Below are 144,179 nucleotides of genomic sequence, written 5' to 3'. Positions count from 1 at the left end.
AACAGGAATAAAAATGGTCCTTATTCATGGACATTGACTAATATATTAAAATTTAAATTATGCCATTTATTCAGTCCCATGTTGTTTCCTTCAAGCTAATAATTGTAGACTGAAGTTTTTCAGGGTCAGAAGACAAGCCAACCACAGACTCTTTTGCTGGACAACATAACACAAGAAGACAAATCCACATTTAAAAATATGACTTTCAAAGAATCTCCACTTAACACAGGTATGCAGGTATGGATTGACTGAGACCTACAGGTTTCTACTGTTTCCCTGGCAATATCCTGCTGCTCTGATCAAATTGGACTTTCTTACAGACTTATAGAGTCCCATTTTCATTCTTATATAATTGCAAAAGAAATCAGTCTTTCCCAGAGCTTAGATTTTTCTGGAAGAATGATATTATATATTTTATATCACCATCTCTCAAAATAATATTTTTCTACAAAACATCCCCAAAGATTTCTTTTATCATATTTTCTTTTTTTTTCCCTTTACTAATCATTATTATGCCCTTTAATACTGGAACACACTGGAATATAGTCAAGTACTAAGTTAAGATCAACTCTGTACCTACAGATTTTCTTCATCTTGAGAAAACAAAGAAGCCACTTTCCACCATGGGGTCCTTTCAGTAGGGTCCTTTTCCTAGAGATTTTTGGATATACATTAGTAATGTGACCCTCTTCCTGGCTCTTTTCAGAAAGCAGAAATGGAGAGCATCAGTCTTATAAAATAAGTATCCTTCAAATGACTAGGACTCGTTATCTCAAACCAGAGGTGCCTCTCAGGGACAACACTGAGTTGTCTCTGGGGCATATCTTTTGTTTTCAAGGAAACAAGTATGGCATATGTAAAACTCAATGGTCGTGTTGTGAAGATAAATGCTATCATTTTTCAAGTGAAATGAAGAACTTTGAAGACAGTAGGAACTTGTGCAAGACAATGGGCTCCAAGCTTGTTAAAATAGAAGATGAAAAGGAACTGGTGATGTATATTTTCTGTTTTCTACCTCACACTGTATTTGTCTAGCCTGTAGTTGTTGGCTAAACCTTAAGGCTCAGTAATCTTTGAGTGCTTCAAAGGCTGACTCAGATCCAGACAGGGGCCATGTTGAAGTCAGACATACCAATTGAAAAGAGATTAGAATTTCACTTAACTTGTGTAATCCATCCACTATTAGAGCTTCCACAGTATATCAAATATAAAGTCAAACATGAAGCAACTAGAAAATATTTATCTTTAAAATATATTGTTTTATAACAAATACTTTTATGTCTCCTAAGAGTAAATCATAGAGGTAAAGGTAAAGGTAAAGCTTGAGGTAAAAAAAAAAAATCCCTATATGAATTAAAATTGAAGATTAGTTCATCCCAACTCATATAACATTTCAATTCACGTTAGCTTCCACAGAACTGAAATGAATGTTTTATAATACTTACCATTATGTCTTGCTTTGAATATAGAAATAATTCACCATTATTTCTATAAAAATTAACATGTTAATATTCTCAGATGAGGGTCATCTTTTAATATCCTCCCAAAGATAGATTAATAGTAAGAATCACTCAGTTCTCTGTACTAGTTCAATTATCCACATATGTTCAACAGCTCTGAAATGGCTATAAAAAATATGACCATGAAAACCATCAATAAAACCAAGCAAACTTGGAATCCAGAAAGAAAACATTTGCAGAGTCTGAATTAATTTCCTTTTTACTCTAATACAAAATTGCATGTGTGGTGAAGAGGTTGACTAGCTTTATTGTGATCATTTCTCAATACATTCAAGTAGTAAATCATTATGTTGTACACCTGAAAATAATATAACCTTATATGTCCATCTATATCTCAGATTTAAAAAAAAAGAAAACTGCAATTGTTCTGTTATTGTTAATACAATTAATTTTTAAAATCCTAATTTGTTTACAGACAAGGTAAAGAATTTATATAAAAATATAGTGAATGTAGCCAGATAATGGAGTGAATGTGAAATCTGTTCAGCATAAATTAATAATCACACTGAGGTGAGAAAATACCTTATAATCTTCTTAGATGAGAACTATACAATTCACATGGAAAGTGACCACATTTTTAGAAATATTATGTAACTATATTCATACCACCCAGCACTAATACAGAAGCACAGGAAAAGAGATGAGAAGGGTTAGCCTGTGGAACTTTGGCTTTTCCTATGAGTGTCTCTACATTAACTGAGTTTGTTTACCTTCAACCTTCCTATAGACCTACAGAAATTTCAGAACATTGTGAAAGATGTATTCAGTTATCCTCTATTAGTTTACCCACAGGTGACGCATCGTTCAACATAAGAAATCTTAACTTGGGCTGCATGGGTATACAGAGAGTCCAAGTATGAGTGTCAGGTTTAGAAGCCTTAATTTTTCCTTCAGTTTATCTTCATTGACAAATAAAGCCATATGGAGAAACCCTGAAGTCAAGTGTCACAGCTGATGTTCAGATGCTCACATCTCTGGGTAGAGTGACTAAGCCTCCCTCATTTTCTCAAAGGGGTAGGACTAAAACTAAGGAATAAAAACTAAGGGTGAAAATTAAAGCAGAATGGAGAAACAGAAAGTATAGTCAGAAACCATAAATTTAGGGTGCCTGTGTGGCTCAGTCATTAAGCATCATTAGCATTAAGTGATGCTAATGACTTAGCCTGGCTAAGTCATTAAGCATTAGGCTCAGGTCATGATCCCAGCATCCTGGGATTGAGCCCCCCATCAGGCTCACTGCTTAGCAGGAAGCCTGCATCTCCCTCTCCTTCCTGCTACCCCGCCCCCTGCTTGTGTTTCCTCTTTCACTGTGTCTCTCTCTCTCTCTCAAATAAATAAATAAAATCTTTAAAAAAAAAAAAGAAACCATAAACTTAACTCTCTTTCACATGTTATTTTGTGTAACTAAATGAATTAGAGAATCAGTCTCCCCACTTGAAAATAGCAGGAAGTAGGTAATAAAACTGGCTGTCATTGTAGCTGCACTTGTGGTGAGCAGAACAATAACCTATAAAGTTGAACCACTATACTTAACTACACCTGAAATTAATAATTGTGTGTCAACTATACTCAAATAAATAAACAAGCAAATAAATAAACTATCCTGAGTGTCCTCCCTCCCCCCCAAAAAAGCTGACTGTATTTCTTTATTTTCTTTCCAACATATTTAGGAAGATCAAGTAAAATAATATAGGTGCAGATGCTTTGTAAAAATTAAAGTACAAGATGAATATCGATATTTTATACTTAGCAAGTATACCAAGCTATACAAACACCTGATCTGATGGGATCAGGACCCTTTCCTCAAGATGACCATTTTGTAAGAAATAAATACAGTGCATATGGAATGAATATATTAAACAACATTGGTAGTAATCTTAGAGCTATCATACCTGCACTCCAAGGCAAAAACCAGACTTTGCTAAGAACTCATCTTTGAGCTGCAGGAATGAGTTCTGAAAGAAAATTAAGAAATAAACATAGTTAAACTAAGAGACCCTTATTTTATGTCTCAATCATGCCTCTGTTTTTAATAAAATATCAATAATTGAAATCCATTATTTTGTAATTTAAATAGAATCAGGATGAAATTAATTATATGCTTCTTGTTATTCACAATTACAAAATAATGTTAACAAGATTATTACTTAATTTCAGAAACTTAAAAAGATTTTTTTCTCACAAAATGTGTTCCTTGTTTTACAGAACTTCATTCGAAATCACGTGTTCTATTTCACTTGGATTGGACTGTCCTGTAAAGGAGCCCAAGGTACCTGGACATGGGAAGATAACTCACCACCCTTCCTCAAAATGTAAGGTTCTAAAATAGATACTAACTAGTAATTTCTATATTCACAGACAGGGATTTGCACTCCTGAAAGTATAGAGGAAAAACATGCACACATATGTATATAGGCATATGCATACATACATATATACATGTGTACACAAACACACACACATACGCACACAAACACACCAACTCCACGCACACCTCCAAAGGACTTAAGCTCAAAAAAAGACTCTGTGGAGAGAGAGAGGCTTTCTGACTGCATGCCTCTCTTCTTTATAAGTCACTCTCTGGGAAAGCCTAGGGTACAAAGGATGAGTTTCTATAAGGAAAGAAAAGACATACCACCTTAATTTTGGACCAATATTTTCTATTATCTCTGCATTTATGGATTTTTTTACATCATTTATATGCTCCAGTTTCAGGGAAATTAATTGGAAAGGGATAAAGACTGGAAAATGTGCAAGCCTGGCTGCAAAGCAGATAGCTCCTTCTGACTGTTCCAAACTCATGCCTTCTATTTGTGAGAAGAAAATTACTTCTATGGCCACCTGATAATAGGAACAACAACAGAAGACAAGTGAAATATTTTTTTCTTATAAAGACGCAGTCTCTTGAAAGTCCTAATCTTCCTCTCTCATTTCAGAGTATCTTTGCTCTTTTATGGGCTGTACCCACATTTCAGTTTTTAACTGGTAAGACGTTGGAGTATTGGGTGCACATTCTTGTATATCATGGTACATCGATCCCTCCACCTCTCATTTTCACATAGAGACTGCCATGTTATGAGCACAGTTCGGTGGAGTAAGAGAATAACGGTTCTTCTGATAAAGACTAAAAAGCAAGTATCTCTATAGTCTATTTCTGCAACTCATACAAATTAAGGAAGTAATCCTGCAAAGCTTTGATCACTATCGTGCATATTTTGTCTGGAAGCCAGTGCCAAAAGTAATTAAAATTATTACTATTCAGAAAAATTGTGTATGCATTTCTATTTGATTCCTTACTTTTCAAGAGAAGGACAATGTGGTATCCTGGAAAGCAAACAGTATCTTGAATTAGATCCGAGTTTGAGTTAGCTATGTGCTCTCTGGCAAGTTTAAACTTCTGGGTCTTAATTTCTTTATCCACGGGTAAACTACAAGCTGCTTTTGCAAGGTGCATATATCATTTTGCATTTCCATCCACAGTGTATGAAAGTTCCATTGTTTGCATCCCTCCAATATCTAGTACTGTAGTTTTTAAAGCCATTTTCATAAGAGTGTACTATAATTAAATACGCTTTTAGGATTTTCCTAATGAATAAAAAATTCTAACCATATTTTCAATGTGTTTTTTGTCAACCATGTGTTTTTTTTTCTTTTTTTATTAACATATAATGTATTATTTGTTACAGGTCTGTGACTCATCAGTCTTACACAATTCACAACATTTGCCATAACACATACCCTCCCCAATGTCCATCACCCAGCCACCCTATCCTCCCCACCTCCCTCCAGCAACCCTCAGTTTGTTTCTTTTATGGTAAAGTGTTGATTCAAATCTTTGCCTATTTTTATCTGGCTGTTTGTTTCTTATTATTCTTTCTTCTTTTGGGAGGGGAGAGCAGGAAAAGTTGGATTTCTTGTTTCTGACAAATGAGTGGTAACTTTCACTTTGTTCCTAGCATTACAAATGTGAAATATAGTTTTTATCCTCAATTGAGAACACATGCTCTTAAAAATGTTTGCATAGTGCATTTTTTTAGATACACCAAATAATTAATTTGTTTTATTTTATCTTATTCTATTTAGATTCAGGTATAGATTTGAGTGATTTATCACTTACCTCCAATGCCCAGGGCTCATCACAGGTGCCCTCCATAATCCCCATCACCTCTTCATCCATTCTCCACCTACCCACATCCCCTACAGCAACCCACAGTTTGTCTCTTTCCTTATCTTTCATTCTATTATCATTATCTTTGGAAGATTTTTGAAGTTTAGAAGAGCAGAACTTTCCAATTTGATAAAGTATAATAATTTTTAATATCATTATTTCTGAAGGTTATTTTTCCTAAGAAATGATTAACTTGAGGTTGAAAATTTCTCTCCCATGCAATCTTCAAGAAGCTATAAGTTTACATTAAATTCTAGATTCCATTTTTTTAATTTTTTAAAAACTTCTAGCTAGTTAATGTACAGTGCAATACTGATTTCAAGAGTGCAATTCAGTGATTCATCACATACATACAACAACTAGCGCCCATCACAACAAGTATCCTTTTCAATACCCAACACTGACATAGCCCATCCCTTACCCATCTCCTTCCATCCAACCTTACTTTGGTCTCTATCATTAGAGCCTCTCTTGGTTTCTCTCTCTTTTTATTGGGTTTGTTTTCCCCCATTCCCATATGTTCATCTGTTTTGTTTCTTAAATTTAACATATCAGTGAAATCATATGGTGTTGTCTTTCTCTGCCTGGCTTATTTTGCTTACCATAATACACTCTAGCTCCATCTATATCATTGCAAATGGCAAGATTTCATTCTTTTGATAGCTGTGTAATATTCCCTTGTATCTGTATACCACATTTTCTTTCATGAGTCAGTGGATGTTTGGGCTCCTTCATGAGTCAATGGATATTTGGGCTCCTTCCATAATTTCACTATTGTTATAATGTTGTTGTAAATATTGGGGTGCATGTATTCTTTCAAATCCGTATTTTTGTTTTCTTTGTTTAAATACATAGTAGTGCAATTGCTAGGTTGCATGGTAGTTTTATTTTTAACTTTTTGAGGAAACCTCCATAATGTTTTGCAGAGTGGCTACACCAGTTTGCATTCCAACCAACAGCACAAGAGGGCTCCTCTTCCCCATATTCTTGCAACACCTGTTTTTTTTTTTCTTTTATTGTTAATTTTAGCCATCCTGACAGGAGTGATGTGGTATCTCACCATGGCTATGATTTGTATTTCCTTGATGATGAGAGATGTTGAGCATCTTTTCATATGTCTGTTGGCCATTGGGATGTCTTCACTGGAATAATGTCTATTCATACCTTCTGCCCATATTTTGCCTGGATTATTTGGGTTTTGGTGTGGAATTTAATAAGTTCTTTTTTAAAAATTTTTAGTTATTTATTTTATTTCTTTTCAGCTTTCCAGAATTCATGTTTATGCACCATACCCAGTGCTCCATGAAATATGTGCTCTCCATAATACCCACCACCAGGTTCACCAACCTCCCAGCCACCTCCCCTCCAAACCCTCAGTTTGTTTCTCAGAGTTCTGTTCTTTTTTTTTTTTTTTATTCATTTGACAGAGATCACAGGTAGGCAGAGAGGCAGGCAGAGAGAGAGGAGGAAGCAGGCTCTCCACTGAGCAGAGAGCCCGATGCAGGGCTCGATCCCAGGACCCTGGCATCATGACCTGAGCCGAAGGCAGAGGCTCAACCCACTGAGCCACCCAGGCGCCCCCAGAGTTCTGTTCTTTATAGATTTTGGATAGTAACCCTTTATCAGCTATGGCATTTGCAAATAACTTCTCCTCTTCCATAGACTGCCTTTTGGTTTTGTTGATTGTTTCCTTTGCTGTATGGAAGCTTCTTCTCTTATGAAGTCCCAATCATATGTTTTTGCTTTTGTTTCCCTTGCCTCTGGTGACACCTCCAGTAAGAAGTTGACATGGCTGAAGTCAAAGAGGTTGCTGCCCATGTTCTCCTCTAAAGTTTTAATGGTTTCCTATCTCACATGGAGGTCTTTCATCCCCTTTGAATTTCCTTTTTTGTATGGTAGGAGAAAGTAGTCAAGTTTCATTCTTCCACATGTTTGCTGTCCAGTTTTCCCAACACCATTTGTTGAAGAGATGGTCTTTTTTCCATTGGATACTCTTTCCTGCTTTGTCAAAGATTAATTGACCATAGAGTTGTGTGTTCATTTCTTGGTTTTGTATACTGTTCCATGGATCTCTATATCTGTTTTTTGTTCCAGTGTCATACTTGATGTAGTCTTGATGACTACAGCTTTGTAATATAGCTTGAAGTCCAGACTTGTGATGTCTCCAGTTTTGATTTGTTTTCTTTTTCAGAATTGATTTGGCCATTCATGGTCTTTTCTGGCTCCATACAAATTTAGGATTATTTGTTTCAGCTCTGTGAAAAAGGCTGGTGGTGTTTTGATAGGGATTGCATCAAATGTGTAGATTGATCTGGGTAGTACATACATTTTAACAGTGTTAGTTCTTATAATCCATGAGCACGGAATGTTTTTCCATTTCCTTGTGTCCTCTTCAATTTCTTTCATAAGTGTTCTATAGTTTTCAGAGTACAGATCTTTTGCACCTTTGGTTAGGTTTATTCCTAGGTATCTTATATTTTGGGGTGAAATTGTATATGGGATCAATTCATCAATTTTTTCCTGCTGTTTTGTTATCAGTGTATAGAATTGCACTGGATTTCTGTATGTTGATTTTATATCCTGCAACTTCGTTGAACTCATGTATCAGTTCTAGCAACTTTTTGGTGCAGGCTTTTGGGTTTTCCATACAGAGTATCATGTTGTCTGCAAAAAGTGAATGTTGGACTTCTTTGCTGATTTCGATGCCTTTTCTTTCTTTTTGCTGTCTGATTGCTGAGGCTAGGACTTCCAGTACTATGTTAAACGGTAATGGTGAGAGTGGACATTCTGTCTTGTTCCTGACCATAGGGGAAGGGCTCTCAGTTTTTCCCTATTGAAGATGATATTAGCTGTGGGTCTCTCATATATGACCTTTATGATATTGAGGTATGTTCCATCTATCAATACTTTGTTGAGGGTTCTTGTCAAGAATGGATGCTGTATTTTGTCAAATGATTTTTCTGTATCTATTTAGAAGGTTATACGTTTCTTATCCTTTCTTTTATTAATGTGGTGTATCAAATTGATTGCTTTGTGAAAATTGAACCAGCCCTGCAGTCCAAAAATGAATCCTACTTAATTGTGGTGAATAATTCTTTTATGAAGTGTTGAATTCAATTAGCTAGTATCTTATTGAGAATTTTTCCATCCATGTCTATCAGGGATATTGATCTCTAAATATAGTTTTTATTGAGGTCTTTGTTTGGTTTGGGGATCAAGGTAATGCTGGCCTCATAGTATGAGTTTGGAAGTTTCCTTCCATTTCTAATTTTTGGAACAATTTCAGAAGAATAGGTATTAACTCTTCTCGAAATGTCCAGTAGAATTTCCATAGAAAGACATTTAGTTTTGAACTATTGTTTGGGAGATTTTTGATTACCAACTCAATTTTTTCACTAGTTATGAGTCTGTTTAATTTTGTCTATCTTCCTGTTTCCGTTTTGATAGTTTGTATGTTTGTAGTACTTTGTCCATTTCTTTCAGATAGCCTAATTTGTTGCTCAAAATATTCTCTCTTTAAAGATTTTATTTATCCATTTGACAGACAGAGATCACAAGTAGGCAGAGAGGCAGGCAGAGAGAGAAGGGGAAGCAGGATCCCCACTTGAGCAGGGAGCTCGATGTGGGGCTTGATCACAGGACCCAGGATCATGACCTGAGCAGAAGGCAGAGGCCTCCACCCACTGAGCCACCCAGGAGCCCCAAAATATTCTCTCATAATTGTTTGTACTTCTGTGTTATTGGTTGAGATCTTTCCCCTTTCATTCACAATTTTGTTTATTTGGGTCCTTTACTCTTTTCTTTTTGTTAAGTCTGGCTAGGGGTTTATCAATTTTATTAATTTTCTCAAAAAACCAGCTGTTACTTTTGTTCATCTGTTCTACTGATTTTTGTGTTTCTGTATCATTTCTATTTGCTCTAATATTTATTATTTCCCTTCTCCTACTGGCTTTAGGCTTTAATTTCCAGTTCTTTTTCTAGCTCCTTTAGGTGTAAGGTTAGGCTGGCATTTGAGACTTTTCTTGCTTCTTGAGGTAGACCTCTGTATTGCAATATACTTCCCTCTTAGGACTGCCCTTGCTGCATCCTAAAGGTTTTGGAATGTCATGTTTTCATTTTCACTTGTTTCCAGGTAGTCTTTATTTCATCTCTAATTTCTCGTTTGACCCACTCATTCTTTAGTAGGATGTTCTTTAAACTCCATGTATTTGTGGTTTTTCCAATTTTTTTTCTTATGATTGACTTCAAGTTTCATAGCGTGTCGTCTAAAAATATGCATGGTATGATCTCAATCTCTTTGTACCTGTTGAGGGCTCATTTATGACACAGTATGTGGTCTATTTTGGAAAATGTTCCACGTGCATTCAAAAAGAATGTGCGTTCTGCTACTTTAGGATAAAATGTTCTCAATATACATGTTAAGTCCATCTGGTCCAATGTGTGTCATTCAAAGCCATTGTTTCCTTGTTGATATTCTGCTTAGATAATCTGTCCATTGATTAAGTGGGGTGTTAAAGTCCCCTCCTATTATTATATTATTATCAATCAACTTCTTTCATTTTGTTATTAATTTATTTTTATATTTTTGTGCTCCCAAGTTGGTGGCATAAATATTTACAATCATTGGATCTTCTTAAGGGAAAGACCCCTTAATTATGATAGAATGTCCTTCTTTATCTCTTGTTACAGTCTGTTTTTAAAATCTATTTTTTTATATAAGTACACTGGCTTTCTTTTGACATCCATTAGCATGATAGATGGTTCTCCATCTTCTCATTTTCAATCTGCAGGTGTGTTTAATTCTAAAATGAATCTCTTGTGGGGCGCTTAGGTGGCTTAGTCAGTTAAGTGTCCACCTCTTGGTTTTGGCTCAGGTCATGATTACAGGGTCCTGGGTTAGAGGCCCGGGTGAGGATCCCCACTCAGCAGGAAGGCTGCTTGTCTTCCTCTCCCCCTGCCCCTCCCACTACTCTTGTGCATTCTCTCCCCCTGAAATAAATAAATCTTTAAAAATTTTAAAATATTTAAAAATTAAATAAAATTAGTCTTTTGTAGGGAGCATATAGATGGATCTTCTTTTTGTTCTTCCGTTTTGAAGACAGATGAACTGCAAACCTGATCTGTCTTCTCTTGTAGGTTAAGGACTTCTTTTTTTCCCCCTTGCTGCTAGGATTCTTTCCTTGTCTCTGTATCTGGTAAATTTGGCTGATATGCCTTGGCAATGGCTGGCATTTGTTAAATTTAATGGGAGTACTCTGCACTTGGATTTTGATGTCCATGCCCTTCTCTAGATTAGAGAAGCTTTCAGTGATAGTTTGCTCAAGTAAACTTTCTGCTCATTTTCTCTCTTCATTTTCTGGGACTCCTACAATATGAGTGTTATTACATTTTAATAAGTCACTGAGTTCTTAATAAGTCACTAAGTCTACCTTCATGGTCCATTACCTTTGTTTTCCTCTTCTTTCCAGTTTCATTATTTTCCATAATTTTACCTTCTATGTCACTGACTTCTTTGTTTCATCCATCCTTGCTGTTTGGCATCCATTTGGATTTGCATCTTGGTATAGCATTTTTTATTTCAGCCTGACTAGATTTTAACTCTTTCTTCTCTCTGCATTAAGGGATTCTCTAGCGTCTTCTATGCTTTTTTTTTTCAAGCCCAGCTATATCCTTATAATTGTTGTTTCAAATTCTTGTTATATCTGTATTGACTAGATCCTTGGCTGTCATTTCTTCCTGTTATTTCCTTTGGGGTAAATTCCTCTGTCTCGTCACTTTGGAGGTTAAAAAAAAAGTAGGATTAAATTAAATTAAATCAAATTAAATTTAAAAAATAATAAAGTAAGGAAACTAGATCCTAAGTGTGTTTTGGTCTGCTTTAAGAGAAGTTGATGGAAAAAAAGAAAAAAAAAATAAATGTACTTTGAAAAAATAAATAGAATAAATAAAATTTAAAACTTGCCCTTTCTATGCACAAAAAAAAAAAAAAATTAGAAACCCAAAGAAAGCCAGATCCTCTATGCTAGAGCTGAATTTTTGCAGCACTCTATGACTGATTTGGTGCCTGTGGAGGGTTCCTGCTGTTCTTCTGAGGGAGGAGACTGCTGCTCTGATTTTCAGGCTGACTTGCCTAGGGAGACATGCCTGCAGGCAGGGCTTCATGTAAATACCTCCAGTCTTCACTTGGTGGCACAGTTTTTCTCCTACTGAGGCCTTGCTACTTGTGGGCTAGGGGAGAAAATACCTTTCCTTGCTCTCCTTTCTGGAATAGGGAGTTCCTGCCCACCGCTCTTCAGGAAGCTCTCTCAGAGGAGAAAACAACAGCCTCTCTGTGTCCCCAGCTTCTGTCAGATCCCCATGTTCACCCTGTCTTTGCCCAAGCTATCAGCCTGCCAGGCCACGTGGCACTCTTGTTTTTTATCTCAGGCATGGCTGAGTTTCAAAGCCCAACACTTCAGAGACCCTGGCAAAGCACAGACTGCACTGAACCTCTGGCGGAGGGTCTCACTGCATTATAGCTGGTGCCGGCCTGTCCTAGGAAACAGTCACATGATGGTGCAGCGGTTCAGAGTTTATGGTAAATTGCAACCTGCAACTGGCACCAGGGTTTGCTGTCCTCACCGGCTTTGTTCCTGTGTTGGCAAACCTGCCAGCCCAATGGTGCCACAGGATTATTTGCCTGCAGAGAAGCCATATCTTCTCTTTCCAAAAGCACTCCAAGCAGAGGAACTGTCTCACCCCATGCCACCCAGAGGATCCTCAGACTGTGCTGCCTGCTCGCAGGTGTCGCCCTCCTTCAGCACAGGAGCACCACCAGGCAGAACCCTGACAACGATGCCGACCTCTGAATCTTCAGACTCTGCACTCAGCTGTTTACAAAAGCTGGTGGTGTTTAAGCCTTTTGTTTTTCCAGTCAATGATTTTGGGGAACAGATTTCTTATGCAGTCCCCTGCACAATTTTTCACTTTTTTACCATTCTCTCTCTTTCTCTCTCTCTCTCATTCATTCTCACTCCTCTTTCTGTGATCAGGGCTCCCACCACTCTGCAGCAGTGTGGCTCTTTCTCCCACCAAATCAGTTCTCCTCGGCTCCTACCTCCATGTATCGTGGGTTTTGCTTATAGACATGCAGCTTTGCCCTCTAGGACCTCTGATCAATTTGGGGGGTGTTCAGAATGAGCTGGAGAGGCAAAATTAAGGTTGCGCTATTCTTCTACCATCTTAACCCTCCCTCTAGACTCCACTTCCAGTCAATTTTTGTACGTGGTGCAAAGTATGGATTGAGCTCCTTTTTTTAAAGTTTTTGCATATAAATGTCTAATTATTCCAGCATCGCTTTTTTTTAACAACATATATTGTATTATTTGTTTCAGGGGTACAGGTCTGTGAATCATCACTCTTACACAATTCATAGCATTCACCATAGCACATAACCTCTTCAATGCCCCTCACCCAGCCATCCTATCCCTTCACCCCCCAGCAGCCCTCAGTTTGTTTCCTGAGATTAAGAGTCTCTTATGGTTTGTCTTCTCCCTTGGTCCCATCTTGTTTCGTTCTTCCCTCCTTTCCCCCCACAAACCACTGTCCTTCCTCTCAAATTCCTCATATCAGAGAGATCATATGACAAATTTCTTTCCCTGATTGACTTATTTCACTTAGCATAGCACCCTCTAGTTCCATCCATGTCATTGCAAATCGCAAGATTTCAGGGGGTTTTGGTGGCTACATAGTATTCCATTGCATATACCACATCGTCTGTATCCGTTTATTGATAGACACCTAGGTTCTTTCCATAGTTTGGCTACTGCAGACATTGCTGCTATAAACATTTGGGTGCACGTGCCCCTTCGGATCACTACATTTGTATCTTTAGGGTAAATACCCAGTAGTGAAATTACTGGATTGTAGGGTAGCTCTATTTTCAACTTGTGAGGAACCTCCATAACTGTTTTCCAGAGTGGCTGCACCTGCTTACATTTCTACCAACAGTATAGGAGGGTACCCATTTCTCCGCATCCTTGCCAACATCTGTCCCTTCCTCACTTGTTAATTCTGCCATTCTGACTGGTGTGAGGTGGTATCTCACTGTGGTTTTGATTTGTATTTCCCTGATGCCGAGTGATGTGAAGCACTTTTTCATGTGTCTATTGGCCATTTGGATGTTTTCTTTGCAGAAATGTCTTCTGCCCATTTCTTGATTGGATTATCTGTTCTTTGGGTGTTGAGTTTGATAAGTTCTTTGACGATTTTGGATACTAGTCCTTTATCTGATATGTCATTTGCAAATATCTTCTCCCATTCTGTCAGTTGTCTTTTGGTTTTGTTGACTGTTTCCTTAGCCGTGCAAAAGTTTTGATCTTGATGAAGCCCAATAGTTCATTTTTGTGCTTGCTTGCCTTGCCTTTGGCAATGTTTCTAGGAAGAAGTTGTTGTAGCTCAGGTCAAAGAGGTTGAACATCACTCTTTGAAAGCACTTTTCTTCTATTGAAATATAGGGTACTGTTCTCAAAAATCAATTGACCATTTACATGTGCATCTCTTTCTAAACTCTCTATCATGTTCCATTTATCTGAATATCTATTTTCTTTCACCAACATCTTGATTACTGTGTCTTTATATACATCTTCAAGCAAGGTAATGTGAATTCTCCTACTTTGTCCTTTCTCAAAAATGTTTTGACAAATTTTTCTTTTTCTTTATTTCTTTCTTTCCTTTTTTTTTTTTTTTTTTTTTTTTTTTTGCTATAGAAGTCTAGTATTCTATGTGCTTTAGATCCAGAGGTAGTGGGAAGGACTTTGTATTCTTTCCCTTTTTAGGGACACAACCCAAACTTGAATTTATGTATTTTTTGTCTGTAATTTTGTATTTGACTACATATGGGCAACTTTTATATTTTGTATGATTACATATATACTACTGTATATTGATTCATATACATGACATAATCATGAATGAATATACAGAAGGAAAGTATAGCTAAATGGAGCTATTGCAGTGTATGATCTATAATGCTATTTTATTCTGCACTAGGTCTTCCACCTTTTCCCAATAGAGACACAAATGGATCTGGAACTTCATTTTAACTTTAGCCTAGAAATCCATTGTATGAAAAATATTACACCTCACTCATCTATTTCTTTATTCTCAGACATCTCAAGTATTTCTCATTTTTCACTGTCAATAATGCAGTGAACATCTCTGTGGCAATGAGTGAAACTGACTATTCATACAATCAGAATTTTCTGACATTTAGGTTACCTTTTTCTTATTCCAATGAACAAGTTTTTTTAAAAAAAATTCTTAATGCCATCTTTTTATTACTGTTTTTGTTATAACCACTACAAATGTCTTCCTCAATTTTTTTTCCATTTTATATGGAAATAATTACAGACTGACAAGAACTTACAAAAATATACAGAGATCTCAGGTACTACACCAAGTTTCCACAAAAATAGCATCTTGTATAACTTTTCAGATATAACAACTTACATAAAAATACATATGATATAAACTCAGGAAATTGACATTGATGCCAGCAACATAACATTCATATTTCACCATTTTATTTGAGTTTCTAGTTTTATTAAGATATAATTGAGTTTAGGGGCGCCTGGGTGGCTCAGTGGTTTAAGCCTCTGCCTTCGGCTCAGGTCATGATCCCAGGGTCCTGGGATCGAGCCCCACATCAGGCTCTCTGCTCAGCAGGGAGCCTGCTTCCTCCTCTCTCTCTGCCTGACTCTCTGCCTACTTCTGATTTCTCTCTGTCAAATAAATAAAATCTTTAAAAAAAAAAAGATATAATTGAGTTTAACTTTATAAGCTTAAGACATACAAAATAATTTCATTACACATACTGTGAAATGATTACCACAATAAGGTTTGATAATATCCATCATCTCATATAGATATCCAAAAAGAAGAAAAAATTAAAATATGGATTTTTTTAAAGATTCATTTATTTGAGAGAGAGAGAGAGTGTGTGTGTGTATGCCCAGGGAGGTATGGGCAGAGGGAGAGGAAGAGACAGAAACCCAAGCAGACTCTGGTGAGCATAGAGTCTGATGAGGGGCTCAAGTTCATGTCCCTAAGATGGTGACCTGAGCCAAAACCAAGAGTCAGATGTTTAATTGACTACATCTCCCAAGTGCTCAAATATGTTTTTTTTTTCATTATGATGGTAATTGTTCAGATCTACTCTCTTAACAGCTTTCAAATATACCATACAGCATGGTTAACTATAGCTGTCATGTTGTACGCTATGTTTCTAGGACTTATTTGTCTTATAAATGAAATTTTGTACCTTTAAGTAGTTTTTTTTTTAATATTTTATTTATTTATTTGACAGACAGAGATCACAAGTAAACAGAGAGGTAGGCAGAGAGAGAGGAGTAAGCAGGCCCCCTGCTGAGCAGAGACAACCCCCCGCCATGCAGGGTTTGATCCCAGGACCCTGGGATCATGACCTGAGCCAAAGGCAGAGGCTTTAACCCACTGAGCCACCCAGGTGCCCTGAAAGTTTGTACCTTTTGATGACCTTCTTGCAATTTGCCCTTGCTCCACCTCATCTCTTGTGGGGTTTTTTGTTTTGGTTTGGTTTGGTTTGTTCCTTTGTTTCACTGAAGCCATCCTAATCAGTATGAGGTGATATCTTACTGTATTTGAGTTTCATTTCTTCAGTGATTAGTGATGTTGAGTATCTTTTCATATCCCTGTTGAGGATTTGGATATATTTCCTTTAGAAATGTTTGTCCAAATTCTCTGTCCATTTTTAAAATCAGGTTATTTTCTATGTGTTTGTTGAGTTGTTGGAAATCTCCACATATTCTGGATACAAATCCTTACCAGATATATAACCTGCCAACTTCTTCATTCTGTAATTTCTTTTCATTCTGTTGATGCTATCTTTTGATGCAAGAATTCTTCAGTTTCAGTGTAATCCAATTAATTTGTTTTAACTCTTCTTGTCTATGTTTTGGTGTCATGTACAAGAAATCATTGCCAAATCCAATGTCATGAAAATTTTCTACTGTTTTTTCCTAAGATTTGATAATGGCTTGTCTTACATTTAGTGCTCTGATCTATTTTAAGTTCATTTTGTATATGGTAGAAGGTAAGGGTCAAATATCTTTTTTTCTCTTTTCTGTCTTTCTTTTTTCTTTTTTTCTGCATGTGAATAACCCATTTTTATAGCACCACCTGATGACAAAACTGTCCTTTTCTCCATCAAATGGTCTTGGCGCTCTTGTTAAAAATCACTTGATCAGGGGCACCTGGGTGGCTCAGTGGGTTAAAGCCTCTGCCTTCGGCTCAGGTCATGGTCCCAGTGTCCTGGGATCGAGCCCCACATCGGGCTCTGTGCTCTGCAGGGAGCCTGCTTCCCCCTCTCTCTCTATCTGTCTGCCTCTCTGCCTACTTGTGATCTCTGTCTGTCAAATAAATAAATAAAATCTTTAAAAAAAAATCACTTGATCATATACGCAAAGGTTTATTTCTGGGCCCTCTATTCTATTCCATTGGCCTGTATGTCTGTCTTTACACCACTACCATCCTACAGACAGAACCAAACTTAAAATCAATGGACCAATGATGGGTCAACTTATGATTTTTTTACTTTACAGTGGTGAAAAAAATGATATGCATTCAGTAGAAACCATACTCTAAGTTTTGAATTTTGACCTTTTCCCAGGCTAACAATATATGGTGCTGCACTCTCATAATGCTGGGCAGTGGCAAGGAGGCACACCTCCCAGGAAGTCATGTGATCACAAAGGGAAACAACCAATGCACTTACAACTATTCAGTACCCATACAACCACTCTATTCTTACTTTTCACTTTCAGTACAATATTTAATAAATTACATGACATACCTTATTATAATAGAGGCTTTGTCTTAGATGATTTTGCCTAACTACAGGCTACTGTAAGTGTTCTAAGCATGTGTGAGGTAGGCAACTCTAAGTGTTGATTTCAGTCAGTTTGATGTATTCAATATATTTTCAGCTTGCAATATTTTCAACTTCCCATGAGTTTATTGGGCATAACCATCATAAATTCAGAACGACTGTATTTTCAGAATTGCACATCGATAGAGGTTTTCAAATAAGGAAGTGTAAGGCCTTCAACTGTGTTGTTCTTCTTGAAGATTGTTTTGACTACAGATATTCCTTTGAGATTCTATTTGTTATCTGGGAGAAAGTTCTATGTTTAATTGAGAAAAATGTGTATTCTCTTGTGATCAGAGTATTCTCTATATATCTGTGAGGTATATAATTGGTCTAAAGTCTTGTTCAGGATCTCTACTTTTTTACTGACCTTCTGTCTGATTTCTCTGTAAGTCAGTTCTAGTGATGATGAACTCCCTTAGCTTTTGTTTGTAAGGAAAGTATGTCCCTCTCTCATTTCTGAAGAATACATTAGCGAGATAGATAGTTCTTGTTTGGCATTTTCTCTGTCATCATGCTGAATATATCTTCTCACTCCTTCTGGCCTGTAAAGGTTTTGCTGAAAAATCCACCAATAGCCTAATCAGAGGTCTTTTTGTGTTACAAAGGAACATACAACAAAACAAAAGCCATTTCATGTTCAAGGCAATGCCTATCAAAATTCCAACAGCATTATTCATAGAAATAAAGAAGGCAATTCTAGGAGGAGTCAAGATGGCGGAGAAGTAGCAGGCTGAGACTACTTCGGGTAGCGGGAGATCAGCTAAATAGCTTATCTAAAGATTGCAAACACCTACAAATCCAACGGGAGATTGAAGAGAAGAAGAACAGCAATTCCAGAAACAGAAAATCAACCACTTTCTGCAAGGTAGGACTGGCGGAGAAGTGAATCCAAAGCGACGGGAAGATAGACCGCGGGGGGAGGGGCCGGCTCCCGGCGAGCGGCGGAGCAACGGAGCAAAATCAGGACTTTTAAAAGTCTGTTCCGCTGAGGGACATCGCTCCAGAGGCTTAACCGGGGTGAAGCCCAGGCCGGGTAAGCGCGGCCTCAGGTCCCGCAGGGTCGCAGAAGGATCGGGGGTGTCTCAGTGTCGAAGAGCTTACCGGTATTAGAACGGGGAAGCCGGCTGCAGAGACAGAGCCGAGGAGTGACTCTCAGCTCAGGGTTGCCTTGAACCGGTCGCAGGCTCGGTCAGCTCGGAGCGCGGCCGGAGGCCAGGGTGACGGGAGTCATTTGGCGCTGTTCTCTGAGGGCGCACTGAGGAGTGGGGCCCCGGGCTCTCGGCTCCTCCGGGCTGGAGACCGGGAGGCCGCCATCTTCATTCCCGTCCTCCGGACTCTACGGAAAGCGCTCAGGGAACAAAAGCTCCCGAAAGCGAACCCGAGCAGATGACTCAGCGCGGCCCCGGGTAAGGGCGGTGCAACTCCGCCTGGGGCAAAGACGCTTGAGAATCACTACAACGGGCCCCTCCCCCAGAAGATCTACGGGAAACCCAGCCAGGACCAAGTTCACCTACCAAGGAGAACGGCGGAATTCCAGAGGAGAAGAAAGCAAAGCACGGAACTCATGGCTTTCTCCCCATGATTTTTTAGCCTTGCAGTTAATTTAATTTTTTTTTTCTTTTTCAATTTTTTTTTCTTTTTCTCTTCTTCTGCTAAATTTTTTTTAACTTTTACCGTTTTCTTTTTTTAACGTTTTTTAAATAGTTTATCTAATATATATATATATTTTCCTCTTTTTATATTTTTTCTTTATCGGCTTTCTTTTTTTTAATAGTTTTTTTTTTCTTTTTTTTTTCTTTTTTTTTCTTTTTTTCTTTTTTCTTTTTTTCTTTCTTTCTTTCTGAACCCCTTTTTATCCCCTTTCTCCCCCCTCACAATTCAGGATCTCTTCTGATTTGGCTAAAGCATATTTTCCTGTGGTTGTTGCCACCCTTTTAGTATTTTACTTGCTCCTTCATAAACTCTTATCTGGACAAAATGACAAGGCGGAAAAATTCACAACAAAAAAAAGAACAAGAGGCAATACCAAAGGCTAGGGACCTAATCAATACAGACATTGGTAATATGTCAGATATAGAGTTCAGAATGATGATTCTCAAGGTTCTAGCCGGGCTTGAAAAAGGCATGGAAGATATTAAAGCAACCCTCTCGGGAGATATAAAAGCCCTTTCTGGAGAAATAAAAGAACTAAAATCTAACCAAGTTGAAATCAAAAAAGCTATTAATGAGGTGCAATCAAAAATGGAGGCTCTCACTGCTAGGATAAATGAGGCAGAAGAAAGAATTAGCGATATAGAAGACCAAATGACAGAGAATAAAGAAGCTGAGCAAAAGAGGGACAAACAGCTACTGGACCACGAGGGGAGAATTCGAGAGATAAGTGACACCATAAGACGAAACAACATTAGAATAATTGGGATTCCAGAAGAAGAGGAAACAGAGAGGGGAGCAGAAGGTATATTGGAGAGAATTATTGGAGAGAATTTCCCCAATATGGCAAAGGGAACAAGCATCAAAATCCAGGAGGTTCAGAGAACCCCCCTCAAAATCAATAAGAATAGGTCTACACCCCGTCACCTAATAGTAAAATTGACAAGTCTTAGTGACAAAGAAAAGATCCTGAAAGCAGCCCGGGAGAAGAAGTCTGTAACGTACAATGGTAAAAATATTAGATTGGCAGCAGACTTATCCACAGAGACCTGGCAGGCCAGAAAGAGCTGGCATGATATATTCAGAGTACTAAATGAGAAAAACATGCAGCCAAGAATACTATATCCAGCTAGGCTATCATTGAAAATAGAAGGAGAGATTAAAAGCTTCCAGGACAAACAAAAACTGAAAGAATTTGCAAATACCAAACCAGCTCTACAGGAAATATTGAAAGGGGTCCTCTAAGCAAAGAGAGACCCTCAAAGTAGTAGATCAGAAAGAAACAGAGACAATATACAATAACAGTCACCTTACAGGCAATACAATGGCACTAAATTCATATCTCTCAATACTTACCCTGAATGTTAATGGGCTAAATGCCCCAATCAAAAGACACAGGGTATCAGAATGGATAAAAAAACAAAAACCATCTATATGTTGCCTACAAGAAACTCATCTTACACCCGAAGACACCTCCAGGTTTAAAGTGAGGGGGTGGAAAAGAATTTACCATGCTAATGGACATCAGAAGAAAGCAGGAGTGGCAATCCTTATATCAGATCAATTAGATTTTAAGCCAAAGATTATAATAAGAGATGAGGAGGGACACTATATCATACTCAAAGGAACTGTCCAACAAGAAGATCTAACAATTTTAAATATCTATGCCCCTAACGTGGGAGCAGCCAACTATATAAACCAATTAATAACAAAATCAAAGAAACACATCGACAAGAATACAATAATAGTAGGGGATTTTAACACTCCCCTCACTGAAATGGACAGATCATCCAAGCAAAAGATCAACAAGGAAATAAAGGCCTTAAATGACACACTGGACCAGATGGACATCACAGATATATTCAGAACATTTCATCCCAAAGCAACAGAATACACATTCTTCTCTAGTGCACATGGAACATTCTCCAGAATAGATCACATTCTTGGTCCTAAATCAAGTCTCAACCGGTATCAAAAGATTGGGATCATTCCCTGCATATTTTCAGACCACAATGCTCTAAAGCTAGAACTCAATAACAAGAGGAAATTTGGAAAGAACCCAAATACATGGAGACTAAACAGCATCCTTCTAAAGAATGAATGGGTCAACCAGGAAATCAAAGAAGAATTGAAAAAATTTATGGAAACAAATGATAATGAAAACACAACAGTTCAGAATCTGTGGGACACAACAAAGGCAGTCCTGAGAGGAAAATATATAGCGGTACAAGCCTTTCTCAAGAAACAAGAAAGGTCTCAGGTACACAACCTAACCCTACACCTAAAGGAGCTGGAGAAAGAACAAGAAAGAAACCCTAAACCCAGCAGGAGAAGAGAAATCATAAAGATCAGAGCAGAAATCAATGAAATAGAAACCAAAAAAACAATAGAACAAATCAACGAAACTAGGAGCTGGTTCTTTGAAAGAATTAATAAGATTGATAAACCCCTGTCCAGACTTATCAAAAAGAAAAGAGAGAGGACCCAAATAAATAAAATCATGAATGAAAGAGGAGAGATCACAACGAACACCAAAGAAATACAGACAATTATAAGAACATACTATGAGCAACTCTACGCCAACAAATTTGACAATCTGGAAGAAATGGATGCATTCCTAGAGACATATAAACTACCACAACTGAACCAGGAAGAAATAGAAAGCCTCAACAGACCCATAACCAGTAAGGAGATTGAAACAGTCATCAAAAATCTCCAAACAAACAAAAGCCCAGGGCCAGATGGCTTCCCGGGGGAATTCTACCAAACATTTAAAGAAGAACTAATTCCTATTCTCCTGAAACTGTTCCAAAAAATAGCAATAGAAGGAAAACTTCCAAACTCATTTTATGAGGCCAGCATCACCTTGATCCCAAAACCAGACAAGGATCCCAACAAAAAAGAGAACTACAGACCAATATCCTTGATGAACACAGATGCAAAAATTCTCGCCAAAATACTAGCCAATAGGATTCAACAGTACGTTAAAAGGATTATTCACCACGACCAAGTGGGATTTATTCCAGGGCTGCAAGGCTGGTTCAACATCCGCAAATCAATCAATGTGATACAACACATTAATAAAAGAAAGAACAAGAACCATATGGTACTCTCCATAGATGCTGAAAAAGCATTTGACAAAGTACAGCATCCCTTCCTGATCAAAACTCTTCAAAGTGTAGGGATAGAGGGCACATACCTCAATATTCTCAAAGCCATCTATGAAAAACCCACCGCAAATATCATTCTCAATGGAGAAAAACTGAAAGCTTTTCCGCTAAGGTCAGGAACACGGCAGGGATGTCCGTTATCACCACTGCTATTCAACATAGTACTAGAAGTCCTAGCCTCAGCAATCAGACAACAAAAGGAAATTAAAGGCATCCAAATCGGCAAAGAAGAAGTCAAACTATCACTCTTTGCAGATGATATGATACTCTATGTGGAAAACCCAAAAGACTCCACTCCAAAACTGCTAGAACTTGTACAGGAATTCAGTAAAGTGTCAGGATATAAAATCAATGCACAGAAATCAGTTGCATTTCTCTACACCAACAACAAGACAGAAGAAAGAGAAATTAAGGAGGCCATCCCATTTACAATTGCACCCAAAACTATAAGATACCTAGGAATAAACCTAACCAAAGAGACCAAGAATCTATACTCAGAAAACTATAAAGTACTCATGAAAGAAATTGAGGAAGACACAAAGAAATGGAAAAATGTTCCATGCTCCTGGATTGGAAGAATAAATATTGTGAAAATGTCTATGCTACCTAAAGCAATCTACACATTTAATGCAATTCCTATCAAAGTACCATCCATTTTTTTTCAAAGAAATGGAACAAATAATCCTAAAATTTATATGGAACCAGAAAAGACCTCGAATAGCCAAAGGAATATTGAAAAAGAAAGCCAAAGTTGGTGGCATCACAATTCCGGACTTCAAGCTCTATTACAAAGCTGTCATCATCAAGACAGCATGGTACTGGCACAAAAACAGACACATAGATCAATGGAACAGAATAGAGAGCCCAGAAATGGACCCTCAACTCTATGGTCAACTCATCTTCGACAAAGTAGGAAAGAATGTCCAATGGAAAAAAGACAGCCTCTTCAATAAATGGTGTTGGGAATATTGGACAGCCACATGCAGAAAAATGAAATTGGATCATTTCCTTACACCACACACGAAAATAGACTCAAAATGGATGAAGGATCTCAATGTGAGAAAGGAATCCATCAAAATCCTCGAGGAGAACACAGGCAGCAACCTCTTCGACGTCAGCCGCAGCAACATCTTCCTAGGAACATCACCAAAGGCAAGGGAAGCAAGGGCAAAAATGAACTTTTGGGATTTTATCAAGATCAAAAGCTTTTGCACAGCAAAGGAAACAGTTAAAAAAACCAAAAGACAACTGACAGAATGGGAGAAGATATTTGCAAATGACATATCAGATAAAGGGCTAGTGTCCAAAATCTATAAAGAACTTAGCAAACTCAACACCCAAAGAACAAATAATCCAATCAAGAAATGGGCAGAGGACATGAACAGACATTTCTGCAAAGAAGACATCCAGATGGCCAACAGACACATGAAAAAGTGCTCCATATCACTCGGCATCAGGGAAATACAAATCAAAACCACCATGAGATATCACCTCACACCAGTCAGAATGGCTAAAATTAACAAGTCAGGAAATGACAGATGCTGGCGAGGATGCGGAGAAAGGGGAACCCTCCTACACTGTTGGTGGGAATGCAAGCTGGTGCAACCACTCTGGAAAACAGCATGGAGGTTCCTCAAAATGTTGAAAATAGAACTACCCTATGACCCAGCAATTGCACTGCTGGGTATTTACCCTAAAGATACAAACGTAGTGATCCGAAGGGGCACGTGCACCCGAATGTTTATAGCAGCAATGTCTACAATAGCCAAACTATGGAAAGAACCTAGATGTCCATCAAGAGACGAATGGATAAAGAAGATGTGGTATATATACACAATGGAATACTATGCAGCCATCAAAAGAAATGAAATCTTGCCATTTGCGACGACGTGGATGGAACTAGAGGGTATCATGCTTAGCGAAATAAGTCAATCGGAGAAAGACAACTATCATATGATCTCCCTGATATGAGGGAGAGGAGATGCAACATGGGGGGTCGAGGGGGTAGGAGAAGAGTAAATGAAACAAGATGGGATTGGGAGGGAGACAAACCATAAGTGACTCTTAATCTCACAAAACAAACTGAGGGTTGATGGGGGGAGGGGGTTGGGAGAGGGGGTGGCGTTATGGATATCGGGGAGGGTATGTGCTATGGTGAGTGTTGTGAAGTGTGTAAACCTGGCGATTCGCAGACCTGTACCCCTGGGGATAAAAATATATGTTTATAAAGCTGTAAAAAAAAAAAAAAAAAAAAAAAAAAAAGAAAGAAAGGATGAATCCCCAAGTTTTGTAGCAACATGGACGGGACTGGAAGAGATTATGCTGAGTGAAATAAGTCAAGCAGAGAGAGTCAATTCTCATATGGTTTCACTTATTTGTGGAGCATAACAAATAGCATGAAGGACAAGGGGAGATGGAGAGGAGAAGGGAGTTGAGGGAAATTGGAAGGGGAGGTGAACCATGAGATACTATGGACTCTGAAAAACGATCTGAGAATTTTGAAGGGGTGGGGGGTGGGAGGTTGGGGGCACCAGGTGGTGGGTATTGTAGAGGGCACGGATTGCATGGAGCACTGGGTGTGGTGCAAAAATAATGAATACTGTTATGCTGAAAAAAATAAAAAAATTAAAAAAAAAATATGAAGGGGAAAGAAGGCAATTCTAAAATTTACATGAAACCACAAAACCTTAAAATATACAAAGCAATCGAGAATGAGAACAAAATTAAAGGCATCCCAATTCCTGATTTTAAACTATACTACAAAGCTATACTAATCAAAACAGCATAGTACTGGCATAGTAATAGACAAATGGAACAGAACCCAGAGCCAAGAAATAAACCTATGTACATATGGACAAATAATATTGACAAAGCAGCCAAGAAGAGTCATTGGAAAAACGAAAGTCTATTCAATAAATTGTGTGGGAAAAACTGGATAACCATGTGCAGCATAGTGAAATTGGACCCTATCTTAACTTAGTCACAAAAATTAGCTCAAAATGTATTAAAGACATAATAATAAACCTAAAGCCATTAAATCTCTGCTTTGGCAACGTTATGGTTTTTTTAGAAGTATCATTTAGAAATGACACCAAAACCACAAGAAACAAAGGCATAAAAAAATGCTGAATATATAATTCCTATTACCTGTGAATATGACCTTATTTGGAAATAAGGTCTTCACAGATGTAATCAAGTTAAAATGAGGTCCTTAGGGAAAGGCCTAAGACTCTCCTTATAAAGAGATGGATATTTTAACAGGGACACAGAAGAAGAATGCCATGTGATAACAGAAGCAAAGATTGGAGTGATACAGAGACAAAAGAAGAAAAAAAGAATTGCCCACAACCGAAAGAAACTGGGAAGAGATGAGGATGGAGGAGGGCACATATTGCAATGAGCACTGGGCGTTATACGCAAATGATGAATCATGGAACACTACATCAAAGACTAAGGGAGCACTGTATGGTGACTAACATAATAAGTAAATAAATAAATATCAAACAAGTAAAATAGTCTCAAATGGAACTTGGTCCTAACAACTTCACTTTAAATTGCTAGCCTCCTCAACTATGGAAAAAAAAAATGTACGTATATTGTTCAAAGACACCCAGGTTATGGTACTTGTCATGGCAGCAGAAGGAATAAATATACCACCCACATAACCACATAACCAACACCCAGATTATTACACCCATTATTATCAGCACCTGAGAAATGCCTCTTGGACGGTGTTTCTTTCCAAGAATAACTCTGCACCATACAAATAGTATTCATTCTCTATTATTGTTCCTTTAGGAATAAATCCACACAGCAGGAATTTCTGTCCTAATTTCTAATCACAGAGATTAGATTTACCTGGTGTTGAACCTCATAAATAGGGGAATTTTATAGGATAAACTGTTTTGTGTCTGGTTTCTTTGCTCAAAATTGTCTTTGGGATATCAATGTACAAAGACCTGGACAGATAGTTTAAATTAAAGAAATACCAGAAATAGATGCTGGCCTCACAAGTAATAGGAAATTGTACATTTAAAATGATACAAGACGGAGCGCCTGGGTGGCTCAGTGGGTTAAGCCGCTGCCTTCGGCTCAGGTCATGATCTCAGGGTCCTGGGATCGAGTCCCGCATCAGGCTCTCTGCTCAGCAAGAAGCCTGCTTCCCTCTCTCTCTCTCTCTCTGCCTGCCTCTCCGTCTACTTGTGATCTCTCTGTCAAATAAATAAATAAATAATCTTTAAAAAAATAAAAAAATAAAAATAAGTAAAATGATACAAGATAACCCCTATTATACTGGTGAAGATTTTCTTAGCAAAATCAAACAGATTTATGACACATGGTGATAAAGAAGTGAAGAAGCAGGAACCCTTGAATACCGTTGTGTGGAGATGATAGGTGTACAACCTCTACTGAAATATTACATGCCTATTAAAATTTAATGTACACATCTTCTGATACAGAGATTTCACTGCTAAAGATTTACCACATATATAAATATATGCTAAATATTTTTTATATATTGCCATATATATATATGGCAAATGATACTGTGTTAAGTACTATTCATTCTAGCATTTTTCTACCACTGTAAAACTCTAGGACACACCTAAATATCCATTGGAAATAAAACTTGTAGATAAATTTTAGGTACATCTGCTTAGTGAAACATTTGCAGCTACTTACAAAGACTGATGTAGCTCCTATGTACTGAAATGGAACAAACTGCATGATATATTTTTAAACAAAAATGTAAAAAAGTAATACTATTATAGTTATGTAACATTTTTTAGCAGATAGCATGCATATGGCTGTACTTCCCTAGAATATTTTCAGAATACTATCTATTTATGTTTGCTGTTAAAAAGGGAACTAGGTGAATAAGGAACAAGATAGGTTAAGAGAATTGTTCATCATTATGTATCTCCTATTTTGACCAATGTGAATGTATTAATTACCTACTTGTATCAGGACATATTAATTATTTTTCAATGTAAAACCTTACACTCAATCAAAATGAATTTGTCTCACATTCTCTGATGGATGGTTCTTTTGAAATTTCTAAACAATAAACTTACATTTTGGATGTATAATTTTCCTATTTATAAATCTTTAGTGTTTTAACCTTGCCGCGGAATGGTTGAAAGATCATTACCCTTAATAAATGATGCAGAGTAAACCAATTGGAGTGAATACCCTAAGTTTTTTCCCTAATAGCTGTTTAAGAAGAAAATATTAAATTTGATGACAGTAATTCTTTTAATAACAAGGGCCAGTGAAAAGCTTTTCACAAATGTAACGAAAGTGTTTCTGACAATCAGCAGTAGAAATAGTTGATGGCTTGAGGTGTCCACATTTTATATCCAATAAATTCTGCTGGAAATTCCTGCATCAGAGAATATATTTATTTTAGCAAGTCATTTGTCAGGCAAAATGTATCACAAATTTACAACATAGGTGCAATGATTTCAGTAGACATATAAATCGTGTGACAGACATATAGCTGTAAGATTATGAAGTGTAATTGTATCTAAAACTAATGGAAATGTCAGTGGACATTTGGAGATAGGGAAGTAGAAAGACTAGTAGAGATTGGGATGTATACATAGCTTAGATGGGTACACTTGAAAAATTCTTCTTCTAAAACTCCTGAAACTCCTGGAAAGTGACCAAATATAATAAATTCATTATGTGACATACTGTAACTACATATAAAAATATTCCAGTTTACTATGATTCAGATTAATGTGCACAGAGTATACATTTAAAATGCTAGCCTCACTTTAATCATACAGGGTGCTTATATGCAGTTAAAACAGAGTGCACTTTTCCCGACTCAGCTTACTGTTTTCCACACCACACAAAATGTTCAAATGTTGTGAAATGGGCTATGAGAATAAGGTACCTGGATTTTAAATTTGGGGATAGTCTACAACATTGAGGGAAAAAAATGTTACTTAGTATTAATTTCCCTTCAAATGTCCATGAATGTAACTGATAAGAAGTAACAATTTCGGGGCACCCGGGTGGCTCAGTTGGTTAAGCAGCTGACTTCAGCTCAGGTCATGATTCCAGGGTCCTGGGATCGAGCCCCACATCGGGCTCCCCGCTCGGCAGAGAGCCTGCTTCTCTCTCTCCCCCTCTCCCTGATGCTCTACTTACTTGTGCTCTCTCTCTAGCTCTCTGTCAAATAAATAAAATATTTAAAAAAAAAAAAGAAGAAGTAATTTCTTTCAAGTAGGAATTTCAAGTAGGAAAATTTATCAGTGAGAACTCACCAACATTTTAAATTCTATTATTTCAGTAGTACTTCCTTTACAAGGATTCCATTACCCTACCTGTCCCTTCATGGTTTTACTTTTGTATCTCGAAGCACTTTTCTCAATGATATTTTCTGCTTATCTTCATCTCACCTTTATCTTATCATCATCTTAAGCACTCGGGTGTCCAAGGGCCCTAGATTTCCTGAGAATCACTTCCACCCTCTTACTTATTTCACTGTGCACTGCTGTGTACAACATCTGCATTCCCTGCACCGACCTCTCATGTGAGCTTCGTGATCATGTATCACAATGCCCCGTGGGACACGTGTATACAGAGCTAAATGTTGAATAGAGTCATTCAAATTGTATCTAACACTGAATTCCAATTATGCTCGAGTAACATTAATAGCAGCATCAGTCTTACAACTTCTGGACCAAAAACCCTGGAGCCATCCCTGATTTGTCTCTCTTTCACACATCTTTGAAAGAAGTGTGGAATCTGGCCACTTTACACCAGTATCAACCCTACCAATCATCATCAAGTCAGGGCATCTCCACTTGATAACTACAACAGACTCTTCAGCAGGCTCCTGCGTCCTCATTTAGACTCCCTGCTCCCTCCCCCAAAGAACACACACCAAGTAATCTCAAGAGAGTCCAGAGGCACTCTAAAACAAGAAGCCTGTTTTTGTCCCTCCTCTGCTCAAAACCCTCTAATAGCTTCTCATGCTTTCTTGAAAAATCCAAGTTCTACACTTTTCTGATGTCCTACACCACTCCCCACTGTCATTAAGCCTCTAACCTACATCTCCCCCACCCCCTTGTTCACCTTGTTCTAGCATTATAGGCCCTCTTGCTATTTCCTCAAGCATGTTAAATACACTCCTACCTCAGGGTCTTTACACCAGCTGTGTCTACTATTAGGGAGCCATCCCACAGGTAATCCAAATGGCTGGTTCATTCAACGAACTGTACAAACATTTCTCCAGGAGGTTGTCTCTGACCATCCCATTTAAAACAGCGAAATCTCTTTCTCTTACACAAAAGACACTGCCATATAGCAAAAAAATAAGAGACTTCACAACACTCCATAGCATTTATCTTCTTCTAATGTGCCATATCATTTACTTAGCCTATTTGTTTGGTCCTCATTCATCCCCACCAGGACTATCACACCTGCATTAGAATGTAATATCCATAAGGGAGGATACTGTGGCCTGTTTTATTCATCACTGTAGTTTCAATGCCTAGAGCTGTGCCTGGCATATTACAAGCCATCAACAAACATGTTAAATAACCCAATGTCTCTCATACTGTCCCCCATGTTACTTAGATTTAGTTAGATCATTTACTTCATTTTCTAAACTAGTTTCCTGGACATCAACCAACAAATGTATGTGATTTACCAATGAGACAGAAATTATGTGGACTTCTGTGAAATAATAACATGAAAGACACTAAGTGGCCACATTAGAGATGCAAGATTACCAAGCCACTTAATGGAAAAAGCTCTTTTCTTTTTAGTTCTTGAATGACACCAACTAAATAGGTACAAGTTGCACTGACAGAGAGAGCTGGGTCTAGATACGACTTTTCTCTCCTCATTATACTTTTACCATTTCCTGCACCCAAACTAGTGAACATGCTAGTACCACAGAACATACAAGAGAAAGATACAAAAGCAAAATGTCTCTTTACCATGTTTGGAAGGACCCTCCATTGAGGAACATGGAATAAATAATGCTCTTTGAGTCTATTGGAGGCTTGAGATTTGCATTTGGTTGCCTAGCTGAGAAGTGAGATCACATGGAATTCAAGATATTCCCTAACTCCCCAAGGATCCTTTCCTCTTCTTGACCTATAATCTACCAGGCAGTTCCTGAGCAGGAGAGGGAATGAAAAACAGTGACATGAAAACTTACACCATCTGAGATAGGGGTGTGCCATCCAACCAATTCCAGGGATGCTTAGCTCCTACTTTATACAATCCAATCCAGTAATTGTATCTTATTTTTGATTGAATGAAGTTCTGTGGGAAAGGAGAATTAGGTATTATTCATAACATCACTGAAAATACCTCACCCACAGAGGACTTGTAAAATACCAGACACATTTATCTTCCAATGCCACTCTGATAAGTGGAGAAGGCAGACTAATTTCTCTATGTTCAGTGAAGAAATGGATATGGAAAGGATTTAATGAACAAATCACTCAACTCTTTATGACTGAATGAAAGATACCCAGAAAGGGACATGATGAGTTTTTAAAAAAAACTTCACATACGATAAAGTAGATAGGTAAATAGGATTGCACTAAACCTAGAACTTCTCTCTACCTTAAAGAATATGAAAATACAAGCTTCAAATCTGGAGACATCTGCAGTATCTTAGAGAACAAACACATATTTCTATCAAGCAATATCAAAATAAAATTATCCAGTAAGAAAAAAATGGACAAAACATAGAAACACATTTCAAATAAATATAGCATATAGCCAATAAATAGGAAAGAGCCAAGCTCAATATAATATAGATCAGGAGATATTTCTCAACTATTCAATTGGCAGAAAGTAAAAATAACAACACCAAGTTTGTGATATAGTAAAGATCAAAGATATCTTTAAAACTGATGTTAAAATCATACTGAAAAAAAATCATATTGAAAAATGATCTGGAATTCTCATATGAAATTGAATTTGTACAGATCCTACTGACCAATGATTCCACTCATAGGATGATTTATCATTAAAAAAAAAAGAGAGAAGACACATGGGAGACATGTCTCAGAATGTTTCATGAAGGACTATTCATAACAACAAGAGCTGGAAACAACCCAAATTACCATCATCTAGAGAATGGATGAAGCTTATCCACACTGTGGCATATTTTATTCACTTCAAATGTTCCCTTATGGAATAAATGAAACAAGATGGGATCAGGAAGGAGACAAACCATAAGAGACTTAATCTCACAAAACAAACTGAGGGTTGCTGGTGGGAGGGGGGATGGGGAGGGTAGGGAGGTGGTTGGGTTATGGACATTGGGGAAGGTATGTACTATGGTGAGTGCTGTGAAGTGTGTAAACCTGGCGATTCACAGATCTGTACCCCTGGGGCTAATAATACATTACATGTTAATAAAAAGTAAAAATTATTTTAAAAAGGTAAATGTAAAGCAAAAAATAAATGTTCTTTCCTAAAAGCAATGTATTTATTACCTCTCCGTCTTTCTCTCTCTCTCTCTCTCTCTCTCTCTCTCACACACACACACACACAGACTTCAATATTCTTTTCACTATAATTAAATTATATAAGAAAAAATCTCAATAGTGTATCTTTTAGAGTAGGGAAGATGGATGAGTATTACATAAAATATAATATACTTTGTCATTTCCAGGTCTCTGAAGAAACACTAAAATTAAATGTTCATTGATTCTTTCACTCACATATTTTTGTTAGATTTACAGGTATAACTACTTGTATAAAAGCCAATCTCATTTTTCTGCATCAATGGATTTAAGGCACTGCTTTCATTATACTTCTAGACTTTGGAAAATAACAAAAGACTAAAATCCTAAACCATTACTGTCAGAGCAATGCTGCTCTGCAGCAAAGTCTGTCTCTGGTTTCTATAATGCATCAGTATTTCAGGGTAGGTCCTGACAACAAGTCTATCAGATTATAGACTATGCAACAGAGCTTTGCTCTAACCCACGACAGAAGTCACAAGGAATTTCAAAGGCTCTAGATTAGTTCACAGAGATACAGGGATAACAATATAAGAAGCTTCACTGAAACTTTGAAGCCTAGAAACTTCAATGGTAGGACTAAAACTGAAGAACACTGAATTGGAAATAACAGATTACAGGGAGAGTACAGATTACAAATAAATTTCTGAGAAAAGAAAACAAATCATTTCAAAACAGACTGACAACCACTGAGGTTGAAATGAATCAAGGTATTAATAAGATGTAGCTGGATTTTTAAAATTTGACTCCTTAATGTGATTTCTTAGTTCATCTGTTTCTTACAGGTAAAAGCGATTTATTCATATTTTTATTTTAATAAGAATTTTATAAACAAGAAAACATAGGGCTTTTTGTTTTATTTATTTAATCATTTTACTATTACTGTTATTATTATTGTTGCTGTTGTGTTGTTATTTTAGGTAAGCTCTACACCCAACATGGAGCTTGAACTCACAACTCTTGAGATCGAGAGTCACATGCCCCACTGACTGAGCCAGCCAGGAACCCCTGAGTGATGTTGCCGTTTTTCAAACATAGGGCTTTTCACTCATCCTTCACAAGATACTATTAGAAGGAACATTGCTAAGACTAAACAGTGTAACTGGAATTTGGTGACTAAATGGAACTATTAGAAGGAAATCTACAGAATCCATTCAATTGACTTTATAGTCCTAAACTTTATAAGGAATGGCAAATTTGATCTAGATTGTCTCTTCTAGAAAATAGATGTTTCCTCTGCCCTTCTGGATTAAAAGTAAAATAAGCCAAGCAGAGAAAGCTAATTATCATATGGTTTCAATTACTTGTGGAGCATAAGGAATAACATGGAGGACATTGGGAGATGGAGAGGGGAACTGAGTTGGGGGAAATCGGAGGGGGAGACAAACCATGAGAGACTGTGGACTCTGAGAAACAAACTGTGGGCTTTTTTGTGGGCGGGGGGTGCGTAGGTGAGCCTGGTGGTGGGTATTATGGAGGACACGTATTGCATGGAGTACTGGGGGTGGTGCATAAACAATGAATTCTGGAACACTGAAAAGAAATAAAATGGAAAAAAAATAAAAGTTCATTTTTAAAGAATCTTTCCAGTATATTCAGTCTTTATTTTTCATCCTTTTTCCCATGGCCACACATGAAACTGACTCACCTTCCCTTACAAGTGTGACTCCTTCCAAATACTGAACAAGAAGGAACAACAGAACTCAGATAATGAGAATTATCACTTTACATTGCTCACACCATTGAAGGTAGTTTTTCTTTCGCCCTGTAGTAGCCCTGAGAAGCTAAAAACTAACTCTCTAATGTATATTAAAATGTGAAGATGCAACACATACAATAAAAAGATTAACAGTAAAATGGCTCACCCGTTCATTTTTCAAACAACAGATCTTTGGGTGCATAGGTGGCTTGGTTGGTTAAGTACCTGACCCTTGATCTCATCTCAGGTCTTGATCTCAGGGTCATGAGTTAAAGCCTCATGTAGGCTCCAGGCTGGGCTAGAGCCTACTTAAAAAAATAAGTAAATAAAAAAACAGGGGTTCTTCTAGGGCTATGTTACACATTCATCTCCTCTTTAGAGAATCTACACTGATTAACAAGTGCTTCAAAACAAAGTGGCCAAATAATATGGGAGGAAAGTTGAAACAATGATCCTAACTCAAGACATAGAACTTCTCATAAGCATTTAATCAAGTTTAATAAAGCAGACATACCTGCTCCGCTTTATTATCAATCTTCATGAGACTAGAACTCAGGACTTCACATGACTTCTTACTCTCCTCCCAAGTTTTCTCTTCTTTTGAAAAATAGTAACAGCTTTTTCCACAGCAGTGCCAATTTCCTTGAAGTGACTCATAGTCTTCATCTTGAAAACAAAAGCCACCATGATCTTCAACCACAAGACCTCTTAGAGACCTGCACTTTACACATATCTCTGGCTTACTTCAGGCTGAACGACCAAAAAATAGGTGGTTTTCCCATTTCCCAAAAGTCTAATGCTGGTAATAGCTCTTTGGCCAAACTGTGGGTCCTAGGACTGTCTCTGACAGATCTCAAATCATCGTTAGAATTGCACTGAGAAATTTTGACTTCACAAGGACAAATAAACTGCAGCCATTTGGAGCAGACATCCTTAATTCCAAGAGATCTGTACTGGCGAAAAGTCATCCAAAAGCATGAATTACTCAAATAATCAAATCACATGACTTTGTGAAAGTCAAGAATTATATTAGCTATAATAAAGAAAATGGATTTGATTTCAAAAAAAGAAGAAGAAAAAAGAAAAAATAAAAAGGTGAGCAAAATTAAAGGACCTGACAAAACACAACATAAAGTTTTAAAATTCTGTATTGAAATGGGACAGAGTGGATAATGCCATTAAAAAAATTGTATAAGTATTCAGTACGTACCTATAATAGGTGGTAAAATTGAGTCATCTTCAACCTCTCCTAAGGAAGCATTTTTTTCTTTCGTGTCATTCTTATTCTGCATTGTGTGTGCAGGACATTTCTGAAAAACTTCAATCCATATTATAAAATTACGGTTGTGAATGCCTTTCATAGATCACATTATTATACTTGTTGCTTGCTCTAATTCTAAATGGCATTCCCACCAACAGTGTAGGAGGGTTACCCTTTCTCCACATCCTCGCCAGCATCTGTCATTTCCTGACTTGTTAATTTTAGCCAAAATGGCATAGCGAATGTTGTTGACTAAATGAAAGTACAATCAGAGAAAATGGTAGTTTAAAATAGTTTGAAGTATCAAAAATGAAACAGATTTTTAAAATAAAACTTTAACTTGCTATCCATTTTTAAATATATAAAACTTATAAAACACAAAATATAAAATGTACAAACATATAAATTGGAAAATATAAACTTGAAATAAAACATTAACCAGTTTCTATGTCATCCACTCTTCAAATAAAGATTTCAACATAGGTGAGATTTTGTACTCAGTATTTATTTAGCAACTGACTCTCTACTAGGATAAGCTTGTAATTGATTCATTGAATTTACCTAGACCAAGAACTTAGATAGTTACTTCCAGTATGCAAAAGGAAAGTTAAACAACTCTGAGAGAAATAACAATATCTTCCCAAAACTCACAAATAAAAAAATATATAAAAGCATAAAATATACTTCTATGTAAGTGTGTGAGTATTAAAGGAAAAATTCTTTAAAGTTTGTTACATAACTGAGAATCTTAATTTCCAATTCTGCTACTACCAGTCATCAGTGAGAATGAGTGACTCATCATGTTAAGCTTTATTTTTTTAAAGATTTTATTTATTTATTTGACAGAGAAAGAGAGAGAGAGACAACGAGAAAGGGAACACAAGCAGGGGGAGTAAAAGGGGGAGAAGCAGGCTTCCCTCAGATCAGGGAGCCCAACATGGGGCTCAGTCCCAGGATGCTGGGATCATGACCTGAGTCTAAGACAGACACATTAACAACTGAGCCACCCAAGTGCCCCTCATGTTCAGATTTAGGAGCTAATACCAAACAGAGTTGTATCAGTTTACAGTCCCTTTACAATGTATGAGATCATGTAGATCCACACACTTTCAAAACTTGGTAAGGTTTTTGCATTGCCATAATTTAAAAAATAATTTTCTGTATTCATTGTCTCTGCTTCCTAATGTTTGAAGTATAAGCCATTGCAATCAGGCTTTGATGATACCCACCATTCAACTGAATCTACTCTAGCAAATGTCTTTAGTGACCTCTCTCTTGCCAAATTTAGTAAGCATACTGTTGACCATTATTTTACCTGATCATCTGATACCATTTGGAACCCATGACTATCTTTACCCTCCTTCCATATGATGCCATAATGTTTTGGATTCCCTCCTACTTCTTTAACCAAAGCATCACTGTTTTTTTTCACTTCCACCTATTCTAAATGTTAATTTTCCTAAGAATCATCCTCCTTGCCCTTTTTCTTCTAGAAAATCTATTCTCTCTAGTTTGATAAGGTAAAGCATGGTCTAGCTTCTGCTTTCCTCTATTATGTTTACCAATACTTGTTATATTAATTGATAAAAGCCCAATTTATATCTCTAATCTAGGTATCACTCTTGATCACCAGACTTTTAATCCTACCATATGCATGCTGATGGTCTGCGACAACTATCAAATGCTCACTCTAAGAGACTCAAACCAATCTAATTCTTTCTGGTCATCTCCACTGATATACCACAGCTACTCACTCCTCACCATTATTCACACACACACACACACACACACACACACACACACACACCATAGCCTAATGTTTTCTGTAACATTTAGTGGAATATATTTGCCAAAGTATATAGCCTGACATCAAATGGTATCACTAATTCATTTCTCTCCCTCACACAATCAATAAAAGACATACCCTAACAATTCTACATAGTAAATATTTCTCATAAACGGTCCCAATGTCTCATCACTTCTTTTAAGACACTAATTCAGTCATTCTAACTAACCCTAATTCCTGAAATATCCTCCTGTCTTGTCCCCCCACCCACTTTCCAGTCTATTCAAATTGACCTTTCCCAAATCTCTCTATATTCATGGGACATGAATCCTGTTTTCCCTCTGTAATATCTTCCCAAAGTTCCTTTTTGTTTTTAGAACAAATCTAAGATTGCCTAACATGATATTAAGGTTATCATAAATTATATACCTAGCCATCCTGTTTCTAGCTACTTCTTTTATTTGCCCAGAAACTTAAGTCTCCTCGCACATCAGTGTGTACTTTTGTTCATGTTGTTCTCTGCCTAGATGAGTCTTCTCTTCCTTGACCTTCCTGATTAAGTCCTACCTAACCTTCTTATCATATCAATTATTATCTCCTGGAAAGCTTTCTTGATCTCAGGGACTATCCCATCCCTCTGATATCTTCATGCCATTACCCCATCACTGATAATATTTATTTTAAAAACTGCTTCACTTAAAAAGTCTTCCCCTTTAAACTAAGCTCATTGTGAACTGACTTTTAAAATTCCTATGTCCTTAGTATTCATAGTTCCTGAGCCAAAATTGTGTTGAAAGAATGAACCAAAGATTTAATAAACATCAGAGAAAAGATATTAAAAGGAGGTGTTGTATAGATATTGTACAAATTGACATGCAATAGGGGCTCCTGGGTGGTTCAGTAGGTTAAACTTCTCTTTTCATTCAGTTCAGGGGATGATCCAGGATCCTGGGATCAAGCCCTGTAACGGGGGCTCCAAGCTCAGCCTTCAGAAGCCTGCTTCTCCCTCTCCCTCTGCTTTCTGCTCAATCTTTTAAAAAAAAATGAACTGTGGGCGCCTGGGTGGCTCAGTGGGTTAAGCCGCTGCCTTCAGCTCAGGTCATGATCTCAGGGTCCTGGGATCGAGTCCCGCATCGGGCTCTCTGCTCAGCAAGAAGCCTGCTTCCCTCTCTCTCTCTCTCTCTCTGCCTGCCTCTCTGTCTACTTGTGATCTCTCTCTGTCAAATAAATAAATAAAATCTTTAAAAAAAATAAAAATTAAAAAAAATGAACTGATATGAAATATATAAGTGATATAGAAAATAGATCAACCTTTATTCCTCTGTGATTTTAGCAGTATTACAGTATGATAAGGAATGTAATATCCAAGTAAAGATTTTTTCCAATTCTTTGATTATATAGAAAACCTCCTTCCACACAAAATATAAGGATGAATATATATGTAAGCTACACTATGCATTTCAGCCAAATTCTGTGCTATTACAACTATTATGTACCCTCTTTTGTGTAGCATAAAAACTGACAGCCAAATAATAAAATCATCATCATCAATATTATCATCAACACCATTAGTAACATCTGTATAGGACTTTATGATTTACACGGGCTCTGCAGAAATCCAGTAGTTATAACATATCATTTATCTCTCTGGCTCGTCACTCTCATAAGAACTGTGTATGTCTGATACTCAGATATAGATCCTGCTGTGATTGCCAGCAGGAGGATAACACACATAACTCCCAGGGATAAAGCAACAATATGCCATGGAAATTCTGTACAAATCAGAAAGCAAAATATATAGTAAGCATTGAGCATAACAAAACCCCCAGAATTAGAAGGAAATGGAAATTCATTTTGGAACTAAAATGAATGGCCCTATTCAATGTGATAACAAAACTCATTGAATATGACATTTAAATATGCCCATTGATATATAAAGGGCCAGACATAAAATATCAAATAAGTATAGACATGATTATTATGATTGTACTTTTTATTATTTGACATCATAATGTTTTCAGAAAACAAAATAAACTGAAAAACCTTTACCTCTCATTTTATCACCTGGACCTCTTTTACCCTTCTGTTTCCTTGAATTGGGTACTTTAAGGTCTGCATATGTCACTCTCTCCTTGCTCATTTTTGAGGGCGCAGTCAAAGAACACACAGCTCAAATCCTATGCAATGTTTCAAGAGGCATGAAAATAACATGATCTATCATGAAGTAACAGGGACAGCTAAAAGAATGATAAGCATGATCATCTGAAATAAGAAAGTCAAAGTAAATATTATCTGGGAACATTAGAAAGAAAATTATTTTTATCATTGCTTTTTGTAATGACTTACAACAGTGATCCTACACAATTAAATAAAGGTCCATTATGTTTATAGACATGTTATGCTAAGCTTTCACTGTTTTTTTATAAATATTGAATTAATTGCCAAAATTTAAAAATGTACATTATATTCCACACTCACCTAAAAGTCTAGATTTATAACATCTTTGGAAAAATTATGTTTATCACTTAGTGCCTGTTTTATGCCCCAATGGGTACTATATTGACACCAAAAAGAGTAACTCCCTCTTTAGTAAGGGCACCCATGCCCCAATTTGACAGACTCTGTACCTGCCACCTTACTTATGTCAGACCCCACTCATTCATTCACATGAACTTCATACTCACTGGGTCATGACTCCATTTCCAAGTGTGAGGAAAATGTGGAAATCATGGGATTCAAGGAAAGGGAGTTTAGGAAGTGATATTAAATGAGGGAGGCATAACATGTCATTCTAACAACTATGCTGCACTAGGTGTGCTTTCATTTCTGTTGGGAAATGAAGAAAACTGAGTCTCCGAGACATGTAGTATATACAAATATATATTAGTTCAAGCATGTATACTACATAGAGAGAGCTTGTGTATGTTTATCCAAATAAATGATCCTTCACCCAGCTTAACTTGTCTAAACAATACCTTTCAAAAAGTATTTAATAAACTCTCTCCCTTAAAATATAAATAAATACATAGCGATTAAAGAGGAAAAAACATTTTCCCAAAAGAATATTTTTGGTAAGTGTAGAAAGAAGCTCTTTTTCCTAAATAGATTTGATTCTTGGGTTTTCAAAATACCTTAATGTTTTACCATTTAATAACTTTATAATATCAGGAAACTTTATTTGAACAATCATATATACTGATATAATGTATAAACACATTGCCATTTGTTTTCAATGAATATTCTCTCTACCAAAGTGCCAAATCATAAAGTAAATCTTGTCTCAATGTCATGTTTTCTTAGCTAAGTGGTTTCTGTTTAATAGTATTTTAATTGAATATCTGTATTAAAAATAACAAGAAAATAAATGTATGAATATAAAACTGGATATGATATAATAGAAAATAATAGAAATATAGAAAATATAACAGAAAAATAATAATATTCTCAAAACAAAAAACTTTTTTTTTTATTACACTTAGCTGAAAGGTGAGAGAATTTAAGCTTTGGATAATGCATTGCTAACTAGTTAGGTAGCATAGAGATAAGAGGGGAAAAAACACAGATTTATATTGTCTAAAAGAGAATTAAATATTCCTTGAAATATCTGAGGGTTAAAAAATCATATTCTGCATAGGAAATATTCTGACCCATTCTCATTCTGATCCATTCATGTCTTCATTTGCAGAATAAAGTTAACATTAGTTATGAATTAATGCAGATCCCAAAGTCAACTATTTTATGCAACATTCCAAACCGCCCCCCAACTTCACACATAGCTTTCCTGTAGCAGATTCTACTTTATCCCTCTTTGCTCCACAATGGGACAGCACAGACATGGGGCACACAAGCTCTCTGGCTGCAATACCTGCTTCCAGGCCTTGGAATTTCACCAGCCGGACAAATAGCTTGGTCAGGAACACAGCTGCGATGTCCTGGCTCTGCGAGCCTTTCACCTCTGCTTTGATCTAGGAGGTACCTGCTGATATGATTCACTGACTCTCAGAGAAAGCATGTCAGAAGAAAGATAGCCAATGATCATGTGACATTAGATAGCCCCCCACAAAGTTTCCACTGGTGTCAGCATTAACTCCTGCACTCAACTCTGTGTCAGACAAGAGTCATAGAAAACTCAAATGTTAAATCTTATACACATTTTTGGAATCATTTTAAACCTGGGATTTAGCAGGTAACATAAAGACTGAGAAAAAAAAAAAAGGCCTTCTCAAAATCTCATAAGATTAGGAAATGTTTAACAATAAAACTTAAAAATTATAAGAAAAAAAAAGAAATGTCCATATTCAACCTGATATGATTCCTACATTTTCTTTTCATGGAATGAAAGTGAGTTCCCAGTTGTTACATATATATAGTAAAAATAAAGAATGCCAAAATGTGTACACATTTTACCCTTTATTTTTTAACAAACATCCAAAGGATAGTCAGATTGCTTAATATATTAAGTAAATCTAAATACCTAAAAATTGAAATGTTTGAGAATTTGAAAAACATCATATTTCTAATTCTGGTGTTCTCATCAAATTGTTAGAAGAAACAACCTCTTTAGTAAAAATTAAGACAGAAACATTGAGACACAAAATTTTGAATAGTTTTCACAGTAGCCTTTTTAGAGCATCAACATCAAATTCATTTGTTCTATTACTTCTATCAGAGCGTGTTTAAAAATATATTATGAGTTTAACTCATTGAGCAGCTCTAAGCCCTATGTAATCCTAGAACTCAGTGTTAGGCAGGAACAAAAGCAGTTTTGTTTTGTTTTTCATATCAACCACATTAACCTGTTACCTCAAGGTTCTCAATGCTCTGCTGCTTTAAAATTCTTCTTAGAAATAATTAGTTACAAGAACTGGAATCCACTTCTATGCCAGCTACACCAAGTGAAGTATTTTCATTTCAAAACACTCTCCCACGGTTCGAGCTTCTTTTTCCATCACTTCCAAACACAAATGTCTTATCCTCTTCTAAATAATATAGTAGCACTTGTGAGAGTCTCTAGCTCTTTTTTTTGTCAGTTTGCCTTTTTCACATACAGTTTCTTTGCCAAGATCTAACTAATAGTTTTCAGGAAGTAGGTTTCTGACATGAAGAAAGAAAGCATTCTGCAAATTCTCCATGCAACAGGGCTTTCTCTTAAAGGCAAACATGGTCTCTAGGCATGCCTGTGAACTGAGATCTTCCCGGTCCCGGTGTAATTACTCTGCATGGCAGCTGCACATCTCTGTCTATGCCTTGTGTCAAATCCCCAGTTCTAAAATATGTCATTTAACAGAAATATATTTGATTACTCTCTTTATGCTACTAAATGCTATATACCTTACTGGTAAAGGATGATTAAACCACCAAACTGACTGTGAATGTGTGTTTTGGAGGGTGAACAGTGTGACTTCTAAACTCTCAGTGCAGTGCTGACTTCTGGGGTGTGGGGCATGAAGACCTGACTGTAGTTTACCCTTGTCTGCTTCTGAAGCAGCAGCTGAGTGAAGTGACTGACTTTGGGAGTCCCAGCCTCTTTATCAGCATCCAGAATATCTCCCATGCAAATGAGTCTGCTGGGAAACTGAGCCTTAGGATAGAACCCATTAGGTGGTATTGAATAAATACGTGTTAAGAACCAAATGGAAAATTGACTCTAAAAGTTTGCATGCATTCACAGGAATGCATTGCCTCTTACCTTTCTGAAAGTTAAATAGATTATGTTTATCATTGTGTAATATTAACTGGTCAACCAATGCATATATATCTCTAAAAACTTGGGGCAAACCACCAATGAAAAACACTTAACTGGCATTTTTAGTTGTTAGAGCTTTTTAAATAAGATGGCAGGTTTATCATAACTAAAATAGATATAATAGGTTTTAGTAAACCTATCAAACTGCATACCTTTAAATATTTTATCAACAGTATTTTTAACAAGCAAATATATAAAGTATTATTGTCAGACTCTGGACATATAACTCTTTTTAAGAGCGACTTTGAATTTTCTAACTACTATGAGGAATGAGATTATTATTATTTAGTTAACTATAAAGACACTATACACAAAGATCTTTCTGTCTTTAAAACACCCATGCACTTTTGTAACCAATGTCAATGTATTTTTAGTGCTTCTTAAACTATTTCCTTTACCTCTTTTCTACTTCAACTTTTCTTTATCATGTAAGATTTCACTAAGATATCACTTGTATTCACTATTTTGACATTTAGCAAGCCTAGCCCGTGACAAAGAAAAGTAAAAACTATAACAACATTGAGTGAAAAGAATTGAGGTAGTAGAAACTGCAACTTAACCTGAAGATGAAATAATAAGTAAATAAACTGAGAAGGAGAGAGACAGATGTGTTCATGAGAGCATAGGTAAATAAAACAGAGCAGAATGACAGCAGAATCTGATTAACCAGTGTAAACTTTTTTTTTAAAGATTTTATTTATTTATTTGACAGACAAAGATCACAGGTAGGCAGAGAGGCAGGCAGAGAGAGAGAGAGAAGGAAGCAGGCTCCCCATAGAGCAGAGAGCCTGATGCAGGGCTTGATCCCAGGACCCTGGGATCATGACCTGAGCCAAAGGAAGGCAGAGCCTTTAACCCACTGAGACACCCAGGCACCCCTAGCCTGAAATTTATAATAAAGCAGTTAGAGCACATAGAATTTTGAAAGACTATTCCAAAAACAAAGGTTTAATTTTTTATATTATGCTTTTCTTATATATTATTTTCATTTATTCGTTTTTATAATAAAGTTGATAGAAGTTAAGTGAGTGTGAATAAATTAAAAGTAATCACAATCAAAATTCTTGGTTACATTAAGACAAGGAATAGAGACAAGTGATATATTGAAAACAAATAGAAGATCATATGAACAGAAATGAAAACAATGAAGGGAAACAGTTTGCTTTATTTTTGAACCTTAGAATATTTCTATGTGTAATTTTTGATTAATAACATAGATTGGTAGATTAAATTTCAAATTACTGGCGAGGATTTCTGTTACACTTTTGCCTTTAGTAGCTAAAGACTTGGGCCCTGATTTGCCTTCTCCAATCACTGTATCTATTGGCATTTTCCTTACTTTAGTTTCAAGAAGAATCTTTAGTTCAGTAAAGTTGTCAGCAGAAACAGACCTATTATTCTTTTTTAAAAAAAGAGTTTGTTTTTTCTCGTACTTCCGATTTTTGCTGTTTCTCCATCTTACACTCTATCTTGAACGATTATGAACAATAGTTATGTTTTTACATGAAATGTCAAAGCAGACTTGCCTGTTTTTTAGTCACCTATCTTTAATGTCATTTTGGAAGAGGCAGCAATGCAAAACAGACCTTTCTAAAAATTTGAATTATCTAAAAAGTGAAAGATACTGAGTTGGTTATCACTTGCAATTTTAATCAGAAGTAAGATGGTTGGGAGATGCAAATATGGTGGCATAATAGGAAGACCCTAGGTTCATTTCATCCCTCAAAAACAACTGGATAACGATCAAATCATTCTGCATACCCAAGAAATTGACCTGACTGACAGAGAAAACTCTACAACTAGAGGGAGAGAAGGACCCACATTGAGGAAGATAAGAAATGCAGAAACATGGTGTGGGGAAGAAATGGAAGAAATGGAGCTGTGGAGGCGAGAGCACTAGTCATGGAAAAAATGTGAAAGGGAGAAACTCAGAGGGGAAAGTACATGGAGAACATTTAGCAAAAACATGAGAATACTTCCCCAGTGCCATTGACAGGGAAAATGAGAGGGGAGAGGCTGATTTTCATGAGTTTTTGCAAAAAGCAGGACCCAAAAACTGGAGTTTGGGCAGACAGTGGCTTGTCTGTGAGAGAGCACTGAGGGCACTGCCCTACTCCTGGAAAGAAGGCAGGAAAGCAACCTCGGGGCAGATGGCTTGATCTGAGGATCTCCTAAGGTGTACAGGAAGAGACTATTCACTCTTCTTGGAGCACATCTGAGAGGAGTCACCTCCCCTGGGGCAATAGAGCTGATGGGCATCATTTTCCTATCTTATCCCTCACCATTGGCAGAGTCATCTACAGAGTATGGCAAACCCAGACAATGGCTGCCTAGCCAGCTTGCTCCAAGACCCACCAGCTGCATTGGGGTGCAACTGCCCTTCTCAGTCAAACTTCCCTCAGTCCCAGCATTTTGACACTCTCCCCAAGAAGACCAGCATGGTCCCTGCCCACACCAGATACCTAAACCCAAAAGTTTTAAAAGTCTAGAGGGCATCTCACTGCTCCTGGAGAGAAGACAGAAAAACAATCTAAAGGTAGAAAACATGAAAACTATGATCTGAAAAATGCCTGAAATTCACAGAGGAAGATTATTTGTCTTGCTTAGAGTACCTCCCTAAGAGCAACAAACATGGAGACCCTTCTCTGGGGACAAAGGAGTCAGCGACCTTTTCCTATCCCTTTCCTCAGCATAGGCACAGAACCACCTGCAATAAATAGTACAGCATTGGCACTGGTTGCCTAACCTCTTTACACTAAGTCACACACCTCTGCACTTTGGCAATACTGCCCTTCTCAGCCATGTTTGCCTCAATCCCATGCACTGGGCCTCTTCTGCAGAAGACCAACAGAAACACCTGCCCACACCATGTCTCCAAACAAGAGAGTTCAGCACAGCTTCAGCTCTAGTGGAAGTAACATTAGGTCTCATTTAGCAACCATATCAGATTACACCTAGTTAAAACTAACCTTACTCTGCCCAAGGACCAAACATTGCCCAGAGCCAGCGAGATGAGCCTCTGTAGATGCCTGGCCTGAAGGATAGAGCAGCCAGAACACAACAGTAGAGTGCATACAGCACATACCAAGACAATTTCTGAAGCACCAGGCCCTGGACATTACGTGGCCTCTTCTGAATAAAGCTGTAATTCTCAAGAGCAGAAATATATCAGGCTTTTCTAACACAGGAAAAAAAAAAAAAAAACAGAATTAGAGAAAACACCAGGATGGAAGAATTCATCCCAAAGGAAACAACAAGGAAAGGTCATGGCCAGAGATGTAATCAAAACACATATAAATAATATGCCTGGTGGAGATCTCGTCACAGTGTAGAGAGCACATACTTCAATATCATCAAAGCCATCTATGAAAAACCCACAGCGAATATAATCCTTAACGGGGAAAAACTTAATTTTCCTCCTAAGCTCAGGAACATAGTAGGGCTGTCCACTATCACCACTGCAATTCAACATAGTACTAGAAGTCGTAGCTTCAGCAATCAGACAGCAAAAAGAAATTAAAGGTATCTGAATCGGCAAAGAAGAAGTCAAACTCTCACTCTTTGCAGATGATAGGATACTTTATGTGGAAAACCCAAAAGACTCCACTAGATCTGTGTGATAGATCTCATACAAGAATTCAGTCAAGTGTCAGGATATAAAACCAATGCTCAGAAATCAGTTGCATTTCTATAAACCAACGGCAAGACAGAAGAAAAAATTTAAAGAGTCGGTTCCATTTACAACTGCACCCAAAACCATATGAAACGTAAGAATAAATCTAACCAAGGAGGCAAAGAATCTGTACTCAGAAAAATATAGAATACTCATGAAAGAAATTGAGGAAGACACAAAGAAATAGAAAAACATTCCATGCACATGGATTGAAGAACAAATATTGTGAAAATGTCTATGCTACCTACAGCAATCTACACATTTAATCGAATCCTTATCAAAATACCACCAATATTTTTCAAAGAAATGGAAAAAATAATCCTAAAATTTATATGGAACTAGAAAAGACCTCAAATAGCCAGAGGAATGTTGAAAAAGAAAACCAAAGTTGACAGCATCACAATTCCAGAATTTAAGCTTTATTACTAAGCTGTAATCATCAAGACAGTATGGTACTGGCACAAAAGCAGACACATACATCAATGGAACAGGATAGAGAGCTCAGCAATGGACCCTCAACTCTATAGTCAACTAATCTTCGACAAAGCAGGAATGAATGTCCAGTGGAAAAAAAGACAGTCGCTTCAACAAATGGTGTTGGGAAAATTGGACAGCCACATGCAGAAGAATGAAACCGGACTGTTTCCTTATACCACACACGAAAATAGACTCAAAATGGTTGAAAGACCACAATGTGAGACAGGAATCCATCAAAATCCTTGAGGAGAACACAGGCAGCAACCTCTTTGACCTCAGCCACAGCAACTTCTTCCTAGAAACATCACCAAAGGCAAGGGAAGCAAGGGCAAAACAAACTATTGGGACTTCATCAAGATCAAAACTTTTGCACAGCAAAGAAAAACAGTCAACAAAACCTAAAGACAACTGACAGAATGGGAGAAGATATTTGCAAATGACATATCAGATAAAGGGCTAGTATCCAAAATCTTCAAAGAACTTATCAAACTCAACACTCAGAGAATCAATAATCCAATCAAGAAATGGGCAGAAGACAATAAATTTTAAAAAGTCTTAAAAAATTAAAAAAAAAAGAAGAAATGGGCAGAAGACATAAACAGACATTTCTGCAAAGAAGACATCCAAATGGCCAACAGACATATGAAAAAGTACTCAACATCACTTGGCATCAAGGAAATATAAATCAAAACCACAGTGAGATACCACCTTACACCAGTCAGAATGGTTAAAATTAACCAGTCAAGAAACAACAGGTGTTGGTGAGGATGCAGAGAAAGAGTAACCCTCCTACACCATTGGTTGGAATGCAAGCTGGTGCAGCCACTCTGGAAAACAGCATGGAGGTTCCTCAAAAAGTTTAAAATAAAGCTACCTTACAGCCCAGCGATTGTACTACTGGGTATATACCCTAAAGATACAAATGTTGTGATCCAAAGTGCCATATGTACTCCAATGTTTACAGCAGCAATGTCCACAATAGCCAAAGTATGGAAAGAACCTAGATGTCCATCAACAGATGAATGGATAAAGATGATGTGTATATATATATATATATATATATATGTATACACACACACAATGGAATACTATGCAGCCATCAATAAATGAATTCTTGCCATTTTCAATAACATGGATGGAACTAAAGCGTATTATGCTAAACGAAGTAAGTCAATTAGAGAAAGACAATTATCATATGATCTCTCTTATATGAGGAACTTGAGAGGCAGGGGGAAGGGAGAGAAAAAATGAAACAAGATGGGACCCGGGAGGGAGACAAACCATAAGAGACTCTTAATCTCGAGAAACAAAGTAAGGGTTCCTGAGGGGTGAGGGGGGGTAGGGAGAGGATGGCTGGGTTATGGACATTGGGGAGGGTATGTGCTATGGTGAGTACTGTGAATTGTGTAAGACTGATGATTCAGAGACCTGTATCCCTGAGCAATTAATTGATTACACGTTAATAAAAAAAGGAAAACAAATAAAAAACTATCATCTTAAAAATAAAAAAATAAAAACAAATAAAAATGAAAAAAAATAAATGACACAAGGAAACCATTTTATTGGTGAAGATTTTATTGGCAAAATCAAACAGATCGATAACACACTGTGGCGAAAAGAAATGAGGAACCAGGAATTTTTGAATGTTGCTACGTGAAGATGATAGGTATACAATCTCTACTGAAATACATAAATGTCTCTTAAAACTTAATGTACACACTTTTTGACATAGAAATTTTACTGCTAGAAAATGGAACAGACCAATGTATGGGCTGTCCTTTCTATGTTAAAGGTTGGAACTTACAGGTAAATGCTAACAGTTGTAAAATAAGTGGCTGGTGCCAGTACAAAAAAAAAGAGAGAGAGAGAAAAAGAAGACAGAAAAAGAAAGGAAAGAAAGAAAGAAAGAAAGAATTTTCCTGCTAGAGATTTACCCTATATTCTATGGTAAATGATATTGCATGAAGTACTAATCATTCCAGCATTTTCTACGTGTGTCAAATTCTGGGGCAAACCTAAATACCCATTGGAAATAAAACTGGTAAACAAATTTTTGGCATATTCATTTAATGTAGCATTTGCAGCTGTTTATAAACACTGACGAAGCTCCTTACATACTGATAAAAAAAAAAAAACTATTATAGTTTTAAGCAAAAACCTAAAGAAGCAATGCTGTTTTTTGTAGTTATGTAGTATTTTGTTTAGAGGACAGCATGTATATGGTTGCACTTTCCTAGAGTATGTCTCACCTACTCTCTAAACTATTACATATTTCCCTCTGAGAAGGGAACTAGGTGAATAAGGGATAAAATAGATAAGCAAAATTGTTCATTATTTCAGATCTCTTACATTTTGAACAATGTGAATGTATGAATTACGTATTTATATCAAGATCATTTAATTATTTTTAATGTAAAATATTATACTTGATCAAAATGAACTTATTTTTGTTGATAGATTTGTTCCTGGACTTCCAAAACAATACATTAAGTTTTTGACTGTATGATTTTACTATTGATAAAACTTGTTTGTTCATCCTTGCTTGTTTGAAAGATCAGAATCTCTCATAAATCAAGCATAGTTGACTAATTTGACAGACTACACTAAGTTTTTTCCTAATACCTACTAAAGAATGAAAATATTAAAACTTCGATGACAATAATTCTTTTAATTATCAGGGCCAGTGAACTCCTTTTCACAAATGTAATGAAAGTGTCTACTATAATCAGCACTAAAAATACTTGATGACTTGAGGTATCCACATTTTATATCCGGTAAACTCTGTTGGAAATGCCTGCAGCAGAGAATATATATATTTTAGTCATTTCTCAGGTAATATTTATCACGAATTTAAAACCTAGGTGCAATTATTGCAAAGGACGTGCAACATTGTGCCTTCCTAGCACCGATCTCTCACTTGAAAGTCTTAATCATGTGTCACAGTTCCCAAGGGCCACCCGCATACACAGCTAAAAGGTTAAGAGATTTATTAAACTTGGATCTAAACCTGAATTCCAAATAGGTTCTAGTAACATTAATGGCTACATCATTCTTACAATTACTGGGCCAAAACCTTAGAAACATCCCTGAATTGTCAGTCTCTCTCACACATTCTTTTTTGCCTCTCAACACATCTTTGAAAGAAGTGTAGGATCTGACCACATGGCACCCGCACCAACCCCCCCATCTTCATCAAGACACCACATATCACCTGGATGAATCCAACAGACTCTTACCTCGTCTCCCACATCCCAACTTTAAGTCCCCCCTACTCACACACCAAGGAACACACACCACCTAATGTTGACAGTGTCCAGAGGGAGTCTCTGAAACAGGAAACCGGCTTTTGTCACTCCTTTGTTCAAAACCTTCTAACAGCTTCTCATTGCCCACATGAAATAAACCATGCTCTTACACTTTTCTCATGTCCTGCATGGGTTCACCATCATTACCTCATTACCTCTCTGACCTAATTCTCTCCACCTTGTTCACTTCGCTCTAGCATTGCAGACCCTCTTGATATTTCCTCAAGCATGTTAAATACACTCCTACCTCAGAGCTTTTACACCAGCTGTTTCTTTTGTTTGTTTGTTTGCTTATCTGGCTTTTATTTTTTTTTTACTTAAATTCAATTAGCTAACATATAGTACATCAATGGTTTTTTATGTACTTTTCAGTGATTCATCAGTTACATATAACACCCGGTGCTCATCAGATCACATGCCCACCTTAATGCCCATCACCCAGTTACCCCATCCCTCCACGCTGCTCCTTTCCACAACCCTCAGTTTGTTTCCAGGAGTCAAGAGTCTCTCGTGCTATGTCTCCCTCTCTGATTTCTTCACACCAGCTGTTTCTACTGTTAGGATGCTGTCCCATCAGGTAATCCACATGGCTTGCTCATTCAAGATACGATACAAATGTCATTTCTCAAGAATACTGTCTGAGCACCCCCATTTAAAACAGTAAAATCTCTTCCTCTTACCTTCATACACAAAAGACACTATGATGTAGCAAAAAATAAAAGACTTCACAACACTCCATTTATCTTCTTCTAATGTGCCATATCATTTACTTGGCCTATTTGTTTTGTCCTCACTCATCTGCACAGCACTCTCATGCCCCCATTAGAGTGTAGTATCCATAACGGGAGAATTCCTTTGCCTGTTTGTTTTTTTTTTTAAGATTTTATTTATTTATTTGTTAGAAAGAGAGAGAGAGAGAGGGAGCAAGCATGAGCACAGGCAGACAGAGTGGTAGGCAGAGGCAGAGGGAGAAGCAGGCTCCCCGCTGAGCAAGGAGCCCGATGTGGGACTCGATCCCAGGACGCTGGGATCATGACCTGAGCCGAAGGCAGCCGTTTAATCAACTGAGCCACCCAGGCGTCCCTCCTTTGCCTGTTTTATTCATCACTGTAGCTTCAATGGCTGCAGTAGTGCCTGGCATATTACAGGCAATCAGTAAACAGCATGTTAAATAGACCATGTCTCTCATACTGTCCCCCATGTTACTTAGATTAGGTAGGACAAATCATTTTTCTTCAGTTTCTAAACTAGTTTCCTGGATATCAAACCACCAAATCTATGGGACTTACCAATCAGAGAGGACTACCAGAAATTTTGTGGATTTGTGTAAAAGAATAGCATGATAAATACTAAATGATCACATTAGAGATACAGGATTACCAAATCACTTAGTGGAAAAACCTCTTTTCTTTTTAGTTCTTCAATGATACCAACCAAACAGGTACAAGTTGCACTGACAAAGAGAGCTAGGTTTAGATACAACTTTTCTTTCCTCATTATACTTTTACCATTTCCTGCAACCATACCAGGGAACATGCTAATACCACAGAACATACCAGAGAAAGAAAAAACGCAAAATGTCTCTTTACCATGTTTGGAAGGACTATCCATTGAAGAACATGGGAATACATAATGTTCTTTGGGTCTATTGGAGGTCTGAGATTTGCATTTGGTTGCGTAGCTGAAAAGTGAGATCATATGGAATTCAAGATATTCCCTAAGTCCCCAAGGATCCTTTCCTCTTCTTGACCTATAATCTACCAGGAAGTTCCTGAGCAGGAGAGGGAATGGAAAAACAGTGACATGAAAACTTATACCATCAGAGATAGGGGTGTGCCATCCAGCCACTCCCAGGGATGCTTAGCTCCTACTTTATGTAATCCAATCCAGTAACTGTAGTTTATTTTTCATTGAATGAAGTTCTGTGGAAAAGTAGAATTATTGGTATAACATCATTGCAAACAACTCACCTGCAAAGGACTCATGAAATACTGGACACTTTTATCTTCAAATACCCCTCTGATAAGCAGAGGAGGCAGGCTAATTTCTCCATGGTGTGGAGAAGTTGAAATGGAAAGTCTCAATGAGTGAATCATTCAACTCCTTGTGTCTAGATGAAAGAGACCAACAAAGGACATGATAAATCTTCATCATAAGACATCTTAAAGAATGTGGAAAGACAAGTTTCAAATCTGGAGACATCTGTAATAATTTAAAGAATAATATTTTTATAAATCAACAAGAAAACAAAATGATCCAATAAAAAATAGACAAAACACAAGAATGTATTTCAAATAAATAAAGATTATAGTCAATAAATATGAAAAGAGCTAAGTTTACTACAGATCAGAAAAATGCAAATCAGAGTCACAAGTATATATTTTACAACTGTTCAATTGGCAGAAAGTAAAAATAACAACACCAAGTTTGTGGGATGGTAAAGATCAACAATATCTTTAAAACTGTTGCTAAAATCATGTTGAAAAATAATTTGGAATTCTTATATAAAATTAAATTTGTACAAATCCTATTGTCCAACAATTCCATTCCTTGGAAGCTTTGTGATAAAGAGAAGAGAGGATACATGGAACAATTTTGCACAGAGACATGTCTAAGAATGTAAAATCAAGGACTATTCATAACAACAAATGCTGGAAACAAGGCAAATTTCCATCATCTAGAGAATGGATGAAGCAAACACAAGCTGTGGAATATTATACAGCAGTGAAAATGAAGAGCCTGTACCTACAGGTGTTAAAACAGCTTATGCCATTTATTCACTATGTACACTGAAGCAAATAAAACTTCTTTGAACATTTTCTTTGACCTACAGAGGGAACCATACTGTGTGTTTTGAAGATTTGTGTGCACTGAATAAGCATGCAGAGTCCAAAATGTCTTTAACAAAAAGGTATACATTATTTGTAATCGTTATTTCAATTCACATATTTTATTCACATTAAATATTTCTTATGGATCCAAATGTTAAGCAACAAATTAATGTTCTTTCCTAAAAGCAATGTAATCTAATCTTCCTCTCTCCCTCTCTCTCTCTCTCAACACACACACACACTCACTCCAGTATTTTTTTCACTGTAATTAAATTGTATAAGAAAAAAATCTTAATAGTGCATCTTTTAGAGTAGAAAAAGTGGGTGGGTATTATTTAAGCATCACAAAACTATAGTCTATTATTTCCAGATCTCCAAGGAAACACTGAGATTAAATGTTCATTGCTTCTTTCACTCACATAATTTTGTTAGATTTAGGGGTATATACAAATATACAAAAGCCAATCTCAGTTTTCAGTGTCAATGGATTTAAGGCACTGCTTTCATTACACTCTTGGGCATGGTAAAGCAGAAAAAGACTAGAATCTTTAACCATTAGTGTAAGAGTAATGCTGGGTTTTTTTTTTTTAATTTATTCATTTGAGAGAGAGATTGAGCAAGTGCATGAGGAGGGGGAGAGGGAGAGAGAGAATCAGACTCCCCGCTGAGCAGGGAGCCTGATGTGGGGCTTGATCCTAGGACCCCAGGATCATGACCTTAGCCAAAGGCAAGACAGTTTAACTGACGGAGCCACCCAGGCACAACCTCCCCCCTTTTTTTAAGTAAGCTCTACACCTAACATGGGTCTTGACTCACAACTCCAACATCAAGCATCACACCCACTACTGACCAAATGAGCCAGCCATACACCTCTGAATGTTGTTGTTGTTGTTTAACATTAAGTTTTTAAGTATTCCTTCACAAGAGACTAATAGAAATTGCATTATTAGCACTAAGCAGTGTAACTGGAATTCAGTGCCTAAACGGAATCATTTGAAGGAAAACTACAGAATCCAATCTGCTGACTTAACATACCCAATTCTACGAGGAATGACAAATGTGATCGAGATGTTCTTTTCCAGAAAAGAGATGCTTCCTTTGTCATTCTAGATGATAAGTAAAAGAAAAAATTATTTTTAGAGAATCATTCCAGTTACAGTCAAACTCTTCATTTTTCTTCCTTTTTCCCAGGGCCATGAAAGTGAGAGACTCAGCTTCCTTTAAGGTGTGATCCCTCCCAAATCCTGATAAAGGAACAGAACTCAGTACAATGAGAAACGGTCTTTTTCAGAATGCTCAAACAATTGAAGGCACTTTTTCTTTTACCCTGTTATCAGCCCCGAGAAACTAAATACTGAATTGCCTAGTGTATACTAAATTTGAACATGCAACACATACAATAAAAGGACTGAAAATCAGTCCATGGCACACACAACAGAGACAATTCTCTTGGGTTAAAGAGTTCTTCTGGGTCTCTGTTAGCTCTGAGTCTCCCCTACAGAGCAATTTGTACCAATTAACAAGTGCTTCATAACAAAGTGGCCAAAGGGCAGCAGGGTGGCTCAGTTGGTTCAGTGTCTACCATGGGCTCAGGTCATGATCCCAAGACCCTGGGTGCTCCCTGCTCCCTGCTCAGCCCAGGAGCCTGCTTCTCCCTCTCCCACTGCCCTTCCACTGCCCCCCCGCACACCTAGCTCATAAACTACCCCCCTTGCTCTGCTCTCTCTCTCTCCCTAAAATAAATCAATAAAACTTTTTTTTTTAATGTGGCCAAATAATACTGGAGGAAAGTCTAAACAATTACCTTAATTCAGGATATAGGAACTTGACATAAAAAGCATTTACTCAAGTTTTATGAAGTAGACATACCTGCTTGTCTTTATTATCAATCTTAATAAGGCTAGAATGCATGTCTTGGCATGACTCCTTACTCCTCTCTCTTGAAAAATATTAACAGCTTTTTCCACAGCAGTACTTTTTTTCCTGAAGTATGATATAGTATTTATCTTGAAAACAAAATCCACCATGATCTTCAATCACAAGAATACTTGGAGACTTGCACCTTCTATATATTTCATTGCTTCATTCAGACAGAATGACCAGAAAAATAAGTGGTATTTCTGTATCCCAAAAGTCTAATATGGGGAATAGTTCTTGGGTCAAATTGTGGAACCAGGGACTGTCTCTGACAGACCTCATACCATGGTTAGGATTGCACTGAAAAATCCTGACTTCTCAAGGGCAAATACATTGCGGCAACATGGAACAGTTCTCCCTGCAGGGAGAAATCCACCAAAAGAATTACGGGGATGGTATTAATCATAAGTGACCTATATTGGGGAGAACTCATTGATGGAGATAAATTACTCAAATAATCAAACCAACCTGACTTTGTGAAAGTCAAGAGTTCAATTACCTGTAATAAAGAAAATGGGTTTGATTCTAAAAGGTGACAAGATTAAAGGACCTGATGAAGTACAATGTAAAGTTTTAAAATTATATATTGAAATGGAACAAAAAGGGATGATTCCATGAAAAACAAATCTGTGAACTATCAGTTTAAGTATTCAGTACATACCTGAAATAGATGGTAAAATTGAGTCATCTTCAACTTCTCTAAAGGAAGCATTTTTGTCTTTTATGCCTTTCATATTTGCATTGTGTTTCCAGAACCCCTCTGAAAAACTTCAACCCATATTAGAAAATTAAGGTCATGAATGCCTTTAATAGTCAATTTAGTATAATCATTTACTCTAATTCTAAATTACATGGTGAATGCTGTCCAACAAATGAAAGTACAATCAGAGAAAATGTTAGGATAAAATAGTATGAAGTGTCAGAACATAAAACAGATTTTTATTAGACAAGTTTAACTTGCTATCTATTATTTGTTAAGTACATAAAACAGTAATCAGCTTTCATAAAACAGAAAATGTAAACAGGAAATCAACTATATTACTAGTTTCTATGCCATCTACATTTTAAATAAAGATCTCAAAGTTGTTGAAATTGAGTATTCAGTATATAATTTCTCACTTAGTATTTGCATGTAAAACTAAATACAGGGATTTGGCTCCCCCCTAGAAAAACTTATAATTGATTCATTGAATGTACATGGAATAAGAGCTCAGATGACTCCTTCTAATATCTAAAAAGAAAGTTAAAAATCTCTGAGAGAAATAAAATACCTTCCGAAGACTCACAAAAAACAAGTGAAAATACAAGAAGTATATGGCTCTTTCAGTCTGTGAGCATTAAAAGAAAAATCCTTTAAGAATTTGTTACACAAATGAGAATGTTCATTTCTAAATCTGCTATGACCCACCATCATTCAAAGAAATTCAATGTCTACTTGTAAAAATCCAAGAACATCCATTGTACAGTCTCTTACTGTAGTCAGTTGCAATAAATACAACTATTGCTTCAATTCACCCATCCATTCCAATGTTCATATACTGGATCTGAATTTAAAAAGCACATTAAGGGGGCGCCTGGGTGGCTCAGTGGGTTAAGCCGCTGCCTTCGGCTCGGGTCATGATCTCAGGGTCCTGGGATCGAGTCCCACATCAGGCTCTCTGCTCAGCAGGGAGCCTGCTTCCCTCTCTCTCTCTGCCTGCCTCTCTGTCTGCTTGTGATCTCTGTCTGTCAGATAAATAAATAAAATCTTTAAAAAGCACATTAAGGGGTGCCTGAGTGGTTCACTTGTTTAAGCTTCCAATTCTTGGTTTCACTCTGGTCATGATCTTAGGGTCCTGGATTCAAACTCCCCCACCAGCACCACTCACAGCATGGGGCTTGCTTGAGAGTCTCTCCTCTGGCCCTCCTCCAGCGCTCTCACATCTCTCACTCTAAAAGAAGTAAATAAATTTGAAAAAGCAAGACACGTTAAGACCTCTGGTACCTAAATATTAGAAGTTCTTGTGACTAATCACTTCCCTTGTCCCTTCCTTGCTGGCTATCCAAGGACACATGGTACAAAACTGTTTTGGCAGGACCTCCAAGAAGCTTACAACATAGACTTTATGCATGTCTAAAAATAGCCAACTTCATTGGGACGCATGGCTGGCTCAGTGGGGACAGCAAGAGACTATTGATCTCAGTGTTTTCAGTTAAAGCCCCATGTTAGGTGTGAAGCTACTTACTAAGCAAAGAAAAATCCTTATGTTCCACATTAAGTGAAACCATATGATAATTGTCTTTCTCTGCTTGGCTTATTTCACTTAGCATAATCCCCTCCAGTTCCATCCCTGTTGATGGGTAGTCATGTTTTCTGATGGCTGAGTAATATTCCATGGTGTGGAGGAACATAGGCCAAGGGAGGGAAAACTGAATGGGAAGAAATCAGAGAGAGAGAGAGACAAAACATGAGAGACTCTGGACTCTGTGAAACAAACTGAGGGTACAGAAGGGCGCAGGTAGGGAGACGGGGTAACTGGAGGATGGATACTATGTGTTAGGATGAATAGTCAGTGTTACATGCAACTAATGAATCATTGAGCACTGCAACAGTACGTATGATGTACTGTGTGCTGGCTAATTGAATATAATAAAAAAAGAAAATTAAGAAATCAAAAATCAAAACAAACCTGGACATTCCTGTCATTTACCATCTCATCTCTGCATAAGCTTCTGAAAGTCAGATTCAAAACACTAAAAATTGTACACATATAGTTTAATGCTGACCAACACTTAATGCTTTTCATCACTAGTTTACCTCAACATTACACAATATAGTTATTGAGTCACTCTCTTTTCTCAGTTCAACAGCTATTTCAAGTATTTATACTTTTCCTAAATTATCAAGTGCACCTCCTTGACTCTCCTCTCAGAAGATGGCCTCACTTGGTATTTCACATGGAAACAGTAACCAACAAGTATATGTTCCACTCAACTTCCTTCTTATCCTCCAATAAATACACAGGTATCCCTCACCCTGTCCAGGAAAAAAAAAAATGCTTTTTTTTGGGCAAGACAGAAATTCTCACCCCATGTGTGGATTTCATCCCCTATTGACTCTTTGGTGATCCTGATCTCCGACTACTATATTTTTCTCTTGAACCCTCAACATTTCCCTTCTCATGGTTCTCTTCTTCTGCATACACTCATCTCAAGTCACCCCTCCCCACAAAATTTCCTGTCCTTTGTTCTTCATCTTTTTTGTAACAGAATTGTTTTCCTAAATCTTGGATTGGGGATCGAATAAGGTTGTTCATAAACTTCATTCATGAGACACTTAACATTGTTCTCAGAACTTTTATTTTTTTATGTATTTACTTCATTTGTTAGCACCCAAATGGTAGCTAGCACCTAAACCATTACATCTATCTACTTCTATATTTTATTTCATCTCATCTTCCTACCTACCTCAAGCAGTGCAACTAAAGTCCATTACAAACACAGCCTTGATACATTTTACATATACTTTTATGGTCACTGTATTTATTTTATTTGCTTTTAATGACTTAATCTTATAAGAAAATATAAGGATATACAAGAACTTTGGTGCTCTTGCTCCTGTCTCATTTCATATTACCTTCTTGAATTTCATCCATATTGTTGTATACCACAGCAGTTTGTTTCAACTGCTACATAAACTGCATTGAGAAATCAATTGCAGAGGTTTCATTTACTCTCCCATTAATGGTCATTTGTGTAGTTCTGAGGTGTTTGATACTATGAATGGCACTGAACAGCCTGTAGATGTACATGTCTGTGCACATGCAAGCGTATCTGTTGGACATATACTTAGGCTGAGAATGACTGGGTCATGCTCAGCTTTAGGAGATAAGACCGAACTGACAAAGTGATCGTGTCAGTTTATAGTCCCTTTATAATGTATGAGAGCATATACATCCACGTATTTTCAACACTTGGTGAATTTTTTGCTTAGCCCTAATTCAAAAATTAATTTTCTGTACTTGCTGTCTCAGTTTCCTAATGTTTGAATAAATTTCAGTCATTGTAATCAAGCTTTGACCCAACCCACAATTTACTGAATCTACTCTAGAAAATGTCATTAGTGGCCTCTCTCCTGCCAAATATAATAAGCATACATTTCACTATTATAATACTTCATCTTTCTGTGCTGCTTGGAATCTGTAACTATCTTTAGCCTCCTCTCCACAGGATGTCATAATGTTTTGGATCCCCTCCTTGTTTAACCAAACCATCACTGTTTTTCACTCTTTGCTCCTCTTACACTTACTTCTAAATGTCGAATTATCCTAAGAATCATCTTCCTCACCCTTGTTCTTCTAGCATAATCTACTCTCCCCAGTTTTACAGGGTGAAACGTAGTCTAGCTTCTACTTTCCTCTACTATGTTTTTGAATACTTGCTACATTATTTGTTGTATCCACAATTCATATCTCTAATCTAGGCATCTCTCTTGATCTCCAGACTTTAAATCCTACCCTATATGTGTGGATGGTCTCTGTCTACTGCCAAAAGTCATTCTAGAAGACTTAGACTAATCTAATCCTTTCTGGTCATCTTCAATGATATGCAACCAGCTCCTCACTCTTCACCATTATTCACACACACACACACACACACACACACACACACACACATGCTTAGTCATAGCCTAAAATCCCTCTTGTGTTTTCTATAACGTTTGTGTAATATATTCACCAAGGTGTAGAGCTCGATGTCAAATGGTATCACTGATTAACTTGTCTCCCTCACACAATCAGTAAAAGGCATATGCTAACAATTCTACATATTAAATATTTCCCATATGTGAACCCTAGCCTTCATTACTTCTTTTAAGACACTAATCCAGTCATTCTAACTAACCCTGATTCCTGAAATATCCTTCTATCTTCTTCGCTCACTCATTTTCAGTCTATTCAGATTGACCTTTCCAAAATCTCGATCTGCTCATGGGGCATGAGTCCTGTTTTGTCCTCAGGTAAAATCTTCCAGTAGTTTTTCTTTGCTTTGTTTTTAGAAGAGACCTAAAATGTTTTAACATGGTATTAAAAGTATCATAAATTTCATACCTATTGAAACCTATTTCTACTTCTTCTATTTGCCCCAAAACTGTATTCTCCTCATACACCAATATGATCTTCTGTCCATGTTGTTCTGCCTGCAAGAGTCTTATCTACCATGAGTTTCTTGATTACATCCTACCCATCTTTCATATCGTGTCAATCACGATCTTTTGAAAGAAAGCTTTCTGGACCTCAGCATGGAATATCCCATCCATCTGATATCTTCATGCCATTATCCCAGCACTAATAATATTTTATTAAAAACTGTTTCATTAAAAAAAATTCCCCTTTGGGGCGCCTGGGTGGCTCAGTGGGTTAAGCCGCTGCCTTCGGCTCAGGTCATGATCCCAGGTCATGGGTTCGAGCCCCACATCGGGCTTTCTGCTCAGCAGGGAGCCTGCTTCCTCCTCTCTCTGCCTGCCTCTCTGCTTACTTGTAATCTCTCTCTGTCAAATAAATAAATAAAATCTTTAAAAAAAAAAAATTCCCCTTAAACTGAGTTCATTGAGAGCTGACTTTTTAAAAATTCCTGTATCTTTAGTGCCATACACAGCTCCTGACCCAGAAAAGATACTAAAAATTATTGTTGAATGAATGAAACAAAGAATAATAAACATCAAGACATAGATATTAAAAACAAGTATTCTGTGCAATTTTTTAAAAAATTCATGTGAAATCTATAAAAAATGATCTAGAAAATAGATCAATTCTATATTCCTCTGTGATTTAAGCACTATTATAGTATGATAAGGAATATAATATTCAAGCAAAGAGTTTTCCCATCTCTGATCATATGGAATACCTCCTTCTACACAAAACATAAAGATAAATATATATGAAAGTCTCATTGTACATTTCAGCCAAATTTTCTGCCATTACGGCTATTGCTTACACTATTTCGTGTGGTATAAAACCTAAGTGATAGTAAAATAATAAAATCATCATCCTCAGTATTATTATCAACAGCATCATAATTACTAACATTTCTTTTTTTTTTAATCGATTTTTATTTATTTATTTGACAGAGAGAGAGATCACAAGTAGGCAGAACAGCAGGCAGAGAAAAAGGGGGAAGCAGGCTCCCCACTGAGCAGAGAGCCCAATGCGGGGTTTGATTCCAGGACCCTGAGACCATGTCCCGAGCCAAAGGCAGAGGCTTAACCACTGAGCCACCCAGGTGCCCCAACATTTCTATAGGACTTTATGATTTACAAGGGTTCAGCAGAAGTTCAGTGGTTATAACATCTCATTTTCCCCTCTGGTTCACTGTTCTCATAAGAACTGTGTACCTGGGACACCTGGGTGGCTCAGTGGGTTAAAGCCTCTGCCTTTGGCTCAGGTTATGATTCCAGGGTCCTGGAATGTAATATCAAAATGTATAGACACAATTATCATGATTTCACTTTTTCTTACTTGGCATCATAATGTTTTCAGAAAACAAGAAAACAAACTGAAAAACCTTTACCTCTCCTTTTATTCATTGCACGTCTTTCACCCTTCTGTCTCCTTGCACAGGGTAAATTCAGCTCTGCATATGTCACTCTCTCCTCGCTCATTTTTGAGGGCTACCGCAAGGACACAGCTCAAGTCCTATGCAATGTTTCATAAGGCATGAAAATAACATTATTTATCGTGAAGTAACAGCGACAGCTAAACAAATGACAAGCATGAGCATCTGAAATAAACAAGTTAAAGTAAATATTTATCTGGGACTATTAGGGAATTTCTTTTTTTTTACATTTCTCTTTGTAATGACTTAAACAGAGATTCTACACTATTAAATAATCGTCCACTACTGCTTATGGGCATGTTATGTTTCACTTTTTTTTTAATTTGCCAAATTTAAAAATGTATGTATTCCATACTCACCTAAAAATCTGACTTATTGGAAAATTATGTCTGATCACTTAATGCCTGTTTTCTGCCCAAGTGGTAACTTTATTGACACCAAATTCAGTAACTCCCTCTTTAGTAAAGACACACACATCCCAGTTTGACAAACTCCACATCTGCCACATGGCTTATGTCAGACCTCATTCATTCATCTACATTATCGCTTGAACTTTATAATCACTGGGTCACGACCCTGTTTTCAGAGTGTAAGGAAAATGCAGAAATCATGGGGCCCAAGGAAAGTGAGTTACAGAAGTAACATTATACCAGGGAGGCATAACTTGTAACTCTAACAGCAGTGCTGCACAGTGGTCATTTCTATTTGTAGATGAGGAACACTGAGGCTCCAAGAACATAAACAGCACTCCCAAGGTCAGACAGCAAGTAAATGATAGTCTTTAATTAAAATAAATATAAATCTTATAAATATAGTAAATAAATAGGTACAAAATAAATTAAATATAGTCTGGTTCAGATAAATAAATTATTAAAATATTATACTTAAATATGATTTATATAAATATGTATTTTGTTCAAGTGTGTATATTATATATACATATAGCTAATTTATATTTATCCAAGTGTATGATCCTTCACCTACAAGTAACTCATATGAACAATACCTTCCAAAGATTACCTAATATATTCTCTCCTGTAGAATTTAAAAAATACATATATATGGTAATTAAAGTGCAGAAAATATTTTTCCCAAGAGAATATTTTTGGTAAGTGTAGAAAGAACTAAATAATTGTTCCTAAAAGATTTGAAACTCGGGTTTTTAAAATATCTTAATATTTCACCACTCGGGACACCTGGGTGGCTCAGTGGATTAAAGCCTCTGCCTTCAGCTCAGGTCATGATCTAGGGATCCTGGGATCGAGCCCCGCATCAGGCTCTCTGCTCGGCAGGGATCCTGCTTCTTCCTCTCTCTCTCTCTGCCTGCCTTTCTGCCTACTTGTGATCTTTCTCTATCAAATAAATAAACAAAATCTTTAAAAAAAATTTTTTTTTAAATTTCACCATTCAGTTACTTTAGAATGTCAGGAAACATGGTTTGAACAGTTACCAAATATTGATAAAATTTATGAACACACTTCAATTGGATTTTCAATAAATACTCTCTACCAAAGTGCCAAATTATAAGCTAAATTTTGTGTTAAGGTCATATGTTCTTCCCTAATTGGATTTCCTTAGTTGTATTTTAATTGAATGTCTGTATAACAAAATAATAAGAAAATAAATTTGCAAATATAAACCTGGATTTATTTTGATTTAAAAAAATCATGTTATCAAAGCATCAAACATTTTTAATTACACTTAACTGAAAGATGAAAGAACTTAACCATTGGATAATTTATTGCTAACCAGTTAAGTAATATCTTGAGAGATAAGGGGAGAACACATTTTATATTGTCTAAAAAAGAATTAAATCATTCTTAAATCATCTAAGAATTTAAAATATCATATTCTGCCTAGGAAATATTTTGACCCACTCTCATTCTGATCCATTCATGTCTTCACTTGTAGAATAAAGTTAACATTACATATGAATTAACGTGGATCCCAAAGTCAATTGTTTCTTGCAACATTCCAAAACCCTCCCAACTTCACACATAGCTTTCCTGTAGCAGATTCTACTTTATCCCTCTTTGCTCCACAATGGGACAGCACAGGCAAGGGGCACACAAGCTCTCTGGCTGCAATACCTGCTTCCGGGCCTTGGGATTTTACCACCCCGACAAATAGCTTGGTCAGGAACACAGCTGCGATGTCCTGGCTCTGCGGGCCTTTCACCTCTGCTTTGATCTAGGAGGTACCTGCTGATATGATTCACTGGCTCTCAGAGAGACCATGTCAGAGGAAAGATAGCCAATGATCATGTGACATTAGATATACCCCGCACACAGTTTCCACTGGTGTCAGCATCTCATTAACTCCTATACTCTACCCTGTGTCAGACAAAACTCATAGAAAACTCAAATGCTAAATCTTATACATATTTTCTGGATCAGTTTAAACCTGGGATTTAGTAGATACCTTGAAGATTGGGGGTGGGGGGAAATGGCATTCTCAAAATCTCATGAGATTAGGAAATAATTAACAATAAAATTTAAAAATTATGAAAATAAAAAATGAAATATCTGTATTCTACCTGACATGATTCATATGCTTTCATTTAATGGAATGAAAGTAAGTTCCCACTTGTTACATACCTATAGTAAAAACAGAGACTGTCAAAATATGTTCAAATTTTAGATCCCATTTTTAACAAACATCCTAAGGATAGCCAGATTGCTTAATATATTACAGTAAATCTCAATACCTAAAAACCTAGATATGAGTGATATTAAGAATACCACATTTCTTCTTATTTCCTGTGATCTCTTTAAGTTGCCTGAAAAAGCCAACTCTTCAAATAATGAAATGAAGACACAAATATAGAGAAATATTTAAAATATTGAATAAGTCTACATGCAGTCCTTTTAATGCATCAAACTCAAATTCATCTGTCCCAGTAGTTGAAGCAAAAACTATCAGAGCATTTTTTAAAAGAGATTATTTAATTCAGTGACCAGCTCTATGCCCTTTTTAACCCTAGAAGTCAGAGTTAGGCAGGAACAGAAGATGTTTTGTTTTATTTTTTCATATGAACCACATTGATCTGTGCACCACAAGGTTCCCAATGCTCTGATGTTTCAAAATCCTTAGAATTGTGTAGTAATAACAGTTGAAATCCACCTCCATGCCAGCTACACCAGGGGAAGTCTATTCAAAAGCTCTCTCCCCAAGGTTTGAGCTTTCTTTTCCATCACTCTCAAACACAAATGTCTTATCCTCCTCTAAATAATGATTAGCACTTGTGAAACTCTTTTTCTTGTCAGTTTGCCTTTTTTTCATACAGTTTCTTTGCTAAGATCTAACTAATAGTTTTCAGGAAGTAGGTTTCTGACATAAGGAAAGAAAGCAGTCTGCAAATTCTCCATGCAACAGGGCTTTCTCTTAAAGGCAAACATGGTCTTTAGGCATGCCTAAAACCAGACTTTGCAAAGAACTCATCTTTGAGCTGCAGGAATGAGTTCTGAAAGGAAATTAAGAAATAAACATAGTTAAACTAAGAGACCCTTATTTTATGTCTCAATCTTGCCTCTGTTTTTAATAAAATATCAATAATTGAAATCCATTATTTTGTAATTTAAATAGAATCAGGATGAAATTAATTGTATGCTTTTGTTATTCACAATTACAAAATAATATTAACAAGATTATTACTTAATTTCAGAAACTTAAAAAGATTTTTTTCTCACAAAATGTGTTCCTTCTTTTACAGAACTTCATTCCAAATCAGGTGTCCTATTTCACTTGGATTGGACTGTCCTGTAAAGGAATTAAAAGTACCTGGACATGGGAAGATAACTCACTACCTTTCCTCAAAATGTAAGTTTCTAAAATAGATACTAACTAGTAATTTCTATATTCACAGACAGGGATTTGCACTCCTGAAAGTATAGAGGAAAAACATGCACACATATGTATATAGGCATATACACACACATACATACATATATACATGTGTACACAAACACACCAACTCCATGCACACCTCCGAAGGACTTAAGCTCAGAAAAGGACTCTGTGGAGAGAAAGAGGCTTTCTAACTGCATACCTCTCTTCTTTATAAGTCCCTCTCTGGGATAGCCTAGGGTACAAACGTTGAGTTTCTATAAGGAAGGAAAAGACATACTACCTTAGTTTTGGACCAATATTTTCTATTATCTCTGCATTTATGGATTTTTTTTACATCATTTATATGCTCCTGTTTCAGGTCAATTGAATGGAAAGTGTTAAAGGCTGGAAAATGTGCAAGCCTGGCTGCAAAGCAGATAGCTCCTTCTGACTGTTCCAAACTCATGCCTTCTATTTGTGAGAAGAAAATTACTTCTCTGGCCACCTGATAATAGGAACAACAACAGAAGACAAGTACAATAGCTTTTTCTTATAAAGACCCAGACTTGGAAAGTCCTAATCTTCCTCTTTCACTTCAGAGTATCTTTGCTCTTTTCTTTTTAATTTTTTTAAAGATTTTATTTATCTTTGCTCCTTTATGGGCTATACCCACATTTCAGTTTTTAACTGATATGATGTCAGAGTATTGGGTGCACAAGAATGAGGTACATCGGACCCTCCACCTCTCCTTTTCACTGTCATGTTATGTTATGAGGCTGTCATGTTATGAGGACAGTTTGGTGGAATAAGAGAATATCGGTACTCCTGATAAAGACTAAAAAGCAAGTATCTCTATAGTCTATTTCTGCAACTCACACAAATTAAGGAAGTAAGGCTGCAAATCGTTCAGTCACTATCCTGCATATTTTGTCTGGAAGCCAGTGCCAAAAGTAATTAAAACTATCACTATTCAAAAAAATTCTGTATGCATTTCTATGTGATTCCTTCCTTTTCAAGAGAAGGACAATGTGGTATCCTGGAAAGCAAACAGTATCTTGAATTAGATCCGAGTCTGAGTTAGCTATGTGCTCTCTGGCAAGTTTAAACTTCTGGGTCTTAATTTCTTTATCCACAGGCAAACTACAAGCTGCTTTTGCAAGGTGCATATATCATTTTGCATTCCCATCCACAGTGTATGAAAGTTCCATTGTTTGCATCTCTCCAACGTTTAATACTGTAGTTTTTAAAGCCATTTTCATAAGAGTGTACTATAATTAAATGTGCTTTTAGTATTTTACTAATGAATAAAAAATTCTAACCATATTTTCAATGCGTTTTTTGGTCACCCATGTGGTTTTTTTTTCTTTTTTTATTAACATATGATGTATTATTTGTTACAGGTCTGTGAATCATCAGTCTTACACAATTCACAGCACTTACCATAGCACGTACCCTTCCCAATGTCCATCACCCAGCCACCCTATCCCTCCCCACCTCCCCTCCAGCAACCCTCAGTTTGTTTCTTTTATGGTAAAGTGTTGATTCAAATTTTTGCCCATTTTTTTAATTACTTTTCAGTGTACTAGAATTCATTGTTTATGCACCACACCCAGTGCTCCATGCAATACCTGCCCTCCACAATACCCACCGCCAGGCTGGCCCAACTTCCCATCCCCCCACCCCTTCAAAACCCTCAGATTGTTTCTCAGAGTCCATAGTCTCTCATGGTTCATCTCCCCCTCCAATTTCCCTCAACTCCCTTCTCTTCTCCATCTCCCCGTGTCCTCCGTGTTATTTCTTATGCTCCACAAATAAGTGAAACGATATGATAATTTACTCTCTCTGCTTGACTTACTTCACTCAGCATAATCTCTTCCAGTCCCGTCCATGTTGCTACAAAAGTTGGGTATTCATCCTTTCTGATGGAGGCATAGTACTCCATAGTGTATATGGACCACATCTTCCTTATCCATTCGTCCATTGAAGGGAATCTTGGTTCTTTCCACAGTTCGGTGACCGTGGCCATTGCTGCTATGAACATTGGGGTACAGATGGCCCTTCTTTTTACTACATCTGTATCTTTGGGTAAATACCAGTAGTGCCCTTGCAGGGTCATAGGGAAGCTCTATTTTTAATTTCTTAAAGAATCTCCACATTTTTCCAAAGTGGCTGCACCGACTTGCATTCCCACCAACAGTATAAGAGGGTTCCCCTTTCCCCACGTCCTCTCCAACACACAGTTGTTTCCTGTCTTGTTAATTTTGGCCATTCTAACTGCTGTAAAGTGGTATCTCAATGTGGTTTTAATTTGAATCTCCCTGATGCCTAGTGATGATTTTTTCATGTGTCTGATAGCTATTTGAATGTCTTCATTGGAGAAGTATCTGTTCATGTCTTCTGCCCATTTTTTGACATGATTATCTGTTTTGTGTGTGTTGAGTTTGAGAAGTTCTTCATAGATCCTGGATATGAGCCTTTGCCTATTTTTATCTGGCTGTTTGTTTTCTTATTCTTTCTTCTTTTGGGAGGGGAGAGCAGGAAAAGTTAGATTTCTTGTTTCTGACAAATGAGTAGTAACTTTCACTTTGTTCCTAGCATTACAAATGTGAAATATAGTTTTTATCCTCAATTGAGAACATATGCTCTTAAAAATGATTACATAGTGTGTTTTTTTAGATAAACCAATTAATTAATTTGGTTCATTTTATCTTATTTTATTTGGTTTCAGGTATAGATTTGAGTGATTTATCACTTACCTCCAATGCCCAGGGCTCATCACAGGTGCCCTCCATAATCCCCATCACCTATTCAATCCATGCCCCACCTGCCCACCTCCCCTACAGCATCCTACAGTTTGTCTCTGTTCTTATCTTTCATTCTCTTATCATTATCTTTAGAAGATTTTGGAAGTTTAGAAGAGCAGAACTTTCCAATTTGATAAGGTGTAATTATTTTTTAAATTCATGATTTCTGAAGGTTATTTTTCCTAAGAAATGATTAACTTGAGATTGAAAATTTCTCTCTCATGCAGTCTTCAAGAAGCTATAAGTTTACATTGAATTCTAGATTCCATTTTTTTTAATTTTTTAAAAACTTCTAGCTACTTAATGTACAGTGCAATACTGATTTCAAGAGTGCAATTCAGTGATTCATCATATACATACAACAACTAGCGCCCATCACAACAAGTGCCCTTTTCAATACCCAACACTGACATAGCCCACCCCTTACCCATCTCCCTCCATCCAACCTTACTTTGGTCACTATCATTAGAGCCTCTCTTGGTTTCTCTCTCTTTTTATTGGGTTTGTTTTCCCCCTTCCCATATGTTCATCTGTTTTGTTTCTTAAATTCAACATATCAGTGAAATCATATGATATAGTCTTTCTCTGACTGATTTATCTTGCTTACCATAATATACTCTAGCTCCATCCACATCATTACAAATGACAAGATTTCATTCTTTTGATAGCCGTGTAATATTCCCTTGTATCTATGTACCACATTTTCTTTATCCACTCATGAGTCAATGGATATTTGGGCTCCTTCCATAATTTCACTATTGTTGTAATGCTATTGTAAATATTGGGATGCATGTATTCTTTCAATCTGTATTTTTGTATTCTATGTGTAAATACCCAGTAGTGCAATTGCTAGGTTGCATGGTAGTTTTATTTTTAACTTTTTGAGGAAACCTCCATAATGTTTTGCAGAATGGCTGCACCAGTTTGCATTCCAATCAACAGTGCAAGAGGGTTCCTCTTCCCCACATTCTTGCAACACCTGTTTTTTTTCTTTTATTGTTAATTTTAGCCATCCTGACAGGTGTGAGGGGATATCTCACCATGGCTATGATTTGTATTTCCTTGATGATGAATGATGTTGAGCAACTTTTCATGTGTCTGTTGGCCATTGGGAAGTCTTCTGTAGAATAATGTCTATTCATGCCTTCTGCCCATTCTTTGCCTGGATTATTTGGGTTTTGGTGTGGAATTTAATAAGTTCTTTTTTAAATTTTTTTTATTGTTTTATTTCCTTTTTGTGTTCCATAATTCATTGTCTATGCACTACACCCAGTGCTCCATGCGATATGTGCCCTGCATAATACCCCCCACCAGGTTCACCCAAACTCCCACCACCCTTCCCTCCAAAATCCTCAGTTTGTTTCTCAGAGTTCTGTTCTTTATAGATTTTGGATCCTAACCCTTTATTAGCTATGGCATTTGCAAATAACTTCTCCTCTTCCATAGACTGCCTTTTAGTTTTGTTGATTGTTTCCTTTGCTGTGTGGAAGCTGCTTCTCTTAATGAAGTCCCAATCATATGTGGGTTTTTTTGTTTGTTTTGTTTTTCTTTTTTTTTTCCGTATCCATTATTTTTAATGTCCAGTGTTTATAATACGAGGGCCAGAGCTTTCTCCCCACTTCAAGTTTATAAGTTTTCGATTGGCTTGTGAGGCCAATAGGGATACTTCTTCTTGTCTAATTTGGTTTCTTGGAAGGCTTCATTCAGGTCCTCAATGGTCATCTGATCAAATGGAATTATGTTCCTTAGCTTCTCCAGCTGTTTTTCGTATTCCACAATCCTGGCCTTTGAGAGAGACAAAAACTCAGCACAACTTTACATCTTCTTTTTCTTCAGCGTCCACCTGAATAGTGTATTTCTCCTCTGGCACAGGATCCTCATTGAACTTCTTCTCAAAGTCATCTACCAAGCCAGCCTCCACCACATTGGCCTTGTAGTAAGCCCAGTCGATAGCAGGGGGTTTCTCTGGGAGAGTAGCCAACTTGGAGGTAAGCATCTCATTCCAAGATTTCAGGGAGTTAGCAATGGCCTTCCAGTTTCGGGGTATGATCTCCCAAAAGCTACCCAGTCAATGGTTTTTAGAGCAAGTTTTCGCCCAGCCATCTTGAGATCCTTCACCGACCCCGGCTGCCCAGAGTCCCAATCATATGTTTTTGCTTTTGTTTCCCTTGCCTCTGGTGACATGTCCAGTAAGGAGTTGCTGGGGCCGAAGTCAAAGGTTGCCGCCCGTGTTCTCCTCTAAAGTTTTATTGGTTTCCTATCTCACATTGAGGTCTTTCATCCCCTTTGAATTTCCTTTTGTGTATGGTAGGAGAAAGTGGTCAACTTTCATTCTTCTGCATGTTTGCTGTCCAGTTTTCCTAACGCCATTTGGTGAAGAGATGGTCTTTTTTCCATTGGATACTCTTTCCTGCTTTGTCAAAGATTAATTGACCATAGAGTTGTGTGTTCATTTCTTGGTTTTGTATACTGTTCCATGGATCTCTATATCTGTTTTTGTTCCAGTGTCATACTTGATGTAGTCTTGATGACTACAGCTTTGTAATATAGCTTGAAGTCCAGACTTGTGATGTCTCCAGTTTTGATTTGTTTTTCTTTTTCAGAATTTATTTGGCTATTCATGGTCTTTTCTGGCTCCATACAAATTTAGGATTATTTGTTTCAGCTCTGTGAAAAAGACTGATGGTGTTTTGATAGGGATTGCCTTAAATGTGTAGATTGCAACAAATTAGGTTATCTGAAAGAAATGTACTACAAACATACAAACTATTAAAACTGAAACTATTAAAACTGTTCTAACAAAATTAGAACAGACTCATAACTAGTGAAGAAATGGAGTTGGTAGTATAGATATTGGGTTTGGGTAGTATAGATATAGTATTAGATTTGGGTAGTATAGATATTTTAACACTGTTAGTTCTTATAATCCATGAGCATGGAATGCTTTTCCATTTCCTTGTGTCCTCTTCAATTTCTTTCATAAGTGTTCTATAGTTTTCAGAGCACAGATCTTTTGCACCTTTAGTTAGGTTTATTCCTAGGTATCTTGTGGTTTAGGGTGCAATTGTAAATGGGATAAATTCATCAATTTTTTTCCCTGCTGCTTTGTTGTCAGTGTATAGAATTGCACTAGATTTCTGTATGTTGATTTTATATCCTGCAACTTTGTTGAACTCATGTATCAGTTCTAGCAACTTTTTGGTGCAGGCTTTTGGGTTTTCCATACAGAGTATCATGTTGTCTGCAAAAAGTGAATGTTGGACTTCTTTGCTGATTTCGATGCCTTTTCTTTCTTTTTGCTGTCTGATTGCTGAGGCTAGGACTTCCAGTACTATGTTAAACGGTAATGGTGAGAGTGGACATTCTGTCTTGTTCCTGACCATAGGGGAAGGGCTCTCAGTTTTTCCCCATTGAAGATGATATTAGCTGTGGGTCTCTCATATATGACCTTTATGATATTGAGGTATGTTCCATCTATCAATACTTTGTTGAGGGTTCTTGTCAAGAATGGATGCTGTATTTTGTCAAATGATTTTCTGCTTCTAATTAGAGGGTTATATGGTTCTTATCCTTTCTTTTATTAATGTGGTGTATCAAATTGATTGCTTTGTGAAAACTGAAGCAGCCCTGCAGTCCAAAAATGAATCCTATTTAATTGTGGTGAATAATTCTTTGAACGAAGTGTTGAATTCAATTAGCAGTATCGTGTTGAGAATTATTCCACACATGTCTATCGGGATATTCATCTCTAATTATAGTTTTCATTGGAGTCTTTCTTTGGTTTGGGGATCAAGGTAATGCTGGCCTCATAGTATGAGTTTGGAAGTTTCCTTCCATTTCTAATTTTTGGAACAATTTCAGAGGAATAGGTATTAACTCTTCTCGAAATGTCCAGTAGAATTTCCCTAGAAAGACATTTAGCCTTGAACTATTGTTTGTTTGGGAGATTTTTGATTACCAACTCAATTTCTTCACTAGTTATGAGTCTGTTCTAATTTTGTTAGAACAGTTTTAATAGTTTCAGTTTTAATAGTTTGTATGTTTGTAGTACATTTCTTTCAGATAACCTAATTTGTTGCTCAAAACAGTCTCTCGTAATTGTTTGTACTTCTGTGTTATTGGTTGAGATCTTTCCCCTTTCATTCACGATTTTGTTTATTTGGGTCCTTTTTTCTTTTTGTTAAGTCTGGCTAGGGGTTTATCAATTTTATTAATTCTTTCAAAAAACCTGCTGTTACTTTGGTACATCTGTTCTACTGATCTTTATGTTTCTGTGTCATTTATTTTTGCTCTAATATTTATTATTTCCTTTCTTCTACAGGATTAGGCTTTATTCCTTGTTCTTTTTCTAGCTCCTTTAGGTGTAAGGTTAGGCTGGCATTTGAGACTTTTCTTGCTTCTTGAGGTAGGCCTCTGTATTGCAATATACTTCCCTCTTAGGACGGCCCTCGCTACATCCTAAAGGTTTTGGAATGTCATGTTTTCATTTTCACTTGTTTCCATGTAGTCTTTATTTCATCTCTAATTTCCTGTTTGACCCACTAATTCTTTGGTAGGAGGATGTTCTTTAAACTCCATGTATTTGTGGTTTTTCCAAATTTTTTTCTTGTGATTGACTTCAAGTTTCATAGCATGTCATCTAAAAACATGCATGGTATGATCTCAATCTCTTTGTACCTGTTGAGGGCTCATTTATGACACAGTATGTGGTCTATTTTGGAAAATGTTCCACGTGCATTCAAAAAGAATGTGCGTTCTGCTACTTTAGGATAAAATGTTCTCAATATACATGTTAAGTCCATCTGGTCCAATGTGTGTCATTCAAAGCCATTGTTTCCTTGTTGATTTTCTGCTTAGATAATCTGTCCATTGATGTAAGTGGGATGGTAAAGTCCCCTCCTATTATTATATTATTATCAATCAGCTTCTTTAATTTTGTTATTAATTTATTTTTATATTTTTGTGCTCCCAAGTTGGTGGCATAAATATTTACAATCGTTGGATCTTCTTAAGGGATAGATCCCTTAATTATGATAGAATGTCCTTCACCTCTCATTACAGTTTGTTTTAAAATCTATTTTTTGATATAAGTACACTGGCTTTCTTTTGACATCCATTAGCATGATAGATGGTTCTCCAAACTCTCATTTTCAATCTGCAGGTATGTTTAGGTCTAAAGTGAGTCTCTTGTGGAGCACTTAGGTGGCTTAGTCAGTTAAGTGTCCAAGTCTTGGTTTTGGCTTAGGACATGATTACAGGGTCCTGGGATCGAGCCCCAGGTGAGGATCCCCACTCAGCAGGAAGGCTGCTTATCTTCCTCTCCCCCTGCCCCTCCCACAACTCTTGTGCATTCTCTCACCCTGAAATAAATAAATCTTTTATAAAATTTAAAAATATTTAAAAATTAGGGGCCCCTAGGTGGCTCAGTGGGTTAAGCCGCTGCCTTCGGCTCAGGTCATGATCTCAGGGTCCTGGGATCGAGTCCCGCATCAGGCTCTCTGCTCGGCGGGGAGCCTGCTTCCCTCTCTCTCTCTCTGCCTGCCTCTCTGTCTACTTGTGATCTCTCTCTGTCAAATAAATAAATAAAATCTTTTAAAAATATATATTTAAAAATGAAATAAAATTAGTCTTTTGTAGGGAGCATATAGATGGATCTTCTTTTTGTTCTTCCGTTTTGAAGACAGATGAACTGCAAATCTTATCTGTCTTCTCTTGTAGGTTAAGGACTTCTTTTTTTCCCTTTGCCGCTAGGATTCTTTCCTTGTCTCTGTATCTGGTGAATTTGACTGATATTCCTTAGCAATGGCTGGCTTTTGTTGAATTTAATGGGGACACTCTGCACTTAGATTTTGATGTCCATGCCCTTCTCTAGATTAGAGAAGCTTTCAGTGATAGTTTGCTCAAGTAAACCTTCTGCTCATTTTCTCTCCATTTTCTGGGACTCCTACAATATGAGTGTTATTACATTTTAATAAGTCACTGAGTTCTTAATAAGTCACTAAGTCTACCTTCATGGTCCATTACCTTTGTTTTCCTCTTCTTTCCAGTTTCATTATTTTCCATAATTTTACCTTCTGTGTCACTGACTTCTTTGTTTCATCCATCCTTGCTGTTTGGCATCCATTTGGATTTGCATCTTGGTATAGCATTTTTTATTTCAGCCTGACTAGATTTTAACTCTTTCTTCTCTCTGCATTAAGGGATTCTCTAGCGTCTTCTATGCTTTTTTTTTTTTCAAGCCCAGCTATTATCCTTATAATTTTTGCTTCAAATTATTGTTATACCTGTATTGACTAGATCCTTGGCTGTCCATTCTTCCTGTTATTTCCTTTGGGGTGAATTCCTCTCGGAGAAAATACCTTTCCTTGCTCTCCTTTCTGGAATAGGGAGTTCCTGCCCACCACTCTTCAGGAAGCTCTCTCAGAGGAGAAAACAACAGCCTCTCTGTGTCCCCAGCTTCTGTCAGATCCCCATGTTCACCCTGTCTTTGCCCAAGCTATCTGCCTGCCAGGCCACGTGGCACTCCTGTGTTTTATCTCAAGCATGGCTGGGTTTCAAAGCCCAACACTTCAGAGACCCTGGCAAAGCACAGACTGCACTGAACCCCTGGAGGAGGGTCTCACTGCATTGTAGTTGGTGTGGCCTGTCCTAGGAAACAGTCACATGATGGTGCAGTGGTTCAGAGTTTATGGTAAATTGCAACCTGCAACTGGCACCAGGGTTTGCTGTCCTCACCGGCTTTGTTCCTGTGTTGGCAAACGGGCCAGCCCAATGGTGCCACAGGATTATTTGCCTGCAGAGAAGCCATATCTTCTCTTTCCAAAAGCACTCCAAGCAGAGGAACTGTCTCACCCCATGCCACCCAGAGGATCCTCAGACTGTGCTGCCTGCTCGCAGGTGTCGCCCTCCTTCAGCACAGGAGCACCACCAGGCAGAACCCTGACAACGATGCTGACCTCTGAATCCTCAGACTCTGCACTCAGCTGTTTACAAAAAACTGGCAGTATTTAAGCCTTTTGTTTTTCCAGTCAATGATTTTGGGGAACAGTTTTCTTATGCAGTCCCCTGCACATTTTTTCACTTTTTTACCATTCTCTCTCTCATTCATTCTCACTCCTCTTTCTGTGATCAGGGCTCCCACCACTCTGCAGCACTGTGGCTCTTTCTCCCACCAAATCAGTTCTCCTCGGCTCCTACCTCCATGTATCATGGGTTTTGCTTGTAGACATGCAGCTTTGCCCTCTAGGACCTCTGATCAATTTGGGGGGTGTTCAGAATGAGCTGGAGAGGCAAAATTAAGGTTGCGCTATTCTTCTACCATCTTAACCCTCCCTCTAGACTCCACTTCCAGTCAATTTTTGTACGTGGTGCAAAGTATGGATTGAGCTCCTTTTTTTAAAGTTTTTGCATATAAATGTCTAATTATTCCAGTATCACCCTTTTTTTATTAACATATAATGTATTATTTGTTTCAGGGGTACAGGTCTGTGAATCATCACCCTTATACAACTCACAGCATTCACCATAGCACATACCCTCTTCAGTGTCCATCACCCAGCCACCCTATCCCTCTCACCCTCCAGCAGCCCTCAGTTTGTTTCCTGAGATTAAGAGTCTCTTATGGTTTGTCTCCTTCTCTGGTCCCATCTTGTTTCGTTTTTCCTTCCTTTCCCCCCACAAACCACTGTCCTTCCTCTCAAATTCCTCATATCAGAGAGATCATATGACAACTTTCTTTCCCTGATTGACTTATTTCACTTAGCATAGCACCCTCTAGTTCCATCCATGTCATTGCAAATGGCAAGATTTCAGGGGTTTTTGGTGGCTACATAGTATTCCATTGCATATATATACCACATCTTCTGTATCCGTTTATTGATAGACACCTAGGTTCTTTCCATAGTTTGGCTACTGCAGACATTGCTGCTATAAACATTTGGGTGCACATGCCACTTTGGATCACTACATTTGTATCTTTAGGGTAAATACCCAGTACTAAAATTACTGGATTGTAGGGTAGCTCTATTTTCAACTTGTGAGGAATCTCCATACTGTTTTCCAGAGTGGCTGCACCAGCTTACATTCCTAACAACAGTGTAGGAGGATACCCATTTCTCCGCATCCTTGCCAACATCTGTCCTTTCCTGACTTGTTAATTTGGCCATTCCGACTGGTGTGAGGTGGTATCTCACTGTGGTTTTGATTTGTATTTCCCTGATGCCAAGTGATGTTGAGCACTTGTTCATGTGTCTGTTGGCCATTTGGAAGTTTTCTTTTCAGAAATGTCCGTTCATGGCTTCTGCCCATTTCTTGATTGGATTATTGATTCTTTGGGTGTTGAGTTTGATAAGTTCTTTGAAGATTTTGGATACTAGCCCTTTATCTGATGTGTCATTTGCAAATATCTTCTCCCATTCTGTCAGTCTTTTGGTTTTGTTGACTGTTTCCTTTGCTGTGCAAAAGTTTGGATCTTAATGAAGTCCCAATAGTTCATTTTTGCTCTTGCTTGCCTTGCCTTTGGCAAGGTTTCTAGGAAGAAGTTGTTGTGGCTCAGATCAAAGATGTTGACCATCACTCTTTGAAAGCACTTTTCTTCTGTTGAAATATAGGGTGCTTTTGTCAAAAATCAATTGACCGTTTACGTGTGAATCTCTTTCTAAACTCTCTATCCTGTTCCATTTATCTGAATATTTATTTTCTTTCACCAATACCTTGATTACTGTGTCTTTATATACATTTTCAAGCAAAGTAATGTGAATTCTCCTACTTTGTCCTTTCTCAAAAATGTTTTGACAAATTTTTCTTTTTCTTTCTTTCTTTTTTTTTTTTTCAGAAGAAGTCTAGTATTCTATGTGCTTTAGATCCAGAGGTAGTGAGAAGGACTTTGTATTCCTTCCCAAGCCCATCTTCTTCCCTTTATAGGGACACAACCCAAACTTGAATTTATGTATTTTTGTCTGTAATTTTGTATTTGACGACGTATGGGCAACTTTTATATTTTGTATGATTACATATATACTACTGTATATTGATTCATATACATGACATAACCATGAATGAACAATATATAGAAGGAAAATATACCTAAATGGAGTTATTGCAGTGTATGATCTACAATGCTATTTTATTCTGCACTAGGTCTTCCATCTTCTCCCAATAGTGACACAAGTGGGTCTAGAACTTTATTTTAACTTTAGTCTAGAATTCCATTGTATGAAATATATTATACCTCACTCATCCATTTCATATTCTCAGACATCTCAAGTATTTCTCATTTTTCACTGTCAATAATACAGTGAACATCTCTATGGCAATGAGTGAAACTGACTATTCATACAATCAGAATTTTCTGACATTTAGGTTACCTTTTTTCTTATTCCAATGAACAAGTTTTAAAAAAAAAATTCTTAATGCCATCTTTTTATTGCTGTTGTTGTTATAACCACTACAAATGTCTTCCTCAAATTTTTTCCATTTTGTATGGAAATAATTACAGACTGACAAGAACTTACAAAAATATACAGAGATCTCAGGTACTACACCAAGTTTCCACAAAAATAGCATCTTTTATAATTTTCAGGTGTTTGCATAACAAGTTACATAAAAATGTATATGATAAAAAATCAGGAAATTGATATTGATAGCAGAAACATAACTTACTCATATTTCACCATTTTATTTGAGTTTCAGTTTTATTATGATATAATTGAGTTTAAGTTTATAAGCTTAAGACATACAACAGAATTTCATTACACATATTGTGAAATGATTACCACAATAAGGTTTGATAACATCCATCATCTCATATAGATATCCAAAAAAAGAAAAAAATTAAAATACGGACTTTTTTTTAAGATTTATTTATTTGAGAGAGAGAGAGTGGGCATGCCCAGGGAGGTATGGGCAGGGGGAGAGGAAGAGACAGAAACCCAAGCAGACTCTGTGGTGAGCACAGAGTCTGATGAGGGGCTCACGTTCATGACCCTAAGATGGTGACCTGAGCCAAAACCAAGAGTCAGATCTTTAATTGACTCCATCTCCCAGGTGCTCGAATATTTTTTTTTCATTATGATGGTAATTGTTCAATTATACTCTCTTAACAGCTTTCAAATATACCACACAGCAGAGTTAACTATAGCCGTCATGTTGTACGTTATGTTTCTAGGACTTATTTGTCTTATAAATGAAAGTTTGTACCTTTTGATGACCTTCTTGCGATTTGCCCTTGCTCCACCTCATCTCTTGTGGGGTTTTTTGTTTTGGTTTGGTTTGGTTTGTTCCTTTGTTTCAATGAAGCCATCCTAATCGTTATGAGGTGATATCTTACTGCATTTGAGTTTCATTTCTCCAATGATTTGTGATGTCGAATATCTTTTCATACCCCTGTTGAGGATTTGGATATATTTCCTTTAGAAATGTTTGTCCAAATTTTCTGTCCATTTTTTAAATCAGGTTATTTTTTCTATGTGATTGTTGAGTTGTTGGAAATCTCCATATATTCTGGATACAAATCCTTACGAGATATATAACCTGCCAACTTCTTCATTCTGTAAGGTTTTTTCATTCTGTTGATGGTACCTTTTGATGCAAGAATTTTTCAGTTTCAATGTAATCCAATTAATTTGTTTTAACTCTTCCTGTCTATGTTTTGGTGTCATGTATAAGAAATCAATGCCAAATCCAATGTCATGAAAATTTTCTACTGTTTTTTCCTAAGATTTTTATAATGGCATGTCTTACATTTAGTGCTCTGATCTATTTTAAGTTCATTTTGTATATGGTAGAAGGTAAGGGTCAAATATCTTTTTTTCTCTTTTCTTTCCCTTTTTTTTTTCTTTGCATGTGAATAACTCAATTTTATAGCACCATTTGATGATGAAACTGTTCTTTTCTCTATCAAATGGTCTTGGCACTCTTGTTAAAAATCACTTCATCATAATTGCAAAGGTTTATTTCTGGGCCCTCTATTCTATTCCATTGGCCTGTATGTCTGTCTTTATGCCAGCGCCATCCTACAGACAGAACCAAACTCAAAATCAATGGACCTATGATGGGTCAACTTACGATTTTTTACTTTACGGTGGTGAAAAAATGATATGCATTCAGTAGAAACCATACTCTGAGTTTTGAATTTTGACCTTTTCCCAGGCTAACAATATATGGTGCTGCACTCTCATAATGCTGGGCAGTGGCAGGGAGGCACACCTCCCAGGAAGTCATGTGATCACAAAGGGAAACAACCAATGCACTTACAACTATTCAGTACCCATACAACCACTCTATTCTTACTTTTCACTTTCAGTACAATATTTAATAAATTACATGACATACCTTATTATAATAGAGGCTTTGTCTTAGATGATTTTGCCTAACTACAGGCTACTGTAAGTGTTCTAAGCATGTGTGAGGTGGGCAACTCTAAGTGTTGATTTCAGTCAGTTTGATGTATTAAATACATTTTCAGGGTACCTGGGTGGCTCAGTGGGTTAAGCTGCTGCCTTCAGTTCAGGTCATGATCTCAGGGTCCTGGGATCGAGTCCCGCATCGGGCTCTCTGCTCAGCAGGGAGCCTGCTTCCCTTCCTCTCTCTCTGCCTGCCTCTCTGCCTACTTGTGATCTCTCTCTGTCAAATAAATAAATAAATAATCTTTTTTAAAAATAAATAAATAAATAAATACATTTTCAGCTTGCAATATTTTCAACTTCCCATCATAAATTTCAACCATCATAAATTCAGGAACGACTGTATTTTGAGAATTGCAATGTTGTTAGAGGTTTTCAAATAAGATTGTAAGGCCTTCAACTGTGTTCTTCTTTTTGAAGATTGTTTTGACTACAGATACTCCTTTGAGATTCTATTTGTTATCTTGGAGAAAGTTCTATGTTTAATTGAGAAAAATGTGTATTCTCTTGTGGTCAGAATATTCTCTATATATCTGTGAGGTATAATTGATCTAAAGTCTTGTTCAGGATCTCTACTTTTTTACTGACACCTTCTGTCTGATTTCTCTGTAAGTCAGATCTAGTGATGATAAACTCCCTTAGCTTTTGTTTGTAAGGAAAGTATGTCCTTCTCTTATTTCTGAAGAATACATTAGCCAGATAGATAGTTCTTGTTTGGCATTTTCTCTGTCATCATGCTGAATATATCTTCTCATTCCTTTCTGGCCTGTAAATTTTGCTGAAAAATCCCCCATAGCCTAATAGGGGGTCTTTTTGTGTTACAAAGGAACATTCAACAAAAACAAAAGCCATCTACAGATCAAGGCAATGCCTATCAAAATTCCAACAGCATTATTCACAGAAATAAAGAAGGCAATTCTAAAATTTACATAAAACCACAAAACCTTAAAATATATGAAGCAGGAGGAGTCAAGATGGCGGAGAAGTAGCAGGCTGAGACTACTTCAGGTAGCGGGAGATCAGCTAGATAGCTCATCTAAAGATTGCAAACACCTACAAATCCAACGGGAGATTGAAGAGAAGAAGAACAGAAATTCTAGAAACAGAAAATCAACCACTTTCTGAAAGGTAGGACTGGCGGAGAAGTGAATCCAAAGCGACGGGAAGACAGACCACGGGGGGAGGGGCCGGCTCCCGGCAAGCGGCGGAGCAACAGAGCACAAAATCAGGACTTTTAAAAGTCTGTTCCACTGAGGGACATCGCTCCAGAGGCTTAACCGGGGTGAAGCCCAGGCGGGGTCAGCGTGGCCTCAGGTCCCACAGGGTCACAGAAGGATTGGGGGTGTCTGAGTGTCGCAGAGCTTACCGGTATCAGAACGGGGAAGCCGGCTACAGAGACAGAGCCGAGGAGTAAGCTCTAAGCTCGGGGTTACCTTGAACCGGTCGCAGGCTCGGTCAGCTCGGGGCGCGGCCAGAGGCCAGGGTGACGGGAGCAATTGGGTGCTGTTCTCTGAGGGCGCACTGAGGAGTGGGGCCCCGGGCTCTCGGCTCCTCTGGGCCGGAGACCGGGAGGCCGCCATCTTCATTCCCGCCCTCCGGAACTCTACTGAAAGCGCTCAGGGAACAAAAGATCCCGAAAGCAAACCCAGCAAACCCGAGCGGATTACTCAGCCCGGCCCCGGGTAAGGGCGGTGCAACCCCGCCTGGGGAAAAGACGCTTGAGAATCACTACAACAGGCCCCTCCCCCAGAAGAGCAACAAGAAACCCAGCCAGGACCATGTTCACCTACCAAGGAGTACAGTTTCAATACCAAGGAGAGCATCGGAATTCCAGAGAAGGAGAAAGCAAAGCACGGAACTCATGGCATTCTCCCCATGATTCTTTAGCCTTGCAGTTAATTTTTTTTCTTCCTTTGTTTTTCAATTTTTTTTTTCTTCTTCTGCTAAATTTTTTTAACTTTTACCCTTTCTTTTTTAACGTTTTCTAACTAGTTTACCTAATATATGTATATATATATTTTTTTCCTTTTTATATTTTTTCTTTATTGGTTTTCTTTTTTTAATTGTTTCTTTTTTTCTTTTTCTTTTTTTTTTCTTTTTTTTTTCTTTCTGAACCTCTTTTTATCCCCTTTCTCCCCCCTCACGATTTGGGATCTCTTCTGATTTGGCTAAAGCATATTTTCCTGGGGTTGTTGCCACCCTTTTAGTATTTTACTTGCTCCTTCATATACTCTTATCTAGACAAAATGACAAGGCTGAAAAATTCACCACAAAAAAAAGAACAAGAGGCAGTACCAAAGGCTAGGGACCTAATCAATACAGACATTGGTAATATGTCAGATCTAGAGTTCAGAATGACGATTCTCAAGGTTCTAGCCGGGCTTGAAAAAGGCATGGAAAATATTAGAGAAACCCTCTCGGGAGATATAAAAGCCCTTTCTGGAGAAATAAAAGAACTAAAATCTAACCAAGTTGAAATCAAAACAGCTATTAATGAGGTGAAATCAAAAATGGAGGCTCTCACTGCTAGGATAAATGAGGCAGAAGAAAGAATTAGCGATATAGAAGACCAAATGAGAGAGAATAAAGAAGCTGAGCAAAAGAGGGACAAACAGCTACTGGACAACGAGGGGAGAATTCGAGAGATAAGTGACACCATAAGACGAAACAACATTAGAATAATTGGGATTCCAGAAGAAGAGGAAACAGAGAGGGGAGCAGAAGGTATATTGGAGAGAATTATTGGAGAGAATTTCCCCAATATAGCAAAGGGAACAAGCATCAAAATTCAGGAGGTTCAGAGAAGCCCCCTCAAGATCAATAAGAATAGGTCCACACCCCGTCACCTAATAGTAAAATTTACAAGTCTTAGTGACAAAGAGAAGATCCTGAAAGCAGCCCGGGAAAAGAAGTCTGTAACATACAATGGTAAAAATATTAGATTGGCAGCAGACTTATCCACAGAGACCTGGCAGGCCAGAAAGAGCTGGCATGATATATTCAGAGTACTAAACGAGAAAAACATGCAGCCAAGAATACTATATCCAGCTAGGCTATCATTGAAAATAGAAGGAGAGATTAAAAGCTTCCAGGACAAACAAAAACTGAAAGAATTTGCAAATACCAAACCAGCTCTACAGGAAATATTGAAAGGGGTCCTCTAAGCAAAGAGAGACCCTAAAAGTAGTAGATCAGAAAGAAACAGAGACAATATACAATAACAGTCACCTTACAGGCAATACAATGGCACTAAATTCATATCTCTCAATACTTACCCTGAATGTTAATGGGCTAAATGCCCCAATCAAGAGACACAGGGTATCAGAATGGATAAAAAAAACAAAACCCATCTATATGTTGCCTACAAGAAACTCATCTTAAACCCGAAGACACCTCCAGGTTTAAAGTGAGGGGGTGGAAAACAATTTACCATGCTAATGGACATCAGAAGAAAGCAGGAGTGGCAATCCTTATATCAGATCAATTAGATTTTAAGCCAAAGACTATAATAAGAGATGAGGAAGGACACTATATCATACTCAAAGGAACTGTCCAACAAGAAGATCTAACAATTTTAAATATCTATGCCCATAACGTGGGAGCAGCCAACTATATAAACCAATTAATAACAAAATCAAAGAAACATATCGACAATAATACAATAATAGTAGGGGACTTTAACACTCCCCTCACTGAAATGGACAGATCATCCAAGCAAAAAATCAACAAGGAAATCAAGGCCTTAAATGACACACTGGACCAGATGGACATCACAGATATATTCAGAACATTTCATCCCAAAGCAACAAAATACACATTCTTCTTTAGTGCACATGGAACATTCTCCAGAAGAGATCACAATCTTGGTCCTAAATCAAGACTCAACCGATATCAAAGGATTGGAATCATTCCCTGCATATTTTCAGACCACAATGCTCTGAAGCTAGAACTCAATAACAAGAGGAAATTTGGAAAGAACCCAAATATATGGAGGCTAAACAGCATCCTTCTAAAGAATGAATGGGTCAACCAGGAAATTAAAGAAGAATTGAAAAAATTCATGGAAACAAATGATAATGAAAACACAACGGTTCAGAATCTGTGGGACACAACAAAGGCAGTCCTGAGAGGAAAATATATAGTGGTACAAGCCTTTCTCAAGAAACAAGAAAGGTCTCAGGTACACAACCTAACCCTACACCTAAAGGAGCTGGAGACAGAACAAGAAAGAAACCCCAAACCCAGCAGGAGAAGAGAAATCATGAAGATCAGAGCAGAAATCAATGAAATAGAAACCAAAAAAACAATAGAACAAATCAACGAAACTAGGAGCTGGTTCTTTGAAAGAATTAATAAGATTGATAAACCCCTGGCCAGACTTATCAAAAAAAAAAAAGAGAAAGGACCCAAATAAATAAAATCATGAATGAAAGAGGAGAGATCACAACGAACACCAAAGAAATACAGACAATTATAAGAACATACTATGAGCAACTCTACGCCAACAAATTTGACAATCTGGAAGAAATGGATGCATTCCTAGAGACATATAAACTACCACAACTGAACCAGGAAGAAATAGAAAGCCTCAACAGACCCATAACCAGTAAGGAGATTGAAACAGTCATCAAAAATCTCCAAACAAACAAAAGCCCAAGGCCAGACGGCTTCCCGGGGGAATTCTACCAAACATTTAAAGAAGAACTAATTCCTATTCTCCTGAAAATGTTCCAAAAAATAGAAATGGAAGGAAAACTTCCACACTCATTTTATGAGGCCAGCATCACCTTGATCCCAAAACCAGACAAGGATCCCACCAAAAAAGAGAACTACAGACCAATATCCTTGATGAACACAGATGCAAAAATTCTCACCAAAATACTAGCCAATAGGATTCAACAGTACATTAAAAGGATTATTCACCACGACCAAGTGGGATTTATTCCAGGGCTGCAAGGTTGGTTCAACATCCGCAAATCAATCAATGTGATACAACACATTAATAAAAGAAACAACAAGAACCATATGATACTCTCCATAGATGCTGAAAAGGCATTTGACAAAGTACAGCATCCCTTCCTGATCAAAACTCTTCAAAGTGTAGGGATAGAGGGCACATACCTCAATGTTATCAAAGCCATCTATGAAAAACCCACCGCAAATATCATTCTCAATGGAGAAAAACTGAAAGCTTTTCCGCTAAGGTCAGGAACACGGCAGGGATGTCCGTTATCACCACTGCTATTCAACATAGTACTAGAAGTCCTAGCCTCAGCAATCAGACAACAAAAGGAAATTAAAGGCATCCAAATCGGCAAAGAAGAAGTCAAACTATCACTCTTTGCAGATGATATGATACTCTATGTGGAAAACCCAAAAGACTCCACTCCAAAACTGCTAGAACTTGTACAGGAATTCAGTAAAGTGTCAGGATATAAAATCAATGCACAGAAATCAGTTGCATTTCTCTACACCAACAACAAGACAGAAGAAAGAGAAATTAAGGAGTCCATCCCATTTACAATTGCACCCAAAACTATAAGATACCTAGGAATAAACCTAACCAAAGAGACTAAGAATCTATACTCAGAAAACTATAAAGTACTCATGAAAGAAATTGAGGAAGACACAAAGAAATGGAAAAATGTTCCATGCTCCTGGATTGGAAGAATAAATATTGTGAAAATGTCTATGCTACCTAAAGCAATCTACACATTTAATGCAATTCCTATCAAAGTACCATCCTTTTTTTCAAAGAAATGGAACAAATAATCCTAAAATTTATATGGAACCAGAAAAGACCTTGAATAGCCAAAGCAATATTGAAAAAGAAAGCCAAAGTTGGTGGCATCACAATTCCGGACTTCAAGCTCTATTACAAAGCTGTCATCATCAAGACAGCATGGTACTGGCACAAAAACAGACACATAGATCAATGGAACAGAATAGAGAGCCCAGAAATAGACCCTCAACTCTATGGTCAACTAATCTTGGACAAAGCAGGAAAGAATGTCCAATGGAAAAAAGACAGCCTCTTCAATAAATGGTGTTGGGAAAATTGGACAGCCACATGCAGAAAAATGAAATTGGATCATTTCCTTACACCACACACGAAAATAGACTCAAAATGGATGAAGGATCTCAATGTGAGAAAGGAATCCATCAAAATCCTTGAGGAGAACACAGGCAGCAACCTCTTCGACCTCAGCCGCAGCAACATCCTCCTAGGAACTTCGCCAAAGGCAAGGGAAGCAAGGGCAAAAATGAACTATTGGGATTTTATCAAGATCAAAAGCTTTTGCACAGCAAAGGAAACAGTTAACAAAACCAAAAGACAACTGACAGAATGGGAGAAGATATTTGCAAATGACATATCAGATAAAGGGCTAGTGTCCAAAATCTATAAAGAACTTAGCAAACTCAACACCCATAGAACAAATAATCCAATCAAGAAATGGGCAGAGGACATGAACAGACATTTCTGCAAAGACGACATCCAGATGGCCAACAGACACATGAAAAAGTGCTCAACATCACTTGGCATCAGGGAAATACAAATCAAAACCACAATGAGATATCACCTCACACCAGTCAGAATGGCTAAAATTAACAAGTCAGGAAATGACAGATGCTGGCAAGGATGCGGAGAAAGGGGAACCCTCCTACACTGTTGGTGGGAATGCAAGCTGGTGCAACCACTCTGGAAAACAGCATGGAGGTTCCTCAAAATGTTGAAAATAGAACTACCCTATGACCCTGCAATTGCACTGCTGGGTATTTACCCTAAAGATACAAACGTAGTGATCCGAAGGGGTACATGCACCCGAATGTTTATAGCAGCAATATCTACAATAGCCAAACTATGGAAAGAACCTAGATGTCCATCAACAGACGAATGGATAAAGAAGATGTGGTATATATACACAATGGAATACTATGCAGCCATCAAAAGAAATGAAATCTTGCCATTTGCGATGACGTGGATGGAACTAGAGGGTATCATGCTTAGCGAAATAAGTCAATCGGAGAAAGACAACTATCATATGATCTCCCTGATATGAGGGAGAGGAGATGCAACCTGGGGGGTTAAGGGGGTAGGAGAAGAGTAAATGAAAGAAGATGGAATTGGGAGGGAGACAAACCATAAGTGATTCTTAATCTCACAAAACAAACTGAGGGTTGATGGGGGGAGGGAGGTTGGGGTAGGGGTGGGATTATGGACTTTGGGGAGGGTATGTGCTATGGTGAGTGCTGTGAAGTGTGTAAACCTGGCGATTCACAGACCTGTACCCCTGGGGATAAAAATATATTATATGTTTATAAAAAATAAAATTAAAAAAATTATATATATGAAGCAATCAAGAAAGTGAACAAAATTAAAGGCATCCCAATTCCTGATTTTAAACTATACTACAAAGCTATAGTAATCAAAACAGCATAGAACTGGCATAGTAATAGACAAATGGAATAGAACCAAGACCCCAGAAATAAACCTATGTATATATGGACAAGTAATATTGACAAAGAAGCCAAGAAGAGTCACCGGAAAAACGACAGGTCTTCAACAAATGGTGTGGGCAAAATTGGATAACCATGTGCAGCATAGTGAAATTGGACCCTATCTTAACCTAGTCACAAAAATTATCTCAAAATGTATTAAAGACATAATCATAAAACCTAAAACCATTAAAATTCTGCCTTGGCAACGTTATGGTTTTTTTAGAAGTATCATTTAGAAATGACACCAAAACCACAAGAAACAAAGGCATAAAAAAATATGCTGAAATTGTAATTCCTATTACCTGTGAATATGCCCTTATTTGGAAATAAGGTCTTCACAGATGTAATCAAGTTAAAATGATGTCTTTAGGAAGAGGCCTAAGAGTCTCCTTATAAAGAGATGGATATTTTAACAGGAACACAGAAGAAGAATGCGATGTGATAACAGAAGCAAAGATTGGAGTGATACAGAGATGATCAAGGAAACAAAAGAATTGCCCACAACAGACAGAAACTGGGAAGAGATGAGGATGGAGGAGGGCACATATCGCAATGAGCACTGGGCGTTATACGTATTATCAGCACCTGAGAATTGTCCCTTGGACAGTGTTTCTTTCCAAGAATAACTCTGCACCATAGCAAATAGTATTCATTCTCTATTATTGTTCCTTTTAGGAATAAATCCACACAGCAGGAATTTCTGTCCTAATTTCTAATCACAGAGATTAGATTTACCTGGTGTTGAACCTCATAAATGGGGGAATTTTATAGGTAAACTATTTGGTGTCTGGTTTCTTTGCTCAAAATTGTGTTTAGGATATCAGTCCACAAAGACACCGACAGATAGCTTAAATTAAAGAAATACCAGAAAGAGATGCTGGCCTCACACATAATAGGAAATTGTACATTTAAAATGATACAAGATAATCCCTATTATACTGGTGAAGGTTTTATTGGCAACATCAAATAGATTGATGACACATGGTGATAAAGAAGTGAGGAAGTAGGAACCCTTGAATACTGCTGTGTGGAGATGATAGGTGTACAACCTCTACTGAAATATTATATGCCTATTAAAAATTTAATGTACACATCTTTTGATACAGAGATTTCACTGCTAGAGATTTACCATATATATAAATATATGTTAAATATACTTCTATATATATTGCCATATATATATATATGTATATATATATGGCAAATGATACTGTGTTAAGTACTATTCATTCTAGCATTTTTCTACAACTGTAAAACTCTGGGACACACCTAAATATCCATTGGAAATAAAACTTGTAGATACATTTTTGGTACATCTGTTTAGTGTAACATTTGCAGATGCTTACAAACACTGATGAAGCTCCTGTGTACTGAAATGGAACAAACTGCACAATATATTTTTAAACAAAAATGTAAAGAAGCAATACCATTGTTTGTAGTTATGTAACATTTTGTTTAGCAGATAGCATGCATATGGCTGTACTTTCCTAGAATATTTTCAGAGTACTATCTATTACATGTTTCCCTATAAGAAGGGAACTAGGTGAATAAGGAACAAGATAGGTTAAGAGAATTTGTTCATCATTATGTACCTCTTATATTTTGAACAATGTGAATGTATTAATTACCTACTTGTATCGGGATCACTTAATTATTTTTAAATGTAAAATCTTACACTCAATCAAAATGAATTTGTTTCACATTCTCTGATGGATTCGTTCTTGAAATTTCTAAACAATAAACTTATTTTTTGGATGTATAATTTTCCTATTTATAAATTTTAGTGTTTTAACCTTGTTGAAGAATGTTTGAAAGATGATTATCCTTAATAAGTCATGCAGAGTAAACTAATTTGAGTGAATACCCTAAGTTTTTTCCCTAATAGTTGTTAAAGAAAGAAAATATTAAAATTTTGATGACAGTAATTCTTTTAATAACAAGGGCAAGTGAATGGCTTTTCACAAATGTAACGAAAGGGTTTTTGACAACCAGCAGTAGACATAGTTGATGGCTTGAGGTGTCCACATCTTACATCCGATAAACTCTGCTGGAAATTCCTGCATCAGAGAATATATTTATTTTAGCAAGTCATTTGTCAGGCAAAATGTATCACAAATTTACAACATAGGTGCAATGATTTCAGTAGACATACAAATTGTGTGACAGACATATAGCTGTAAGATTATGAAGTGTAATTGTATCTAAAACTAATGGAAATATCAGTGGACAGCTGGAGATAGGGGAGAAGTAGAAAGACTAGTATAGACTGGGATGTATACATAAGTTAGACATATACACTTGAAAAATTCTTCTAAAACTCCTGAAACTCCTGGAAAGTGACCAAATACAATAAATTCATTATCTGACATACTGTAACTACATATAAAAATATTCAAGTTTCCTATGATTCAAATTAATGTGCACAAACTATGCATTTAAAATACTAGCCTCACTTTAATCATAGAGGGTGTTTATATGCATTTTTTAAAGATTTTATTTATTTATTTGACAGACAGAGATCACAAGTAGGCAGAGAGGCAGGCAGAGAGAGAGAGGAAGGGAAGCAGGCGCCCTGTGGAGCAGAGAGCCCGATGCAGGGCTCGATCCCAGGACCCTGGGATCATGACCTGAGCTAAAGGCAGCAGCTTTAACCCACTGAGCCACCCAGGCACCCCTGTTTATATGATTTAAAACAGAGTGCACTTTTCCCGACTCAGCTCACTGTTTTCCACACCAAACAAAATGTTCAAATGTTGTGAAATTGGGCTATGAGAATAAAGTACCTGGATTTTAAATTTGGGGGCTAGGCTACAGCATACAGAAAAAATAATGTTACTTAGTTTTAATTTCCCTTCAAATGTTCATGAATGTAACTGATAAGAAGTAAAAATTTCAAGTAGTAAAATTTATCAGTGAGAACTCACCAACATTTTATTTTTTTTTAAGATTTTTTATTTATTTGACAGATGGATATCACAAGTAGGCAGAGAGAGAAGAGGAAGCAGGCTCCCCGCTGAGCAGAGAGCCCAATGAGCCTGATGCAGGGCTCGATCCCAGGACCCTGGGATCATGACCTGAGCCGAAGGCAGCGGCTTTAACCCACTGAGCCACCCAGGCGCCCCAGAGAACTCACCAACATTTTAAATTCCACTATTACTTCAGTAGTACTTCTTCTACAAGGATTCCATTACCCTATCTGTCCCTTCATGGTTTTACTTTTGTATCTCGAAGCACTTTTCTCAATGATATTTTCTGGTTATCTTCATCTCCCCATTATCTTATCATCATCTTAAACACTCGGGTGTCCAGGATTTCCTGAGAATCACTTCCACCCTCTTACTTATTTCACTGTGCACTGCTGTGTACAACATCTGCATTCCCTGCACCGACCTCTCATGTGAGCTTCGTGATCATGTATCACAATGCCCCGTGGGACACGTGTATACAGAGCAAAATGTTGAATAGAGTCATTCAAATTGTATCTAACACTGAATTCCAATTATGCTCGAGTAACATTAATAGCAGCATCAGTCTTACAACTTCTGGACCAAAAACCCTGGAGCCATGCTGATTTGTCTTTCTTTCACACATTTTTGAAAGAAGTGTGGAATCTGGCCACTTTACACCAGCATCAACCCTACCAATCATCATCAAGTCACGACATCTCATCTGGATGTCTACAACAGACTCTTAAGCAGCCTCCTGCATCCTCATTTAGACTCCTTACTTCCTCCCCCAAAAGAACACACACCAAGTAATCTCAACAGAGTGTCCAGAGGGACTCCAGAACAAGAAGCCTGTTTTTGTCCCTCCTCTGCTCAAAACCCTCTAATAGCGTCTCATGCCTTCATGAAAAAATCCAAGTTCTTATACTTTTCTGATGTCCTACACACTCCCACTGTCATTAAGCCTCTAACCTACATCTCCCCCACCCCCTTGTTCACCTTGTTCTAGCATTGTAGGCCCTCTTGCTATTTCCTCAAGCATGTTAAATACACTCCTACCTCAGGGTCTTTACACCAGCTGTGTCTACTATTAGGGAGCCGTCCCATCAGGTAATCCAAATGGCTGGTTCATTCAACGAACTGTACAAACATTTCTCCAGGAGATTGTCTCTGTCCATCCCATTTAAAACAGTGAAATTTCTTTCTCTTACCGTCATATACACAAAAGACACTGCCATATAGCAAAAAAATAAGAGACTTCACAACACTCCATAGCATTTATCTTCTTCTAATGTGCCATATCATTTACTTAGCCTATTTGTTTGGTCCTCATTCATCCCCACCAGTACTATCACTCCTGCATTAGAATGTAATATCCGTAAGGGGAGGATACTGTGGCCTGTTTTATTCATCACTGTAGTTTCAATGCCTAGAGCTGTGCCTGGCATATTACAAGCCCATCAACAAACATGTTAAATAACCCAATGTCTCTCATACTGTCCCCCATGTTACTTAGATTTACTAGATCATTTGCTTCATTTTCTAAACTAGTTTCCTAGACATCAACCAACAAATGTATGGGATTTACCAATGAGACAGGACTACCAGAAATTATGTGGACTTCTGTGAAATAATAGCATGAAAGACACTAAGTGACCACATTAGAGATGCAAGATTACAGAGTCACTTAATGGAAAAAGCTCTTTTTTTTAATTCTTGAATGACACCAACTAAATAGGTACAAGTTGTACTGACAGAGAGAGCTGGGTTTAGATACAACTTTTCTTTCCTCATTATACTTTTACCATTTCCTGCACCCAAACTAGTGAACATGCTAGTACCACAGAACATACAAGAAAAAGAAACAAAAGAAAAATGTCTCTTTACCATGTTTGGAAAGACCCTCCATTGAGGAACATGGAATAAATAATGCTCTTTGGGTCTATTGGAGGCCTGAGATTTGCATTTGGTTGCCTAGCTGAGAGTGAGAACACATGGAATTCAAGATATTCCATAAGTCCCCGAGGATCCTCTCCTCTTCTTGACCTATAATCTACCAGGCAGTTCCTGAGCAGGAGAGGGAATGGGAAACAGTGACATGAAAACTTACACCATCTGAGATAGGGGTGTGCCATCCAGCCACTTCCAGGGATACTTAGCTCCTTCTTTATGTAATCCAATCCAGTAATTGTATCTTATTTTTGATTGAATGAAGTTCTGTGGGAAAGGAGAAGTAGGTATTATTCATAACATCACTGAAAACACCTCACGTGCAGAGGACTCGTAAAATCTGGACACATTTATCTTCCAATGCCACTCTGATAAATGGAGGAGGCAGACTAATTTCTCCATGTGCACAGAAGAAATGGATATGGAAAGGATTTAATAAATCACTCAACTCTTTTATAACTGAATGAAAGATACCCAGAAAGGGATATGATGGACTTGAAAAAAACTTCACATATGATAAAGTAGACCAGTAAATAGGATTGCACTAAACCTAGAACTTCTCTCTACCTTAAAGAATGTGAAAATACAAGCTTCAAATCTGGAGACATCTGCCGTAACTTAAAGAACAAACACATATTTCTATCAAGCAATATCAAAATAAAATTATCCAATAAAAAAAATGGACAAAACATAAGAACACATTTCAGATAAATAAAGCATATAGCCAATAAATAGGAAAGAGCCAGGCTCACTATAGATCAGGAGATATTCTACAACTATTCAATTGGCAGAATGTAAAAATAACAACACGTTTGTGGGATAGTAGAGATCAAAGATATCTTTTAAACTGATGTTAAAATCATATTGAAAAATGATCTGGAATTCTCATATGAAATTGAACTTGTACAAATCATACTGACCAATGATTCCACTCATAAGATGACTTATCATTAAAAAAAAAGAGAGAGAGAAGACACATGGGAGACATGTCTCAGAATGCTTCATGAAGGACTAGTCATAACAACAAGAGCTGGAAACAACCCAAATTCCCATCATCTAGAGAATGGATGAAGCATATGCACACTGTGGAATCACACACAGCAGTGAAAATGAAAAAACGATACCTACGACCCTTGAAACAGTTTATGCCATTTTTTTGCTATGTACACTGTAGCAAAAAACAAAAACAAAAACAAAAAGCCTTCCTTGAGTATTTTCCATAACTGAAGTGGGAATCATACTCTCAGTTCAGAAAATTTTCTGCACTGAAGAATGAATGCAGTGTCAAAAATATCTTTAACATAAAAAATTGTTAAGTTATTTGTAATCATTATTCTAATTGTCATAGTTTATTCACTTCAAATGTTCCCTTATGGAATAAATGAAACAACATGGGATCGGGAGGGAGACAAACCATAAGAGACTTAATCTCACAAAACAAACTGAGGGTTGCCATGAGGAGGGGAGTAGGGAGGTGGTTGGGTTATGGACATTGGGGAAGGTACGTACTATGGTGAGTGCTGTGAAGTGTGTAAACCTGGCGATTCACAGACCTGTACCCCTGGGGCTAATAATATATTACATGTAAATAAAAAATAAAAAATTATTTTAAAAAGGAAAAAAAGTTCCCTTATGGATACAAATGTAAAGCAACAAATTAATGTTCTTTCCTAAAAGCAATGTATTTATTACCTCTCCATCTTTCTCTCTCTCTCTCTCTCTCAAATCTTCTCCCTCTATCTCTCTCCCACTCTTTCTTTCTCTCCTCTCTCTCTCTCTCTCTCTCTCACACACACACACACACACATACACACAGACTTCAATATTCTTTTCACTATAATTAAATTGTATAAGAAAAAAATCTCAATAGTGTATCTTTTAGAGTAGGGAAGATGGATGAGTATTACATAAAATATAATATACTTTATCATCTCTGAAGAAACACTAAAATTAAATGTTCATTGATTTTTTCACTCACATATTTTTGTTAGATTTACAGGTATAACTACTTGTATAAAAGCCAATCTCATTTTTCTGCATCAATGGATTTAAGGCACTGCTTTCATTATACTTCTAGACTTTGGAAAATAACAAAAGACTAAAATCCTAAACCATTACTGTCAGAGCAATGCTGCTCTGCAGCAAAGTCTGTCTCTGGTTTCTATAATGCATCAGTATTTCAGGGTAGGTCCTGACAACAAGTCTATCAGATTATAGACTATGCAACAGAGCTTTGCTCTAACCCATGACAGAAGTCACAAGGAATTTCAAAGGCTCTAGATTAGTTCACAGAGATACAGGGATAACAATATAAGAAGCTTCACTGAAACTTTGAAGCCTAGAAACTTTAATGGTAGGACTAAAACTGAAGAACACTGAATTGGAAATTACAGATTACAGGGAGAGTACAGATTACAAATAAAGTAAATTTCTGAGAAAAGAAAACAACTCATTTCAGAACAGACTGATAACCATTGAGGTTGAAATGAATCAAGGTATTAATAAGATGTAGCTGGATTTTTAAAATTTGACTCCTTAATGTGATTTCTTAGTTCATCTGTTTCTTATAAGTAAAAGTGATTTATTCATATTTCTATTTTAATAAGAATTTTATAAACAAGAAAACATAGGGCTTTTTGTTTTATTTTTTAATCATTTTACTATTACTATTATTATTATTATTATTATTATTATTATTATTATTTTAGGTAAGCGCTACACCCAACATGGAGCTTGAACTCACAACTCTTGAGAACAAGAGTCACATGCCTCACTGACTGAGCCAGCCAGGCATCCCTGAGTGATGTTGTTGTTTTTCAAAACATAGGGCTTTTCACTCATCCTTCACAAGATACTATTAGAAATAACATTGTTAAGACTAAACAATGTAACTGGAATTTGGTGACTAAATGGAACTATTAGAAGGAAATCTACAGAATCCATTCAATTGACTTTATAGTCCTAAACTTTATAAGGAATGGCAAATTTGATCTAGATTGTCTCTACTAGAAAAGAGATGTTTCCTCTGCAATTCTGGATTAAAAGTAAAATAAGTCAAGCAGAGAGAGTCAATTATCACATGGTTTAAATTACTTGTGGAGCATAAGGAATAACACGGAGGACATTGGGAGATGGAGAGGAGAAGTGAGTTGGGGGACATTGGAGGGGGAGACAAACCATGAGAAACTGTGGACTTTGAGAAACAAACTGAGGACTTTTTTTGAGGGAGGGGGTTAGGTGAGCCTGGTGGTGGGTATTATGGAGGGCACATATTGCATGGAGTACTGGGGGTGGTGCATAAACAATGAATTCTGGAACACTGAAAAAAAATTAAAATAAAATAAAACTTCATTTTTAAAGAATAATTCCAATATATTCAATCACTATTTTTCATCCTTTTTCCCATGGCCACTCATGAAAGCAAGAGACTCATCTTCCCTTACAAGTGTGACTCCTTCCAAATACTGAACAAGAAGGAACAAGAGAACTCAGATAATGAAAATTATCACTTTACATTGCTCACACCATTGAAGGTAGTTTTTCTTTTGCCCTGTAGTAGCCCTGAGAAGCTAAAAACTAACTCTCTAATGTATATTAAAATGTGAAGATGCAACACATACAATAAAAAGTCTAACAGTGAAATGACTCTCTTGTTTGTTTTTTAAAACAACGGATCTTGGGGTGCTTAAGTAGCTTGGTTGGTTAAGTACCTGACTCTTGATCTCAGCTCAGGTCTTGATCTCAGGGTCATGAGTTAAAGACTCAGGTGGGCTCCAGGCTGGGCTGGACCCTACTTAAAAAAATAAGTAAATAAAACAGGGGTTTTTCTAGGTCCATGTTACACCTTCATCTCCTCTTTAGAGAATCTACACTGATTAACAAGTGCTTCAAAATAAAGTGACCAAATAATATGGGAGGAAACTCGAAACAATGATCCTAACTCAAGACATAGGACTTCTCATAAAGCATTTAATCAAGTTTAATAAAGCAGACATACCTGCTCTGCTTTATTATCAATCGTAATGAGACTAGAATCCATGTCTTCACATGACTTCTTACTCTCCTCCCAAGTTTTCTCTTCTTTTGAAAAATAGTAACAGCTTTTTCCACAGCAGTGCCAATTTCCATGAAATGAGTCAGAGTCTTTGTCTTGAAAACAAAAGCCACCATGATCTTCAACCACAAGACCTCTTAGAGACCTGCACTTTACACATATTTCTGGCTTACTTCAGGCTGAACGACCAAAAATTAGGTGGTTTTCCCATTTCCCAAAAGTCTAATGCTGGTAATAGCTCTTTGTCCAAACTGTGGGTCCTGGGACTGTCTCTGACAGACCTCAGACCATCATTAGAATTGCACTGAGAAATTTTGACTTCACAGGGACAAATAAACTGCAGCCATGTGGAGCAGATATCCTGGCAGGAAAAAATCCGTAAAGTGAATACACAGAGATGATGTTAATTCCAAGAGATCTGTACTGGGGAAAATTCTTCCTTAAGCATTAATTACTCAAATAATCAAATCACATGACTTTGTGAAAGTCAGGAGTTAAATTAGCTATAATAAAGAAAATGGATTTGATTTCAAAAAACAAAGAAAAAGAAAAAATAAAAGGGTGAGCAAAATTAAAGGACCTGACAAAGCACAACATAAAGTTTTTAAATTCTGTACTGAAATGGGACAGACTGGGTAATGCCATTTAAAAAATTATAAATTATACGTATTCAGTACATACCTATAATAGGTGGTAAAATTGAGTCATCTTCAACCTCTCCTAAGGAAGCATTTTTTTCTTTCGTGTCATTCTTATTCTGCATCGTGTGTGCAGGACATTTCTGAAAAACTTCAATCCATATTATAAAATTACAGTCGTGAATGCCTTTCATACATCACATTATTATACTTGCTGCTTGCTCTAATCCTAAATGGCATAGCAAATGTTGTTGACTAAAGGAAAGTACAATCAGAGAAAATGGTAGTTTAAAATAGTTTGAAGTATCAAAAATAAAATATTTTTTAAATAAAATTTAACTTGCTATCCATTTTTAAGTATATAAAACTTATAAAACACAAAATATAAAACATGCAAACATATAAATTGGAAAATATAAACTTGAAATAAAACATTAACCAGTTTCTATGTCATCTACTCTTCAAATAAAGATTTCAACATTGGTGAGATTTTGTATTTAGTATTTATTTCACAACTGACTCTCTACTAGGATAAGCTTATAATTGATTCATTGAATTCATGCAGACCAAGAACTTACTTACTTCTAATATGCAAAAAGAAAGTTAAACAACTCTGACAGAAATAACAATATCTTCCCAAAAGTCACAAATAAAAAAATATAAAAGCATAAAATATACTTCTCTGTAAGTATGTGAATATTAAAAGAAAAATCCTTTAAAGTTGTTACACAACTGAGAATCTTAATTTCGAATTCTGGTACTACCAACCATCAGTGAGAATGACTGACTCATCATGTTAAGCTTTATTTTTTTTTAAGATGTTATTTATTTATTTGATAGAGAGAGAGAGAGACAACGAGAAAGTAAACACAAGCAGGGGAAGTAGGAGGGGGAGAAGCAGGCTTCCTGCAGAGCAGGGATCCCAACATGGGGCTCAATCCCAGGAAGCTGGGATCATGACCTGAGTCTAAGGTACACGTATTAACTGAGCCACCCAAGTGCCCCTCATGTTCAGTTTTAGAAGCTAATACCAAACAGAGTTGGATCCGTTTATAGTCCCTTTACAATGTGTGAGATCATGTAGATCCACATACTTTCAAAACTTGGTAAAGTTTCTGTTTTGCCAAATTAAAAAAATAATTTTCTGTATTCATTGTCCCTGCTTCCTAATGTTTGAAGTTTTAGCGACTGCAATCAGGCTTTGATGACACCCACCGTTCAACTGAATCTACTCTAGCAAATGTCTTTAGTGACCTCTCTCTTGCCAAATTTAGTAAGTATACTGTTGGCCGTTATTTTACTTGATCTTCTGATACCATTTGGAACCCATGACTATCTTTACCCTCCTTCCATATGATGCCATAATGTTTTGGATTCCCTCCTACTTCTTTTTTTTTTTTTAAGATTTTATTTAGTTACCTGACAGACAGAGATCACAAGTAGGCAGAGAGGCAGGCAGAGAGAGAGAGGAAGGGAAGCGGCAGAGAGCCCGATGCGGGGCTCGATCCCAGGACCCTGAGACCATGACCTGAGCCGAAGGCAGAGGCTTAACCCACTGAGCCACCCAGGTGCCCCCCCTCCTACTTCTTTAACCAAAGCATCACTGTTTTTCACCCTTTACCCATCTTCCACCTATTCTAAATGTTAATTTTCCTAAGAATCATCCTCCTCGCCCTTTTCCTTCTAGAAAATCTATTCTCTCTAGTTTGATAAGGTAAAGCATGGTCTAGCTTCTGCTTTCCTCTATTATGTTTACCAATACTTGTTACATTAATTGATGAAAGCCCAATTTATATCTTTAATCTAGGTATCTCTCTTGATCTCCAGACTTTTAATCCTACCATATGCATGCTGATGGTCTGCCACGAATACCAAATGCTCACTCCAAGAGACTCAACCAATCTAATTCTTTCTGGTCATCACCACTGGTATGCCACAACTCTTCATTTCTCACCATTATTCACACACACACACACCTGATAGCCTAATGTTTTCCGTAACATTTAGTGGAATATATTTGCCAAAGTATATAGCCTGATGTCAAATGGTATCACTAATTCATTTCTCTCCCTCACACATACTCTAACAATTCTACGTTGTAAATATTTCCAATAGTTCCAATGCCTCATCACTTCTTTTAAGACACTAATTCAGTCATTCTAACTAACCCTAATTCCTGAAATATCCTCCTGTCTTGTCCCCCTACCCACTTTCCAGTCTATTCAAATTGACTTTTCCCAAATCTCTCTATGTTCATGGGACATGAATCCTGTTTTCCCTCTGTAATATCTTCCCAAAGTTCCTTTTCGTTTTTAGAACAAATCTAAAATTGCTTAATATGATATGAAAGTTATTATAAATTATATCCCTAGCCATCCTGTTTCTAGCTACTTCTTTTATTTGCCCAGAAACTTAAATCTCCTCACACATCAATGCTTCTTTTGTTCATCTTGTTCTCTGCCTAGATGAGTCTTCTCTTCACTGACCTTCCTGATTAAGCCCTACCTAACCTTCTTATCATATCAGTTATTATCTCCTGGAGGAAAACTTTCTTGACCTCAGGGACTATCCCATCCATCTGATATCTTCATGCCATTACCCCAGCACTGATAATATTTATTTTAAAAACTGCTTCACTTAAAAAGTCTTCCCCTTTAAACTAAGCTCATTGTGAACTGACTTTTAAAATTCCTGTGTCTTTAGTGTACATAGTTCCTGAGCCAAAATTGTGTTGAATGAATGAACTAAAGATTTAATTAACATCAAGGAAAAGATATTAAAAGCAGGTGTTGTATACATATTGTACAAATTGACATGCAATAGGGACTCCTGGGTGGCTCAGTAGGTTAAACTTCTCCCTTCAGTTGGTCATGATTCCAGGATCCTGGGATCAAGCCCTGTAACAGGGTCTCCAGGCTCAGCGGGAAGCCAGCTTCTTCCTCTCACTCTGCCTGCTGCTCCCCCTACTTGTACTCCCTCTCTCTCTATGTTAAATAAACAAAATCTTTTTAAAAAGGAACTCATATGAAATATATAAGTGATATAGAAAATAGATCAACCTTCATTCCTCTGTGATTTAAGCAGTATCACAGTATGATAAGGAATATAATATTCAAGTAAAGATTTTTTCCAATTCTTTGATTATATAGAAAACCTCCTTCTACACAAAATAAAAGGATGGATATATATGTAAGCTTCACTATACATTTCAGCCAAATTCTCTGCTATTACAACTATTATGTACCCTCTTTTGTGTGGCATAAAAACTGACAGCCATATAAAATCATCATCATCGATATTATCATCAACACCATTAGTAACATCTGTATAGGACTTTATGATTGACACGGGCTCTGCAGAAATCCAGTAGTTATAACATATCATTTATCACTCTGGCTCGTCGCTCTCATAAGAACTGTGTATGTCTGATACTCACATATAGATCTTAAGCCTGTGATTGCCAGCAGGAGGATAACACACATAACTCCCAGGGATAAAGCAACAATATGCCATGGAAATTCTGTACAAATCAGAAAGCAAAATATATAGTAAGCATTGAGCATAACAAAACCCCCAGAATTAGAAGGAAATGGAAATTCATTCTGGAACTAAAATGAATGTCGCTATTCACTGTGACAATAAAACTCATTGAATATGGCATTTAAATATCCCTATTGATATATAAAAAAACAGACATAAAATATCAAATAAGCATAGACATGGTTATTATGATTGCACTTTTTCTTATTTGACATCATAATGTTTTCAGAAAACAAAATAAACTGAAAAACCTTTACCTCTCTTTTTATTCCTTGGACGTCTTTTGCCCTTCTGTTTCCTTGAATTGGGTAAATTCAGCTCTGCATATGTCACTCTCTCCTCACTCATTTTTGAGGGCTACAGCAAAGAACACAGCTCAAGTCCTAAGCAATGTTTCATAAGGCATGAAAATAACATTATTTATCGTGAAGTAACAGCGACAGCTAAACAAATGACAAGCATGAGCATCTGAAATAAACAAGTTAAAGTAAATATTTATCTGGGACTGTTAGGGAATTTCTTTTTTTACATTTCTCTTTGTAATGACTTAAACAGAGATTCTACACTATTAAATAATGGTCCACTACTGTTTATGGGCATGTTATGTTTCAAATTTAAAAATGTATGTATTCCATACTCACCTAAAAATATGACTTATAGAAAAATAATGTCTGATCACTTAATGTCTGTTTTATGTCCAAGTGGCAACTTTATTGACACCAAATACAGTAACTCCCTCTTTAGTAAAGACACGCACCATCCCAGTTTGACAAACTCCGCATCTGCCACATGGCTTATGTCAGACCTCACTCATTCATCTACATTATCGCTTGAACTTTGTAATCACATGGTCATGACCCTGTTTTCAGAGTGTAAGGAAAATGCAGAAATCATGGGGTCCAAGGAAAGGGAGTTATAGAAGTAACATTACATGAGGAAGGCATAACTTGTAACTCTAACAGCAGTGCAACACAGTGGTCCTTTCTATTTGTAGATGAGGAACACTGAGGCTCCAAGAACATAAACAGCACTCCCAAGGTCAGACAGCAAGTAAATGATAGTCTTTAATTAAAATAAATATAAATCTGGGGCGCCTGGGTGGCTCAGAGGGTTAAGCCTCTGCCTTCGGCTCAGGTCATGATCCCAGGGTCCTGGGATAGAGCCCTGCATCTGGCTCTCTGCTCAGCAGGGACCCTGCTTCCACCTCTCTCTCTGCCTGCCTCTCTGCCTGCTTGTGATCTCTGTCAAATAAATAAATAAAAATCTTCAAATAAAAAAAATAAAATAAATATAAATCTTATAAATATAGTAAATAAATAGGTATAAAATACATTAAATATAGTCTGGCTCAGATAAATAAATTATTAAAATATTATACTTAAATATGATTTATATAAATATGTATTTAGTTCAAGTATGTATATTATATATAGCTAATTTATATTTATCCGAGTATATGATCCTTCACCTACACGTAACTCATATGAACAATACCTTCCAAAGGATACCTAATAAATTCTCCCCTGTAGAACTAAAAAAATACATATATATAGTGATTAGAGTGCAGAAAATATTTGTCCCAAAAGAATAGTTTTGGTAAGTGTAGAAAGAACTAAATAACTGTTCTTAAACAGATTTGAAACTCAGATTTTTAAAATATCTTAATATTTCACCATTCAGTTACTTTAGAATGTCAGGAAACATGATTTGAACAATTACCAAATATTGATAAAATTTATAAACACACGGCCATTTTGTTTTCAATAAATACTCTCTCTACCAAAGTGCCAAATTATAAGCTAAATTTTGTGTTAAGGTCATATGTTCTTCCCTAATTGGATTTCTTTAGTTGTATTTTAATTGGATGTCTGTATAACAAAATAATAAGACAATAAATGTGCAAATATAATCCTGGATTTATTTTGATAAAATCATCATGTTATCAAAGCATCAAACATTTTTAATTACACTTAACTGAAAGATGAAAGAACTTAACCATTGGATAATTTATTGCTAACCAGTTAAGTAATATCTTGAGAGATAAGGGGAGAACACATTTTATATTGTCTAAAAAAGAATTAAATCATTCTTAAATCATCTAAGAATTTTAAAATATCATATTCTGCCTAGGAAATATTTTGACCCACTCTCATTCTGATCCATTCATGTCTTCACTTGTAGAATAAAGTTAACATTACATATGAATTAACGTGGATCCCAAAGTCAATTGTTTCTTGCAACATTCCAAAACCCTCCCAACTTCACACATAGCTTTCCTGTAGCAGATTCTACTTTATCCCTCTTTGCTCCACAATGGGACAGCACAGGCAAGGGGCACACAAGCTCTCTGGCTGCAATACCTGCTTCCGGGCCTTGGGATTTTACCACCCCGACAAATAGCTTGGTCAGGAACACAGCTGCGATGTCCTGGCTCTGCGGGCCTTTCACCTCTGCTTTGATCTAGGAGGTACCTGCTGATATGATTCACTGGCTCTCAGAGAGACCATGTCAGAGGAAAGATAGCCAATGATCATGTGACATTAGATATACCCCGCACACAGTTTCCACTGGTGTCAGCATCTCATTAACTCCTATACTCTACCCTGTGTCAGACAAAACTCATAGAAAACTCAAATGCTAAATCTTATACATATTTTCTGGATCAGTTTAAACCTGGGATTTAGTAGATACCTTGAAGATTGGGGGTGGGGGGAATGGCATTCTCAAAATCTCATGAGATTAGGAAATAATTAACAATAAAATTTAAAAATTATGAAAATAAAAAATGAAATATCTGTATTCTACCTGACATGATTCATATGCTTTCATTTAATGGAATGAAAGTAAGTTCCCACTTGTTACATACCTATAGTAAAAACAGAGACTGTCAAAATATGTTCAAATTTTAGATCCCATTTTTAACAAACATCCTAAGGATAGCCAGATTGCTTAATATATTACAGTAAATCTCAATACCTAAAAACTGAGATATGAATGATTTTAAGAATATCACATTTCTTCTTATCTCCTGTGATTTCTTTAAGTTGCCTGAAAAAGCCAATTTCATTATTCTTCAAATAATGAAATGAAGACACAAATATAGAGAAATATTTAAAATATTGAATAAGTCTACATGCAGTCCTTTTAATGCATCAAACTCAAATTCATCTGTCCCAGTAGTTGAAGCAAAAACTATCAGAGCATTTTTTAAAAGAGATTATTTAATTCAGTGACCAGCTCTATGCCCTATTTAACCCTAGAAGTCAGAGTTAGGCAGGAACAAAAGATGTTTTGTTTTATTTTTTCATATGAACCACATTGATCTGTGCACCACAAGGGTCCCAATGCTCTGCTGTTTCAAAATCCTTGGAATTGTGTAGTAATAACAAGGGAAATCCACCTCTATGCCAGCTACACCAGGTAAAGTCTATTCAAAAGCACTCCCTCCATGGTTTGAGCTTTCTTTTCCATCACTCTCAAACACAAATGTCTTATCCTCTTCTAAATAATGATAGTAGCAATTGTGAGAGTCTCTAGCTCTTTTTCTTGTCAGTTTGCCTTTTTCGCTTACAGTTTCTTTGCTAAGATCTAACTAATACTTTTCAGGAAGTAGGTTTCTGACATGAAGAAAGAAAGCAGCCTGCAAATTCTCCCTACAACAGGGCTTTCTCTTAAAGGCAAACATGGTCTCTAGGCATGCCTGTGAACTGAGATCTTCCCGGTCCCGGTGTAATTACTCTGCATGGCAGCTGCACATCTCTGTCTATGCCTTGTGTCAAATCCCCAGTTCTAAAATATGTCATTTAACAGAAATATATTTGATTACTCTCTTTATGCTACTAAATGCTATATACCTTACTGGTAAAGGATGATTAAACCACCAAACTGACTGTGAATGTGTGTTTTGGAGGGTGAACAGTATGATTTCTTTTTTTTTTTTTTTACAGCTTTATGAACAGTATGATTTCTAAACTTTCAGTGCAGTGCTGACTTCTGGGGTGTGGGGCATGAAGACCTGACTGCAGTTTACCCTTGTCTGCTTCTGAAGCAGCAGCTGAGTGAAGTGACTGACTTTGGAAGTCCAGCCTCTTCAGCAGCATCCAGAATACCTCCCATGCAAATGAGTGTGCTGAAGACTGAGCCTTAGGAGCAGAACACATTAGGTGGTATATGTTAGGGACCAAGTAGAAAATTGACAAAAAGTTTGCATGCATTCACAGGAATGCATTGTCTCTGATCTGAAAGTTGTATAGATTATGTTTATAATTGTTTAATATTAATAGATCAGCTGGTACATATGTATCCCTCAAAATTTGGGACAAACCACCAATGAAAAGGATTTACTAGCAATTTTAGTTGTTAGGGCTTTTTCAATAAGATGCCAGGTATGTTATAACTAAAATAGATATAATAAGTCTAAAACCAGCAAATTATATAACTTTAAATATTTTATCAACAATATCTACAAGAAGTAAAAACATAAAGTACCATTATCAGAGTATGGGTGTTTGACTATGTTTTTTAAAATTTACTTTTGATTTTCTAAATAATTTGAAGAATGAGTCTATTATTAGCCAATCCGTTTTAAGGACATTATCCCCAAAGGACTTCTGTCCTTAAAACACCCACACACTTTTGTAATTGATATCAATGTATTTTTAGTCCATCTTAAAATATTTGTTATACCTCTCTTCTACCTCAACTTTCATTTATCCTGTAAGGTTTCACTAAAATATCAGCCATGTTCACTATTTTTACATTCACCAAACTTGGTCTTTGTCAAAGAAAAGTAAAAACTATAATGACATTGAGGGAAAAGGCTGTAAGGTGAAGAAACCAAGATCTAACCCCAAAATGAAATAACTGTAAATAAGAGGGAGGGAGAGAGATGTTCATGCTAACATCCATAAACAGAACAAACCAGAATGATAGCAGGATCTAATAAACTTGTATGAAATTTATAATAAAGCAGGTAGAGTACATGAAATACTGAAATAATACTCCAAAAACAAAGGTCCATGAGAAAACAGGTTTTCATTTTTATTTTTCATATCATGTACTTCTTATATACTACTTTCATTTATATGCTTTTTTATCATAAAATTGGTAAAAGTTGAGTGTGAAGAAATCGTGAGTCCAAAATTCATGGTTATATTACAAGGCAAGGAAAAGGGAAAAGTGATATAATTTGACCATAAGTAGGAGGAGTTTGTGTAAACAGAAATGAAAATGATGAAGGGAAACAGTTTGCTTTACTTGTCACCCTTAATATTTCCATGTGTAATTTTTGCTCAATAACACACATTGGTACAATAAATCTCAAATTATTTTGCCTTTAGTAGTTAAAGACTCAGGCCTTGATTTGCCTTCTCCAGGTGCTGCTTCTCTTGGCATTTTTGTTAACTTAGTTTCAAGAAGATTCTTTAGTTTAGTAAAGCTGCCAGCAGAAACAGCACTATCATTTTTAAAAAAAGGTTGTTTCCTCTCATACTTTCCATTTTTGCTGTGCCCCTGTCTAGAATTACGTATAATAGTTGTTTTTACAGGAAATGTCAAAATAGACTCTTGTTTTCCAGTCACCTATTTTAATGCCCTTTTGGTAGAGGCAGTAAGGCAAAAGAGACCTTTCTAAATATTCAATTTATCTAAAAATATGAAAAGGACTGAGTCATTTTCAATTGAGACTTAAATCAGAAGTAAGATGGTCTGGCCAGGGCTGGGGGAGCTAAGACAGTGGCATTAGTAGGAGGACCCCAGGCTCCTCTCCTCTCTCGAACACAATCAGATAACTATCCAGTCATTCTGAAACCCAAGGAATTGGCCTGAGGACTGACAGATCAAACTCCACAACTAGAGGGAGACAGGAAGCCACAGCAAGGAAGGTAGGAAGGGATGGGACCTAGTTTGGGAGAAAATGGTTCAGGGTGGTGCGGAGGGCTGAGAGCCTGATCACAAAGACATGTGAGAGACAGACCCACACAGGGGAACTCCCAAGGAGAACACTTCCCCAAAGCCATTGACAGGGAAAACAAGAGGGGGTGGATTTCATGAGTTTTTACTACTCGTGGGACTTAAAGCGTGAGGTTTTAGAAGTCAGTGGGCTTGGCTGGGTTAGAGCCCTGAGTGCACTGCCCAATTCCTGGGGAGAAGGTGGGCAAACAACCTGGGGCAGATGGCACAATCTGAGGCTTTCCTAAGGTGCATGGGGAGAGACTGTTCCCTCTCTGTGTATATCTGTGAGAGGTGATGTTTGCACACTCACCTCTCCACTGAAAAGGAACCAATAGATGTTATTTCCCTCCCTGCCCCTCACCATAGGCACAAGGACAGCTGCTTAGGGTGACTCACCCCTACCCTGACTGCCTAGCCTGTTTTTTTCCAAGTCCTTCTCCACTGTGCTCAGGTACAACTGCCCTTCTCAGTCAAACCTCCCTCAGTCCCGGCACTGGAAGACTCACTCCCAGAAGACCAGCACAGGCCACTTTTCACATCAGACCACAAAATCCTACAGTTTTAAACCTCAGCAGCCTTTGCTGGGATAGAGCCTAGAGGGCACTGCGTTCCTCCCAGAGAGAAGACAGGCAAAGAATCTGGAGAAAAACAGCTTCAAAACTATGATCTGAAAAATGCCTGGGGCATACAGGAGGAATTTATTCATTCTGCTCAGAGTGCTTCCCTGAGTGCAGCAAGCATGGAGACCCCTCCAGGGACGAAGGAGCTAACTGGCATCATTGCACAGCCAGTTGGAGCACAGCTCCAACAATGCCCAACCAGCTTACACATATCCCACACTCCTGCATTCAAGGATTACTGCCCTTATTGGCCTAGTTTGCCCCAGTCCCAACCCAGTGTCCAAACCATATCTCCCAACCAGAGAGCTCTGCATAGCTTCAGTTCTAGTGGAAGTATCACCTGGTCTCATTTAACAAACTCAAAAGAACACACCTACTTACAACTCCCCAGACTGTGGCCAAGGACCAAACACTGTCCACAACCAAAGGGAAGAGCCTCTTCTTTCCTCTCAGGAGCAGGAAACATAACAGGCTTTCCTAAACACAGAAGAGAGAGACTTAGAAAAAAATTAATTCCAAGACGAAGGAATTCATCCCAAATGAAATGACACAATAAGGTCAGGCCAGATATCTAAGTGAAATAGATATAAGTAGCGTGCCTAATGGAGAATTTAAATAATCATGAGGATACTTGCTGGGTTTGAGAAAAGACTAGAAGACTGTAGGTAGGCCCTTACTGCAGTGATGAAAGAATTAAAATAAGGAAGTAAAATAATAAAGATTAGAGCAGAAATAAATGATATAGAGACTAAAATAATAGAACAGAATACTGAAACCAGGAATTGGCTCTTTGAAAAAACTAATAAAATTGGTAAACCTCTAGCCAGACTTATGAAAAAGAAAAGAGAAAGGAACTAACAAAATAGTCAACAAGTAAGAGAAGAGAACATCAACACCACAGAAAAACAATTATAAGAGAATGTTACAGAAAACAACATGCCAACAAATTGGACAATCTGAAAGAAATGGACAAACACCTAGGAATATGTAAACTACCAAAACTGAAACAGGATGAAGTAGAAAACATGAGCAGATGGATACCCAGCAAAGAAACTGATTCAGTAATCAAAAATCTCCCAACAAACTAACGTCCAGGGCCAAATGGCTTCCCAGGTGAATTCTACCAAACATTTAAAAAAAATGACTTAATCCCCATTCTTCCAACTATTCCGAAAAATACAAGTGGAAGGAAAATGTCCAAATTCATTCAATAAGGCCAGCATTACCCTGATTACAAACCAGACAAAGGCTCCACTAAAATATAGAACTCCACAACAATATCCCTGATGAACAGGGATGCAAAATTCTCAATAAAATACATGGCAAATTGAATCCAACAGTACATTATAAAAATGACTCACCACAATCACGTGGAATTTATTCCTGGGCTGCAGGGATGATTCATATTAATAAAAGAAAGGATATGAACCATATGATCCTTTCAACAGATGCAGAAAGAGCCTTTGACAAAGTATAACATCTATTCATGATAAAAACTCTGAACAAAGTAAGGATAGAGGGAACATACCTCAACATCATGAAGGCCACATATGAAAGACCCACAGCTAATATCATCTTCAATGAGTAAAACTGAGAGATTTTCCTCTATGGTCATGAAAAAGACAGGGATGTCCACTCTCACCACTGTTACCTAACATAGCGCTGGAAATCCTAGCCACAGCCACCGGACAACAAAAAAGAAAAGACATCCAAATTGGCAAGAAAAAACTCAAACTTTCACTCTTTGCAGATGACATGGTGCTCTATACAGAAAACCTGAAAGACTCCACCAAAAAATTACTAGATTTTGACAGGAGCTCAAATTGATACATAAATTCAGTATAATTGCAGAATACAAAATCAATACACAGAAATACTTTGTATTGCTGTACACAAATAATGAAGAAGCAAAAAGAGAAATCAAGGAATCAATCTAATTTACAATTGTACCAAAATCCAAAAGAGACCTAGAAATAAACTTAACCAAAGAGGTGCAAGATCTGTACTATGAAAACAATAAAACACTGATGAAAGACATTGAAAATGACGCAAAGAAATGGAAAGGCATTTCATGCTCAATGATTGAAAGAACAAATGTTGTTAAAATGTCTATATTTCCCAAAGCAACCTACACATTTAATGCATGACATTTTTCACAGAGCTAGAACAAGCAATCCTAAAATTTTTATGGGACCACAAAAGACCTAAATAGCCAAAGCAACCATGAAAAAGAAAAACAAAGCTGGAGGCATCACAATTCCAGACTTCAAGTTATATTACATGTTGTAGCCATGAATACAACACGGTACCAGCACACAATAGACTAACAGATCAATGAATTAAAAGAGAAAACCCAGAAATGAATGCACAACTATACAGTCAATTAATCATTGGCAAAGCACGAAAGAATATCCAATGGAAAAAAGACAGTTTCTTCAATAATATTGCTGGGAAAACTAGACAACAACATGAAAAAGAATAATACCGGACCACTTTCTTACATCATACACCAAAATTGTATCCAAAACAGATGAAAGACCTTATTGTGACACAGGAAACCATCAAAATCCTAGAGGAGAACACAGGCAGTAACCTCCTTGACATGGGCCATAGCAACTTTTTACTAGGTATGTCTCCTGAGGCAATGGACCAAAGAAAAACAAACTCTTTGGACTTCATCAAAATCAAACCTTCTGCATAGCAAAGGAAACAGTCAACAAAACTAACAGGCAACCTACAGAATATGAGAAGATATTTTTAAAATGACATATCTGATAAAGGGTTAGTATCCAAAATATATAAACAACTTCTAAACTCAACACCAAAAAAACAATTAATCCACTTAAAAATGAACAGAAGCCATGAATAGACATTTTCCACAGAAGATATAAAGATGGCCAACAGACACATGAAAAAGATGTTCAACATCACTCATTCAGGGAAACACAAATCAAAACTACAATGAGGGGCACCTGGGTGGCTCAGTGGGTTGAGCCGCTGCCTTCGGCTCAGGTCGTGATCCCAGGTCCTGGGTTCGAGCCCCGCATCGGGCTTTCTGCTCAGCGGGGAGCCTGCTTCCTCCTCTCTCTCTGCCTGCCTCTCTGCTTACTTGTGATTTCTCTCTGTCAAATAAATAAATAAAATCTTAAAAAAAAAAAAAAAAAAAAAAAAAACTACAATGAGATATCCCCTCACACCAGTCGCAATGGCTAAAATGAGCAACACAGGGAGCACAGATATTGTGAGAGAAAGGGAAACCCTCTTATACTCTTGTTGAAACCCTCTTATACTCTTGTTGAGAAAGCAGACTGGTGCAGCCACTCTGGAAAAGAGTATGGAGATTCCTCAAAAGGTTAAAAGTAGAACAACCTTATGATCCAGCAATTGCTCTACTAGGTGTTTATTTAAAGGATACAAAAATACTAATTTGAAGGGATATATGTAACCCAGTGTTTGTAGCAGCTGTATAAACAATGGCCAAATTGTGGCAAAAGCCCAGATGACCATTGACTGATGAATAAATAAAGATGTAACACACACACACACACACACACACACACACACACCACAAACTCTGGAATATTACTCAGCCATAAAATAGTTTGAAATCTTGCCACATGCAGTGACATGCATGGAGCTAGAGGGTATCAGACTAAGATATAAGACAGAGAAAGTGAAATACCATATGTTTTCACTCACAGTGGAATTTATGAAACAAAACAAATGAACATCATGGGGGCAAAAAGAGAAGCAAATCAAGAACAGACTCTCAATAATAAAGAAAAAACTGGGGGCGCCTGGGTGGCTCAGTGGGTTAAGCCGCTGCCTTTGGCTCAGGTCATGATCTCAGGGTCCTGGAATCGAGTCCCGCGTCGGGCTCTCTGCTCAGCAGGGAGCCTGCTTCTCTCTCTCTCTCTCTCTCTCTCTCTGCCTGCCTCTCTGTCTACTTGTGATCTCTCTCTGTCAAATAAATAAATAAAAAATCTTTAAAAAAAAAAAACTGATGTTTGCCAAGGGTGAGGCTCTCAGGGGGCTGGGTCAGATAGGTGATGGGTATTAAGGAGAGGACTTGTATTGAGCACTGGGTGTTATATGTAATTGATGAAACACTAAATTGTATTCCTGAAACTAATATTACACTATAAGTTAACTCACTCAAATGTAGATAAAAAGTTGGAATAACAAATAAACAAAAAACAAACTGCTGACCCACTCAAGCATAGAAAAAAAATACTTAAGTGGTGGCTGGTAGAAAACAAGCTCCCCTGTTTCAGAAGCAAGTTACAGGTAAGCAACAAAGGAAGGTGAGAGTGAATCCTGGCCACTAGCTCAGAATCAGAGCCATCAGTATGTACTCATGTTTTGTTTAGTATACGTACAAACAGTTGACACATAAACAAATATGCATATGTGTGTGTATACATGGGTTAGTATATCATGTAGCTCTGTCCACTTAAACAACATTGAAGCAATGAAACCCCACAAGTGGGACACAGACCCAGCACCAGATAGTGGTTTCTAAATACTGTTCACCAGTGAGAGGAGCTAGAGCTCCTTGGAGAAAGAACTAGAACTCTAGGAGGAATCCTGATTCTAAGGATGAAGGCAGAGGAAATACAGAGTAAGTAAGCTCAGACCATCTTATAAGTCTAGACAGTTAAAAAAGAGCTCAAAAAATATATAGATTGGGGCACGTCAAAGGCACCCAGCAGCTAACCTGAAAAACCTCCCAATGGCCAAAACTGGAACAATTTTTCAAGAAAATAAACAAAGCAGGGGCACCTGGGTGGCTCAGTGGGTTAAAGCCTCTGCCTTCAGCTCGGGTCATGATCTCAGGGTCCCAGGATCGAGCCCCGCATCGGGCTCTCTGCTCATCGGGGAGCCTGCTTTTCCTCTCTCTCTGCCTGCCTTCTGCCTACTTGTGATCTCTGTCTGCCAAATAAATAAATAAAATCTTTAAAAAAAAAAAAAAAGAAAGAAAGAAAATAAACAAAGCAGTATTTGATCATACCTGAAGTATAAAATTAATATCCATGAGCCTTTGCTATTATAAATGATTTAATAACTGGAGGGAAATAAATGGGCGAGGGAAAGACAACTCTTTACAGAAAAATTACAACTACTCCCTTTCCAGGAGGTTTAATGCCACATAGAGTGGTCAGGATTGGATGACTTTGTACAAAGAACACAGAATGGGAAGCAGAAAATGGTAACTTCACAGTGGGCATGCCTAGAAAACACTAAATTAACCAAGCATTAAAGTTAATATCCCAGTAATGTCATGTGGAGAACATGTATCCCTGATGAGGTTTGATGATTAGGATAATTCACCTTTGTAGCAGCTTTTCTAGAAACCTGTAACTCCAGTCCAAGCCTGAGAAAAATATCAAAGAAATGAAAATTGAGAGGCATTTTACATAAAAATGGACCACAAGAAAAGCCAGAAAGTGTCACAGAACAAAGGAAAGGCAATGACTAATGTCATTGTATCCTGAACTGAAACTTAATAAAGAAAAGGGAAGGAAAGGGAATAGAAGGGGAGGCAGAAAAGAGGAATGGAGAAGTGATGAAATTTTTTTTTTAAAAGATTTTATTTATTTATTTGACAGAGAGAGAGCACAAGCAGGTAGACAGGCAGGCAGAGAGAGAGAGGAGAAAGCAGGCTCCCCGCCAAGCAGAGAGGCCGATGCGGGACTCGATCCCAGGACCCTGAGATCATGACCTGAGCCGAAGGCAGAGGCCCAACCCACTTAGCCACCCAGGCACCCCGAAGTGATGAAATTTAATACAATCTGGAGATTCTTTATCATAATGTAACGTATCAATGTTCTGTAGTTGGAGTTCTGATTGTGGAAACAAGAGAATTACATTAAAGGAAAAGAGATAAGCACTATAAGTAAACTCTGTATTACATCTGCCACTTTTCTGTAAAGCTAAATTTGTTCTAAAATAATTTATTTTTTTAAAAAATTACATTTAAAAAATGCTCCTGTGAAACAACATGTAACACTTAGCCCTATTATTCACTGGAAGAAAACAGAAGATATAAAATCTGTCACTAATTTTGCAAAAAATCATGACCAAGATCTTTCTGTTGCCCAATATTTAAATGTTTTATTGAGTCTTATTGTCTTGTTAAAATTTTGTTTTAACCCTCCTTACATAGTAAAAGTATGTCTTTCTTCTAAAAGCAAAATATTTGTTGCTAATTGTTGTAATCATTTAGCTCATATTCAAATACCAATGAGAAAGAAATTAAAAGAAACTTGTACTAGATTTAGTGTATAAGTGCAGTCAGAAATGTAAAACTGATTATTTCTGATTCTTAATTTCTGTAATCAGAGAAATTAAGCACAAAGAATAGTTTGTAAAATGTAGCACCAACTGGGTAAGTATACTTCATAGATGATAAACATTATGTTCCCATGTTAACATTTCCTGAACACTCTCCTGTTTTCAAATGTTGAGTTATTTAAACTTCTTATTTGGGATCTTGATGCCAAACAGAAGCTACTTGCGGCTTTCATGACGGCAGGTTCTTAAGAGGACTGTGAGTTTGGGATGGTATTGTGTTTATCTACATGCACTGATTCTTGCAGACAGAAAGGAAAACCAACAAAAGGCTAACAATGCCTCATAGGTTGTATTATCACCTACTAATAAAAAATGAGATACTTGTTTTTTTAGAAATTTGAAATTATTTCAGGTTTAAGTGAAATAACACCTGCAAAGTGCTTAGTACTGTTCTGATTTCTTGTAAAGTGTTCAGTAATCTTGGTGAATTAATATCTAAAAATTTGAGGGCACTGTAAGGTGAAACATAATCAGAGTGAAGACTGAAAGAACCGTGTTGAATAGGAAAGATTAAAGAATTAGTGAAATATTTAGAAATAATGGGGCACATGTGTTGTATGATGAAAATATTACAGCCTATCATTTATTTAAAAAGATGAAGTGCTATAAAAAGGTGTAACGGTGAAAAGGAAACGATCAAGAGGTGCGGCAGAGAATAGACTTTTGATTAAGTAGAGGAAAGTAATAATTAAGAAGAATGGAAATGGGGAAAAACCATACTCTAAGATGGCTGACCAAGCCAGCAAGGGAATTCCAGTCCCTGTCTCAAAGCCCTTCCGAGTTCTTCTTTCCTACCCCCTTCCCTGTGCAAGCCAAAAGTACCAAGTATGCGGAAGTAAAAGTGTATAAATCCCCCTCCCTGCTTGGGCTTGGGGCTCAGACCTTTGGAGAGCAGCCTTGTCTGAGCCGACCAGTGTTAAATAAACCTCCGATCCTCCAAAGTCTCTGAGTGCCACTTGGTTCTTCCGCTAGGATCCAGTCCAGGTTCCGCAACAGAAATACTTGACGGACTTACAAATGTGAGAAGCTGAGGCCTAAGCAAATAATTTCAGGGTCTAATATTCCCCTCACATCGGTGTTGAGTCTGAGCTTGCCAGATGGTTGTTGTGGTGAAGTCTTTAGCAGTTGGAGAGAGCAGGACACAAATGAGAAATGGCTGATAGAAAACCAAGAAGTACAGGCAGAACAGAACTAGGATTACTGTTTCACAGGCTGCCTATGGTTATCCTTTGGTTGCACTCACTCTACTTGAACATATCTGTAAACCCTTGTTTCTAATATGAAAACAGATTTCCCATTATATCATTTCTCCAGACTAGAACTAGACGGAAGATGTCTGCAAATGTGCCACTCCCAAATGTTTTTCTGTGTGCATGAAATCCACAATTGAAATATAACCCTTTACTGTGTTTTTCTTTGATTATTAAATTGAAAAAAGATAAAGCTATTTTAATCTTCTTCTAGTGAGCTGGAATGCATATATTCCACCTGCATTGTGACCATCTATGTATGATCCCACAGGCAATGCTTCCTGAGACTACAGAGAAGGAACCTAACATATTTCTGTCCTTTATAATTACAGACTGCAGGGGAAGGATGCCAAAAATCATCAAGACTTGAAATACAGTTTCAGTAATACTCTACATTTATTCTAGAATGAGCTGAAAAGCAGACTGCAAAGAGATTATGTTATGGGGGGAAAATATTTCAAAAGATAAAGCAATTGAATTCAGATACATTTTATTTTATTTTATTTTTAAGATTTTATTTATTTATTTGACAGACAGAGATCACGAGTAGGCAGAGAGGCAGGCAGAGACAGGAAGGGAAGCAGGCTCCCTGCTGAGCAGAGAGGCTCCATCCCAGGACCCTGAGATCATGACCTGAGCAGAAGGCAGAGGCTTTAACTCACTGAGCCACCCGGGCTCCCCTCAGATGTATTTTAAAGGAACCAGAGACTGTGTGGTTCTCAATCTAATAAACCTTAAATTGAAGAATTTATTATTCAAAATCTCTTTCAGATAAATGTAAGGAAAGACAAATAGGGTTCATGGAGTTTCAGTTAACTGATACTATCCTAGTTTAGAAGATGGATTTAAATATCTCATTAAAGTTTCCATTTAGAACCCCAAACATGAGTGTCTATTATAGTAATTATATCTCAAATCTTTATATTTATATTTATCTTTATATTAACAGTGATGTTAATGGTCCTCTTTTTTTTTTTTTTTAATAAGCTGTGTTGGATTCTGTGCAAAATGGACATGGCCCTTGAAATTATTGTGCCCTTTCATCTTCTCTGTTAAAAAAAAAAAAAAGCAAAAAAACAAAAAAACCCTGCCCACTTCTGTAATAAAAGATGCAGATGAGAAACCAGAAACTCAATATGAGCTGCTTTCTCACATTTTTACATGTAGCCTACAAATAACTAAAGCCTCTTGGGTTATAAGAACAGAGGGCATATAAAACCCAGAAGAGTTGTCCTGGGTCCCAGTTCCCACGTCTATTCCATCCCCTCTTCTGTTTGGATCAGACAGAGCCTGCAGAAGCTGCAGCCCATGGACACAGGTATCACCAACTCTATCTGCAGCTCTTGCTTTCAGCCCATCTCACTGGTACGAGTGCTGCTTGATTGTGTATATAGAACACAAAGAATAGAGATTTTTAAATACAATCCAGTCAAATTAGCCTTGTGGGCAGACAAGCTAATGAATTCTGATTTAACAATTATGTTACAAGGTGAATTACTTCCTGTAATTTTTCATGGTTTACCACTGAAAATAACTGATGGTTTTGTTAGCAAATATTTCTTGGATCCCCTGGATTAACTACATCAGTTAACAGAGCAAATGGTCACATCAATGAAGGAAGAATATGAGTAATTAATTATTTAATCAATGATTATTTTTTCTTGTCTATATAATAAACTGTTTCTCTATTTCACATCCACATCAATACTTTGCTTATTTATATGACATAGCTTCCACGTTGTGATATATTACAGACTTGGTAAACAACTTTTAAAGGCATTATGAATGTTTTTATGGACCATCAAGTTTTCTTAAGAGAAATTACTTTGTGGGAAATTATTAAATATCATAAATAAATATTATGCACATAGAGGCTTATATAGTTCTAATTATATTATAAAAGCTAACAAGAGAGCATAACCCCTGAAAATATTAAAATATATAAAAAGTGCTTAATTTGATGGTACACTGGCAAACAGTGAGCATAAGATTTTTAAATTTTTTGTAGAGTAAGAATTCCATTTCATATAAATTTCTTTGTTTTGGGCACCTGGGTGGCTCAGTTCCTTAAGCGTCTGCTTTTGGCTCAGGTCATGATCCCAGGAACGTGGGCTTAATCCCCACATCTGGCTCTCTGCTCAGTAGAGAGCCTGCTTCTCCCTCTCCCTTGCCTGCTTGGATTCTCCATCAAATAAATAAAATCTTTAATACAAAAATAAAAAATAAATTTCCTTGTTTGATTTTAAAATATTTAAAATACTTGAAACAAATTAACTCCTCAAAAATTTGTAGGGAGAACTGGTTGTTTTTAGGCTATGCCTTCAAATGTTATGGGGGGAAAAAAGGAAAAACGTGTAAAAAAAAAAAGAAAGAAAACTAACACTGGAAAAAAAATATTATAGAAATAATACAACACACCCCCCAGAAGCACAGCTAAATGAAATTGGTCCTAATCATACGGTATTCACTTTTTTTTTTTAAGATTTTATTTATTTATTTGACAGAGACAGTGAGAGAAGGAACACAAGCAGGGGTGGGTTAGGGGGAGGGGATGGGAGAGGAAGAAGCAGACTTCCTGCCAGGAAGCCCCATGTGGGACTCAATCCCAGGACCTGGGATCACCACCTGAGGCCTAAAGTAGATGCTTAATGACTAAGCCACCCAGGAGCCCCTAGGGAATTCATTTTTTAACATTATGTTGGAAGAGGTGGCAATGATCCTTTAGGAGATTATGAGGAAAAAAACTGCCATTAAGTCATGAGAAAGAAACAGAAAAGAAAATGGAAAACAATGTATCAGGAAAAGTCATGAGGGGAAATTTTTAGAATAATCTGTTAGGTGACATATTTATCTTTACAATACAAATGACTCATACAAATTGCTTGACATCATTCTGGATAGGAATAATTTTTAAGTGTAGTTTAAATATTTCATAGATCATAAGACTGCTGCTCTTTTAAAATCAATTTAAGACCACATCTGGAAAACTCCAGAAGGTAAGTGAATGACAATACCTCAGCAAGTAAAGAGATATGCTGATCACTGATAAGAGAAAATAATCTAAGGCAAAATCTTTGTTGGAAATAAATTGCAAAAGTAAAATCATATCTTAGTAGTTGAATAGCATGAAATACTAGTTTCAGTGGTATACAGAAAATCCAGGAAGGACTGAAACTCAAAACTTAGTTTTAAAAATAAAAACTGTCACTTTCTCTGACTTCTAGAATTGTATATTAAAATTTCTTCAAGATGACTGAAAACATAGAACACATACAGACATCAAACATCCTCCTTCCAAGAAGCAGATGCAAAAAGAAAGTGAGTACTTTTCCCCAATCCTCACTGAATCCTGATGTTATTTTCTGTTCCTTGTTAAATAATTTTTCTAAAGAATTTCATTATAATTTAGCACAGGACATATTATGTCTAATTTATTTTCAAGATTCTGTCATTTAAGAGATTTACCTGGACTTTACGAAGCAGAAAACAATCCCATGGATCTCCAATATTTGGGAAAATCTTATTCTGCCATCTCTCTTCATGCACATGAATAACTTACATGCTTTCTCAGAAATAGTATGAAAAAGAAACACTAACCCATCTCTCTTTTAATCTTCAGAGATAAAAGATCATCCAGTTTACTCAGATGTGAAAACACATACTTCAAACTCCAATCAGACAAAGACAACAAAAACTCTATCATCTATAGAAAAAAATAAAGTTCATGTAGAACACCTAGCATATTTTCCTCCAATTGTTTAACCTCTGTGTATATGATTCAAGCAACTTAAAACAGAAGTCACCGTTCCAAATAAGAGTCAGCTTGCCCAGGTTCATTAAGTTACTTATTCCATGTCTTATCATCTACACAATAAAGCAATGTTGAAAAACAAATATCCTTAGTTATATATTATTATTATTATTATTATTATTATATTATTATTATATTATTATATATTAGTTATATATTACAGAAAATTAGTTTGAGTCCTATCGTCATTCATTCATAACTGAGTCGAGTGTAAAAATTATTTCTTCTCAATTTGTTTGGAAACAATTGTGAATCTCCTGATTTCACTACTGATACATTTGAGGACGTTTCAAGAAATAACACTTGATTTGCATTTTTCAATAGATGTTTGTGATTATATTTCCTTCTGTGTAATAGCTGTGGCTATTCCTAATGTGGGGACTTTAGTGAAGCTCCAGTGAGAAAACTGTGGATGTGCACACATGTTGATATCAACTAATAAATATCTTCTGATTGTGGGTCAGTAAAAGTGATTTGAACAGATACATTTTATTATATGTGCTTCCAAAGCAAGCACTGAACAGATACATCTTAGAAGTTTGCAAATAACATATCAGATAAAGGGCTAATATCCAAAATCTACAAAGAACTTATCAAACTCAACACCCAGAGAATAAATAATCCAATCAAGAAACGGGCACAAACAGACATTTCTGCAAAGAAGACATCCAAATGGCCAACAGACATATGAAAAAGTGCTCCACATCACTTGGCATCAGGGAAGCAGAAATCAAAACTACAGTGAGATACCATCTCACACCAGTTAGACTGGCTAAAATTAACCAGTCAGGAAATGACAGATGTTGGTAAGGATGCAGGAACAGGGAATCCTCCTACATTGTTTGTGGGAATGCAAGCTGGTGCAGCCACTCTGGAAAACAGTATGGAGATTCCTCAAAAAGTTGAAAATAGAGCTACCCTACAACCCAACAATTTCACTACTGGGTTTTTAACACAAAGATACAAACGTAGTGATCTGAAGGGGCACGTGCACCTGAATGTTCTTAGCAGCAATGTCCACAATAGTCAAACTATGGAAAAAGCCTAGATGTTCATCAACAGATGAACAGATAAAGAAGATGTGGTATATATATATACAATAGAATATTACTCATCCAGCAAAAAAACGAAATCTTGCCATTTGCAATGTCATGGATGGAACTAGAGGGTATTACGCTAAGCGAAAGAAGTCAATCAGAGAAAGACAATTATCATATGATCTCACTGATATGAGGAATTTGAGAAATGAGACAGAGGATCATAAGGGAAGGAAGGGAAAAATGAAACAAGATGAAACCAAAGAGGGAGACAAACCATAAAAGATTCTTAATCTCAGGAAACAAACTGAGAGTTGTTGGAAGGGAGGAGGGTGGGAGGGGTGGAGGGGCTGGGTGATGGACAATGGAGAGGGTATGTGCTATGGTGAGAAAAAAATTTTTTTAATTAAATAAATATAGTACTTTAAAGCAGAAAAATATATTTTGACTCTTGGTGATTAGGAGATAAAGAAATGTACATTTGTACCATAGATCATCAATTCTGTACCTTTGATTAGAGCTTAAAATAAAGACCATGACACATATGTGTTAACACACTTGATAGACATATGTTAAAAATTATACATTTAAATGTATATTTAAATTGCATATAGACGGGCGCCTGGGTGACTCAGTTGGTTAGGCGACTGCCTTCAGCTCAGGTCATGATCCCAGAGTCCCGGGATCAAGTTCCACGTCGGGCACTCAGCTCCATGGGGAATCTGCTTCTCCCTCTGACCTTCTCCCCTCTCATGCTATCTCTCATTCTCTCTCTCAAATAAATAAAGAAAATCTTGAAAAAAATTGCATATAAACATTTAACATATTTTTAATTATATACTGTCTTAATTTAGTTAGAAAATGATATGTGGGGAAGGAAAATAGTCTCTTAAAAAGTGAAAAAAGTGGTGAGTGCTATGAAATGTGTAAGCCTGATGATTCACGGATAATAATCACAGATGATTATTTACCCCTGGGGCAAATAATACATTATATGTTAATTTTTTTTTTTTTAAAGTGGTGGATAATGTTAACTGAAGGCACACAGGACTCATTTGCTGAATGAAGAAAGAATATATAAGTGAACTAATGTATGAGTGAATACATAAATACAGAGAGACAGAGTTACAAGATTTCCCTAGCTGTTTTCTTCTTCTCTGAGTTCTTCTCTCCCTCTCACTCATACCCTGAAAGACGCACTTTCTCACCCAGCCCAGGACAAAAATGAAACTAATATATGAGGAAAGTACTCTAAGAGACTAAAGTAGAAGTGTGTTTGTTGAACCTGATGTTTTCCCCCAGGCACCGGAGCAGAGTACAAGATGATGTGGAGATGAATTCCAACAAGAGAACTTTTGAACATAAAGGAAAAGAAAGCAGGAAATAACCCAGCTGGCCTGGGTCATGCATTTTCTACCACCTACCTGTTGTCTTTGGGTGATTTCATATATCAACAGTTCTAGACACTTCTAAGTTCCCCTCCAGAGAAGGTAGGGAACTTGGACATCATATAAGGGGGTTGGAACCACAAAGGGATAATTTTGACCCTTGAACGAGATGGAACTGAACTTGTTCACAAATGGGATTCCCTTGAGAACAAGGCAGCTACAGAAGGAAGGAGTGAACTTTAATGAGGTTTAAGCCTTAATTATATTTACCAATACCTATGGTTAGTCTCTGAATTCCTTCCTTGGAATTGCTTCCTCTACAAGAGAAACTGCTGTTCATTTCTTCAAAAAAAAGGTCTCAATTAGCCTTTCCATTTCAGAGCCATATTTTCTGATTAAATGCTATTTCCCCAATAGAATCTGATCTCAGAAGAAAGGCTTACATTTTTTTTAACCTCATTAAAGTTCACTCCCTCCTTCTGTAGCTGGGGAAATAGCATTTAATCAGAAAATATGGCTCTGAAATGGAAAGGCTAATTGAGACTTTTTTTGAAGAAATGAACAGCAGTTTAAAATAATTTTAGGGGCGCCTGGGTGGCTCAGTGGGTTAAAGCCTCTGCCTTTGGCTCAGGTCATGATCCCAGGGTCCTGGGATCAAGCCCCGCATCGGGCTCTCTGCTCAGCAGGGAGCCTGCTTCCTCCTCTCTCTCTGCCTGCCTCTCTGCCTACTTGTGATCTCGGTCTGTCAAATAAATAAATAAAATCTTTAAAAATAATAATAATTTTAAAAAATCAAGAGCAGGGATGCCTGGGTGGCTCATTTGGTTAAGCATCTGCCTTCAGCTCAGGTCATGATCCCAGGGTTCTGGGATCGAGCCCCACCTCAGGCTCCCTGCTCCACTATTTAAATGCATTCTTGGGCCCCAATTCTGAATCAATGAACCAAGAACTGAGGGGGGCCCAATGATCTGTATTTTAACAAGCTCTCCAGATGATTCTGAGGCAAACTAAAGTTTGAAATCTACTGGTACTGACATCAGAAGCAAGAGAATCATAGCTGTGAAAAGTCCCTAACCTTAAAACCATGAGTGGGATAAATAACAAAGAAAAACTAAAAAGTCAAAGAGGTAGACTGTAGTTCAAAAGTAAAGATGTCCCTGAACATAAAATTCTTTCTTAACTTAGTACAAAATGGGAATATGCTGAATGATCTATGTGGCATTTCATTATATTTTTTATAAATTAACAACCAGGCTCAATTACACTTTATGCTTCTGCCTCCATGCCCAAATTTTGACAACCAAAAAAGGTCACCTCCAGGTCCAAACTAACAGAGAATCCTCCCTCACTTAATGGTAATACACCAAGAGCAGGCACTGTGCCAGGAGGCATTCAATTCACAGCCCACAGAGAAGCAGCTCTGAACTCACCTGTCAGTGTCAAGACTTATCCACTGAGTGGATTGACATTTGCATTTTTTCATGCTCACCTGGTTTCCTACCAGCACCTCGCCCTTCTTGGCCTACCTTCACTGATTACCAAAGCGTTAAGGCTCAGAAATATCATCATTTGATATTGCGTTGTCAAAGTGTATTCAACCCAATAGTAAAATATAAAATATAATTAACACATAAGTGAGTTTTCGATCACCTGCTACTTGTCTCTGCCAACTCAACCCTCCACCATTGTAAGGATAGATGAAAGCCCACGATAAAAGGAACTATACAATACTCTATGAAAATAAAACATAAAAATAGGCTCAGATACTTCCTGAGAGATTATCAACATATCTAGCCCAGCAGCTGGGGCTACCTCAGTTATTTGAGCCAAAACCACACAGGAAGTCTCAAACTCAAGATGCTCACTGTATACTACAGGGCCCAGTACAAGAAGGTTTCAGTGTGTGGTGACCCTGACAAGGGCCTCCTCTCTTTCCTCATTTTCATGCAAGGTCCAAAAACAAGGCAAAAGGTAGATTTTTAAAATAATATTGATTCAAGATTTACCTTTAAATCCTTTGCTTACTTTAAATTTGGTTTCTTGGGTATGGTTTCTTCCAGTATGGTCAGTAACAAACATCCATATAAGAATCTGATATTTTATTAAAGTGTCTGATGCTTGAAAATATAGTGTTTGCGCCCAGAACTTGTTTTTATCTTGATGTATTTTTGGTCTTCTTTCAATCTTGTGGAAACCTGCATTAGAGAAACTGAGTACAGTCCCACAATCCAAATGTTGGTAAACTCAAACCAAGAATTTTTAGTAACGGTGTTCTGTATTGTAATCTACCTGAATAACAGTGCCAATAATCTCTTTCTCACAGGTAGTTAATATCTTTTCCAGCAGATAAATACTTGCAAGTATTATTCACTCATGTCTGCTCTTGGAAATCTTTAGTCAATGAAAAATATGTACAAAGTTCACTATGTCACATTCATAAATAGAACATTTGACAGTTCAATTTGGGAGAATTGAAACTATGAAAAATATACTATATCATTATTAGTTTTTTTGCATCTGTCACCTTTCCTTACAGAATATCTGCTTCTCTCTCTCTCTCTTTCTCTCTCTCTCTCTGAGTTGACCATATGTTCACTAAAGGCAGAAATTGTGATTTACTCACTTCTGTATAACCAGCACACAGTGCGATATCTAGCATATAAAAACACCAGATAATTACTGAACAAGTAAATATCTTTATGGTTTAACATAATAGAGGACAAAGAATTTTAAGTTATGATAAGTGGAAAAAAAACTTCCATTCCATTGTTTTGTTGTCCTCACACTTGACTTCTTCTTCTTGATAATATGTAATATTATTTCTAGCTAGTCATTGTTAAAAATTGGGGAAATAAGGAAAATATGAAGGAAAAAAACCTTAAAATTGCCTGATTATATATATATATTTACATAAATATATATATATATTTTTTTTTTACACAGAGAGATCACAAGTAGGCAGAGCAACAGGCAGAGGGAGAGAGAGAAGCAGGTTCTCTGCTTAGTAGGGAGCCCAATGCAGGGCTTGATCCCAGGACCCTGAGATCATGACCTGAGCCGAAGGCAGAGGCTAAATCCACTGAGCCGCCCAGGTGTCCCTGATAATATATATTTTGATACATTTCTTTTCCATATTTTCCATGTATATTTTATACATGATAGGGATCACACAGTATTTTGAAATCCAATTTTTTCAATTACTATTATGTCCAAAGCATTTGTCATATCATTGAATACTTCATAAAAATAATTTTAAGGTTTTCGTATTTTTCAATTGGAAGGTTGTATCATATATATCAACTCTCCCACTATTGTTGGACATGAGATTTTTCCCTGGTATTTGGCAATTCAAATAATGCTGGGATAAAAATCTAAGTGTGTAGCATTTGGGTCACATATATCATTTTCTGAAGACAGATTTCTAGAAGTAGAATCATTAGCTCAAAAAGTACTACCACTTTTTAATACTAAACTATATTTTGCTGGGGTACCTGGGTGGCTCAGCCATTAAGCATCTGCCTTTGGCTCAGGTCTTGATCCCAGGGTACTGGGATCAAGCCCCATACTGGGCGCTCTACTCAGCAGAGAGCCTGCTGCTCCTCCCTCTCCCACTCCCCGGCTTGTGTTCCTTCTCTTGCTATGTCTCTGTCAAATAAATAAATTAAATCTTTAAAAAAATAAATAAATAAAATATATTTTGCTAAGTTTATTTGCAGTAATGGTCTACTAACATTCCCAATGGCAGTTTATGAGAATAGATGTTACTTTATTCTTAGATGCAAGACTTCTCTAAATTTAAGTGGCTTGATTTTAGAGCTTGGTCTGTGTGGTGGTGCCATCTGGTGGTCATCATGCAAAATTACAACATCAGAAATGAAAAAGATCCTTTGAGCAGTGTAGTAAACCGAATTAAATTTATAAAGTGGCAGCAGATATCACAAGTCTTATAAGTTTTCAGAAAGCACTCTTGTTATTCAGATTCTTTTAATTATCATTATTATAATCATTTAATTATAATTTAATTTAGGTGATCAGTAACCAAATAACTTAAATAAAATCCAGCCTGACTTCCTGGAGCACTTCTCACATGGTGGCTACTATATCAAGCGCTGAAGAAGAGGTGAGTCACAGTGCACGACCTCGAGGAGTTGATAGTTTAATCACGTTACAAATCGGGAAACAAACTGACCATCACAAACGACCACAGGCTTTTGTCAATGGAAAATAATAATTGCTAATATTTGTAATTTGAACTGTTGAAAATGGCCTCCAATTATCTCCCATACCTCTTGGTGTTCATGCCATTGCCTAAACCTTTTCTTGGAAGTGTGAACTGGTCTCTATATCTCTCCACCATCTTCCCCCACCCCCACAAGAAACAAACAGCTATGATGGGAAGCCCTATGGAGAGATCCATGGAGCAAGAAATTGAAGTCTGGGGCAATAGCCAGTGAGCTCCTGGGGCCAGCCGACAGCCACAGTGAATGAGCTCTGAAGCAGATCCTTCCTCCTGAAGCTTGGAGTTGAGGCCCCCAACTGTGGCCCATGCCCTGAAGGCAGCTTTGTGAGAAATCATGAGTCAGAGCAACCCAGGGGAGCCATGCCTAGCTGCTGAAGCACAAAAACTGTGAGATCAGCTGTAGGGTAATTCATTACAAAGAAATAGCTAATTCACTAATAAAGGGAATCTGAAGCCTGCTTAAACATTTCAACATTAATTTCAACTAAATTGCTCAAGTCCTATACAAAATTTAAAATGCGATCAGAGAGTGTCTTTTGAACACCCCAAATGCTTGAAGCAGCAAACATAGGAAATAAGATTACTTCAAAATTTAATGCTATTCTTATACTTAAACTCAACTTAAAACATAAGAGTAGTTTTTAACCTTCATTTTGCTTTAGTCCTATAATTTTTTTATACTTCTCTAAGGCTATAATTGTACATTCCTATTGGTGTCTTACTACATCCTTTGTACCTTCCCGGGCTTACAGTGATATCCTTACACCAAAAGGCAAAATATTTCAGGAAATGTTTTGTCAAACAACTGATGTTTAGTCAGAGTTTGGGACCTGCTTGCTTTTCCCACTGTGACCTAACTGAAACTACAGACCATTAAGTTACTTATTGTTTTAGGGTTAAACTTCAGTTGTTACAAAAGTGGCACATTTTTATTTATTTTTTTAAAAGATCGCATTAATTTATTTGTCAGAGCACAAGCAAGGGGAGGGCAGGCAGAGCAGGCAGAGGGAGAAGCAGGCTCCTGGATGAGCAGAGAGCCTGAAGTGAGGCTCTATCCCAAGACTATGAGATCATGACCTAAGCCAAAGGCAGACACTTAACTGACTGAGCCACCCAGGCATCCCCAAAATAGTACATTTTAAATTATTACGTTTCACAAAGGCTTTGGATTTTTATAACCTAAAATTTTTAGTATAAATAATATGTTTTAAATATAACTTAGCCGGGGTGCCTGGGTGGCTCAGTGGGTTAAAGCCTCTGCCTTCAGCTCAGGTCATGGTCTCAGAGTCCTGGGATCAAGCCCCACATCAGGCTCTCTGCTCAGCAGGGAGCCTGCTTCCTCCTCTCTCCCTGCCTGCCTCCCCAACTACTTGTAATCTCTATCAAATAAATAAATAAAATCTTTAAAAATAAATAAATAAATATAACTTAGCCAACATTTCATTATACATTATCCTATTATTATTATATACTAATATTATGTGTTATACTACTACAAATTATGTACAGGCATACATCAGAGATATTGTGAGTTCAGTTCCAGACCACCTCAATAATAGGGTGAGTAAATGAATATTTTGATTTCCCAATGCCTAGAAAATCATGTTTACATTATACTGTAATCTTTTAAGTGTGTAATAGCATTATGTCTTCTAAAAAAATGTGCATACCAAGAAAAGCAACCACTTTCTCGAAGGTAGGACATTCAGAGAAGTGAATCCGAGATGATACAAGGGAAGATAGACCATGGTGGGACGGAGCCTCCATAAGCTGGCTCCCAGCAAGTGATAAGCCATATAGCATTTAGAAGTCTGCTCCACAGAGGGACATCGCTCCAGTGGCTAAGCAGGGGGTGGAACCCTCACTGGGACGAAAGACTGGGGGTGACTGAGTGCAGCAGAACTCCCAGGTATCAGAGCTGGGAAGCTGGCTGCAAAGACTGAGTCAAGGAGGGACTCTCAGCTCAGGGTTACCTTAAACCATGATCCCTGGCACAGTTGGGCCATTGCTCTTCAAGCAGGGACCCCACAAGTGGGATCTGGGGATACTCACCTTCCTCCTCCAGGAGGAGTGGCATGGAAGCACGCTGCAGGAATCTGCTGTTTTTGGAGACTCCAAACAGGGCCGTGCACCAGAGATAGAAATGCTCGGTCACAGGCCGGGTGAACACAGAGCATGGCTGGAGAGCAGAAGACAGGAGGGATTGACTTTTCTCTGACGGTGCACTGAGGAGTGGGGCCATGAACTCTCAGCTCCCTCAGGGCCAGAAATTGGGAGGCCGCCATTTTCATTCCTGTCCTCCAAAGCAGTATGGAAAGCGTTCAGGGAACAAAAGCTCCCAAGCAGATTACTTAGCCTGGCCCCTGGCAAGGGAAGTGCAATTCTGCCTTGGGCAAGGACATTTGAGAATCACTGCAACAGGCCCTTCCCCCAGAAGATCAGCAAGAACATCCAGCCAAGACCAAGCTCTCTGATCAATGAGAATTGCAAAACTTCAGAGCTACAGGAATACAGCACATAGAATTCATGGCTTCTTTCCCATGATTCTTTAGACTTTTGGAATTAAATTTTTTTCTAATTTTCTTTCTTTTTTATTATTTTTTAATTTTTCTTCTTTCCTTTTTCAACCAACAACTTATCAATTCCTTTTTTAAAATCTTTTTTAATTTTCATTTTAACATATTTTATCCCTTCATTTTATTTAACCTTATTTTGTGTGTATATATATATTTCTCTTTCTTTAAAATTTTGTGATACAGTTCCTTCTAACAGACTAAAATATAACCAAAACCTAGTGTATGGCATTGTTCTATTCTTCTGCCTGATCACATTCTCTCTTTCTTTTTTTTTTTTAATTTTATTCCTCTCTTTTTTTCAATGAACTTCTTATCAAGTCCTTTTTTAGACTCTTTTTTAAATTTCATCTTTATAGTCATATTCCATCCCTTCATCATATTTACCCTTATTTGTGTGTGTGTGTGTGTGTGTATAAAGTTTTTCTTTTTTTAAAATTTTGGGAGGCAGTTTCATCTAACTGACCAAAATATATCCTGAATCTAGGGTGTGGTACTGTTCTATTCACCAGCCTGACCATATTCTTTTTTCTCTCTTCTCTCTCTCTCTCTTTTTTTTTTTTTTTTGCCCCCTCCCTTTCTTTTCCACCCAGTTTCAGGTTTCTTCCAATTTGGTTAGTGTATATTTTTTCTGCAGTTGTTGCTAACATTTTAGCATTTTGTTCTCTCATTCATCTGTTCTTCTCTGAACAAAATGACAAATTAGAAACTCATCTCCAAAAAAAAGAACAAGAGGCAGTACCGACTGCCAGAGACCTAATCAATATATACATTAGTCAGATGTCAAAACTAGTGTTCAGAATGACAATTATAAAGCATAGAAGGCTTGAAAAAAGCATAGAAGATACTAGAGAATCCTTTCTGGAGAAATAAAAGAAGTAAATCTAACCAAGTCAAAATAAAAAAGGCTATTAACGAGGTACAATAAAAAATGGAGGCTCTTACTGCTAGGATAAGTGAGGCAGAAGAGAGAATTAGTGATACAGAAGACCAAAAGATGGAGAATACAGAAACTGAAAAAAACAGAGATAAACAACTACTGGACTGCAAGGGGAGAATTCGAGAGATAACTGACACCATAAGATGAAACAATATTAGAAAAATTGGGATCCCAGAAGAAGAAGAAAGACAGAGGGGCAGAAGGTATATTGGAGCAAATTATGGCAGAGAATTTCCCTAACTTGGCAATGGGAACAAGCCTCAAAATCCAGGAGGCACAGAGAACTCCCCTCAAAATCAATAAAAACAGGCCAACACCCCACCATCTAATAGTAAAACCTACAAGCCTCAGAGACAGAGAGAAAATCCTGAAAACAGCCCAGGACAAGAGGTCTATAACCTACAAAGGAAGAAATATTAGACTGGCAGTAGATGTACCCACAGAGACCTAGAAGACCAGAAAGGATGAGTATGATATATTCAGAGCACTAAATAAGAAAAATATGCAGCCAAGAATAATATCCAGTTAGACTGTCATTGAAAATAGAAGTAAAGATTTAAAAAAACTTCCAGGACAAACAAAAACTTAAAGAATTTGTAAATACCAAACCAGCCCTACAGGAAATACTGAAAGGGTCCTCTAAGCAAAGAGAGAGCCTAGAAGTGACATACACCAGAAAGGAACAGAGTAATAGTAACCTTACAGGCAACACAACAGCACTAAATTCATATCTTTCAATAGCTGCCCTCAATGTATATGGGCTACAACCCCCATCAAAAGACACAGGGTATCAGAATGGATTTTAAAAAAAACAAGACTCATCGATATGCTGTCTACAGGAGACTCATTTTAGACCCAAAGACACCTCCAGATTTAAGAGGAGGTGGACACTTTATCATACTTAAAGGTCCTATTCAACAAGAAGATCTAACAATTTTAAATATCTATGCCCCTAACATGGGAGCAGGCAATTATATAAATCAATTAATAACAAAATCAAGGAAAAACATCAACAATAATACAATAATAGTAGGGGACTTTAACACCTCCCTCACTGAAATGGACACATCCATCTAAGCAAAAGATCAACAAGGAAATAAAGGCCTTAAATGACATACTGGACCAAAGGGACTTCACAGATATGTTCAGAACATCCCATCTTGGGGCACCTGGGTGGCTCAGTGGGTTAAGCCTCTGCCTTCGGCTCAGGTCATGATCTCAGGGTCTTGGGATCGAGCCCCGCATTGGGCTCTCTGCTCAGCAGGGAGCCTGCTCCCCTCTCTCTCTCTGCCTGCCTCTCTGCCTACTTGTGATCTCTCTCTCTCTCTTAAAAAAAAAAAAAAGAACATCCCATCTCAAAGCAACACAATACACATTCTGCTCTAGTGCACAGGGAACATTCTCCAGAATAGATCACATCCTGGGTCACAAATCAGGTCTCACCTGGTACCAAAAGATTGGGATCATTCCCTACATATTTTCAGACCACAATTCTCTGAAGCTAGAACTCCATCACAAGAGGAAAGATGGAAAGAACTCAAATACATGGAGGCTAAAGAGCATCCTACTAAAGAATGAATGGGTCAATGAGGAGATTCAATAAGAATTGAAAAAAATTCAAGGAAACAAGTGAAAATGAAAACATAACTGTTCAAAATCTTTGGGACACACTAAAGGTAGTCCTGAAAGGAAAGTATAAAGTAATACAAGTCTTTCTCAAGAAACAAGAAAGGTCTCAAATACACAACCTAACCCTACACCTAAAGGAGCTGGAGAAAGAACAGCAAAGAAAGCCTAAACCCAGCAGAGGGAGAGATAATAAAGATCAGAGGAGAAAATCAATGAAATAGAAACCAAAAGAACAGTAGAACAGATCAATGAAACTAGGAGCTGGTTTGTTGAAAGAATTAATAAGATTGATAACCCCCAGCCAGACTTACCAAAAAGAAAAATGAAAGGACCCAAATTAATAAAATCATGAATGAAAGATGAGAGATCACAACCAACACCAAAGAAATACAATTATAAGAACATATTATGAGCAACTATATGCCAGCAAATGAAACAATCTGGAAGAAATGGATGCATTCCTAGAGTCATACAAACTACCAAAACTGAGCCAGGAAGAAAAAGAAAACCTGAACAGACCCATAAACAGCAAGGAAATTGAAGGAGTAATCAAAAATCTCCCAACAAACAAGAGCCCAGGGCCAAATGGCTTCCCAGGAGAATTCTACCAAACATTTAAAGAAGAACTAATACCTATTCTCCTGAAACTGTTCCAAAAAAATAGAAATGAGAGGAAGACTTCCAAAGTCATTCTATGGGGCCAGAATTATCTTGATTGCAAAATGAGACAAAGACCCCATCAAACAGGAGAATTACAAACCAATATCCCTGATGAACATGGGTGCAAAAATTCTTACCAAAATACTAGCCAATAGGCTCCAACAATACATTAAAAGGATTGCTAATCACAACAAAGTGTAATTTATTCCTGGGCTGCAAGGTTTGTTCAACATCCACAAAATCAATCAATGTGATACAATACATTAACAAGAACAAGAACCATACGATACTCTCATTAGATGCAGAAAAAGCATTTGACAAAGTACAGCATCCTTTCTTGATCAAAACTATTCACAGTGTAGGGATAGAGGGTACACACCTCAATATCCTAAAAGCCATCTATGAAAAGCCCAACAGTTCTCAATGGGGAGAAACTAAGAACTTTGCCCCTAAGGTCAGAAACATGACAGGGCTGTCCACTATCACCACTGCTATTCAACATAGTACTAGAAGTCCTATTCTTGGCAATCAGACAACAAAAAGAAATAAAAGGCATCTGAATCAGCAAAGAAGAAGTCAGACTCTCACTCTTTGCAGATGATATGATTCTTTATATGAAAAACCCAAAAGACTCTACCCCAAAACTGCTAGAACTCATACAGGAATTAAGTGTTAGGATATAAAATCAATGCACACTAATTAGTTGCATTTCTATACACCAACAACAAGACAAAAGGAAGAGAAATTAAGGAGTTGATCCCATTTAAAATTGCACCCAAAACCATAAGATACCTAGGAACAAATCTAACCAAAGAGGCAAAGAATCTGTACTCAGAAAACTATTGAATACTCATGAAAGAAATTGAGGAAGACATAAAAAAATGGAAAAAGTTCCATGCTCATGGATTGGAAGAACAAATATTGTGAAAATGTCTACAGTACCTACAGCAATCTACACATTTAATGCAGTCCCTATCAAAATACCATCAATGTTTTTCAAAGAAATGGAACAAATAATCCTAAAATTTATATGGAACAAGACCCCGAATAGCCAGAGGAATGTTGAAAAAGAAAACCAAAGTTGGTGGCATCACAATTCCAGACTTTAAGTTTTCTTACAAAGCTGTCATCATCAAGACAGTACGGTACTCGCACAAAAACAGACACATAGATCAATGGAACAGAATAGAGAGCCCCAAAAGGCCCCTCAACTCTATAGTCAACTAATCTTCGACAAAGCAGCAATGAATGTCCAATGGAAAAAAGACAGTCTCTTCAACATATGGTGTTGGGAAAATTGGACAGCATAAGCAGGAGAATGAAACTGGGCCATTTCCTGACACCACACACAAAAAATAGACTCAAAATAGATGAAAGACCTCAGTGTGAGACAGGGATCCATCAAAATCCTTGAGGAGAACACAGACAGCAACCTCTTTGACCTCAGCTGCAGCAACTTCTTGTTTCTTCCTAGAAACATCGTCAAAGGCAAGGTAAACAAGGGCAAAAATGAACTATTGCGACTTCATCAAGATAAAAAGCTTTTGCACAGCAAAGGAAAGAGTCAACAAAACCAAAAGACAGTCAACAGAATGGGAGAACATATTTGCAAGTGACATAATAGATAAAGGCCTAGTATCCAAAATCTATAAAGAATTTATCAAACTCAACACCCAAAGAACAAATAATCCAATCAAGAAATGGGCAGAAGACACAAACAGACATTTCTGCAAAGAAGACATCCAAATGGCCAACAGACATATGAAAAAGTGTTCAGCATTACTCGGCATCAGGGAAATACAAATCAAAACTACAATGAGATACCACCTCACACCAGTCAGACTGGCTAAAATTAACAAGTCAGGAAATGACAGATGCTGGTGAGGATGCAGAGAAAGGGGAACCCTCCTACACTGTTGGTGGGAATGCAAGCTGGTGCAGCCACTCTGGAAAACAATATGGAGGTTCCTCAAAAAGTTGAAAATAGAGCTACTCTATGACCCAGAAATTGCACTACTGGGTATTTACCCTAAAGATACTAATGTAGTGATCTGAAGGAGCACGTGCACCTGAATGTTTATAGCAGCAATGTCCACAATAGCCAAACTATGGAAAGAGACTAGATGTTTATCAACAGATGAATGGATTAGGATGATGTAGTATATATACACAATGGAATATTATGCAACCATCAAAAAAACAAACTCTTGGGATGCCTGGGTGGCTCAGTCGGTTAAGCAGCTGCCTTCAGCTCAGGTCATGATCCCAGGGTCCTGGGATGGAGTCCCACATCAGGCTCCTTTCTCAGGAGGGAGGCTGCTTCTCCCTCTGCCTCTGCCTGCCACTCTGCCAGCTTGTGCTCTCTCACACTCTCTCTCTCTGACAAATAAATAAATTAAAAAAAAAAAAGAAAAAAAAAACTCTTGCCATTTGCAATGACATGGATGGAACTAGAGAGTATTATGCTAAGTGAAAGAAGTTAATCAGAGAAAGAAAATTATCATGATCTCACTGATACAAGGAATTTGAGAAATAAGACAGGATCATAGGGGAAGGGAGGAAAAAATGAAACAAGATGAAACCAAAGAGGGGAACAAACCATAAGAGACTCTTAATTTCAGGAAACAGAGGCTTGCTGGAGGGGAGGGAGGTGAGAGGAATGGGGTGGCTGGGTGGTGGACACTGGGGAGAATATGTGCTATGGTGAGCGCTGTGAATTGTGTAAGACTGATGAATCACATACCTGTACCCCTGAAACAAATAATACATTATATGTCAATTTTAAAAACGTCCATGCCTTATTTTAAAAATATTTTATTGCTAAAAAAATGTTAACCATCACGTGAGCTCTCAGTGAGGCGTCACCTTTTTACTGGTGGGGGCAGGGGGGCGGCCTCCATGTCCAGAACTGCTGAATGACTAGGATGGGGGTTGCTAAAGGCTGGGATGACTGTGGTAGTTTCTTAAACTAAGACAACAATCACTTGAACATAATTCCTGACATTAGTATCTTTCTTCCAAAATGACAAAAACCCTCAAATAGCAAAGACACACTGACTCTATGTCAAATAAAATAAGACGCTCTTCCTATATTTTCTGCACTGTGATGAATTCATGGATCCAGGGAGAGATGATGACCTGTTCTCTGAGATGCTGGACTCAGCCTTAGAAGTCAAGAAGCATATTAACAAGTATTACTTCTTTACCATTAAAATGCTCAGGAGTCATGTTTGTGCTAGAAGAAAAATTTTGAGCCACAATAAAGAAAAATATTCTAGGAGCAGTTAAAATCTGTGATTGACTACCTTGGGGAAAAATGAGTTCAATTTCCCCAGGGGTGTTCAAACAGGGTAGATTACCACTTAGCGGCAACTTTTAGACATATAAGATCCTGTTTGAACATTATGATTCTGCAAAAATAAATGCTTGATATAATCATATTTCCTGTCAGAAGTTTTGGATTATGCTCATGGATCAGAAGAATAAACACTGTTAAAATGTCTATAGTGCCTAGAGCAATCTATACTTTCAATGCCATTCCAATCAAAATTCCACCATTTTCAAAATTTGAAAAATTCTGCATTTTTTAAAGAGCTGGAGCAAACATTCCTAAAATTTGTATGGAATCAGAAGAGACCCCAAATTGCTAAGGAAATGTTGAAAAAGAAAAAACTGGGGGCATCACATTGCCTGATTTCAAGCTTTACTACACCAAGACAGCATGGTACTGACACAAAAACAGACACTTAGACCAGTGGAACAGAGTAGAGAGCCCAGATATGGACCCTCAACTTTATGGTCAACTAATCTTTGACAGAGCAGGAAAAAATATACAGTGGAAAAAAGACAGTCTCTTCAATAAATGGTGCTGGGAAAATTGGACAGCTATGTGTAGAATGAAACTCAACCATTCTCTTATACCATACACAAAGATAAACTCAAAATGGATAAAAGATCTCAAGGTGAGTCAGGAATCCATCAAAATCCTAAAGGAGAACAAAGGCAGTAACCTCTTCAACATCGGCCACAGCAACTTCTTTCAAGATATGTCTCCAAAGGCAAAGGAAACAAAAGCAAAAATGAACTTTGGGGACTTCATCAAGATCAAAAGCTTCTGCACAGCAAAGGAAACAGTCAACAAAACAAAGAGACAACCCATGGAATGGCAGAAGATATTCACAAATGACAGTACAGACAAAGGGCTGATATCCAACATCTACAAAGAACTCCTCAAACTCAACACACACAAAACAGATAATCATATCAAAAAATGGGCAGAAGACATGAACAGACACTTCTCCAAAGAAGATATACAAATGGCTAACAGACACATGAAAAAATGTTCATCATCACTAGCCATCAGGGAGATTCAAATCAAAACCACATTGAGATACCACCTTACACCAGTTAGAATGGCCAAAATTAACAAGACAGTAAACAACAAGTATTGGAGAGGATGTGGAGAAAGCGGAACCCTCTTACAGTGTTGGTGGGAAGGCAAGTTGGTGCAGCCACTTTGGAGAACAGTGTAGAGATTCCTCAAGAAATTCTGGAATTCTGGAACACTGAAAAGAAATTTTAAAAATGAATAAAAATTTTAAAAAAAAGAAGTTCTGGATTATATTTTCTTGCTTTTGTTATGAGATTTCTCCTTGTGTAAATATCCTTCTCAGTCATTTCTGGATAGTAGAGAAACACATTGAGATAAAATATGGGAAAAGAACTTCCTCCATAATGGCTCAAGAAAAAAAAAATCATTACAATTCCTACGTCCCATATGACATATGGGGTTTAGCAGTCAATTAAAAATAATATAAGGGTAGATTTTCTTCCTTTTGTGTGAAAGTTCCCTTGAAGGGCCTTTCTAAGTAAAGCTTGCATTGGGATTTCCCATTTGTGATCTTTTTTTTTTTTTTTTTAAGATTATTTATTTATTTATTTGACAGAGAGAGATCACAAGTAGACAGAGAGGCAGGCAGAGAGAGGAGGAAGCAGGCTCCCTGCTGAGCAGAGAGCCTGATGCGGGGCTTGATCCCAGGACCCTGAGATCATGACCTGAGCCGAAGGCAGCGGCTTAACCCACTGAGCCACCCAGGCGCCCCCCCATTTATGATCTTCTATAGATCCGAGGGATACTGCTGTGTCAGTCATGGATGGAGAAATAGTTTAACCCAAGGAGAGAAACCATTAGGTGTTAAGACAAGATGTGATCTATAATCAGAAAAAAAAAATTAACAGGCGAGGAACTAAAATACATAAGAGCAGAGCTGTCAGAGAATATAAGCAGGGGGAGAATCTGCGGCTTTGGCTGCCTGAGAGGTTGAAGGCCCTTTTATTTCTAAGCCACAAATCACAAGGTTTTCCATTTGTGTTGTCCTGGTTAGTTTTTAATCTTAAACCATCTTGCTTTACAGCATAGAACATCCTCTGTATATTATAATATCAGATTATAAGAACACAGTTTATAGTTCTAATAATAGTAAATACAAAATTCTTCTGATTTCTCCATCCTGTTTTTCCCGCTTGTCAAATTACCTAGTTTATGTTTTTAATTCACTGTGTGCTCCCTCTTCCGTGAGAAAAGGAACCAGCTGAAATTGACAACCACAGGAGGTAGTTCTTAGACATATATCTGGACATAGATATCAAAGAAACCCAGAGATCGAGTACTAAGCACTGGTCCAACAGCTCAAAAACATCATCAATGCCATTAGCTCTCAAAATCTTCCTAATCTGTCCTTCGGCATGTTGACAACCTCACTGCCACAAAACAGCTGGTACAGCTCCAGGTTACTGTCAGTATTCAGGAAAACAAAAAGAGAATAAAGGCAATGAAAGCCATTCTAGAAATCTTCTAGCGAACTTTGTCTTACATTTCAATGGCCAAAGATAGGCTGGGTGGCCACTCTCACTGCAAGGGGAGCCAGGAAAGGGAATAACTTGTGGGAATAGCAGGAGAAAAGGTGATTGGAAAGGCTCACAGGGACACCTGGGTGGCTCAGTTGTTAAGCATTTGCCTTCGGCTCAGGTCATGATCTCAGGGTCCTGAAATCAAGCCCTACATCGGGCTCCCTCTCAGTGGGAAGCCTGCTTCTCTTTCTCCCACTCCTGCTGCTTGTGATTCCTCTTTCACTGTCTCTCTCTCTGTCAAATACATAAATAACATATTCAATTAAAAAAATGGTTTTTTAAAGGGAAGTCTCATGGATTGGCCAATAGTCTCTGCCATGCTAGACTAAGGCTAACACAAGATTTAACCAGGCATCAACACATTTTTTATTTCCTTATTACTTATCCCCCAAAATAATGTAGAAGTAATGGGTCCAGAGGGCATTTTTTACTTTACAGAAAAGAAACTAGAAACTATATACCACAGAATACAGGGAGTAAAAAAAAAAAAAAAAAAAAAAAAAACTTCTACTGTGTTACTTATTTGGTATCATTATCCTCTTCTAGTTTATCTGTAGCAATCATCAGTAAAAATAAAAATAAATGAATGAATAAAAGACAAACAAACCTTAAAAGCAATAGAATCTAAATCATTGCATGTAAACCCAATGCAGTTAGAAGGATCCCACCTGAGGTATGTGTCCAGGGCAGGGGTGATGCTAAAGAAAGGAAAGGAAGGAAAGCCTTTAATAGAGAATGAAAGAGGGATGAGTTACTGAACCTGAATAAAAGAAGAAAAGAGAAACAGTTTGGGCCTCCGTAGGAATCTTCAGATACATTTTGATCTTTCTACATTAACCATTCTCACATCTGTTCTTTATATAACTACCCTGTATTTGTCTGCTCTGGCTGAACACCATGCTGGTTTGTCCCTAGTCACAGCTCCTCCAGCAATGTCCCATATCCCACCTTCCAGCAGCGCAATGGTCTGTGGAGAGTTATGCTCTTGGCCTATAATTGCTCTGAGTGAAATTCATTCTTCTGTCTTGTCCAACTCACAAAACACATACTCATCCTGTAAATACAACTGAATGGATTTCTTTTTTTTTATGCTATGTTAGTCACCATAACTGTACATCATTAGTTTTTGATGTAGTGTTCCAAGATTCATTGTTTACATATAACACCCAGTGCTCCATGCAATATGTGCCCTCCTTAATACCCACCACACTTCTTTGAAAAATTCCTCCCTGTGCCTGAGCAGAGTTAGTTCCAACCTTCCTATGGGTTCTCAGGTCATCTTAATTATGACCCAACTGCATATGCTTTCACATAGTGCCAAGGTTTGAGCTCTGGGATTTAATTGCAGTATCATTTCAGTACTAAGTATCATGCCTAACACATAGTGTTAAGCAACTCTTGAACAAGTGAATAAAGGAACAAATGAATGTTCTTTTTGAGGAAGATAATTATAAACAAAACTAAAAAGAAGGAGCCATTTGTTTTTAAAGTATCTAAAAAAGAACAATTTGATTCCCTTAAATGGGTTTGTCTCAGCTAATATACAAAGTACTCATCTTCAACAAGTTTTCAACTTATAAGGAAAAAAGAAATCTCAGAGTTGTTTATCTGCATGCCTCTAGAGAATAAAACATGCCCTATCTGCATGATAGTTTATAATTAAGAATAAAGGCCAACTAGAAAGGATGACACAAAGCATTTACTACTTCTAAAGAACAAAGGTAAACGTGCATCTTCACTCTTCTTGGTCTTTGAAATGCACTTCCAAAGGAAAGAAACTCTAGAGGACCCAGCATTATGCCATCACCAGAATACAAATTCTTCTACTTAATGACCTCCTCTTAATTTAATAGGATTCTATTGTAATCCAGGAGGTTTAGTCCTCTTCTCTAATGTTTTATTGTTCTGAGTTTCTTCTCCTGTTCTTGAATTTCAAATATCAATTCCCATCAGACAGAATTAAAGATGTTAATAAAATCTCTAGAAATGGTAGCTGATCACATCTTTGACCTTATCAGAAAGGGCCACACACAGTTTGGTCAGAAATAGAGGTGATAGGGGTTCACTTTCCCTAATACAGGCTGAAAAGAAAAAAAAGATCTGATGTGCAGAACAACTGAAAATATTCCCAGGAGCAGGACAGGGGATCTTGACCTTTCAGAAACACTCTGAAAGTTTCTAATTTTTTCATATGTTTACTTTTTTTTAATTAATTTATTTATTTGAAAGAGAGAGAGAGCCAGACAGAGCAGGAGTGAGGGGAGGGGCAGAGACAGAGGGAGAAGCAGACTCTCTGCTAAGCAGGAAGCCCAACTTAGGGTTTGATCCTGGGACTCAAGGATCATGACCTGAGCCAAAGGCAGATGCTTAATCAACTGAGCCACCCAAGTGCCCCATGTTTATATTTTTCTTAAAAGACTCTTGCTCCTCTCTTTACCCAGGGTATAGAGTCAAAAACAAGTATCTATGAATACATATTTTTGACTCATAACTGGAGGAAAAAATAATAATGTAGATGACAAGACAATGAAAGCAAGGAAGGAAAGAAAAGAGAGAGGAAAAAAGAAAAGACAGGGAAATGGGAAATAATCTGGTCAAAATTGTGCCTACTTAGCTAGGAATCTCTGTAATCATTTTGCATGTAGTTTCCATACAGAACTCTCATCTTTCCCTCATGTTTGCATGATGGCAGAGGAATCCAAGAAGAACTAAGAGGATACAAGAGTATTCTGTCTGACAGCACCTCCGACATCGGGGCAGACAGAGTTAAAGAAGAAAATGCACAAGAGAATTCTCTGTTTAGAGAATATTACAAATTCAAACTGTGGGAATATGGGAAGTAGAAAAATTATCTTTTAATTAGCCAGAGGAAAGATTATAAATCATGAAATATTGTCATTTGATAACTGTTCTTATGTTTTAGCTTTGTTCAATTATTGGGTAGAAAACAGCAAAACTTTCTTTTCCTTCAATGAAAGAATAAAAGAATAATGGTCCAATATTTAAATTATAAGATATGTATTATATTATATGTATAGCATTGCCACCACATCTGGAAACATAAACAAAGTTAAAGAATAAGGGTTTGCTGCTCTCACTTCAAAACATGACATTACATGATATGGCCACTGTGTTGTTCCTCATTAGCTATACATTATGCAAAATAGGAATAAACGCCCTACATTAATGTAACATTTACACCAATCCCTATACATGTTTCTGTGAAGAGTTGCTTCTCATTATTTTTGTCTCTGATTTTCAGTGTATAAATCTGCACCTTAGCACATTTAGTAACCAAGTGGGTTAGTGTGTAAAAAGTAAAAGAAAATATAAGCTTTAGCAGCCCTGTATTTGATGTTATTTACATTCTGTACCTCTCCCTAGTTATAATATTCATTTCTCATTAATAAGTTATTTCCTATTGTGGATATTTGTTTGTTAATTAATAATCACTTTACCATTCAGTCTAGATTAGGCAGTGATGTACATGCATATTAACTTTAAAGAGCTTATACTTACCATAGTTTCCTATATAGAGTAGTTTGTTTAATTAATATTTCTTGAATAAAACAAACTCTAAAAATGTCTTTTCTTTAACCTTTGAAGTACATTTTGGATACCTGACACCAAGTACACACTCTCCAGAGCCCCATGTCCTCTGACGGTTTTATCATCATAAATATTCTGAAAGAATTTTTCAAAGGAAGTCTTAGAGCTACCAATCTTCTGCTTATAATTTTCACCACTGGAAAATAATTTTCTTCATAGTCAACTAAAGAAATTTCTTCTTTTTTTAAATGCTCATTGCTTTCTTAAGATATCCCTATAAAAGCCACTGATGTTCTGTTTTTGTATTACTTCAATAACAAAAGCAAACTGCTACTAAGTAAGGAAATAAATGGGAAAACCTGTTTTAAATTACATAAATTATGACAGAAGGTTTAAAAATACTTCCCAATGCAATCCGTATGAACAAACATTTACTTAATGTGATCCAAAGTGACAGAAGAGGAGACAAAGGAGTTTCATAAAGTGGGAAAGTGGCAGTTAATGCTGACAGGGCTGGAGTCTCAGCGACAGGACAAAGGTCCCATGTGAGCTGACTCCCCAGAGAAGCTAAAAAGAAAAAAGCACAGCCGGCCAAATGAAACTCATGCTAGAGCACGTAAGGGTGAAACGACCAGCATGTAGCATAGAGAATGAATTACATTAGGGATTTTGGTGTAAAATATCTAGATTCATCAGGAAATGACATATGCTGGCGAGGATGTGGAGAAAGGGGGACCTTCCTACACTATTGGTGGGACTGCAAGCTGGTGCAACCACTCTGGAAAACAATATGGAGGTTCCTCAAAAAGTTGAAAACAGAGCTACCCTATGACCCAGCAATCGCACTACCAGGTATTTACCCTAAAGATACAAATGTAGTGATCCAAAGGGGCACATGCACCCGAATGTTTATAGCAGCAATGTCCACAAGAGCCAAACTATGAAAGAGCCTAGATGTTCATCAACAGATGAATGGATAAAGAAAATGTGATATATATATACAATAGAATACTATGCAGCCATCAAAAGAAATGAAATCTTGCCGTTTGCAATGATGTGGATGGAACCAGAGGGTATTATGCTGAGTAAAATAACTCAATCAGAGAAAGACAATTATCATATGATCTCCCTGATATGAGGAATTTGAGAGGCATAGTGGGGAGTTTGGGGGGTAGGGAAGGAAAAAATGAAACAAGATGGGATCAGGAGGGAGACAAACCATAAGAGACTCTTAATCTCACAAAACAAACTGAGGGTTGCAGGGGATGGAGGATACGGAGAGGGTGGTTGGGTTATGAACATTGGGGAGGGTATGTGCTATGGTTGAGTGCTGTGAAGTGTGTAAGTCTGACAATTCACAGACCTGTACCCCTGGGGCTAATAACACATTATATGTTAATTTAAAAAATTTTTTCAATAAAATCTAGATTCTACTTGGAGATGTGAACACAGACATGGCCGATAAAGTCAAAAGGAGAAAATTGAAAACAGCTGTCTGCCACAGTTGATCTGCTGTATCCTTCTTTTTACATCATGAGTAGGCATCTGCCCAGGGAACTTAGTATCAGGTTCAACTGCTGGTTTTGTTTTCTCATGTTTTGTTTTGTTTCTTTTATCAGATTCAGTTTGTATCTACACCTGGTCTTACTGCTCCTGTAATAGACTAAAAAGTCTATTGTAAGTAATTAGCATATAATTTGCATGGAAGCATTGTGCCTACTGTTTTTAAACACCTATGAGAACATATACATCTGCCTTGGTACCCAGGAACATATCCATTATTATCACTAATTATTATTATCAATCATTATTCTTGACCTATGAAGACAATGCAAAGATATCCGAGCTAAAGCTAAAGATCAGAGCTATATCATTGTCAGAGGAGAGGCAAGCAGCCAGGGCTCAAACCCCAACACCATGATTAATTGACTGATCTTACTAAGCTTCAGTTTCCTCATCTATAAAATGAGGATGATGTATTGTCTCACAGGATGGATACAGTGGTAAAGTGAAAAGATACATGTGTATTAGTAAGTGTCCACAAGGAAAATAAACAGAAATGTCTCTGAGTATTTAAAACAAAGGGAATGAAATCTAGGGAATTCAATGAGGTGACGAAGATGCTCAGAAACCAACCAGGAATCAATAAGGACAGACACTCAGAGTTTAACACTGGGAAGCCCCTATCCTATCCTAGGGAGGAAAGGAGGTGGTTTCCCTGAGCCACCTGTGCAGAACCTAGAAGCACAGAAGAGGTGTCCAACAGGAGGCAGGAACATAGAAGTAAGGTAGCTGTTGCTAGAGGTGCAACCTCAAGTCCACGGGGCTTAAAACTACCCTGCCTTCTCCCTCTCTCCCATCCTCCAGCTTTCTATCCCTGTCTCCTATGGACAATACTCACCTTAAATCCCGGAGCCTGGTTTTGCAAAAAAGGTACATGTTATGTTCCCTCTCAGATTCTCAGCCTCAGCTTCACACCTCTCTCAGGGTGTTAAACCCTGGTCTTGCACCGTTGTCCCTGCAATGATCACCTACAGCTGAGGCTGTGTGTGAGGTGCACTAAGGTGTTAGCACTCAGCTGCACTGAGGGACATCCCCATTACAGCTGTCCCATCTCTGTACAATTCCTCCATCTTATGACCTTTGTACTAGGTAAAGTTTAGGAGGTCATTTGTGAGACTTAGCCGCTTAGCTTCAGACAATGATCAATGACAAAGCATCTTAACTTGGCCTTTACAAACTTTTTAGGTCTCATATAGGTACAGATCTATGTGTGACAACAGGATTAAAAGCTTTCACTTAAGGGGTACCTGGGTGGTTCAGTCAGTTAATGGTCTGACTTTGGCTCAGGTCATGAATGAGGTGTCCTGGGGTGGAGTCCTGTGCCAAGCTCTGCTCTAAGCAGAGAATCTGCTTCTCCTTCTCCCTCTGCCCCTCCCCCTGCTCGTGCTCGCTTGCTTGCTTGCTTGCTTTCTTTCTTTCTTTCTCTCAAATAAGTAAATAAATAAAAATGCTTTCACTGAAGAAGGCAAGAAAATAAAAGCAGTCATACTCAAAATAAGTAGAAGATAGAAAATAATAAAGAGAAGAGGTGAAGACAAACAAAATAAAATAATAACAAAAATAAAAAAGATAAAAGATGAAATAAGTAAGATGAAAAATGGACAAACATAAACAAATCAATGAAGCAAAAATCCGGTTCATGACAAGATAAATAAAATTGATAATCTCTAACTAGACTCATCAAAATAGAAGAACACAAATACAACAACATCGGAAACACAAACAATATCATGGAAAAAAATGACAGGGTTATAAATCCTATAAATATTATTGTTATGGGTTCAATTATATCCTCTGAAAAGATATGCTAAGTCCTAACCCCTGCACCTGTGAATATGACCCTTTTGGAAATAAGGTCTCCATAGATGCAGTCGAATTGAGATGAGGCCATTAGAGGTGAGCTCTAATCCAATATGGGTGGCACCCTTATATGAAGAGGAAACTGCATGCAAAGACAGAGACACACATAAAGGATGCCATGTGATAACAGAGGCAGAAAGTGAGATATGCAACTGCAAGCCAAGTAATGCCATGAAGCAATAGCCAAAGTGAAAAGCCAGGAAGAAGCAAAGAAAGATTCCACCCAAGTCTGAGGAAGCATACTGACACTTTGGCTTGGACTTCTGTCTTCTGGAACAGTGAGAGAATAAATTGTGATGGCTTTAAGCTGGTGAATTTGTGGTACTTTGTTATGGCAACCCTAGGAAATTAATACAACTGTGAAAAACACTAAAACTATACCTTTGACAATTTAGGCAAAATCAACAAATTCCTCAAAAGATAATCAAAATTGACAGGAAACAGAATGTCTAAAGAGCCTCTATTAAAGAAATGGTAACCCTAATGAAACAGACTCTCCCAAAGAAAACTTCAGACACAAATTCTTTCTCTAGTACATTTGAGGAAACACTTCAGGAGTGAAAATTCAAATGCTACGACACAAAATGGACAGATATGCAGAAAGACCCCAAACGAATACATAAAGCCAGTATTTCTCCAATACCATAAACAGAAAAAGATACTTAAACAAATTAGGGGCACCTGGGTGGCTCAGCTAAGCATCCAACTCATGATTTCAGCTCAGGACATGATCTCTGAGTCATTAGATGGGGCCCTGCCTTGGGCTGCTGGCTCAACAGAAACTCTGTCTCTGTCCATTATCCTCTCCCTCTGCCCCTCCCCCAGCTCACATGTGCTCTCTCTCATAAATAAATAATTTTTTTAAAATAAATTAATTAATTAAATATCCACCATGAACATTAGTATACAATTTTTAACAAAATATTACAGAAGCA

The 144,179-nt window shown here is 37.2% G+C and overlaps 2 protein-coding genes and 1 pseudogene across 2 annotated transcripts; all 3 read right to left on the bottom strand.

Moving 5' to 3' along the window:
• Positions 1 to 27,694: 27,694 nt before the first annotated feature.
• Positions 27,695 to 38,847, bottom strand: LOC125106961 (T-cell surface glycoprotein YE1/48-like). Its single transcript, XM_047741523.1, has 6 exons — positions 38,757 to 38,847; positions 38,367 to 38,479; positions 34,871 to 34,970; positions 34,175 to 34,326; positions 30,638 to 30,744; positions 27,695 to 27,838 (listed from the first exon to the last, which is right to left on the bottom strand). The coding sequence occupies exons 1-6, from the start codon at positions 38,845 to 38,847 to the stop codon at positions 27,712 to 27,714; spliced, it is 690 nt and encodes a 229-aa protein (XP_047597479.1). The 3' UTR covers positions 27,695 to 27,711.
• Positions 38,848 to 69,427: 30,580 nt separating this feature from the next.
• Positions 69,428 to 70,010, bottom strand: LOC125107291 (ATP synthase subunit d, mitochondrial-like; annotated as a pseudogene).
• Positions 70,011 to 88,021: 18,011 nt separating this feature from the next.
• On the bottom strand, positions 88,022 to 109,487 carry LOC125107082 (T-cell surface glycoprotein YE1/48-like). The gene is made up of 9 exons (XM_047741735.1): positions 109,453 to 109,487; positions 106,854 to 106,957; positions 102,269 to 102,382; positions 100,166 to 100,291; positions 99,805 to 99,888; positions 96,412 to 96,519; positions 95,674 to 95,825; positions 91,837 to 91,943; positions 88,022 to 88,838 (listed from the first exon to the last, which is right to left on the bottom strand). Exons 4-9 carry the CDS (start codon positions 100,254 to 100,256, stop codon positions 88,712 to 88,714), a joined length of 669 nt encoding a protein of 222 aa, XP_047597691.1. The 5' UTR covers positions 100,257 to 100,291; positions 102,269 to 102,382; positions 106,854 to 106,957; positions 109,453 to 109,487; the 3' UTR covers positions 88,022 to 88,711.
• Positions 109,488 to 144,179: the final 34,692 nt, after the last annotated feature.

Source organism: Lutra lutra, chromosome 8, assembly GCF_902655055.1.
Source record: "Lutra lutra chromosome 8, mLutLut1.2, whole genome shotgun sequence".
Classification (NCBI taxonomy): domain Eukaryota; kingdom Metazoa; phylum Chordata; class Mammalia; order Carnivora; family Mustelidae; genus Lutra; species Lutra lutra.
The sequence above is the reverse complement of the archived record's forward strand: the minus strand, read 5'-3'. Positions and strand labels throughout refer to the sequence as shown.

Excerpts from the sequence above, each read along its gene's own strand:
- LOC125106961 (XM_047741523.1), bottom strand. The coding sequence starts at position 38,847 with ATGAGCAAGGAGAGAGTGACATATGCAGACCTTAAAGTACCCAATTCA. Across the intron at positions 30,745-34,174 it reads TTGATAATAAAGCGGAGCAG|AACTTCATTCAATCAAAAAT; the intron begins GTATGTCTGCTT and ends CCTTTCCCACAG. Across the intron at positions 27,839-30,637 it reads ACACCCCTATCTCAGATGGT|GAATTTCCAGCAGAATTTAT; the intron begins GTAAGTTTTCAT and ends TCTCTGATGCAG.
- LOC125107082 (XM_047741735.1), bottom strand. The coding sequence starts at position 100,256 with ATGAGTGAGGAGAGAGTGACATATGCAGAGCTGAATTTACCCAATTCA. Across the intron at positions 95,826-96,411 it reads AATTTTACCACCTATTATAG|ACAAAGACTCTGACTCATTT; the intron begins GTATGTACTGAA and ends TTTGTTTTCAAG. Across the intron at positions 91,944-95,673 it reads TTGATAATAAAGCAGAGCAG|AACTTCATTCAATCAAAAAT; the intron begins GTATGTCTGCTT and ends CCTTTCCCACAG.